Here is a 126,881-nt window from a genome sequence, read left to right on the forward strand (position 1 = left end):
GGACGGGGTCCCCTGGGCCCCTTGGCACTGAGGGCAGCAGCGAGGCTGGGGCTGCCTCATCCTCTCCACCACTGGCGGCTGGCACACGCACGTTCCTGCTGCAGGAGCCAGGAGGGAGATGAGAGCATCGGGGTGGCACCAGGGGATGGCTTGTCCCCTCCTGGGGACCCCACTCCTCTGCCCACCATCCCTGGCGCACCTCCAAGCCGCGCACCCCCTTCTCCTGGGCCCAGTGCCTTCCCTCTGCTGCCACTAGCGATGAGTTTTTAATTAGTGCTCCTCTGTATATTCAGATAGCAGAAGCCCAGAATGGAAACGTACAGGTGTCCCCTTGATCCGGTTTCCATGGTTGCTGCGTCGAGGTGGGGGCTACAGCTTTTTTTTATTATTTAATAATTTTATTAAAGTGGCTTCAATCCGTTGGCAAAGAAGGGAAGGGGGAGAACGTGGGGGAATAAAAAATGCTAGATGAGAAGGCCACATTCCTGCGGCTGGGCTTATTTGCTGTCATTCTTCTTGTCTTATTAGCAAGCATCGGTTTCCAAGATGCTCGAAGTCAAAGATCTCGGTAACGAGATCCCAGCCCTCTGCGGTGCGCAGCCGCAGGAGCTCTGTGTGAGCACCTGTGGGGCCGCGCTGCCCAACCGAGGAGGCACCCGCAGCAGGGGGAGCAGAGCAGGACGGCACCAGGCACCGCTGGGGCCAGAGATGGCTCTGCCTGCACATTCCCATCCCTATCCCCAGCCCCAGCTCCTTCTCCACACCCCACCCTCTCCCCATCCCCGCTTCGCAGTCCCCATCCGACCAGGCCCCTGTTCCCCCCCAGCCCCACGCTCACTCCCCTGGGACTCCCTCACTGGCCACGGTGCAGCTGGCTCAGGGCAGCGGGCACCCCGGTGCTGGGTGCCAGGATGGCAGCCAGCTCCAGAAGTTTCCTCTTGTCATCCACACCAAATTAGTCTTGGTTCCCTCTGATGAGCTCAGCCCAGTGTATAAACCGGCACATTTGTTAGAATTAGAAGATTTAGCCCCAATCCCTGTGCAAGCAGTCACAATCCACTGCTTGGGGATGAGGGGGCAGCTTTTGTGCAACAGGGGTTAAAAATAACCCAGAGACAGCACAGGCCCCAGGATGAAACGGCGGCTCGGCTTGCCAAACGCGTGGAAGAAATCCCCTCTCCTCCTCGTGCTGGCAGCAACCCGCGCTGTGGCAGGCAAACACACACACGCCGATCCACAGACCTATTAGTCACCAGTAAATGTTCTTTTCTCTCCCAATTTGTTTCCCTTAAGCTCGATGTTTTCCTCTCCTGCTGCCCCGGCCTCGTTAGGCTGCAATTAAAACCAGGAATCAAAGCTGCGTGGTGCAATTAGAACTACGCGCAGGATGCGGGATGCCACAGGAAGGCAGGCGGCCGCTGATTGTGCTCTGAGCCCCCTGTCCTGCTCGGCTCCAGGGCTCATGAGGGTCAAAGCTCGGCCCGGGGGCACGGCACATGCGGGGCGAGCAGCGGCCAGCACCGTCTGCCAAGGTTGCTCCCTTGCTCGGAGCCCCACCAGACCCCACGCCTGGAAGCTGCGCTTTGGTACATCCACTCCTGAAACAAGATTAATTTTCCCAGCTGCAGGGATCATTAAACATACGGAGCAGCTCAGGAGGGAAGGGAACAGACTGGTGGCTCAGAGCCTTTGCAGGGGATTCAATCTCCTTCCTGGAGGCCGATCCTGCCGAGTCCCTGGGCTTGTGCTGCATCCCCCAGGGACGGGGCAGCGGCCAGGCAGGACCCGGAGCCACCACCACCCTGGCTCACATCCCTGTCCCACCTCGGGGTGCAGGGGATGGACCCGTGCCTCCGGTGCCCTGCTCCCAGGCAGGCGAGCACAGCTCCAGGCACCGTGCCCAGCTCCGGCACAAAGGCTCGGCGGCACCGCCCGGCCGGGAGCATTGTCGGTGCCCTGCGAGGCACGGCGGTGGCTGCGAGCCAGCAGCACGCTGCCGGGGCAGAGCTGGCACGGAGGGGCCCGATCCTGCATCGCAGCCAGGCCGAGCCACAGAGCTGCCGCACGGGACGGGAGCAGCACAGCGGCTGTGCCTGCACAGGACCGCGCAAGGCGAAAAGCGTCCAGGCGAGGGGTTCACCCGTGGGCTGGGGAGGAGGCAGGGACCCAGAGCCGTCAGAGACCCCGTGCCCCCAGACGCTGCCCCCACCCCTCCTCCCTCCTGACAGGGGCACAGCCCACACGGATGCAGCCCCGTCTGTCTTTTGAAATAGAGAGTAACAAGTGAGCACAGGCAGCAGAGGTAGCGAAGCATATGGCAGGTGCTGGAGTTTATTCCTGTCGGTGAGTGTCAGCAGCGACAGACGGCTGGGGGGTGGCGCAGCAAGAGCTGTTGGTAGCGCCCGTGCCACTCAGCCCCATGGACGCTGCAGCTGTGGTGACGATGGGGACCCTGATGGCCCTTCCACATGCCGCCGGGGGCGTCCCGCGTGCCACAGGACTGGTGTGCGGTGATGCTCCCGGGGTGCCCAGAGGCGTGGATCTGCACCAGCCCCTGCCACGAGGACCACCTGCCGCGGCCGAGCAGGGCGAGCAGCCGCTCCTCACCCTCGCTGCTGTCCCCCCGGTCCCAGTGGGCGCAGGGAGGGCCCTGGTGGCACCGAGGCAGCCGGGCCCCAGTGAGCAGCTTGGCAGGTGGGCCTGATCCCACCACCCAACGCCCCTGCGGCTGCAGGCAGGCAGCCAGCGGTGGTGGGAGGAAAACAGTGCCCCAAAACCACACAGACAGCAGCGTGGGGCAGAATCCCCCTGAGCTGTGCCCAGGCAGGAGGGGCCGCAGCACGGGGTGCTCCGGGGCTTGCAGCGGTGCCTGGTGGGGTGGCCGCTGAGATGATCCTCATGGGGTCAGGACAGGACAGGACCAGAGCAGCCTCTCCCACTGCAACTGCCAAAAGGCCGGTGATGCTTGGTGGGAGGGCAGGCAGGATGTGAACAGCTTCCTCCTGCCCCTAGAGCCCAAGTCTCCGTCTGCTCAGACACAGAGCGAGAGGCAGCGTGAGCCGGGCTGGGAAAGGGAGCGGGGCTGAGGCGCTGGCAAGCAGAGCCAGGAAATCCAGAATCCAGGCTGACACTTCGTCTTTAACTCCTACTGTTGTGACAAACAGCGGCACAGGCAGCTCTGTTTAAGGACACTCCGCCAGCATCAACTTCGCGTTTCTTGGCTCCTCACCGGTGTCTCGGCGCTGTGCTTCCAGAGGGTGGCCAGAGCCCTGCTGCACCCCTTGGAGGAGCCCAGCAGCACTCGGTGCCTCACCCACAGGCTCTGCCTACCACAGCTGGCATCTCAGCACTCCCCTGCATCGCTGCTGAGCCTCAGTTTCCCCTTTGGGACTTGGGGACCCAGGCGGGGTGAGAAGCGAGGCAGGAGCAGCCATGTCTCCTAGCGGTGGGGCTGGGGGGGCTGAGCCTGTTCCCCTGGCTAGCATCGTTCACAGCTCATCCCAGGGGCCAAGGGACAGCCCCAGCGCACGCTTGGCCCAGCACCATCTTTCCCCTGGCACAGGTGAAATAAATACTCGCTGAGCAGCACATCACCTGCTGCTCCACTCCGCCCTGCTCCTGGTCCCGCTAATTGCAGCGTTCTCACTTCACACTGATGGGCTTGATAAGATTAGTGATTACAGAAATCTCATATGGCAATTGGATTGAATTGGGAGCTGTGTGAAGGAAATTGGACTGAGCTGCAAATAGGCATTAATTATAACCTGGCAGCGGTGAGAGTCGAGGGTTCGAATATATGTATGTCTATATATTTACATGTTGCCTGGTGCCACCTCTGGCTTTGTCCTGGCTGCGAGGGGTGCTGAGGGCTTCAGCACGGTGCGATGAGGTGATGCAGCCACCTCTGCCCCACAGGCTCACGGCCGGGACGAGCTCATCAGCCCCTGGGCCACCACGAGCATGCTGCTCACCCCCCGCAGCGCTACCCCGGTGCAGCCGTGCGTGGCCGCGGCACCCCCCCAGGGCCAGCGCTGCCTGCGGCTCCCGGCCCTCCCCGCTCCGCCGCCTGGCAGCGGGCGCCGTTCTCTCCATCGCCATGGCAATGCCAGACGAGCTCTTTGCAGCGCGGCCACCGCGGTCCCTGGGCACTGCCCGCGCCACCGGGCAGATGCGGCCGTGCCGGTGGACGCGGCCCTGCTCCCGGCGCGTCCTGCCGCAGGCAGGGCCCCGGCATCTACGGGACAACCGCTGTCCCGTGAGGAACCTGCGGCATGAGATGCGTCCCCCTGCCCGAAATTTGGGGGGGTGGGTGGGGGGAGAGCCAGGCTCTGACTGGCCCCCGCAGCAGCTCGTCCCTGCTGGGCACTGCGGGTCCAGCCGCCCTCAGCACCAGGTGCCCGCCCTCAGCACCAGGTGCCCCCCCTCAGCTCCAGGCCCCCCTCAGCTCCAGGCCCTCACCTGCACCCCACAGCGGAGCTGTAATGCTGGCAGAGGCCGCGGGCACTGCGTGGAGATCAGCCAGCGGCCCCAAATTGCTGTATCGATCGGTGCCTGTCTGCACTGATATTAAAGTGTTTGCCAGCAGCTGCTGGCGTTTAACAAATCCTCCCGTCTGCTTTGTTTATGCCATTTTTTTTCCCTCCCACCTGGGCCTACTTGATGCTTTGGGCATGCTGCAAACATTTCAGAGGCAGCCTTTAAAACTCCAGCAGGCAGCTGGAAAAGAGGAGGTCACTAGAGACAGAGAGGAGAGGCTAGGAGAAATCCCTTGCACCGCACAGCAGCCACGGTGCTTTCCTTTTCCCTTTGCCTCCCAGGGGACGTGTTCTCCCTGAGCACAGCCTCTGGGGCTTTGCCTGTCCCGCAGCTCCGCGTGTCCAGGTCCCGGGTCCAAGGCCCGTGCTCGTGTTCATCCCAGGCCCCCCCAGCCCACGTAGCCAGGGGAGGTGGGGAGCCCAAGGCGGCACCTCCTGTCTGCTCCCTGCCTTCCTGGGGCAGGATCCATCCCCCGGCCCCAGGTGCTTGTCAGGCTGCCAGCCTCAAAGTGCGAGAGCAAAGATCACCCGGAACAGCAAAATCACCCGAGCGTGAGCTGGTGGCACCAGCAGCGCCGCCAGCCCCGGGGACACCCCAGGGGCTGCTGCTCCCGTGCTGGCTCTCGTCAGGCCTCCCAGCGCCGCAGGGCTGAACGGAGCCGCGGCTCGGCCCTGCCGGGTGTCCGTGTCCCCGGGGTCGGAGGTGCCCGCTCTGCCTCAGGCAAGGGTGGGACTCCGCGGGCAGCTCGCCTCTGGCTTTGTCTCTGGCCTGGCGTGGCTGCGAGGCTGTGCGGGATCCAATTAACCTCTGTTTTCCTCCCAGTAGCAGTGGGAGCCTCTCCTCCCCGCCCCACAACAGGCGCGCTGCCATGAAGACGGATGCTTGCAATAAGACGAGGAGCGCGCGTGCCGCAGGGAGGCCGATGCTCGCCTGCAGCCGGGCTGTGCTCGGGGGGGGCTGCGCTGTGCCCCGTGCCCGCGGCCCCCCGGGACGGTGCCGGTCCCACGCTGGCAGCACGGAGCCTGGGAGCGACCCCGGTGGGGCTGGGGCAGCGCCGCAGCCCCCGCAGCGGGACCGGGCGGCCGAGGGGTTGCCAAGCAACGGGAAGAAGCTTTGGGTTTTGGTTTTCTGTGTTTTGTTTTTTTGTGTGTGTGGTTTTTTTTTTGCTTTTTTTTTTTGACCCAAATGGTAAATCAGCAGCTGCATCGGAGCAGGGTGGGGGCTGCGGGGCTGCCCAGCGGCACTTGGGGCTCCCCCAGCCCCGACAGCACCCAAACACCTGCAGGAGAAAAGCAATCGCCGGGGCTTGGCTCAGCCTCATCCCAGCCAAGGGCCCAGAGCATCGGCCCCAGCACCCCCCTGCCCACCCCTGGACCCCCCCTCGGCCCCCGGCAGCCTCCAGCGCAGAGCCCGGAGCCCGACCCCAGCTCGGGGCCAGTCCCGGCTGCTGGAAGCCGCGTTTCTCTCCCTCACAACTTGATTACTAATTCAGAGCTAAATCTTCCCCCACAAGACGTCCCCCTGCGCCCCTCTGACTGTTTGCTTTGCATGTTGAATACTTTCCAGGATTTCTGGTGTTTTGAGGCTGACCCATCCACATCTAGCTCAGACTAAGTTAATCAGCCGCCTTTTATTGCTGACTGCTGTAGCTTTTACACCTCTAGAAAAAGAACTACTTAAATTTCCTGGCACCTGCCATGCTCTTGCCGTGCTGCTTTCTCTGCTCTGTGGGGGCCGGAGGAGAGAGGGCGGATCTGTGTAGTGCTCCTATTCTTTATTTCTACTAAAAATGACAAATTATTAGAATGGTGGAAATTAGAAAAATGGCATTTAGGTAACAGACAAACCTCCCTCTTTTCTTTCACGGCCTCTGGTTAAAAGCAGATTTGGAGATGGAAGGCAGGGGAAAAAATAAGCAGGAAAGTCTGCTGGACACACATGGCTGGGCGGGGGGCTCCCCGAGGGGCAGCTCCGGTGCAGGGTGGGGAAGGGGCTGGGGGCTGCACTGTGAAGGACACAGAGCAGGGCTGCGGAGCCACGAGCCCAGCATGGGGGCTTCCACCTCGGCGCTGCCGTGGGGCTGGTGCTGGGACAGCCCCAGTGAAACAGCGCTGCGTGCCCAGCCCAGGCCGAGGGGCTCGGGGGGAGGCACGGCTGCGGGGAGAGGAGCGGCTGCCCCCGTGGTACTGCCATCGGCACCCCCATGGCACGGGTGGGGACAAGAGCGGGGGCTCCCCATCGCCACATCCTCCCCGGGGGACTGCTCCCGCTGCTGCCCAAGCACCTGCGGCTCCACAGGGCAGAGCTGGTGGGGAGAGGCAGCGTCACGAGGAGAGGTCGCTGCTGCATGGCTGGGGCACCACAGGGGCCCTGCCCTGCTTCCCCACCGCTCCCCATCACGGGGGACCTGGCGTGGGCCCGAGGTGGTGCCGGCGGCTCGGCCCTGGAACCGCCCAGCAGCTGCAACCGTGGAAAGCAAGGGAACACCAGGAGCTAGGGTACCACCCGCATCTGGTTTAGAAATGCCTTTATTGCACTAAAAAGGGGAAGTCATCTGTAAACAAACATTCCATTCAGGTATTAATATATTTTTTTCACTCCAAAAAATGCATCATTAAATCCAGCCACAGAAATATCAAAGCAGGAACATTAGAAAAGAGCTACAGGGAGGAAGGACCCCGCCGTGCCACACTCCTGGCCCCACATCCACCCACCTGGCACGGCAATGTGCAGTGCACCCCGGGGCTCAGCACCACGCTCTGCTGGCTCTGGCGAGGCAGCCGCGGGACAGGCAAGGGGGGCGGCACCAGCCACCAGGCCCTTGGGTCTCCCCCTGGGGCCAGCCCCAAGCCGAGGAGCAGTCATGGGCCCTGCTCTCAGCCTCCCCCCTCCCCAGAGCCAAAGGCCCACAGCACAGCTCTGCCAAGGGGGGGGGGGGGGGGGGGGGGGCTGTGGCACCCCCAGCCCTTCATGGGCACCAAAACCTTCGCACTGGTCCTGTCCCCAGTCCCTGGGTGCCCCGTGCCCCCAAAAGTGCCTCACGGTGCCCTGGGGTCCCCACCAGCCCCGGTGCAGGAGGTTGCCCCCAAGTCCCATCCCAGCCCTTACAGCCCCCTGCTCGCCCCCCAGCCGAGCCCAGGCCCCGCGGGGCAGAAGGGAGGGTGGGGGCAGGCGCCCCTTGGTCGGTGCTGGGGTAGGAAGCAGAAGGTGGGAAATCCCCTGCAACAGGGCTGCTCCTGCTCCTCACGTCCTGCACGGTTTGTTTTCATCCACAAGCTCGATAAACAGCCACGGTCACCCCAAATCCCCCCGACATGCAAACATCACGCTATCAGAACCATGCCTCGCGTACCTGGAACATATTTACAGACAGAAGTAAAACACGCTGGGAAAGATCAGCCTCAGATATAAATAGCCAACACTGAAATCTGCCATCTGCTGCAAAGGACAAGGAAGGAACATCAACCGCCACCGACAGAGGTTAACACAGAGGGACACGTGTGTGCGTGTGTCCACGCGTGCTGGGACGGGGCAGAGGAGCGCTGCTATTTCTGCTCCCTTCCACGAAAACATGCAGGAACCCAATGCGATAGGCAACACCACACCAACAACAACGAGGTGGCTGTTTTACCCACCCGCAGAAACCCCAACCTGCCTTTACCCCTCCCGGTGTCTCCAGCCTGGTGGGACAGGACGGGGTGGGGGCAGCGGTGGGGGTGCCCACTCCCCCTGGGAGAGCTGCAGAGCCAGCACAGACCCTTTTGGGTGCCCCCAGGGCTGCATCTCCCCCTGCCGGGGGGTGCAGACACTCAGAAGCCCCCAAGCACCCGCAGGTGGATGGGCAGCAAAGGGGAAGGGAGCCTGTGCCTCTGCCTGCTGCCCTTCCCTAGTGCCACCCAGGTGCACAGACACCGGTGCTCAGCATCTGCTGGGACACCGACCCGGTACCCGTGCCCACCTGTATGCCCGGGGCGGGGGGTGCTGGGCCCCCACCTGGCAGTGCCAGCCCCTGGCAGCCCCTGCCTGGGTTTGGGCAGACCCAAATGCCCCTAAAGCTCCTGGAGCTGTCACCCACGGGGGGGTCAGCAGTGGACGGCATCGCTCAAGGCAGGGAGGCATCCCAGGAGGCTGCAGGTGTTGGGCAGAGACAACCCGCGTGCCCTGCGCAGGCCTGGGAAGGGTCCAGGAAAGGCTCAGAAAGACCACGGGTCCCAGTCAGCCCCTGGGCTTCCTCCCAGGGCCCCCAGACTGGTTCTTGGGTCACCTCTGCAGTATTTTCCCTGCAGTCTCCAAGACTATGAACTTGACTTTTAAATTAAAGTCGAGATCCACGCCATCACCTCGCTCTGGGAGCTGGGGGAAGTGGCAATAAGTACGCTACAGGGATCTACCCACCTCCAACCTGTGTGCTGGCCAGCTGGAGACTGCAGAACCCAGGCAGGGAAGAGCCCAGCAGGTGACATCCATCCTTCCCGATGGGGACAGGGCCGGTGGCTCCCGCTGGGCACCAGGAGCCACAGCCCCGGGAGCGGTGCTGGGAAGGGACGGAGGGGAGAGGCTGCGGCTGCCACGGGAGGGCTGACGCTGGCAGCGCCCCACGGTGGGACCGCTCCCGGGGACCCGGCCCTCCGTACCCAAGACCCGCCACGGCCCCGGCCCTCCTCTGGGGGGGCCCCTTTGAACCCTCCTCCAGAGGGGCCAGGGCCTGGCCCCAGCCCTCCCACGCCCCAGCCCCATGGGCGAGCTCCCTCCGGGGCTGCCTACAGGCCGGCCAGGAGGGTGGTGAGCGGGAGCTCCTTCTCCCCCAGCAGCGTGTCCCGCTTCAGGCTGCTGCCCTTGTTGACCACCTTCAGCTTCAGAGACAGCTTCCTGACATGGCCAGGGCCCAGCCCGTCGAAGAAGAAGTCCTCGTTGAAGCTGGGGTTGCGGCTGTTCTTGACGATGGTGCTGCGCTGCTTCTGCAGCTTCCCGGGGTTGAGGCACAGCGAGACGCAGCAGTTGATGCTGCGCACGTCGACCAGGGCATCGTAGAGGTCCTCGGCGGAGACGAGCCGCACGCGGAGCCGGGCGTTGGAGGGGTCGTAGTCGGCGGCCAGGCGCAGGCTGCCGCCCCGGCTGAGGCGCAGGCTGTGCTCGCGGTGTCGGCCCTGCGGCAGGTCTGGGGCTGCTGGCAGCTGCCCCCCTGCCGGGGCGCTCCTGGCACGGCGCTGGGCGCTGGGGCTGGTGTCGGCCGAGCTGTCGTCGGTGGACAGCGAGCTGTTGCGGGCCACCGAGTGCTTCAGCTTGATGACCTTGGACTGGCTCTCCTGGCTGAAGATCTTCAGCAGGGAGACGGAGCGGGAGAGCAGCGGGGAGCCAAAGGGCGAGGACTCGGCCGAGGAGCACGTGTCGCTCTCGCCGCCGCTGAAGTAGCGGCCGGGGTGCATGAGGGCTGCCCCCAGGTCGGCGGGCGCCCGGGACCCGCTCTCACCGTTGAGCTTGGCCCTGCGCTGGGCGCTGGGGGAGGTGGCCGGCGAGGGGCAGAGGCTGCTGTGCTCACTGTGGAAGAGCGATTCTTTGCGCCGCGTGTGAGGGCTCTCCACCAGCGTGGCGAAGCCGTAGGAGGTCTGCGCCTTGGGCACGTAGGGCAGCGACATGGCCGTCTGCGCCTGCGGGTCCGCATTGGTGCCGAAGCCCCCCTCAGCCGTCCAGTCCTCGGCGCTCTCGATCTGGATGATGTGCCGGCCTGTCGCCTTCGGCCGGGGCCGGCTGGGCGGCCGGGGGCTGCGCGGGGGCTTGCGCCCCGCCAGGTCCTGCTCTGAGGCGGAGGGACCCAGGGCTGGCGGCGCAGGGGGCTCGGAGCCCTCGGCCTCAGCAGGCGCCGCGCTCAGCTTGGGCGGGATGAAGAAGTCGGGGATCTTGTCGGGGGTGAGGACGTTGCTGTAGCGGGAACCCCGCGGGGACTCCTCGGGCCCCGCGCCCCGGGAGCCGCCGTTCTCCGCCACGCCGCGCAGCCGCTCCAGGAGCCACATGTCGCCGCCGGGTGCGGGGCTGGAAGAGACCCGATGGGAAGCGCCGTCACCGGGGGCCGGGCACCGGCACGCCGGGAGCCGCCAGCCCGGTGCGCGCCGGGGACGAGGCTGGGGAAGGATCCGGCCGCGCCGGGGACACCGGGACCCGCCAGTCCCAGGGGAGGAACGGGGACGAGAGGGACGGGGGGGAATCGGCCGCGCCGCGGGACACCGCGACCGGCACCCGGCAGCCCGGGGGTGGGGACGGGGACGGGGAGGGAGCCGCCGCGCCGACGGGCACCGGGACGCACCGGGACCCGCCGGACCCCGCAGCGCACGGCGGAGCCGCCGGGACGGGACGGGACGGGACGGGACGGGACACCCGCCCCACCGGGAAGTTGCCGTTCACCGTTACCGGAGCCGCCGCACCTGGACCGGAGCCGCCGCCGCCGCCGCAGCCCGCCGGGCGCGGACGCGCTTTTATAGGGCCGGGGCGGCCCCGCGCTCCCCGCCGCGCCGCCGCCGTATTCCTCCGAGCGCGGCGCCCCCGCTTTTCCCCGCGCCGCGCCGGGCCCTCCCCGGGCTGCTGCGCGGGGCCGCGGCGGGCAGGGGTCAGCCCGCAGGGGGCGGGCGGCGGGGCCGACCCCCGTCGGCCGCCCCGGGAACGGTCCCCACTCCGGCCCCCGGCCGCCTCCGGGCCGGGGAGCGGGACCCCCAGCGGCCCGGCCCCCGGGACCCTCTCACCGTGTGCCCGCGGGGACGTCGGGACCGGGGCGGGACCCCCGGGACTCCCCGGCAGCAGCGCCGGGACCGGAGCGCAGCAGCCCCGCTGTGCCCCCGGCTCCCCTCCGCCCTGGGCCGAGCCAGGAGCCCCCCGCGGACGGAGCCCCCCGGCAGCGCCGCGCGCTCCCCGCCCCGAGCTCTCGAGCTCATCAAAGCGCCGAACAAAGCCAACGGCACTCCAGGGAGCTCAGGGCTCAAGGACCCGCTGAGAGCATCAAGTGGTTTAATACCGTGGAGGGAGGCGCAGGGGAGGCAGCGCCGCACGGCACGCGTTTGGCTGACGCCTGGCGGGGGGGCGCTGGGCAGGACGCGGCCTGGTGGTGCTGGGAGCACCAGGGGCGACAGAAACATCAGGGGATCCAGGGAGCATCACTGCGGGCCCAGAGCAGCCGAGCGGGCAGGCGACCTTCAGACCACGGTGATCAGCCCCAGAACGGGCACCCCGTGGATTTGTAGCCTTGGGGACGGCGGTGCTCCAGGCAGGACGGGGACAGCGTTTGTTCCTCCCGGCTGCCTGCCCCGGGGTGCTGCCAGGCTGTGGGGAAGGCTCCGTTCTCCTCGCGAGCAGCCCACGGCAGCAAAGGGCTCGATGTAATCACCAGAAACGAAGGCCCGGCTTGGTGATCTCACTCAGTGCAGGTTGCTGCAGCCAAGCACTGTGCGAGAGGTGGGAGGTCTCGGCTCCCTCCGCATCCTGCCTCCGAGCTGATGAAAAGAGAAGGATGCGCCGAGCCCAGCAAGGGCCGGCAGCCTGCTCTGGCTGCGCCTGGGAGAGGCGGGGAGGGAAAAGGTGCCCCGGGGCTGGGAGAACAGCCGTCCCCTCCCTGGCTGCTCTCCGCTTTCTGCACTGCCCGGTGTCTATGCTGGGCCCTCCGCCCCCATGCGAGGCCTCTCCCAGCACCCCGGGGGTGCTCCCTGCAGGGCAGGCACCGCAGCTTCAGAGCTCCTCGGGGCATCGCCCTGCCCGGTGGGGAGCAGTGGCGCCGGCAAAGCGCAGGCCTTCACCTGAGGATGGGGAGCTCGGCACAAATCTGGGAGAAGCCGCAGGGATGTGGCAAGCAGGGTGTGGGGGTGCAGGAGTGGGGCTGGGCTGGGACATCTCCCTGAGGAGGGGGGGTGGCAGCGTTACGGCTGGACCAGGGGTTGGCACTGCACGGCGTCCAGTCCAGGGTCTGGCTGGGGAGCAGAGGGTGGAGAAAGACAGGGAGAGGATGAGGAAGCTCAAGGGAAAGGGAGATGGTGAAAAAAGGCTGGTGTTTACCTTTCCTCCACCCATGTGCAACAGGAGGTAAATAAGGTGCAGAAATGGTTGAGTTCCCCGGAGATAACAAAGAGCGCTGGAGCTGGGCCAGCCCTGCCCGCACACTTGGCTCAGGGCCAGCGGTCCCTGGGGTGTGGAGGGGGAGCAGGGTGCTGAGCTGCTGCACTGAGCTCACCTGGTCCTGGTGCGGGGCTGGGGCAAGAGCAGGGCAGCAGCAATGGGCAAAGCCACGGAGAGCTCGAGCGCCCTGGGTCTCAGCGGAGGGGCAGCGGGAGGGCCCCGTGCGCACGGCAGGAGCTGGCGCTGGGGCACGTGGCGGGGATGTGAGCTGTGCCCGGGCACCCGTGCTGGCATCCAGCCCTGCTCCGGTACAGGGCTCGGGACCAGCGCTCGCTTCCAGCGCCGCGTTGCCACAGCCACTGTGTGCAGAGGGAGGTGCCAGACCACAACCAGAAGTGGGCAGAGAACAAACGCTTGCAGGCCAGGAGAAAACAATTTTCCAGTGCCTCCAAAGCAAGCTCCGGACCACCAGGCAGCACTGCGCAGAGCAAGGCTGGACAGGGACCCTTTCCCCTCCTGCCTCCTCCGTGGGGCTGGGACAACGCAGCTCCCTGCAGCTGCAGGCGGTGGGGGAATCGTGAGGTCCCATCTCAGGTTCCAGAGCTGCCTTCCCCGAGCAGCGTGACGGGGGTCGCAGGGATAGGCGAGGGTTGGTGAGGCAGGCAGGGGTCCCTCGGACCGGGCTGGAGGGTGCTAGAGGCAAGCGGCATCCAGCAAGGCCTGGGCATGGCGCAGCGGGTGAGGGATGCCCGGCTGGGGACAGCGGCAGGGGCTGGGGACAGAGACAGGGCTGGGGACGCGCCTGGCGGAGCCGACAGTGTGCTACCATCTGCTGGAGGCTGGGAAGCAGAGCCCCGTGTCCCCCCCCCAGCTGCGGGGAGCCCCCAGGGACAGCAGCACGGCCCCGGCCCCCCCGGCCCAGCCCAGCCCAGCAGCGGGGCTGCTCCGAGGGTGCAGAGCGCACAGAAAGAAATTCAATTTCAGCTGCGGCCCTCCCGGGAACTGGTGCTCCAATTGCATTATTCATGTCCATACGTAACTCAATGAAGGCCTCATATTTAATTGTTTTCTGTTTCAAGAGCACTGCCGCTGTGTGGCTCCCAGCCCACCTCCCCACACCGCGGGGTACTGCCTCTGTGCCGGGGCTGGGGGCCTCGGGGGGCCGTGCACCACCTGCGGTGCGGTGATCGGTCTCGACAAACTCAATCAAGGTGGGTAAATACCCCCAAAAACACCGTGCTGGCCCTGCCAGTGCCTCCTCACAGCCCCTCTGGTAGCCGAAAGGCCGGGTGCGGAGCGGCGGCAGCTGGTGTGAGGCGCAGGCTTGTTCTTCGCAGCAGAGAAGCAAGCAGGGGCTCTCGCTGCCTTTTCCTGCCTCTGCTATTGAGGGAACAGTGCAATTATCTTTGCAGACGCATTACTACATGACAAAAAATAGCAGCCGAGATGGAAGCGCTGCGTCCCTGTAGATATTCGACTATCAATGGAAAATTACACATTCATTACCAGGCTTTATTTAGGCGCTGACTTTATTCATTGACTCACCCAGCACCCAGCTGGCCCCTCAGCCAAAGGACATCCCCCGAGGGGCGACCCCGCTCCCCTGGGGCCACCAGCTCCAGCGCTGGGCAGAGCAAGCGGAGGGCGCCCGGTGGTGCCCCGTGGACGTCGGTGCTGGAGCCGGCCCAGAGCCCAGCTGGGAGCCCGCTGCGGCCCCGCTGTGCCCAGGGTTTGCAGCCAGAGCCCCACCGGGGCTGGGGCTCCGTAGCCGTGGGGGACCCGACCCCCCCCCGGCAGCCCTGCCCTGCCACTGGCTCCGAAAGCCTCTCGTGCCTCCCGCAGCCCTTGGGCTCCAGCAGGGCTCCTGGTGCCTTTGCCAATCCCAGCCAAACGTCTTTTTTATCTCCCGGCCACGCGGCGCAGCTGGGAGCTGCGGTCAGGCCCCGACTACCGGGGCGTCGTTAGCGGCTGGTGAGCAGCGGCTCGGGGCTGCTGCGAGGCCTCCCCAGGCAGCTCAGCCCCCCAGGATCCAGTCCCCCGCACCCCAGCCCTGGAAGCACACCCCGGGGCTCGGAGGCAACGCATGCCCGCGGGCAGCTCGTGAGTGCAGGGCGCGGCCACCGAGGTGCGACCGGCCGGGAGCTGGCGGTGATGGAGGAGCTGCCCTGGCACCCGCTGTGTCCCCGTCTCTGTCCCTGCCGGGCACAGGAGGCAGCATCCTGCAGCCCCGTCCCCTGCCAGCTCTGTGCCTGGGGGCAGCACCAACAGCCGAGGCCTTGCTCATTTCCAGGTTTAATTAGAAACTTATCCCAAACAACAAACCCCAGAGACGCCAGAGGAGGGACCATGAATGCCATAAAGACCTGCCAAAGCCCCACCTGGGGGGTCCCAGGGCTGGGGCCGCCTCTCCCCCTGCCACCCCAGCATCTCAGGCTCAGCTCTGCCCCGCAGCAATTCGGTCCTGGCCCCCCCCGGGGGCTGTGCAGGGCTGCAGGGGCTCCGTGGGTGCTGCAGCATGGCCGCTCCTGGTGAGAAGGCGACTGGAAGCGTGAGACCCACAGGAAAATCCAGCAGCGCCGGCTCCAAGAGGTGCTTGTGCCCAGCCCCGCCGGGCAGAGCCCAACAGGGACACGGTCCCGATGGGTGGGGGCACCCCCAATGTCCTGGCAGAGAGTGGGGACCGAGGCAGGACTTGGGTCCTGAGCAGCAGTGCTGGCGAGAGGCATGGCTCTCTGTGCGGGAGCCACTGCCCCAGCAGCCCCTCGCATACCTGCACACACATGCACACACACACGTGCACACGCTCACACACACGTGCATGCATGCACACACACACACAGCCTGCTCGCCCCATCTCACCCCAGGAGCCCAGGGACGAGGCTCCCAGCAGCAGCCAACCCCCCTTTGCTCCACATCCCTTGTGCCAGGACGCCGCCAGCTGCGGGGTGCTGGGCTGGGGGTGTCAGGGGTGGGGGGCACGTGGGCAGGGCAGGGCTGGCGCTGCCTGACCCGGGGCCAGGGCAGTCCCACGGGCAGAACTGACTGCTTCACCCCAGCACGTCCCTGCGCTGTCCCCAGCCGCTGAGCGCAATAAATGTCCGGGTGTCCGCGGGGCAAGGGGCCCCCTGCGAATGATGGAGGGGAGGTGGCGGGGATGGGAGGACGAGGGCGGGACAGCGGGGCCCTTGGAGGTGGGCACCACGAGGCCCCTGAAGACAGGCACGAGCAGAGGAGGGGGTGCAGAAGAGCCTTGGCTTTGCCCTGGGCTGGGACGAGTCTGGCGCCAGGGGGCCGGGCCGGGGGCTCACGTACCCCCCAGCATCACTGCTTCCTGCGGACAACCTGGCGGAGGTGCAGCTCACTCTCTGCGGCCACGATGGGCTGCTCGTTCTGCCGGTGGTGGCTGATGAGGTGGCTGATGCTCTCAAAGAGCACGTCCTTGGTCCTCACCTGGGGCCGGGGCAGAGCAGTCCTGAAGCCTCAGGCAGCTGCCCCCCACCCCATCGCCCCTGTCCCGGTCCCCCTGCCCTTACCACGCCCTCGGGATCCACCAGCAGCAGGTGCTTGGGCTGCCCGCAGTGCATGCCCGTCAGGACGTACTGCCCCGGGTTGGTGATACTGTCCCGCACCAGGAAATCCCCGTCCATCTGCAGGAGCTTCTCGGCGTCCCGCCGGCTCATCTTCCCGTGGTACCACGGCTCCCGCCTCAGCTGCTCCTCCGTGGGGGCGATGGGAGCTTTCCGCGTGGGGGGGCTCGGCCACTGGTCCTCAATTGGGGGGCTGCTGCCGCTCCCTGCTATGCACTCGTGGAGCTTCAGGGCATCTTCAAAAGGCCCTGCAGGAGCCAGGATGGGGCCGTCGGGGCCGTCACCACTCTGGGACATGACGCCAGGCCCCAGCACGGCGCCCAGCCCCAGCCCGCCAGCTTACTCATATCAAAGAGGTCCTTTTTGGGACTCTCCTCCAGTGCTCCGCAAGCGGTGTCTGGCTCCCGCGTGTCCAGGCTCTGGGTGTTCACGTACATGTGCTCCTCGTAGTCCCGCGGCCCCAGGGGGTGCCCGTCCGCCTGCAGGTACCCGTCGCAGGGCTGGCCTGCGGGGACCGGGCATCACCGCTGGGCAGAGCGGGGTCCCCTCCGCAGCCCCCACGGGACCCCGCCTGCCCCGATGTCCCCAGCACCCTCCTGCAGCCACAGCCCCCCCACAGCGGTACCCACCCTGGCTCTCCAGGTCCCAGGGCAGTCCCGGCTGGCTGCTCTGCTCTCTCCTGGGTGCTAAACTGCCCTGGGGAGAGGAGACAGCGAGGGCATCGGGGGGGGCCACCCCCGGCCCCTCACCACAGGGCCGGCAGCGGCCCCGAGGCTCACCTGGCTGGCAGGGCTGGAGCTGGGGGGCTGGACGCGGACATGGCCCAGGAGCGCGCTGTGCCGGAGCCGGGAGTCGATGAGCCCCCCCGGGGGTGGCTCCTTGCCCGGGATGCTGTTGTAGTAGTCGTGCTCACCCGCCTCGTCGTCCTCCCCCCACGCCGACTCCTCCATCCCCAGCACCCTGCACAGGACGTGGCGGGAGCAGAGGCAGCTTGGGGACACCCTGCCCAGCGCGGCCCCGCTCCTGGCAAGGACGGGGACGCCCAGACCGGCCCCGGCGCCCAGGCCAGCCACAGCCCTACCTGTCTGGGGGCACCACCACCTTGGGGGGGCTGTGCAGGTACTGCTTGAAGCGCAGCTCAAAGGCCTGTCCCACCGTGTTGATGACGCTCTGTGCCAGCCCGTCGCAGCACTCCAGGATGTGGCAAGCTGCGGACGGACGGACGGATGGTTTGAGGCTTCTCCCATGCCCCCAGCAGCTCCTCGGATAGCCCCAAGCTGCCCCTCGCCCCCCATTGAGGGACACCGCCCCCAGCCCAGCTCATCCCTCCTCCGTGCCCCAGGGGCCAGCGTCACCTCTCTGGTTGATGGGGTCCTTGGCGACGTAGGCAACGTAGTCCGTGGTGTCCTGGGGGCACAGAGGGTGCTCAGGGCCTGCACCCCCTTGCTGCATGGCGAGTGGGGCCAGGGCTACCGGGGGGCCTCAGCCCCACGGACCGGGTTGCCCCCCCCGTTTCGGCTCAGGGCAGCCCCATGTCCCCGCTCCCCAAGCAGGGAGCCGAGGGGGGCTGTGGCAAGAGAGCCTCACCGTGTCCCCGCCGGAGGCAAAGGAGATGGACTGCATGTGGTGGTTGGCAATGATCTGTGGGCACGGCCGCCGTGGGGTTACTGGGGGGGCTGCCTGCCCCCGCTTGGCAGCAGGAGCTGAGGCTGGAGGCAGAGGGCTGGGATGGGGCCAGAGGCCGCGTCCCCTGTGCCCGGCTCTCACCTGGCGCGTGGTGGGGATCATGAGGTTCAGGCCATCAACAGAGATGTTGACGGCGATGCTCATGCCTGCGAAGCGGAGGTTGCTCTTGCCCAGGATGGAGAAGAGGGCTTTGTTGGGAGCCTGACGGGGGAGAGGAGGGTGGGGGCGATGCAGCCCCCCAGGACCAGGCTTCCTGGGGTGGAGGAGGCAGAGGGGGTGCCCGAGAGACCCCAGGCTCTGCGCTGCGATCAGAGCCAGCAGCCCGGCACCCTGCCCGCAGCCCTGGCCCTGGGGGAGCAGAGAAGGATGGGCCCGGGAGGAGACTCACCTTCTTCTTCCAGATGCCCTTCACGCCCGGCACTGCCTCGTACAGTCTGTTGATGGCTTCCCTGCAAGCCCCGAGTCCCGCAGCGTTACCACTGCAGACCGCAGCCCCTTCCCAGCTGCCTCCCCTCCCCACAGCTCTGGGGGCCACCAGTCCCAGGCTCCTGCAGCATCCCCCAGCCTCCCCTGGTGTCATGGGGCTGTCGGTTCATCCTCCCAGCTGGGGCCACCTCCCTTCTCCTCTTTCCGCCCATCGATCTGCAGCAGAGCCCTTTGCCGCATCACTGCCCCTGGCCCAGCGTGAGGCATGCAGGGCCCCCCAGCCTCGGCCCCGTCCCCCTGTCTCCACAGGGCCCGGGCAGGGGCAGCATCGGGGCCCCACCTGGTGACCTGTGTCCGGGTATTGAAGTCCAGGGACCTCATGGAGCGTAGCACCTCGATGCACCCCATGTACTGCAGGGAGGGAGGGAGGGAGGGAGGTCAGAGCAGTCTCCGGCTGCCGTCACCAGCCCCGCGCAGGCGAGGGAGAGGAGAGCAGAGGAGCTGGGAGCCAGGGACAAGGCCCCCGTCAGCCCCAGCTCCAGGGTTCTCATGCACAGCGCCGTTTCGCCCCCCACCCCAAAATGTCCAGCTGCCACACTGCATGCCCAGACCCCACGCTGAGACCCAGCAAACTCATCCGGGTGCCAGGGCTCCCACCGCCCCGACAGGGGCTGATGGCAGCCATGTCCCGGGGCAGGCCCCCCTGGCCTGGAAAGCCCCCAGCCTGACCCGGCCCCATGTCATCCTTCACAAGCCATGCCAGACAGTGCAGGCAGCGTGACGGGGCTGCTACGTGACGGCAGAAGGGGCCGTGGGCTCTGCGGGCGCGTCCGCTGCCAGCCCAGGCATCCCTCCGCAGAGCCGCTGGGTCAGGGCACCCCCACGATGCTGCCCCATCACCCCGGCCCCCTGCAGCTTTGTACAGGAGGGGGTGGCTGCCAGGGTCCCACCCCGTGCCCACAGAGCCGAGCCTCCGGATGGGGGAAACTGAGGCTCAGCAGAGCCACGGGGCGGCCGCCCTGGACAAGGGCGGAGGATCCCCGGCTCTGCCCTCAGCCCAGCCTTGAGCAGCGCGCCTGGTCCAGAGCCAGGCTTGCAGCTGCAGCCAAGGCTGCCAGCGGCCTCTGGGCCCCCCGAGCGTTTCCAGCGCCCCGCGCTGAGGATGGAGGCCGGAGGGAGGCCGGAGGGAGGCCGGGCCACGGGGTCCCGCCGGGCATCGCCCAGGTCGCGGGACGCCAGCCGCGGGGGAGCGGCACCGCGGGGCTCCAGGGGTCCCCCGGGACGGGCATCGCGGGACGCGTGCCCTGGGTGCCCGCGGGCGACGGGGGGCTCCCGGGAGCCCCCGGGGCGGAGCGGGGCCGGCGGCACTTACCCTGACGATGTAGGAGACGCCGGGCCCCAGCACCCGCTCGTCGGGGTGCAGCCAGCCCTGCGCCGGCTTGCTGATGAAGCTGCCCTTGCGGTTCCACTCCTCGCCGCCCGGCCGGGCCCCCTCCGCCCGCGCCGCCTTCCTGGCGGCCCCGGCCCCGCCGCGCAGCCGGCTCAGCCCCGGCAGCGAGCAGGGCGCCGAGCAGCCGGGCTCGCAGGCGCCCAGCACCGCCGCCAGGCTGGACGGGGCCCCCCCGGGCTCCGCGGCGCCCCCCGGCCGGGCCGGCGAGGAGAGCTCCTTGCTGGAGCCCGAGGGGCTGCGGCTGAGGAAGCCGCCGGGGCCGGGGAACTTCCACTGGGGCATCCTGGGCAGCAGCGTGCAGAACGTGGTGCCGGCCTCCGGCTCCTCGCCCGCCGCCGGGCACGGCTGCGCCAGCCCCGGGGCGGGAGCCGGCACCGGCACCGGCACCGGGGCCGGCATGGGGGCGGCCCTCAGCGGCTCGTCGCGGAACCGGTCATACTTGGGCTCGGGGAGCATGCCCTGCCCCGCACCGCCCGGCGCTCCGCCGCCGCCGCCGCCGCCGCCGCCGCCGCCGCCGCCGCCGCCGCCCGGGGCGAGCGCCCCGCTCCGCTCCGCCGCCGCCCGCCCCCCGCCCGCTCCCCCGGGGCCGCCAAGCGCTGATGTCATGGAGCGAGCGCTCCGCCGCCCGCCCCGGCCCCCCCGAGCATCCCCCAGCATCCCCGCCTCCCGCCCGCCCCTGCAGCCCCCGCCCGCCCCGCTCCGGCCCCCCCGCATTCCCCCCCCCCGCGCCCCTCTGCGGGGGGACCCCCAAAAGGGGCAGGGGTCGTCCCCGCGCCCGGTCCCGCTTGGGGCCGGCCGGGCTCTTCCCTGCACAGCCCAGGGCGCCCGTGCCGGCCAACAGAGCCCCAGGCACGGCTTTGTGCTGGGGGGGGCACCCCGTGTGCCCCCCGCACGCAGCCCCACCGGGACGGAGCCGCTCGCGCTCTGCCCCGCTCCGACCCCGCTGGCTGCAGCGCCCCGGGCTCACGGGGCAGCCGCTGCCACCACCGGCCCCACCGGGTCCCGGCCTCACCGCGGGGTGAGCGGGGCAGGGGAGAGACGCACGGCTCACGCGTGGCAATCAGCTTGAGCGGTGAGCAGGAGGCTTCTGGAAAGGGCCAGCAGCCCCCGGCCGATGCCTTCAGCTGCAACAGGGACATTTTGTCCACTTTTCTACATCTTCATCATCGGGAAGCGTTTGCAGGGCGCCTGGGGCTGCCCGGGGGGTGGGGGGCTGCGGGAGGCTTTGCGGCACAATGGGGCTGGCCTATTTCTGCGCCTCCCAACCCAGCGGTCTTATTCACTCTGATTTTGTCTGCCTCCAAAGCCAGGTCTGGCTCCCGTTTGTTTATATCTGTCTGGAGGGCTCAGGCAGTAAAAAGCACAATCATTTTCTTGCTTCTCTGCCAGTATCTGCAGCAAGCAGGGAAAGAGAGAGAGAGAGAAAAAAAAAAATCTTAAAGGGACTTTCTGACCTCAGAACAATCAAGTAACACTCCCCTCCTCCAGCCTTGGGGCTGCTGCTTTTTTTCCAGGGATTCAAAGGACTCAGACCTCTTGTCGAGCCTGGCATCAGCCCACGACATCCACCCACAGCACAGGCAGAGGGACACGAGCCCCGTCTACACGAGGCAGTGGGGCGCTGCGCCATGCCGGGGGCTCTCAGCATGACTCTCGTACGCCGGGGACCGAGCCCAGAGCTGCCTCTTCGCTTTGAGAGCACCCTCGGCTGCTGTTTTTCCTCCTCTGCCTTTCCATTTGCACGGCTGGAAAGTTCCTTTGCTGCGGATGCCACCCGCCTGCTCCAGCCTAGGGCATGGGGCCGTGGGGGTCCTCAGCCCCCACCTGCAGCTGCTTGGCTGCCTCTGTGCCCCGGGGGCTTCACGTGTGTGCAGCCCACCCCAGCCCACCCCAGCCAAGCCGTAATGCCCAGCTCCGGCCCCACGGCCCCGTGTTCCTGCTGGGCCTCTCGAGGGTGAGCTCCGACCCGCTCCGCCTGTGCGGGATGCTCTGCGGCAGAGGGGCCCGGCGGTGGCCCTGCCCTCAGCCCTGCACAAACACAACCCGAGCCTCCCCTGGGGCCTGCAGTGCCCTGGGCAACGCGTGGCCGCCTTTGTCTTGCCTCCTCCTTGCTGTCTCCTGCTCCCTGGCAGGTGATGGGGTGAAAGCCAGTAATTGCTCTAAGTGCAATCAATAAATCAAGGTAATAGAATTACATTTGCTGTTGCCATATTAGGAACCACTTCTCTTCTCTCAGCCTCTCTCCGCCCTCCTTGTTTTTGTTTTTAAACTGCTGCACAGCGCTGCAACAAGCCGGGCTCCTGCATGCTCCCGGGGTGGCTCCAGCCCGGACCCAGCAGGGCTCGGTCCCCACAGAACCTGCCCAGGGCGGGCGGCTCCTGGCACACGCGAGGTCCTGTGAAGGTCACCAGCATTTTACCACACGCCCCGTGCAGAGTGCTGTGGGGATGGGGGGAGCATGGGGGGCATGCCAGCCTGGTGCTGCAGCTGTGGAGGAACAATTGCCCCACAGCACTGCGGCCGGGCCCTGGGGCTCGGAGCTGCCGCACCGCAGCCAGCACGGTCCCACGCAGCCAGCACAGCCCCACACAGCCAACATGGCCCCACAGCCCCCCCATGCAGCCAGCACAGCCCCCACAGCCCCCACACGGCTGCAGCCCGCGGGAGCTCAGGCTGCTCCCCTCTCCTGTGCAGGTCCCCGGTGGCCAGGGGATTATTTTCATCTCATTTGCAGCTGGTCTCAGGCTCTGGGGAGTTAGCTTCACATCAAGGGCTTTCCCTCAGGCTGCTTTTAATCATTACTTGAAGGCAAGCCTCCAGGAGCCAAGGCTGGATCATAGCCTCATGCTGGCACAAGGGAGCATCTCGTCACCCCACAACCCTGCGGGGAGGGTCCTGCCCTGCCTTGGGGCCCCCCAGGCTGCCCTGGCCACCACGTCCAGCACTGGGGACAAGCCCTGGGGGACATGCCGGGGCTCTGAGCAGGCAGGGCTGATTTCCACCTCTCAGGGGATGTGGCTGCAGCCTTTGTGTCATGGCAGAGCTGCTGAGCGAGTGCCCTGAGAGCGCCTGCAGGGCTGTGCTGCTGCCCCGCACCGCTCCTGCGGCCCCAGAACAGGAGCGGTGCAGGGGTGAGTGGGAGGAGCAGTGCCGGCGTCCCGCTCTGCCACTGCCTGCAATTTGCATAACTTTTCTGAGCTGTGCCTAATTAATCTCCTTACACCTCTGGCACCGCGTTATGGGAATCGACATAAAGCACTCTCCAATCCATGAAGGATTAATTAGGAGAGGAGGACACGTGCGCACACAGCCGAACATGCAAGCGGCCGCGCTGATCCTTGGCAGCACCGAGCCCAGGGCCGCGGCTGCCGCTGTCTCCCCGGCGGCAGGCTTGGGGTGAGAGGGGCTGGCACCCTGCCCGGCAGCGCCCAGCTGCCGCCATCCCCTCGCTGTGTGACGAGGGCAGATCCAGCGGCATGGCAGTGCTGGAGCGAGTGCCTGGGATCCCTGGCGGCACCCACCTGCGCGGCGGGCAGGGCCCCTGCGTGGGGTTGTTCTCCTGCGGCATGCACTGGGCGCACAGAGAGGGCGAGGAGCGGGCAGCCCCCTGTTTCCCCACCCGAGAAGGGGTGCAAGCGCCGAGCATGCGGTTCCGAGGGCTGCGTGCACGGGACACGGAGCGGCGCTGGGCGTGCTCAGGGACGGGTCTGCAGCCCCGCAGGGCAACGAGCCACGGGCGTGGGCTGGGCCTGCACGGCACGGACAGCACGGGCACGAGGGGCACACGGCCGGGGGCCCCGGGCAGGGCCAGAGCCGTGCAGGGCTGGCGTGTTGGGCAGGACTGGTGTGTGTCGGGCACGGTGTGTCACGCAGGGCTGGTGTTGTGCAGGGCCGGTGTGTCGGGCATGGTGTGTTGTGCAAGCTGGGGGGCACCGGGAGAGGCGGGCCCTGCGGGACCCCGAGCCCCACAAGGCGAGCAGCAGGGGCCGTGACAGGAGCTGCCCCCGTTTCGTTTCCCTGTTGGGCAGCAGAGGGAACGCGAGGCCATCGCCCCCCGTTCTCCCCTTGGCCCCAGGGACCCCAGGTAAAATGGCGGCCGCCGGCGGTCGCGGGGGGGGGTACACCTCCCGGCATGCCCCGCGCCCCGCCGCGGCCCCCGGCGGCCCTGCCCGCCGCATCCCGTCGTGCCTCGCGCCGCCCCCTCGGCAGGTGCCGCGGCGTCACAGCCCCGGCGGGACGGCACCGCCCCCCCGCCGCTCCTGGCCAATCGGCCGGCCGGCGGCGGGCCGAGCAGCCAATGGGGCGCGGGGGCGCGGCGCGCGGCGGCAGGACGCCGGAAGCGCTCGGCGCCGCCATCGTGCGGGCGGCGGGGGCGCGGCCGCGGGGCGGGGTGGGCGGGGCCTGCGGGCCGGGCCGGGCCGGGCCTCCCTCGGCCTCCGCCGCCCTCCGCCGGCAGCCCCGGGCCTGGAGCTCCCCCCCGCCCCCCGCGGGGCCCGGCCGGTCCCGGCGCGTCCCGCCGCGGGGAGGATGGGGCAGCCGCGGCGGCCGGGTAACGGCAGCGGCCCGGCGGCGCCATGACCGGCGAGAAGAAGAAGAAGAAGCGGCTCAACCGCAGCGTGCTGCTGGCCAAGAAGATCGTCATCCGCGACGGGGCCGGCGTGAGTGGCGGGGGGCCGGGACCGGGGCCGGGCTCGGCGGGCTCGGCCCGCGGGTGGGCCGCTGAGCCCCCGGGGCGGCCACACGGCCCCGGGGCGGCCGCTCTGCGCCTGCCGCCGGGCCCCGGCGCGGCCCCGAGGCCGCCCGCCCGCGGCCGCGCGCCCCGGTGCCGGTGCTCGGTAGCGCCCCGAGCAGGGCGAGCTGCCCCCGCGCCGCCCGGCGCATCGGGCCGCTCCGGGAGCCCCGGGCCCGCTCGGCGCGGGGGCAGCTGCCCCGCGTGCGTGAGCACCGCCGCGAGGAGGAGGCAGCGGCGGGCGGCTGGGACCGGGCGGAGCTGGGCCCGGTCCGCGCCTTCCCGTGCGCAGCCGGGAGGGCCGGAGAGGGGCGATGAGGGGGAGAGGAGGGCTCCGCTCCCCTCCGCAAAGCGGTCGTGAGGCCAGTGGAGCAAGGGCGTAACGGCACCGTGCCTAATTACCGGCCTCGTGCCACCCCGGTTCTTCTCTCCCCGCTAGGGATCTCCTCCTGCTAACGGCCGGCCCCCCCCGGCAGGGAGCCGCTCGTGCCGGAGCTGTTGACTTGTTTTTTAGGCAGCCTGTCCGTGGGAGGCAGTTCTCATGGAATCCGTGCACGTACACGGCGTCTCCGCAGAGCGGCTTCCTTCCCTCGCTGCCTTCTCTCGGTTCCCAGCGAGCTGGTGGCTGCATCAGTTCTCTGAAACGCAGCGTGGGTCTGTCAGAACCTGGGGGTTTGGGCTGGGGGAGAGGTTGCTCTTCACGTGCCGAGTTCCTTCAGTTCCTGCCCCTGGGTGTCTGTCAGTGGTGAATGCAGGAGGTAAGGTACCGGTAAAGGTGCTTCTTTGGTCTGGTGCAGTAAATAATTTCTGTATCAAGACCACGACGTAGAAGCGTTAGTCACTTGTGAGGAAGTTAATGGAAAAGCCCGTTCCCTTGGCCTGGAAGAAATGCCCCTGGATGTGAGGTTTGCCTTACCAGAGCCAAGATCCATTTGGGTCTGAGATTTGTGCGGCTGATGGAAGTTTGTTTTTAACTCCTGGATACTCTTCAAGTCATTGGGAGCTGTCTGAATTGCTGGGGTGGTTTCATCAATATTGTATCAGGGCAAGGACACGCTTCTTGTTGAGTTCAAATCATCAGTGCTACCACGAGGAATTGGTTCCTATACAGCAGCACGTTCTGCTACTGAACGTTTGGTCTGTGCAGTTCCCCGATGTAATTCAACTGAAACTTGGGTGCTTTGTTTGGTGATTTGTTTTCCTTGCGAGCCCGTGACTTTGCAGGCGTGTCCTGCGCGGCTGCAGGAAGCCTTCTGGGCGGGCCGCCGAGGCTCGGCGAAGTGAGAACAAGTGCTGCCCTAGAAGTGCTGTGAGATCTTTAGGGAAAGAAAGTTAGACAAGGCCTTGAGGGGTTTTGCGTTGTTTTCATTTGGTTTTTAACTGATCCGAGGACTTTGCCTTTCCCACCGTGCCGGACGCCTTCCTAAACTCCTGGAGTCTCTTTGCGCAGGCTGCTGTCAAAATACGCACGGGTGGAGGGGTGAAAGGGTGGTGGGTTCAGTCACCTTTAGGGAAAGCTCAACGGTATCAAAGATGCTAATTCTTAGGAGGGGTGGGGAGGAAGGAAAAAAAAAACACAAAACCAGGTGGCTTTGTAGGAGAGGCAGGGACTGGTAGGGCCCAGAAGGAGAGAGGCTGCAGCGTGCGTTTGTCTTCGCCAGCAGTGAATCGCCTCGAGGATAGCCAGGGTCAGAGCTGGCATTTAAGTGCCCAACCACACGTCTCAAGTCCCAGGCCGGGACGTGTGCGTTTTTTAATGATGAGCTTTGTTTTGCAGCGACAGGGGATCGGAGAGCCCAGCGTGTACCATGCGGTGGTGGTGATTTTCCTGGAGTTCTTTGCCTGGGGCTTACTGACCACTCCGATGCTAACGGTGAGTGGGTCTCCGTGGGGGCGCTGCCTCTTGCTGACATGAGTTCGCCTTGGGATGCCGAGGGTGGAGGTAGGGACGTAGGCCTTTGGAGTTAGGAAGTACAAATCAAGGTGTAGTGGATTGTACCGGATTTTTTTTCCTGTTGAAGTTATAGTTGTGTTTTTTTTTTTTTTTTCTTAATGGTTCTGGGCAATTCTATCCTCGTTTATTCCTGCTTAACTTGGAGTAAAGCATGAGTTTGACTTTTGAAAGCTTTTGGAGGATTTCGATAAAGGAGGACTGACAGATCTGAAAATCCTGAAATTACTAGCACTTGCTTATAATGTACTGCTATTTATCACTTTTTTAGGTATTTGAAAAGTAAAAGTGCATGCGGGAGCTTAATGAAAGAAAGTTGAGCAAGGCTTTGACTTCTTAACCAAAGACTGTGCCTTTTGCCCTACACTGGCACTGCACATCCCGTACCTCTGGTTTTCGTTGAACCACCACCACCACAGTCTGGGCTGTTGAAGCACAGAGATGATTTCTCTGCAGTTACCGGCCACATCAGGTCGTGCTCCCTCCATGACGTCCCATCACTGACTCGCTCAGGACTTAACAGTTGTGATTAGCACAGGCAAGCAAAGGCAACTCTGCAGTTCAGCACAGGGGGATGGTTTTAACAAAGAGGCGTGAAGTCCCATCGCAGGTCTTAGGCTTTGGTTAAGAAGCTGGAAACTTCCGAGTGGGCAACTTCAGGAAAAATTCTCAGCTTTTCGAATTTGTTTTCTGGTGGTGGTACGGCAGCTCGTGTTCAAGTCTAATGTGCCGTGCACATTTTTAAACTGACCTCTGATACCTGAGTCTCTGTTGCTTATGTAGAGAGATGTATATGTTTAGAGATATATAATGGTAGCTTAGTAGTATAAAATGCAAATCAAACAGGTAGTACAAAAGTGGGAGAGAAGAACAGAAAAGTTTTGTGGTCGTATGAAGTAAACAGTGGGAAATCCGATGGAACAGGGATACAGAAAGGGATGTTTCAAATAATCTTAGCTTTGCCCAAGCGTTCTGGAATACTTTACAGACCAGAGAGGTGAGGTAGAGCTCCACGTGGAGGTGCGGCAGTGGGGCTCTCGTAGGGTGCTCCCTGCTGTTCCCTTACAGGCTTCTGGCTGTCAGGTGCCTGCAGAAGTGGGTAGGTACCTTGCGAAAGTTGCCAGCTTGCTCTTTCTTTTTTTTTTTTTCTCACCCCTAGGTCTTGCACCAGACTTTTCCTCAGCATACGTTCCTGATGAATGGCCTGATTCATGGAGTCAAGGTAAAGAATTTTCCTTCCGCTATTACAGGCACCTGTAATGAAGTCTAACCAGTGCTTGGGCTTGCATTTAGTCTGAGATGAATGCGAGGAGGGACAGGTCATTATAATCTGTGTCATTTGCTGATGTCAACCAGTGTTTGATGTACATATTTCAGTGTGGATTGTTCACTGCCAATCCTAATGGAAAACGAAGAGTTGATAGAGCATAAAAATTGGGTAGCTCGTGTAGCTGATCTTACAGCATTAAGTGTGCTGTTTGTTAGTGTGGGTTTGGGGCTATAGCAGCTGTGTTTCAGCTGAAAATATTCTAAATCAGCATGAGATCAGCCTTGTAACCGTACTGCGGAGAATCACAAAACAAAAAATCAATGACATCTGAACTGACTGGTTAATAGAAGCTGAACTAAGCTGGCCTCACTGGGCTCTCTCCAAGCGAAGCAGGAGTATGCTGTGGTACGGTAGGTGGACACGGTCGTTTGAACTAGGCAGGCGTTCCCAGAGCAGAATTCAAGGCAACCGCAGTGAACAAGCAGTAGCCACGCGTTCTGACTCAGGAGCATGGCAAGACAGGTTTCTGGGCCCTGGCTCAGGCAAAATGATCTCAAAAATGGCTTCGGAGAGGTTTCCTTAGATGTGAGTTTGGCACGTCCTGATACACGTAAAGGCTCTTCCCTGCCTGTTTCAGGTCTGAAAGACGTCAAAAGGCATTGAACAATTTTATTTGTGCTTAATGGCCTTGGCCAGGTCTGTCTTATCTCCAGCTATGAGAGAAAGCTTTCCCTAGAACCGTAGCAGATGTTAATGTGATGGAGCTGTGCCAGCATCTTTTTAGGTACTGGCAGGGTGACTCCCTGCTGCACAAGTGTGCATGGGAAGACCACAGCTGCAGGCTGAGCAGCTGCAGAGAGCGGGAAGTGATTAGGGTATTTAGCAGCCTCTATCTGATAGAGGAGTTTTTTCTCATTAAAAGGATGCGAGCAGTTTAATGAACTGTTAGTTTTGGTAACGTTGCCCGCTTGTAGAAAATAGGAATGGATTGTCTCCTCTTATTTTTATCTCCAGACGAAATCTTCAAAAGCTTTTGCTGTCAACAATCGGAATTTGACTAGGGGGTTTCTCTCTGTCATTCTGTCTCTTTTTTTAGGGTTTGCTTTCTTTTCTAAGTGCCCCACTGATTGGTGCTCTCTCTGATGTCTGGGGCAGGAAATCCTTCCTCCTCCTCACTGTCTTCTTTACATGTGCGCCAATTCCCCTTATGAAGATCAGTCCATGGTGAGTTTGCTCTTGTTACAACCGAGAGGTTCTTAGAAGAAGAGAGAGTGTGAAGCTGAATGATGGAGGACTTGCTGGTGTTGCATTTGGGGATGAGATGGAAGTGTCTGTCCCGTGGAGAAGGAGCCTGGGCACGTCCCCTTTCCTCAGCCTGGAGAATGATTCACGTGCCCAGTTCCACCAGAGGGTTCAGTTTCAGGAAGAAAGTCTTTCTTCCCTCACCTGCTGTCTGTTCTCCTAATGGGTGTGTTATCACTATCAAGGAATGTTTCCTTCCTGAGCCGTGCCATAAAATAAGAGGAAAATAGGCCATAAAACTTCATAGGCTGCGAGACTGAAGCTCAGTGTTACTGAACGCTTTGTGATGCAACGAAATAGGATGGACTGAAGGAAGAATACGGGAGAGGCGGGTGTAGACTCCGTCGGGTGTTTGGTCTCTAACTTTGCCTTTGGTAACGTCTCTTTCAGGTGGTATTTTGCTGTCATTTCCATGTCTGGAGTCTTTGCTGTCACGTTTTCTGTGATTTTTGCCTACGTTGCTGATATCACACAGGAGCATGAGCGTAGCACGGCGTATGGCTTGGTAAGGGGCTAAACAACGGGCTTGCCTCTTGAAGGAAATACCTGGGGCTTCACGGTTAGGAGCGGTATAAAACTAGGCTGGGATACTTACTGACAACAAGCCTGAGCACAGTATCTGCTACAAGATGGTATGCACTTCACTAATAATACAGTCTCCGTGTTCTCATTTCTCTGTGACTGAGCACTGAGAGAGTGAGCTAATTCCTCCGAGATCTGAGTCCTAGTCATATTGTTGCCTGGCCTTTAAACCAAGCTGGTCTGTCAGCTTCTTTGCACCACTGAAGAGGTCAGGCTGTGATGCCAGCATGTGTACCAGCAGCCTGTGATCATGGCCTTCCTATAGGGCTATTGAAAGTACTGGATATGAATTGTTAGGTTAGCTTTAATTGCCCTTTGCTAGAACTTACCCTAGATTGCACCAAGAGAACGTGCCGTCTTCCTGTGTACAGGAGTCCCGGTCCACCTGGATTATCTCCATCAAAGATGCCAAAATTAAAACCCTCGCGTTACTGTGGAGGAGCAAATAGGCTCTACTAAGAACAGGCTGTATTAATTTTTTATGCTTCCAGGTGTCAGCCACATTTGCTGCTAGTCTGGTCACAAGCCCAGCCATCGGTGCATACCTTTCCCAAGCCTATGGTGATACCCTGGTGGTTGTGCTGGCTTCAGGTGTTGCTTTGCTGGATATTGGTTTCATCCTACTGGCTGTGCCAGAATCCCTGCCAGAAGAGATGCGCCCAGTCTCCTGGGGAGCTCCAATCTCTTGGGAACAAGCAGACCCATTTGCCGTAAGTAGTCTTGCTGCTGAATTTCTGCACTCTGGTAATATTTATAGGTGCTTTAGTTCTGCTATTTCTCTCAAATGAAAGATGAATTCCACAAAAGGTGAAGGTAAACACTCTGCACCCTTGACAGAGTTAAATTGACAGCAGACTGCACACGTCTAAAGTTGTGTAGCAGCTTCTACCTGGCCTAATGTAGCTACAGAACATCTAAAAGCAGCTCCAGAAGTCCTAAAGCAAGAGCATTTCTTGGTGGAAATGTGCCAATGTTTTGAATACAAGTTCTTTTACTCAGTAGTAGGATTGTGTCAGGAGAAGTCTTGTGTGTTCCTGGCTTTTTAGGACCCTTGCTAATGATGATGAACTTTGCAGTTTCACCTCACCTCTGTTTGCTTGGAAGATTATGTTGGCAGTCTGAGGGAGGAAAAAATGGTGATCAAAAGTACTTGACTATGTATCTAAGAAATTGAAAGGTAAAAATTCCTCGTTCCAGGGTGTAGGTTGATGTAATTTTAATATCTGGTCTGGTGTGTTGTGACAGTGTTCACATATTCACCTGAAATGCTGGGCAATCTTTGCTGTTTATGAGCACAAGGTGTTTATGGGGGGCTCTTCTAAACGAGCAGGTCTGGTCTCGTTCAAGCGTTTACTTCTTGGATATAAGATGGTAGCTTAAACACTTTTGCTTTCTCTGTACCTGGAAAATATGTAATGGTTTTAACTTTTTTTCTCCCCTTTTCTATAGTCCTTGAGGAAAGTGGGTCAGGATTCTACAGTGCTGCTCATCTGTATCACCGTCTTTCTCTCTTACCTTCCTGAAGCTGGCCAGTACTCCAGTTTTTTCCTGTACCTGCGACAGGTCAGTCTCTTGTGATAAGGGAAGGCTCTGAATGCAGAAACCTGGCCTAGAAATATTGTCCGAGCTGCATGTACACAAGATCCTCATCTTGGCAAATAGCTTGGTAAAGCTGAAACCATAATTAATAGTGGCATGTTCTAGCTTTCCTCAAAAATGTGAGCACTTTGTAGGCATTTTATTCCAGTGAGGTAATGGAACGTACAGTTGTTTAACGTTTAATCTGATAAGCCATGTCAATAAATGTTAGTGACATTGGTGGAATGCCTTCTGTTGCATGGTACAAATCTCTTGCCTGAAAAGTCCCTTTTTGGCCCTTTTACAGGTCATTGGTTTTTCCTCTGAGACTGTGGCAGCCTTTATTGGTGTAGTTGGAATTCTCTCTATACTGGCTCAGGTGAGAAGCAATGTCTGTCTGTGCTCTAAGTCTGGTTGTGAGAGTGTCTGAAGCTTCTGATAACGGGGGCAGGTGACTTCTCAAAATCCCTGTGGCCACACAGACATCACCAGTGCCACGCACAGGTACCTGCGGTCTCTCTGTTCTTGTCTTTTGGACGTAGCTGTTGTTGCTGAATACCGAACTGTGGTGAACTGTGAAGTGGCCCTGCATTGCTCTGTAAAACTCCATAGATTGTGCTCTGACTGCCATAAAAAGGACTGGGCTGGTTTCCAACACGATGTTGTTAGAATGGAGGAGTGCCTGTGCATGACAGATGGCAGCAAGAGTTCCCTGATTCCTGTCCTCTTGTCTTCCAGTGTTGTCATCTCTCTGCACTTACTGTGAAAGTACCTATTTTTCTTTTGCTTCCAGACAGTAGTGTTGGGAATTCTCATGCGTTCGATAGGAAATAAAAACACCATCCTACTGGGACTAGGCTTCCAGATCCTGCAGCTTGCCTGGTATGGCTTCGGATCACAGCCTTGGTAAGCGTTTGCCAACGTTTGTTTACTGGCGTGTGCAGGTTTCTCCCTCGGTGCCTCCATGGCTCTGTGACAGGTCCCTGTCCCCCGCCAGAGGGAGATGCTGCTTCGCGTGCGGTGCTGGTCTGCAGCTGCTCGTTGGCAGCCTGCCTCCTGACTGCTGCCTCTTTCTCTCCAAGGATGATGTGGGCAGCAGGGGCCGTGGCTGCCATGTCCAGCATCACCTTCCCGGCCATCAGTGCCATGGTGTCTAGGAATGCAGACCCTGACCAACAGGGTAAGTAACTGATGATTTGTCTAACGGGCAAGCTCATCCCAGCAGCACTTCAGATCACAAGTGTTCTACTTCTTGGCATCGGTGGCGGAGGGGCGGGCAGTAATGTTTGTGCCAGCTGTAGACTATTTCTATATACTTGGTGGCAATGACACTGCCTTGTCTTTGGCTGTAGCTGGTGCTTTGGGAGGGAATTCTTAACTTATGCATGTAGATGTTCAGGGTCGTCTGGCAGGGGTAGGGAGGAGACTGCTGTTTGATCATTTACCTGCTTCACATTTTGACCCTGAGTCCTCCAGCCCGGCTGTGTTAAACTCCAACTCAGCTAGAAGTTCTTGCTGATGTGCCCGTGTTTTGTTTTGTTGTAGAAAGTAACAAGCACAGCATTACTTATTTTTTGTAAAACCTGGTATTGTGCTAAACTAATTGCCAGCTCACCACTTCATCTGTAGAGTGTGTGACAATCTAGACCTGAATGTTTGGTACTGCCTTTAAGTATGTAAGCACCCTTAAATAAAACAAGCATGTTGAGAAAGCTGGAGGCAAATCTGTTTTTTCCTCACTCTGTCCCCAGGTGTAGTGCAGGGGATGATCACTGGAATTCGGGGTCTGTGTAATGGCCTGGGGCCAGCTCTCTATGGCTTTGTCTTCTATCTCTTCCACGTTGAGCTGAATGAAATGGCTGAGGTGGAAACTTTGGGTAAGGCCTCCAAACCTAACATGGCCAACCCGACGGATGAGGTAACCGGTTCAGCTCTATCATTTGGTTTGTTGGGCTGCTTCTGTCCTTGCTTTAAGCGTTAAATCGTTTCTCTGTTTTGCCCTACAGAGCAGCATTATCCCAGGGCCTCCTTTCCTGTTTGGGGCCTGTTCTGTCCTACTGTCGCTCCTGGTGGCCTTGTTCATCCCGGAACACAACCTTGCACTGAGATCAGGCAGCCACAAGAAACACAGTAACGGTGCCCAGACCCATGCCCACAGCCCGCAGGCTGGAGGCTCGGATGGCAAGGAGCCCCTGCTGGAGGACAGCAGCGTATGAGGTTGGGAGAGGAGGACCTGGCTTGCGTCTCAACTCCAGATCAAGGATGGACTTAGCCGGTTGGGACCTGGGGAGAGAGGGTGGGAGGCGAGAAGAAACGAGGTAACAGACTGTACCACTAACAGCTCATGAGAAGGGAAAGGGTTTCCCTTCAAGCCAAATATACCCAGCTGGTGCAAAAACGGAATTGTATCATCTGGTGCAGATGGAAAGGGGAGATACTGAACTGCTCCGCATGAAGGGATAGCTGTTTAAAGCAAACCTGCCCTTGTCGTGAACACTGAACTGCACGGTGTGACCTGCCAAATACTCAGCTCGCCAGTGAAAAATTAAGGAGCTAGCATTGTCTTTGTTCTAATGTGAACTAACTCATGTGCCAGCCAGAATAAAACAAGGCATCTGTTACATGCCCCCGTCCCCTTATGTAACTGGTACTTGCTGCTGATCCCATCACAGCCGAGCTGGCTAACCTCAGCACGGGAGAGGCTTGGAAGCTGTTACGCAGTATAAGCAGCCCATGCTCTGATAATACACCAGTAAAAACTGTGTGCATGTGTGAAGAAAGACAGCATAGCCAACACCTGCAAGTAGATCCTCGCTCCTTGAGGATGTGTTGAGTTTGTCCGTTCTGGTCCAAGCGATGCTTAGACAAGAAATTGGTTCTGTTCTTAGTTCGCAAGGGAGAAGGGGCAGATGATAGAGAGGCAATTTTATGAATTACAAATGCTTAGATGGTCAACAACGTTTGTATTTCTGGTTGGTGGGTTCGCTTGGTTTGGTTTTTGTTCCAGTGGTGTAACATTTGTCTGTCACTACCTCCGGAGGTGTAGGTAGAAGGATTTTTTGGAAACCTTTTTGTGGAACTGGAAAGGTTGTTTAGAAAATAGTTTTTTGAAAGGTTGGAGGAACAAGCAAACTCTGCTAAGCACTTTGTTAAAGCGTGGCTTCCTGAGAGAAAGGTCAGAGAAGTAGCTGTTGAGCGCTTTTTATAAAGCATGTTGATTTTTTTTTTCCCCAGACTCTTGCCATCTTGATATTACATAATGAGTGTGGTTTGTTTTTCTCGGTCCAAAAGAGCCTGTTGATGATTGCAATTGATTTGAATTTGCAGGTTTGGATTCCACGTAGCATTTTTGAGCCTGCTCTGAAGGCTTGCATTTTGTTGAAAAATGAAATTGCAACCTCCGCTGCAGGGTTCAGCTCAGTTTAGAAAGAGCAGCAGATACTTGAACTTGAGTGTTACGGAGGGAGCTAAGGCAAATGTATAGGGAAACTTTGGTTGTTTATAGATACACAGAGATACTGAAGTGGGCAGAAAACAGTTGTTCTCATTTGAGTGAGATCAGAAGTAATGGCATTGAGCAGTCATTGGGGAAGTAAAGGGCAAACTGGGAACACTTAAGAAATTAGTTGCTAAGGGAATTGAGGGTACAGTGGCCAAAAATAGTCCTGTCTCATCATGGGATATGTGTAGCAGCTGCCAAGTTCTTTGGTGGGGATCGATTCTCTGTAGGTTCAGGACAGGTAATTTAAAGGGGAAAGGCCAAAAGGAAGCACTGACTTCATGTCTTGGTTCTTTGCAAATGGGCGATTGTGGCCGGTGCTGTGCCTGTGCAGGACTGACTACAAAGGCCATTTGCCTCTGGATTTAATGAAAAATGGCAGCTGGATAACCCTGAAGATCTCAATGCCCTGAGTCACAGCAGTCACGAGTGTGGGGACCAGCGCTATTAGTTCCCTTCTGCTGGGCTGCCTGCCCCAGGGATGTACAGGGCACACGAGCTCCGGGGTGTTTTCAGCTTCTGACCTCTTCTGTGAGCTTGTCAGAGGGAGCCTGTTACTGCCGGCCTTGGACAGATGGAGATCTGCAATTTTCGTGTACGTCCCTTAAAAGCCTGTCAGAAACTCACAGTGTAGAATCCCTGCTTGCCCAGACTGGGCTGAATTAATAGCATGTTGTCTGCGTACCAATTGTCTGGACCAGTTAGTCATTGCAGGTGGACGTTTAAGTGAAGTAATTCATGTTTTGTTTATCGCTAACTTTGGCTGGTACCCAGATCCTGTAATCAGAACGGTAAGAGTAGGTTATGTCCGTGCAGAGAGCAGCTCCCTCGGACACTGAGGGTTTGCTTACGTGGATCTATTTCCGGGCTGGAGAATAGAGCTAGCAGAAGGTCTCAGTGCGTGGTGGGGATTCCGGTGTTCTCCAGCTCGTTGTGGTGGTGCCCCACATCTCCAGAGCTAACTGGGATGGGCTGCACTGCGTGTGCACAGCAGACTCCTTTCCCAAAGAACACCCAGTCACATGAACTAGGCAATAGTCCCACCTCTATTGCTCACAGAAACAGCTTTTTTAGGCTGGAATTTCACCGAGTAAATCTGGCGATTCATTTATTTGCACTGTATTAAAATGAACTGAAGTAGTTTTGTCCCTCACACGCAAACGAAGTGAAATAAAACACTGAATAGTTACCTCATGCGCACTGAGGCACTCAGCTTCACGGGTAAAATATAGTGGAACGTTACAAAAAAGACGAGCATAATTTATATATTATAAAGTATATAGATATATATTTTTAAAAATCCTTTCCTTTATTTAATAGTTTATTGAGACAGATGCATTTCTAATCTCATTCCCTTTGGCGCCGCTGCCGGCAGCGCCTCAGCTCTCGTTCCCTTCAAGCAGCAGAACGGACCGGGCGAGCTCCACTCCTTGGTCCTCTTCTGTCACGACGAGATATTGGAGTTTCCAGCGGTGCTGACGTCCTCGGCACGTGAGTAGCTGGCCTGAGGTGTTCTGGGACGCTTCTTCAGCCCCACAGCCTGGGGCCAGAAGATGCTGCAGGTTCCCAAGGCGTCTCTTGGCTGCAGGCTGGCTGTTAGAGGGGCTCCACCTCTGAGGAGGTCTCTTCACCTGCCCCGTCTGCCCTGGTGCGCCTCTGCAGCGCAGAAGGAGTGCAGAAGGGACTGCGTCACGTAGTCACGCTGCAGGGCAGGTAGCGGCGTGGAGGTGACTCGTGCTGGGGCAGCACAGGGCCGGCTCGCGCGGGAGAAGCTGCGTCCTCCTGAGCCCCCAGAGCCCACGGTGCTGAGCACCTGCGCTGGAGATGGGGCCGCCCGTGGCAGTGGGGCTGCTCGCCTTCCCTAGAGATGTCACTTGCATGGGCGCTGGAAGTGGGCAGGGATTTGTTTCCACGTTTCTGGAGTTCCTTTCCCTTTGTTTGGTGGGGGCGCCTTAGCCCCACGCAGCTCCTCTCCCCGTTAGGCGTAGGGACGTGACCCACCATTCTGCCTTGTGAGTGTGAGAGAAGGACTTGGGCCAAGCTGTGGCAGAGCTGAAGTTACTGGACCCGAATGAAGAATCTCTCGAATTCTGAAGGGCTGGTAATTCTGCAGCGTCACGCGGGGAGACTGGAAAACCTGTACAGAGCACTCAGCTAGCATTGCCAGGTTTTGTTACTTTATACGAAAACGCAACTTTTTTAAGAGCCTTTTCTGAAAATCCCCTTGATCTGCAGTGTAACGCCTGAGCCTGGCTGTTCGTCATCGGTACCCCAGACTTGGGCTGCAGTGAGCCGTAATTCAGGTCAGTAACAGCAATGCCCCAAACACAAGGCAAAAATGGGCTTAATTGCCCTTCCTCTGCAGCTCCGCTGCTAATGGCAGCAGCTCAAGGGAGTTTAAAAATTGATCTTGTTGCATTAAACAAACTGAACGCATTAAACCATTGCTTTCCCTTCTGCCATTACTTTTGCAAATTAGTAACTTTTTACTTGTTTTTATTCTTTTCTTTGCACTTGAATGGCTGCTAACGTTTTATCATCTTTATACAGTGGGGGCATGTGGCAAGCCCGCATTCACTGACGAATGGCTCTCTGAAGTTTGTTTACTATTGCGTGCGTTTCTGTATCTTTTTTAAGCTAACAATGAAATGTATTTATTTTAGTTCAAATTGTGCTTAGAACTGGCTAATCTCTCCCTCCGATGGATTATTTATTAAACTGCTTCTTTCCTGTTGTGTTGAAGCTCTCTGTTCTGATCAGTTTCCCCTGCTGCTGTTACCAGACGGCTGTTCAAGTCAGCCTCGTGCTTCTGAGCAGGACTTGTCTCAGCCCCCCGGGGTTGTGCTGAAGAGATGGTTGCAAGCGTCTATGCCCACGACTGTGTCGGTCTGATCTCCCCTCCTTAGTGGGCACAACTGGTCCAGTTATTTTCACCAATTTCTTATAAATATTCTAGAACGAAAAGTACTTGCAATCAATTCGAATTCACCCCGATGCTAACGCAGCTATCCAGATCTTCGTTAGAGTATGAAAACCGCACTGTCCTCATAGCTCTCACCGCCTTGGTGCTTGAACACCAGGCGCTCTGAGCCACGACCCCGCTGCTCATCTCACCGTGGGCGTGAGCAAAACCCAAGAGTCTTCTAGGCAGCACGTGCAGGCAATATTTGCAGTACAGGGCCCTCTTTGGGATGTGGAGTGGGGAGGAAAGCACAAGTGCAGTCAGGGCTGTGGCGGCTGCCTTTGGCAGGCAGGGGCTTGCTCTCAGGTTTGTGCGAGCCCCGACGGCTGCCTGCAGCCCAGCGCTCGGCGTCCACCCCTCGCCTCCTGCCCCGTGCGCAGCATCCGTCCCTCGCTCCTGCCGCGAGCGATTCCCAGGGGAGCACCCCTGGGACCAGGGTGGGGGCTGCAGCACGCAGTTATTAGCATCCCAGACCCCATTGTCTTCGTTTCCAGGCAGGCTTAATTTAGATCTTATCTTCCTCATTTAAGGGGTGGTGGTTTTTTTTTTTTTTTTACAGTGCTTGAGGATAGTAGTGCTGTGAACAATGTAATCACAAGAAGGATGAGCAAATCCCAGTCAGACCTTGGATGGGATCTGCTGTTGGATGGCCGATATCCTGTAATGAGCTGGAAATGCAATTCATCTGCTGTAAAATATATTGCCTTTTGTATTTATTTCCTCTGGACTTTTGAGCTTACTGTAATTTTTTTTCCTACCTTTATGGGGGGGGCAGACCTCAGTTTGACACAGCATCAGTGCACTGGTGGAAAAAGGAAGGCGTGCATATTGCAAGTACAGCCTAGAATTCAAAACAGCTTTTTCTTTTTTTTCTTTTTTTTCTTTCTCTCTTCTTTCTTTTTTTTTTTTTCCCTGGGATCAGGCGTTGGCGAGTGCAGGTGCTGACAGCCCTGTGCTGCGCCCTGGCTCGGTGGCGCGGTGGTATCCTGTGCCGGGGGCCAGCGCCCGTCCCGCTGCCGTCGGTCCGTCGCTCTGCCGAACTGTTTTGAAGTTTGTTTCCTGAAAAACGCCTCGGGCGAGTCTGGCCGAGCGAGAGTCCTCCTGGCTGTCAGGAAGGCGTGTGCTCAGCATCCAGGAGGAAAGTTCAAGCTGTTTCTTGAAAGTCATCGTTCCCTTTGCACTGACCCTAAAGGTTTCCTCTTTCTTGGAAGTCCCTAAGTGCCTCAGCCTGCTCTTCCCACCCTGTATCTGCAACTCGTAGATCTCTCTCTCTCTTTTTTGCCTTTTCTGGAAGGAGGCAGCTTTGTGCTCCCAGATGAAAAGCATCGCCCGTGTGCGCTTCCAGCCTAGGGGAAAAATCCATCGAGTCCAGTAGAAGGGGAGAGCCCCTTCCTTCCTCCAGCATCCATGCTGCTCGCTGCCCCTGCCCGGCAGCTCCCGGCCGGTTTAGGATGCGGAGGGACGAGCGAGGTGCCTTTGCACACCCAAACCTTGTGCTGGCGGCTCTGGGCTGCGAGGGCAGGAGCGAGGAGCCTCCAGCACCCCCGGGATCGCTGCTGGGAAGAGCCCGGCTGGCGCGAGGAGCAGCCCTGGCCAGGGCTCGCCCCATCAAGGGGACCCAGGGTCGGGGGCCCCCATCTGTGGACCACGGCAGCTGCTGGGAGCTCTGGGAGGCGGCTCTGTTAACACAGGATGGAAGGAACAAAACCCCAGAGCCATTAATCACCGTGGCTTCAGCTGAATGTGCATATTCTGATGGCAGCTGTTTACAGAGCACTTCCCCTGCCATTGGGAGGCCTCCAGAACACGTCAGATGGTTAATTACCTTTGGTCCCAAAAGGATGAGTGGCGTGCCCCGTGCCTGGAGCCGCTTCTTAGGAGTGTTCCCGCATGGGAAACGGCGGGTTCCCGCGGTTCCTGCTCAGACTTTCCACCTCCTGCAAGGGGAGGTGTGGGGGGATCGGGTGCATCCCCTCCTTTGACCCTTCGGCACCTTCCCCAGCCCCAGCCGTCAGCCTGGCGGGATGGGATGGGCCAGGATGGGCCCGACTCTTCCCAGGGAGCTGGGTAGGGATGAGGAAGTGATGCCAGGCCTGCCATGGGAGCAAGGAGAGGTGCTGAGGCTGGGTAATGTGGGGTAGTCAACATCCACGTGAAAACACTTTTTCCTTCTAACCTATAAAACCATCTTTCCCATGGACACCTACTTTTGTCCCTAAAAACAACTTCTTCCGGGAATAAATGCTGGTTGCAGCCACTTGGGCTGGGTGCCTCCTCCCCGTGCCCCGGGGCTACGCCCTCACAAGCCCACGTCTCGGCCCCGCACCGAGCGCGGCGTTGGCTCTGCGTTTGGGACAGAGGGGCTGAGACGGGCTCTGGTGGACAAGCGTCCCTCTCAGCTCAGCAGGGCCGTGCTGGTCCCGGGCAGTGCGGAGTCGGTTTGGGGTTGTGTGGGGCAGTGGAGAGCCAGGCGCCCCGTGTCACCCCACTCACCCGGCTGGCCCCCGGGCGATTTATTTCAGCTGTTGTTCCTGCCTGGAGCACCCCTGGGTGTCTGGGGTGAGCTGGGGTGGGAAGGCAGCCTGTCCTCCCGCTGCACCCAGCCTCTTGGCACAGAAGGATTCAAATCCCCGTGTTCTGGGGGGGTCCTGCTTGCTGGCAGCACCTGAGCAGCCCCTGCGCTGCGGCCAGACAGGGTGCGGGGAGAGCCGGGCAAGGTCGAGGTCCAGCACAAGTTTTGGGGCACCGCTGCCTGCCCAAAGGTGCCAGGGGGGTGCGATGCAGCAGGAGCCCTGCAGGTCTCCTGGGCATGGGGCTGCAGAGCTGGGTGGGAGCTGAACTTTGAACAGAACGAGAAACCCCCTCTGGAAATACCCCGCTGGCGGGAAGGCCACGGGGGCGGTTCTTGCAGGGCTTTAAGAAGGGCTGGGGATGGGGCTGGCAGCCAGAAGGGGACAGCCCCGGCCAGCAGCACTTGCTCCCCGACGGGAGGGAAGGAAGGAAAACCTCAGCTTGCTGCTGCCCTGCCCCGTGGCCCTGCGGGCGATGGAAGTGGCTCCTCTCCTCCTCCTCAGCGCGCTGTGGGGCTGCAGCGGTGAGTGCCCGGGAGCTGTGCCGGTCCCTCGCCTGCTGGCCCAGGGCTCTGCTCCACGTGCTGCCGGTGGTGCTCCTCTCCTTGCTCCTCATCCCTGCACCCAGAGCTGTGGGGCCCGTGACTGGTGTGTGTGATGGCGTGTTCTGCTCTTCTGTGCTGCCAGGGGAGCAGCAGTGCTCCCTGGATGAAAACTGAGACGAGAAGGGGTGTCTGGGCTCATCACCCACAAAACGGCTGGCAGGTCTTGGTGGTAGAGAGTCTGATCAGGCTGCGATGCCTGCTGTGTGGCACCCTGGCTGGCTCCTGCTGCAGAAGCGTTGGCTCTGATGAGCCACCTCTATGAGCTGCGCCCCCCACAGCGATGGGAAGGGAGTCGGGTGGTGCCTGAGTGTGACTGCTCAGCAAACAGGGAGCCAGAATCGTGTCTGCTTTGCTTTTTGTGTCTGTTCCCCTCTCTAACCCCTCGTGGTTCCTCTTCTCCCAGGACGACCGGTTGACAAGATGGTGGTGGAGCCGCGGGAGCCGCTGGTGCGGTACGGGGACGCGGTGCAGCTGAACTGCTCGCTGCCCTGCACGGGCGGCACGGTGCAGTGGAAGGGGCTGGACACCAACCTGGGCAGCATCGACTCCTTCCCCACCCACAGCGTCCTGCACATCAACCACGCTGAGGTGTCCACGGCAGGCACCAAGATCTGCCAGGGCATCTGCGGCGAGGAGCACTACCAGAAATCCGTCGACCTGAGGGTTTACTGTAAGCACCCCCACCCCTTCCCCCAGCACCCCCCCTGCACAGCCCTGTGTCCCCCACGGCTGCGGGAAGCGGTGCCGAGAGTCACTTTTTGTGCTCCCCGCGGCGGCTCCTCTCGCAGCCCTCCCGGACATGCTGCAGCTCGAGGCGCATCCGCCTGCCCTGGTGCCGGGTCAGCCCAACACGCTGCGCTGCTCGGCCCGGCGCGTGTACCCGCCCGCGGGGCTGGTGGTCGCTTGGTACCGGGGGGACCAAGAGCTGCAGAGGAACAACCCTGACACAACGGAGACCGACGAGGAGCTGTTTGACATCGAGGCCACGCTGTCGGTAGCAGGGGAGGACGTGGCGGAGGGCGCGCTGTTCAGGTGCGAGCTGACGCTGAGCGTCGGGACGGAGATTTTCACCTGTGAGGCGTCCATGACTGTGAGCACAGGGGGTGAGTGGCGGGGCTGGAGCTGGGGGGGTCCTGGGTCCCTGCAGTGCCCTGTCGGCCAGAGCCCACCCCTACCGACAGGCACTGCTTGAAATCACTCTGCAGGAGGGTGACAGCACCCCTCGCTGTGCTGCACCGCCAGTCCCCCAGCTGCTGCGCTGGGGGTGCTGCTCTGCTGCTGCTCCCCACCCAAGGGTGCTGCGCTCAGGGGGTGGAGGCGCCTGGGGCAGGTGGAGGGGGCATCGCCCGCAGAGATAACGCAATGGAGAGGCACTGCCCCGGCTCTAAGGCCTCCCGGGACCCTCTGTGTTCGCAGCTGTGGCAGAGCAGCCGTCAGCCGTGGCCACCTCCACGGAGAGCCCCCGCACCACGACGACCACGACGGGGAGCCTCAGCACCACCAGGTCTGCGGCCACCATGGCGCTGTCCCCAGAGCCGGGTGTCCCCATGCATGATCCCACCTCAGCCCTCACCGCTGCCTCGCAGGAGCCCAAGACCACCTCAGAGCAGGCTGCTGCTACTGAACTCCCCCCAGTGGAGCGCCCCACTCCTCAGGACCCCATAGCGGGCAGCCCCTCAGCACGTCCAGCCACCGCCACGGTTCCCAGCTCCAGCTCCACGAGCCCCACAGCTGGGGGCCTGGCCGAGGCAGAGGGCACGGCTGCGGGTGGCACCCTCCAGGGCTCTCACGTGGCAGGGACGGGGACGGCGCCCGCCTGCAGCCTGCGGATCTGGTCGCTGCCTCCCAACGGGACGCGGGGCAGGGCCCTGCGCATCGAGTGCCACGCGCAGTGCGCTCAGAATGCCACCGTCCGCTGGCTGCGCACCCCCGTGGCCCTGTCGCAGTACCGGGAGGAGGTGGCGGGCAGCGGCTCCACGCTGCAGCTGGACCATGCTGAGCCCCGTCACCAGGGTCACTACCAGTGCATCCTGCAGGGCCACCGCTCCCAGGCAGTCAGCCTGCAGCTGGTGGTCTCGGACGGTGAGTGTGGGTCCATGGCCCCTGCATTGCCCCCCACACACATCCCTTGGGATGGGCTGCAGCTGTGCTAGGGCTTTGGGGCGTTACACTCAGCCCCGGTTACCTGCCTCTGTCGGCAGCGTGCCTGCGACTACATGTCCTCCTTGTGCCTTGGCAGATATGTTCAGCGCTGACCCTGCCATAGCCATGGGGACAACGATGTCACTCCTGGGACTGATAGTGACCGGTGTCATATCTCATCGCCTGTGGAAACGATTCAAGTCGCAGTATGAACTGTCCTAAGAGCAGGGACTGCCTGCCACTGCCCCACCACTGCACCAGTCCCTGCCGTCGTCCTGTCCGCTGCTGGGCTCTCCTGGCTGCAGGAAGCCGAGCACCGATGGAGCCGGGCCGCCCAGCTCCAGAAATGGGACCGAAGGAGCTGGTGGGGCGCAGGGTGCTGCTGTGAGACCCCGAGAAGAGCAGCCCCGGGCCCAGGGGGAGCTGCCCCTGCACCTCTCTGAGCACGTCCGCCCCTGCGCTCCCTCGCCCCAGGCCGGCCCTGGAGGCCAGCAGGCAGCGGTGAGCGGGGCCAGGACCTGGGACGTCCGAGCGGCCGCTGCTCCTCGGGGGCCTCCCTGCGCCCAGCGCTGCCCGCGGTGCCGACGGGGCTGCGATGCGCGAGGCCGCACCGTCCCCACAGCCAGCTGGCCGGCCAGCCCGTCGTGTGCAGCACGGAGGAGCCCGGGGCAGCCCCGAAGGAGCGACTCGGGGCGGCGAGAGGAGGAGGCCGGGCGCCAGGAGGGATGCCAGGAGCGCGGGGGGACCCGGGGAGCGCGGGGGTCCTGAGCAGCTCGGCCGGCACCGCCACAGCGCCGGGGCCCAGCACCGCTACGGGTGGCAGCGGCTCCGCACAGCCCGCAGGCGCTGAGCGTCAGGAGAAGGGCACCACGCAGGGGCGTTACTGCCAAATAAAGGCTTTGTTTGGGTGTTTTCGGATTTATTTGGGTGTATTCGGATTTATTTGATCGTGTTTGGATTTATTTGGGTTTATTTGGGTTTATTCGGATTTATTTGTGCCCCGAGGCTGATCCCGCGGGTCTGTCCTGCTGTCCCCAGTGCAGACCACGGCGGCGCCACAGCCCCGTCCCGGCCCCGCAGCGCTCCGGGACACCAGGCCCGGCCACCGGCGGCGCGGGGCCTCGAGCGCTGCCGCGTCCCGGCGCTGCGGGGCCTCCTGCCCGGAGCAGCCACGGCGGCCGGGGCGCCTCACGGCTCCGTTGCCCACACTCAAGATGGCGGCCCGCGGCCTCGCCCGACGGCGGCGCCTCAGCGCCGTGGCAACGGCTTCCCTCCCGCTGATTGGATGCGCGAGGCGACGGCGGCGGCAGGCCCGCCTCACGTCCCGCCCGCGGATTGGCTGCCAGTGCTCAAGATGGCGGCGCGGGAGCTTCCGGCCCCGGCGGACTGGCTGTGCGCGGCCAAGATGGCGGGGGCCCGCCTTCGCTGCCCGCAGCTAAGATGGCGGCGTACGAGAAGCGGCGGGCGGCCGCCGCCCCGGCCCCGGCGGCAGGCAGCGGCCCGGCGGAGCCGCTCGGCGCGGCGGCGGGCGGCGGGCCGGAGGGCGAGGCGGAGTTCCTGCTGCGGAGCGGCGTCACCGCCATGGTGCGGGAGGCGCTGCTGAAGGTGCTGGAGGCGCGGCCCGAGGAGCCGGTCTCCTTCCTGGCCGACTACTTCGAGCGGCTGGTGTTGGGCGGCCCCGGGGCGGCCGAGGCGGCCGCGGAGCTCCCGGCGCCGCCGCAGCGCCTGGCCCGGGCGCTGTGGTACGTGCGCCTGGCCCACCACTCCCACAGGTGCGGGCGGGCGGCGGAGGGGAGCGGGCGGCGGACTACGGCTCCCGGCGTGCCCCGCGGCGGCGGCACCGCACGCGTCCCTGGCCGGGCGCCCGGGGCACGCTGGGAGCTGTAGTTCTGGGAGGGGCCCCGCGGTAAGGCCGTGTGTTCTTTGCTCCGTGTCGCGGCAGGACGGCGTTCAACAACAACATCAGCACGGCCTACGAGGTGCTGGGCGCCAGCGGGCGGCGGCGGCGGCCGGGCGTGGACGGGCGGCTGTACAGCGAGCTGCTACGGCGCATCTGCCAGCTCGGGGCTGCGCCACAGGAGGTGGCGGCCGCGCTGCTGCGCAGGGTGCAGTGCCGGGACCACGAGGCCGTGCCGTTCGACGTCTTCCGCTACGGCGTGCTCACCTGCTTCGTGCTGCTGGAGTTCGTGGCCAAGGCGCACACCCTGTACGACGTCCTGGACGGCGGCACGGGCGCGGCGGACAAGAGGGTCTGCCAGGCCGTCCTGCGCACGCTGGAGGAGGCGCTGGGAGGCAGCGACTTCTCGGTGCCCGTGCGGTACCTGGAGGCGGGCTCCAAGCTGGGGCCGGACTGCTTGGCCTTGGCCATGGACCGGGCGCTGCAGGAGAGGAAGCTGAGTGCCTCCATGAGCAGGGACGAGTTCCTGAAGAAAGCCACGGCCTTATTTGTTGCAAAAGTGAAGCCTGTTGACTAACGTCCAGGTGGGAACAACACTCGCTGCTTCCAGTTCTAATTCCCGAAGTGCTTTGGACAGAGCAGTTTATGTTACGGAGGCTTCAGTCCCTGGAACCGAGCTGGGCAATGAGGCACGGGTGGGTTTGTCGGGTACTGCCTGATGAGCCCTGGGTCTGCTTGATGAGAGACTGCTAATTTCCATGCTCCTTTCCTTGTTCTGAGCACTACAGGTGCCCACTCAGCTCTGGCACTTGATGTTTCCATGTCCGGATGTGTCTCTCCTAGCTGTAGCCCCTCTATTTCCAGCTGGCATCAGAAAGTCTTTTTTTAGGCATTAACTGGGAACTTGCGAGGAGGCCTGTAAACTGTAGGCCAGTGTTAGTAATTAAAAAGGAGCCAGAATGAACTGAATGCGGGGCTGGATCTCCAGATATCCCACAGTTTCATGCTAGACCTGGCGATGTTGTGTTTGTGCAGCTTCAGCAGGGAGCTTTGTCTCTGCTTTCGGGTTTGTTTGACCCCTACCTGTAAAGCGCGGGATGACGCTTCACTGCTTCGCGGGCTATTGAGAGGATTCACAGGTAAATACTGGGTTGATAGGACATGTGAGATAAAGATTACTTGTTAAGAAAAACGTTTTAAATGCACAGAAGATAAGTGGTTGGCCTGGAGGAGCTGCTAGCCTGGGCTGGGCTCTGCCAGGAGCTGAGCTGCAAAGCTCCCGGTGGCGAGAAGCTGCTCTCGCTGCGTCCCTGCTCCGTGTTTACCGAACCGCCTCAGCTTCTGCAGTCCAGAGGCTGAAGATGAAGGCTCGCACTTGGTGACTTTCCCTGCAGAGCGCTGCCGACCGGTGGCGGCCTGGCACTGAGCGACCCCCCTTCCCTGGGAGGTCCCTCGGCTGTTGAACAGACGCGCATTGAGCCGTACGTTATTTATTGAACTTGCCTGTGTTAATTATTTATACTGTGCAATTATCGGTTTACTGGAAGACATTAAAGCTTTTTATTATTTTGAGCGGCCAATTTATTTACAGCTGGGCAGCGCTTAGCGCCAGGGTACGTCGCGTTCACAGCTCGGGGCAGCTTTTTTCCTTTTCCCCGTCCCAAGGAGGGCTGAGCAGCTGCCGTCAGCCCGCCGCAGGCCGCCTGGCGGGGAGGGGGCAGCGTGAGGCCCGCGGGGCCGCTCCCTAACGCCGGGGGCAGCCGCGGGCCGGGCCCGGCCGCGAGGCGCTGCGGGGGCGGCCTCGGCCCCGGCGGGGGGGGCGCGGTGGCTGCCGGGAAGGGTCCCCGAGGGGGGCAGCGCCACGGGGGAGGGGCTCGCTGCTAGCCCCGCCCCTCTCCCGACGGCGCGTTCCGATAGGCGGAGGGAGGAGCCCGCGCTGGCCCCGCCCCGCGGTCGGACTACAACTCCCGTGGTGCCCCGCGCCCCCCGGGCGGCGGCCCCCGGTCCCGTCCGCCCGGCGCCCGCCGCCGCCCCCCCCCCCCGCCCCCGGCCTCTCCGCGGCCGGCCCGGGCCCGGCATGGCGCGGCCGCCCGTGCCCAGCTCGCAGAAGGCGCTGCTGCTGGAGCTCAAGGGGCTGCAGGAGGAGCCCGTGGAGGGGTTCCGCGTGGCGCTGGTGGACGAGGGGGACCTGTACACCTGGGAGGTGGCCATCTTCGGGCCCCCCGGCACCGACTACGAGGGCGGCTACTTCAAGGTGGTGCGGGGGGGGCGGCCTCGGGGAGCCGGGGGGGCGCGGTGCGGGGCTCGGGCTGGGGGGATGGAGGGGAGGGGAGGGGAGGGCGGCCAAAGGAGCTGGCGGGGTCGGGGGGGCCTGGGGGGGGCGTCCGGGGCCGGGGGGGGGCCGGGGGGGGCCGGCAGGAGGAGCCACCGTCTGGGGGCGGGGGTTGCCGGTGTGCGGTGGCCGCTGCCAAAGCGTGCCCGGATTCCTCTCGGGGGAGGGGGCCTCGGTGCTCCGAGGGGCTGTGCCGCTGGGGGCAGGGGAGCGAGCTCGGATTGCCCCCCCCAGGGGCACCCCAGGCATCGCCGCCAGGCCGGGGCAGAAGGGACGAGAGAGGGAGGGAAGGGACGGGGGGGCTCCCCCTGCGCAGCTCAGGCCCAGCCGGGGCAGTTGCAGCGCGGTGCTGTGCTGCTGTCGGGGCTGGGGGCGTGCGTGGCCGGACCGCGCAGCCCCTGCCAGGGACGTGTGTGTGTGAGACGTGTGTGTGTGAGACGTGTGTGAGACGTGTGTGTGACGTGTGTCTGTGTGTGTGTGAGACGTGTGTGTCTGTGTGTGTGTGACGTGTGTGTGTGTGTGTGAGACGTGTGTGTCTCCATGTGTGTGTGTCTGTGTGTGTGTGAGACGTGTGAGACGTGTGTGTGTGAGACGTGTGTGTGAGACGTGTGTGTGACGTGTGTGTGTGTGTGTGTGAGACGTGTGTGTCTCCATGTGTGTGTGTCTGTGTGTGTGTGTGACGTGTGTGTCTCCGTGTGTCTGTGTGTGTGTCTGTGTGTGTCTGTGTGTGTGTGTGAGAGACGTGTGTGTCTCCATGTGTGTGTGTCTGTGTGTGTCTGTGTGTGTGTGCGTGTGTGTGCGCGCTCCCGGGCGTTGTGCAACCCGCGCGGCTGTTTTCTTCCTCTTTCTCTTCCTCCCTCCTCCGCCGCAGGTTGTTTTCCCTCAGCCCGTGCTGGCAGCGTGGGGATGCGCCGCGGTCAGCCAGCCCGGGGTCGGCCCGGCCGAGGCGCTGGGAGGCTGGAGCAGCGCGGAGGGCGAGCCTGGTGCTCCGGTCAGCGTTCCCTCGCCGCTGAAACGTTCACCCGGAGACTTTCTCCGTAGCCTCTCTTGGCCCTCAGCCTGAGGCTCTGAGCTCTCACATTTCAGCAGCTCGTGCTCCCGTTCCGTACCTGAGAGTTTCCAGGCTTGACGCTGTTCCGTGGCAACGGAGGGGAGGGAAGGGGTCGTGCGCTCGTTTTGGGCTCGTGACAGCATCAGCCCGCTCGTGTACAGCGGAGCGTGGCTACGTTCAGAGCCCCCTCGGGGAGCGCTTTGCCCGGGGATGGTTTTGTTCTGATCCTCTCGAGGACAACAAAGGGGGGTTGTTCTGCCAAGTTCAGCTGTTTGGCCCCAGCACAGGGCCTTGTGTTGTTGTGGTGCCCTGAGCGCTCACCCCAGCCTCCTCTTCGCTGCTTCTCCCACCCCTTCTCCCGCGTCGCAGGGAGCGGAGCAGGCAGACAAAGGGCTGCCCTGGAAGGCTGCAGGTAACGAGCTTAACGAGGCAGAGCGCCGCTGCTGCGGTCACGAGGCTCCTCCGACTCATAGAGGTCTGCTCCTGCCGGAGGACCGGAGCTGGGGGGCGCAGGGGGCAGAGGGTGGCGGCACCTGGACCTGGGGCTGGGCAGCGGGACACCGACGGACGTCTCTGTCTCTGCGCTGAGCTCTCCGCGGCCGCTGGCTGACAGCGGGGTTTGGCAGCACCGCGCGGTGCTGAGGCTGTAATTCCAGAAGCAGCCAAAGCCTCGTGTGCGGCTACTGCTCTGAACAGGGCCTGCGCTGGGCTCGGGGGTCCCGCTCCCTGGAGGAGGAGGGAGGGGAGAGAGCAATGATCCCGAAGCACCGTGGGGCCGTTCCATCGACACCGTCCCTCAGTGGGTCCGAGTTCTAAATTCTCACATGTGACAAATGTTCAGAGCTTTCGTCTTAAATCTTAGCGTTTTTTTTTTTGTTTTGGCTGTTGGCTTTTTTGGGAGCGGTGGCAGAATCTCCTTCTGGAAGTTTGCTTCCAGAGGCTGGGAGCACCCCAAAGCCCCACCGGCCGCCACAGGTCGTGCAGCACCGCAGGGAGGAGCAGCCTCGTGGGGAAGCGTGGTGCCAGTGGGCCCGGAGAGCCCACCTTAGGTTCGGTGGGCTCCAAGGCCAGCGGTGAGCCCCAGCCTGCCCCATCGATGTCCCTGCGGCCACCGCCTGCAGAGCCCGGTGGGCGCTGTCGTCCCTGCTGGCGCTGGCCGTGGGCTGCTGCGTGATCTTCATCTGCGTTTATTTTTAGTGCCTGAGCTATGCAGCGCGGCCGGTTTAGGGCTGGTCTTTTTTTTCGGTGTTGACGAGCTATTTTTAGGGGTTCGGCGCGCTGAGCGGAGCGCCAAACACCTGATGCTTCTTCCCCGTTCAGCTCCGGAGCGTGGAGTCTGCTCCCTGGCCGCCAGCTGGAGCCGTGTCCCCTGCGGCGCTGCTCCAGGGCTTTGCCCAGGGCTGCTGCCCGGCCTCGGGTCCCGCTTCTACCCCCGGCCAACGCCAGCCCCGCGTGTCACGGCCTCCTTGCTGCGTGCCGCGCGGGTCCGACCGGTGCCGCCAGCTCCTGGCGCCCGCTGCCTCCCTCCGCCGGCCGCCTGATTGCAAAAGGGGGAGGCAGGGAGCGGCTGGCAGAGGTGCAAGTTGTTTCTCAAGGGCTTAGGTGAGAAAAACATCCGGGGAGTCGCCAGCGGTGCCTGTTTGTTTTCCGGTCACCCCCCAGAGCTCCCCCCCTGTGGCCGCCAGCAGGCGCAGAGGCTTTGGCTGCGCTGCTCTGGGCCTGGCAGCGGCTTCTTTCTCCTGGGGGGAGCGGGAGGTCCGGGCCTTCCCTTCCTTCCCTGCCTTCTCACAAGCCGGTGCTAACTCCTCTCTGTTGTTTCCTTGCAGGCTCGTCTCCGGTTTCCCATCGACTACCCCTATTCTCCCCCTGCGTTCAGGTTCTTAACCAAAATGTGGCACCCCAACATCTATGAGGTAGGTGGCCAAGGCAGTGCAGAAGCTTCTTGGGCAGACAGGGAGGGCACGTGGTAATCTCGGGATTAAAATCCCAAGCCCTGGTCACGAGCGCAATGTTGGAAACCCTGCGCCTTTGGCATTTGGTGCCTGGCATTGGAAAGGCAGCCAACAGAGGATTTTACGACAGCCTGCCTCGTATCCTGCAGCCGCTTCCAGGTTGCTCAGCCTCTCCAGGCTGGAGGACTCCCACGCGTGCCTGGCGGGGACGCGGTGCCTGAGCCAAGGGTGGATGCAGAGCAGGGGCTCGCAGCGCCCCGTGGCTGCGGCTCTGGGGGGCCGTGTTCAGGCGCTGGACAGCTGGCGGCTCGGCAGCTCCACCTGTACCGTACCGCGGTCCTGGGGTGCTGCCCGAGGCCTGAGGGGGCAGAGAGCATAACGGGGACAGCCAGCTCTGCTGTCCCTCCCCAGGGACCAAAAGCGCAGGCTGGGACTTGCTCACCTCATTTAAGCCAAAGGGAAGAGCGGCCGGGGTACTGGAGCAGAGGACGGGCTGCTTGGGGGGGGTGCTCGGGCCGGGAGCCCCCCTGAGGATGCCGCTTCGCGTGTGCTTCCAGACCGGTGACGTCTGCATCTCCATCCTGCACCCGCCCGTGGACGACCCGCAGAGCGGGGAGCTGCCGTCGGAGCGCTGGAACCCGACGCAGAACGTGCGGTACGGCCGCGGGCAGGGCGGGGGCGGCGCTGGGGGCGGCGGGGCCGGGGGCGCAGCACGGCTCTCACCGCGTGTGTTGGCTGCCAGGACCATTCTTCTGAGCGTGATCTCGCTGCTGAACGAGCCCAACACCTTTTCTCCTGCCAACGTGGACGCCTCTGTGATGTACCGCAAGTGGAAGGAGAGCAAAGGGAAGGACCGGGAGTACACGGACATCATCAGGTGCGTGGGGGCGCTCCCAGAGCTCCCCGGCGGCGTGGGGGCTTCCTGAGCTGTCGTCGTGTGGGGTGCGGGGCTGCAGGGTCCCGAGGGCACAGCCTGCCCAGCTCAGTCCCTTCTGCAGGCTGGGAGGAGGCGATGCTGGCTCCGAGAGCGGCTCTTGACGAGCGGCTTGGCCGCGGTACGTGCCCAGCTTGGTTGTTGCTGTCAGCCCTGGCCCTTGTCAGCCCCAGAGCTGAGGACGTGGCCATGCAGCAGACGCTGTGCCGGCACGGTCGTGCTGCCGGGGCTGTGCTGTGGGACTGGTGAGCCCTGGCGTGGCAAGGGGGGCCCTGTGAGCATGGGGCGCCCCCAGTCCTGTGTGGGTGCGTGACCTTTCGGCTGGGGCACGAGCAGGGACGAGCTGCGTCCCCGAGCTGCGCCATGCAGCGCCCAGGCTGTGCGAGCCCCTCTGTCCTCACCCCGCCTGCTTCTCGCCCCCCAGGAAGCAAGTCTTGGGAACAAAGGTGGACGCTGAGCGGGATGGCGTGAAGGTCCCCACCACGCTGGCAGAGTATTGTGTGAAGACCAAGACTCCGGCCCCAGATGAGGGCTCAGACCTGTTCTATGACGACTATTACGAGGACGATGAGATGGAGGAGGAAGCAGACAGCTGCTACGGTGACGATGATGACTCTGGCAATGAGGAATCTTGATGGCCCCCTGGCGTTGCAAAGCGTACTATAAACTACTGAATTTTACCTCAACTAGGACAAACTGGTTTGAATTTAGGATCTGTCAGCCCTGAAATTAACCCTCTACATCTCAGGGGGACTATTCTGCTGTTGCAAAGGAAACCCCACCGCTGTCTTTGTAGAAGAAGCAAAAAAAAATAATCCCTATTTTAAAAACTTCCTGGGTGGGGACGGGGAAGTCTCTCTGGGGCATTCACGAGCCCACGGAGGCTGGGGAGCTGGCGGCTCTGCCTGGGTGGAGGGTCGGGGACGGCTGCTGTTGGCTGCCCGCTGTCCGGGCACGTTCAGCTCCTCTTGAGGCGCGGTTTGGGGAGGCTGTGGAGCTGGTGAGCGGTCGCTTTGGGTGGGAGCAGGGGCGCTTTTGTGCAGCTTTCCGCAGCCTCCAAGCAGGAAGGGGAATGCGGAGGGGGCGCAGCTCCCCCTTCCCTGCGGTGAGGCCCTCCCGTGTGGGACCCCGCTGCCGTCCCTTCCTGCGGAGCGGGGGCGTGGGGCAGGACGTGGCTGTTCGCAGCTTTTAACGAGCTGGGAGGGAGGGGGTAGATCTGAGTCTTTCTGCTTCTGTTTTTTTAGAAACTATTTAATAAAGCGCTTTAAGGGAGTGGCTGTGTGGGTGCCTGAGGCTCTGCCTGTGGTAGCGGTTTCTGCACCAGCCCCGGACAAGCTCCTGCCCCGCCGCCTGTGGCCCTGGCAGGCAGAGGCGCTGCTCCGAGGGCTGCTGGGGGGCTTTGCTCCTGCAGCACCCTCATCCCTCCCTCCCCAAACCCAGGGGGTGGACAGGCCTGCGGACAGGCCTTAAATGTGAGAGCACAGTTGGGTTCAGGCGGCTCTGCGTGCCCGGGGCCTGCCCAGGCAGCACCCGCCTGCCCTGCGCTCGGAGCAGGGGCCAACGGGGGCCCAGGCCCCCCCCCCCCCAGTGCCTCTGATCTGGGCGCAGCTGGGCCCTGCCCCAAGTCCGTGGGCTGGGACCTGCTGGGATGTGCGAGGTGCTGGGCTCAGCCCCCCCGGCCCTCACCACACGTGAGCGGCGTTGCTGGCGCCTTGCTGGGCCGGGGGGGCAACGCTGCTGCCTGCCCCCCCCCTCCCCTCCCCTCCCCCCGGGGCTGTGCCCTGCAAAACGCCCGCCTGGGGCCTCTGCTGGCCCCGCAGGGCTCCCGCTGTGACCCCACCTCGGATCGGTGATGAGCAAAACCTCCCCCTGCCTGATGTGTAAATGGGATAAGGCTTTGATAGACACCTGCGACCGCACGTGGTAAATGCGTGTGCTTTGTTGCCTTCGGAAATCAGGCTAAAAGGTGAATAGGATTATTACTTTACTGGGGCTGGAAAATGGCTCCCAAGGTCACTGGGCAGCGCCAGCCCGGGCTGCTGGGTCTGGCCTTCCCCTTTTCCTCCCGGGGGCTGCTCCCTCCATCGCCGCACGCGTTGCTTCGTGCCTTACCCTGCCCGGGCTCGTCCCTGGCCGTGGATGTTTTCCCTGAATCACCGTGCCCGCGCGCCTTTGGGGCTGCTCGCGGCCGGCTGCCTCTCGCTGCCTCGGGATGCCGGGGGATCGGGCTGTGAGCTGCCACCAGCCCCGTGTCCGGGAATGCCCCAGCCCCGGTTGTGCAAACCGGGCAGCGGCGAGAGGGGTGGCTTCCCTACCGCCGGTGTCGTGGTAGCGGGAGGCCACCGGGCCCCCTGTCCCAGGGCTAGGACGGCCGAGGACATGGCACGGCTCGAGGTGCCTGTGGGTGCTGGGAGCGGGACCCTCGGGGGGAGGCTGCCCGTGCTCTGCCCCAGGTCTGCACCGCAGGGTCCGCCGGTGCGGGAGGACACAGGTGGGGGGGAAGGATGTGAGCGGATGGGGGGGCAGCCGGGCAGGACGTGCTGGGAGGCAGGCGCAGAGTTTGGGGGAAGAGACGCTCCGGGAGGATTAAGGAGTTTACAAGCCCGGCAGATCCCCACGGGGAGCGCGGCGGGGGCTGGCGTCAGCAGCCCCATTGTCTCGGCTCTTCCTGCCCCGCTGCCAGCGCCCCCGGTCCCCCCCGGCCGTGAGCTCCATGGCTCTCCTGGGGCTGCCTCAGCCAAGCACCGCTGCCCGGGCCGGGGATGGGCCGGGGCCGGGGCTGCTCTCCTGCAGGGCCCCCGGCCCTGGCGATCGGGGCCGAAACACCCGGCGGTGCGCTGCTATCGCCCGCCCGGCACCTTGGTGTTATCGGGCGGCTGCAGCTGGGCTGGGAACGGGGACCAGAGACCCCTCGTCCCCGGGGCTCCTGGAAAACCCCGCCTGGGCCGCGAGCGAGGGGTCTGCTCCTGCAGGGCCCAGCCTGCAGGCACGGCCGGGATTTCAGCCCCGGGGATGTCCGGTGGTGCTGACCTGGGCTCGCGAGCGTTCCCCGCTCCTCGCGGCTCCAACCGGGGCTGTGTGACCCTCGCAGGACTGGGGCCGTGCAGCAGGGGCCGGGCCGCCGGTTTGTCTTGGCGCGGGCCCCGCCGCTGTCCGCAGGCAGCCTCTGTCTCTGCCTCGCCCCCCCGCCGGGGAAGCGCTGCCCGGTTCCCTTCCCACGCGTGGGGCCGCGGCCCTGGCTCACCCCGGCTGCTGGCAGCGCCCCCGGGATGGCCGAGGCAGGGGGGGGAGGCATCCGTCCTGCCCGGGGACCCCCGTGGTGGCGGGGAACCCCCCAGCGTGCCCTGTGGGGCCGAGGAGCGGGGGCAGAGGGCCCCCAGCAGCCGCCGCCCCGGTGCCCGGAGCCATGTCCCAGCCGCGGGCCGAGCGCCCGGTGCTGCCCGGTGCTGCCCGCCGCGTCCTGCAGACAGGAGGGCGGGCAGGCGGGGGGCGGGCTGCAAACCCCGGGGCCCCCCCGGGCGGTCCCCGCTGCTGCCGAGGCACCACCGGTGGCCCCGCGGCCGCGCACCGGCCCGTCCTTGCGCCGCCCTCCCCGGGCCCCCGCTCGCCCCGCGGCCCCGGGGGGCAGCCGGGAGCCGGCCCCGGGCCGGCGCGGGGGCCACCGGGGGCGGGCGGCGCTGCGCAAACAGAGCAAAGGGCGGCCGCTGCGGGCGGCTGCGGGGGCTCGGGCACCGGACACCGGGCAGGCGCCGTTCCCGTCCCCGGGGCTCTCCGCGGCACAGCGCGGTGGGGGCGGCTTGCCCGCACCGGGCCCGGGGCTTCTCCGTCCTGCCCCGCGGGCACGGCCTCGGCCTGCGGACGTGCTGCGCTCCCCGCACTGCGGGCACCGGGCGCGGGGAGGGCCGGGGAGGCCGGGGGGGGACCGGGGGCGACCGGGCGGTGGAACCGGGGGGGGGACCGGGGGCGACCGGGCGGTGGAACAGGGGGGGGAGCCCCGGGTCCGCCCGCGCCCCCCCCCGGTCGCGCCCTCCCATTGGCTGCCGTCGCGCGGTGGGCGGGGCCGCGGCGGGACCGGCCCGAACCGGCTGTCCCCGCGGGGGTCGGCGGGCCGCGGGAGGCCGCTCCGCGGAACCTTTGCTCCGATTGGCCGGGCGCGGCCGGGTGGGCGGGGCAGCGCGCGGGAGCGGCCGTGCGATTGGCGCCGGGGAGCGCCGGGGGGGCGCGGCCTGAGCGGTAGCCCCGCCCCCGCCGCCGTGCCCCGGCGCGGCGCTTATAGCGGGCGGGCGGCGCGGCGGGAGCGCGGGCGGCGATGGCGGCGGGCGCGGAGGGGCTGCGCGGGCTCCTGGCGCTGCTGGTGCTGGGCGTGCTGGCGGCCGGCGGCGAGGGCACAAGTACGGCGGCGGGGGGCGGGAGGGGAACGGGAACCGGGGAGGGGGGCACGGGGTGGGGGGGGGCGCACGGGCCGGGGGAGGTCGTGCCGGGGGGGGGGTCGTGCCGGGGGGTGGTCTCGGGTTTACGCACGGCCCTGGAGCGGCGGCGGCGGCGGGGAGGTGGGGGGGCGAACGGGATTGGGTCCGGCACTGTGGGGATCGTGGCCCGGGAGCCCCGGCGGTGAAGCCCCGGGGGAGGGGCGCGGCGGGGGGAGCGGGGAGCGGGGGCTGCCCGCCCGGCCCCGCCTCCCCGGTGCTGCGCCCTGCCCCCCGCCGCGTGCCTGTCCGCACGCGCCTCGCGATGCCCGGTTCCCCCCCCCCCCCCCCCCCTTAGCTGAGGGGCTCGGGTTCCTGCAGCCCCCCCGGCCCCGGGGCGCTCGGAGCCCCCGGGCTGCCGCCGTGCCCTGCTCCGCCGCCTCGTGCTCCCCTCGCGGTGTGTGCTCGGGGCTCCGGGACCCGAGGCTCTGCCCCCACCGGGCCCCCGGGGCCCGCCCGTGGCCGCGGAGCTGCTTCGGAGTCGAACCCAGGGGGAAGGGTCGAGGCCGTCGGAGCGGGGCAGGGGCGGGGGCGGTGCTCTGCAGCCCTGGGGAGGGTCGGGGGGGCTCATAAATAACCCAAAATTGCCGTGCGGGCTGTGCCCCGCTCCCGGCCCGGGGAGCTGGGCGAGGGCACGTTCCCCTGGGGTCAGCGGCCCCCCCGGTGGCTGCCCCACGTCGGGCTCGGGGCTGGGGGGGCCCCGCTGCCTGCCCTCGCTGGGCGCTTCCCCTCCTGTCCGTGGGCAGACCCCGGGTGTGAGCCTGCCTGGGGCGCTCAGCCCGGGCGGCTCCCGCTGCCTCCGGGGAGGGACACGGCGCAGGGCAGGGTGCCTGGGGGGGCCGTTCCTGCCCCCGGGCTGGGTGTGAGGAGCTGCAGGGAATAGCCCTGGGGCTGCGCATTTCGCTCTGTGCTCCTGTTGAAGTCCCCGTCCCCTTCCCTCTTACTCCTCCAGTGACCCGGGTGGGGGGCTGGGAGGTGGGGGGGGTCTTCTGCCCCTCCGCAGCGCTCAGCTCTTGGCTCGGGGCAGGGCCCCGGGGGTGACCGCTGAGGCCGCGGCGTTTGTGGCTCGCGGCAAAGAGCGGCTGGCAGCGGTGTGGGTGTGCTTGGACTCTGCTCCCAGCCCTGTGCAGGTCTCCTGCCCGGTCACACAAAGCTCTGGGGAGAGTCCATTTTAGAGCTATTAGTGGAAACGGCAAAAAGTCGGCGCTTCGGATGTCCCTCCCCGAGGCCAAGAAGCAAAGGTCAGGCCGCGGGGGGAGCGTGCCCTGCAGCATGGCGCCGGCCCCCACCAGGCCCCCGGTGCTGCCCGTGCCCTCCCTCCGCACAGGGAGGCTGCTTTTAGTTGGAAGGTGACTCAGGGGAGCGCTATCTGCCCTCGCACGACGCTGCCCAGCCTGACGGGGTGCTGCGCTGCCCCTTGGCCCGGGGAGCTGGCTGCAGCTCGCAGCCCCTCGCCCCCCGGGGAACTTGGGGGCAGGTCTGACGGGTCCTGGGGGGCTGATGCCGGCAGTGCTCGTGTGCCCCAGGACTTAGCGGGTGCTCTCCCCAGCCTGGCATGCCCAGGGCTTTGCTTGGTTGCCCTGCCTCGTGTAGGAAGGGGAGAGGACGTGAAATCCCATGTGAGTGCAGGGGGTACCTGCTGTTACTAGTGTGGGCTAGCTGAAGCTTTTTAGCCTCTCCGAAAGGCATGAAGTGCCCTCTAACTCAGAGCACGTAACCTTGCAACAGCTTATTTTGTCAGCATACAATAATCACCTTATAGCTGCTAAAAAACAAACAAAAAGCCCCACCCACCCCCAGAGACAAAAACAAAACTCAAACCCACTGATATTTACTAGCTCCCATTTTAAACCAGGCTGCAGTTAAAATGGGACAGGCTCCTACATGTGCAGTAGTCAGCTCTGTGACTCTTCAAAATAAGGTGGTTGGGAGTGTTTAATCACAGGCCCGAGGTGTAAAAGCCCATTCTGTTGCCCAGAAGCATCAGGAGGCGTGCGAGCGGCTCGTCCCGTGCCAATGTGCAAGTGTGGCCCTGGAGGCTCTTGGGCTTGTTCTCTGGGCGCTTCACGAGGCGGCCTCCAGCAAGTTCTGATGCACGAGAGCTGCTTTTTGCTGGGACCCGTATGTCTTCTGGAGCCCCGGCCACCTCCTGTGCCTTCATGAAACCAGTTCAGGATCATTCTGGTGTCTCTGCTGCAGTTCTGTAATCCAGAATTGCTTGGAACCTTTAAAACTGCTGCAGAGGTGTTACTGCGTTTCTGGAAGCAGCCAGCAGCACTGTTGTTGGCGTGTGAAAGAGCAGCAGGCTCTTCTAGCCCCGAGCTACTCTGACCTCTGTTTTAAAGGTGCCTCAGTTTTAAATATCAGCCGTCTGCTAAAGCTGTCCTGTACCAGATGGGGGTCAGAGCTCTCCTTGCTTGTCCAAGCACACTTATTCTTCCAGCTATGTATACTGAAGCTTTAAAAGTCTAAATTCTCCTTTGAGGAATGTGGAAGTGATTTACTTAGGACTCTGAAATGTACCTTGCAGACTCATTTGTGTTTTCCTTGAGGTTGAGCAATGCGGGTTTCATAATACCGGTTTGCTTCCACACTCTCAATAAGCCATGAGATTTCTTATTGAAACATCTTCAGAAATTCAAAACCAAAAGAAATTGGCCCTGAACCCACCTCCCTCATGCCTGTGTGTTATGATACCTGTGTGGAGCAGCCTGTATAACCGTGAAATTCAAGTGCTCAGTAACAGAAATTTCCGGGGAATACCCTTAAAGTCTGCTGGTGGCGGTTCTGAGAAGTGCAGCCTGCAGTCAGTGCAGGAAGTACGTGTCACAAGCCTCACTGGTTCTTCTGAAACCTTGCTCAGACTGAGTCACGTAAGTAACCTTGACGTTGGTGTGATGTCTCTTCCTGGCCTCTGGGAACAGCCCTCCCGGGGCCCTGCTCTTTCCCCCGCTGTCCTGGAGCGATTGGTGCCGGCTCCCCTCCGCGGGCTGCTGGTCACAGCTGATAACAGCCTGGAGGCACCGCGGGCAGCTCGGCTTCCCGCAGCCCTGGGGCTTTTGGGGCTGTCTCTGGGCTGTCGGCTTCCTGAGAGCCAGGCCCTGGGGCTCCGAGCACAGGAACAACTTGAAGAGTGCCGTCGTTCTGGGTGTCTCTGCTTTTAGGCTGTTTATTACTAATTTACCTCTGCAGAGTTGTCAGATGGAAAATCTGATTTTGTTGTGTGACAACAGACGTTAGAAATTTCTTCACCTCGTTTGTGGCATCTTGCGGACTGCAAGACAATCTCAAAAAACCACACACACACACACACAAAAAAAAGCCCACAAAACCCAGGCAGTTGTATCAGTAAGGTGTTTAGCAGTGTCTGCATGTTAACGAATGGAGCGGTGAGACGCAGAGGAGAGCAGCAGGGTGGCCCGGTGCCTGTGGCCATGTGGCGGCTGGGTCAGCGCCAGGCTCTGGCCAGCTCCAGGTCACGGATGGGAGCGTGGGGCTGGGGAGGAGGTGGGTGAGAAGCATCTCCGTGCAGCGGGAGATCTGTGCTGCATGCGGTGCTTTCGATGGGTAGGCACTTCGGGTACCCAGCTGGCGTTCTCCAGGTGGAAATGATGTTACGACAAGGAACAGTGCCTCAGTGTGTTCCGTATACATGCACAGATGTGTCTAGGGAAGCGTTTTGCTGTGGTGGGGCTGTCCCGACACAGCTGGCAGGCAGGGGCTCGCTGCGTGCTCGCTGTGGTGCCCATCAGTGCAGACGCCTGGTGGGATGCTCGAGCAGTGGGGTCTGTGGAGGCTGGGGCAGAAACCCGCTGCTGCCTTGGCCCTGACCTTGCTGCGGGCCTGTCTCTCTCCTGGCCGAGGTACGAGGCTGGGGGTTTCTCGGCCTGCCCCAGTGAGCGCCGCCTTGGGGAGCCGGCCCTTGCAGAAGAGGCAGTGCCGGGGTTCTTGCTCGGATCCTGGCAGATACCGTACATGCTTCTGGTGTTCTGGTCTTGCGGTGGGAGGCCTTGCTGCCTGGAGGCACAACTATTCAGAGCCAGGGCCCTGTCTGAGCTGCGCAGCTGGATGGAGTCTAGAGAGTGGGGAGGGAGAGGATTCTGATCTGAACACTGTGGCATCTTCTCGATGGCTGATTTTTTTTTTTTTTTTTTTTGCTTGTAGAGGGTGAATTCTTGCTTTGCACTAACACTTTGCACTAATACCTCTTCAACTCGTAGCTGGTTTTATAAAGTCACCGCTGTCTCAAAAGAGACTGACTCAGGACAGCGTCGAGTTGTACTGCGAGGCGATTGGCAATCCCATCCCTGAGATCCAGTGGTGGTTTGAGGGGAACGAGCCAAATGAGACCTATGCTCAGCTTTGGGATGGTGCACGGCAGGACCGTGTCAAAATCAACGCCACCTACAACCTGCATTCCACCAGCACCATCTACATCGCAAACCTCACGGGCGACGACTCGGGCACGTACGAGTGCCGGGCCAGCAACGACCCTGACCGCAACCACTTGTCGAAGAGCCCCAAAGTCAAGTGGATCCGTTCACAGGCAAACGTTTTTGTCATCGAACGTGAGTGGCCGTCCTGAGGCCTTGGCACTTGCTCGGACACTGGTGTCTTGAGTCTCCCGCCATGCTCACCCCTGCACCCGTGTCCTGTGACTCCCCAGAGCCCCCTCACCTTCCCACCCTGGCTGTAGAACCGAGAGACTCCCCCCTGTGTCATCTCCCTCACTGCCTCTGACCTGACCCAAAATGGCCCTCAAAAAGGGTTGTGACTTCCCAACCAAAATGCCATTCAGCAACCCCTTGCCTTTTCTGGAGTCAAAGACCTGGAATGTGTCGCTTATTCCCGAGTGCCTCCGTGTCCTGGTGCTGGCTTGCAGAATTAAGTCCTGGTTCTGCTGGTAGACTCTGCCCTAACCACCACTGACAAACTAGCCCTTCCCTACAGCTCCTACAGCCTCTGCTTCCGTCAGCGGTCTTGCTTTAAGTTCGCTTTCCTGCTAGTGATACAAGCTGTGGGGACCAAAATCTGCTTTTAGTTTCATGTGGTGCAACCATTTTTGAAATGGCCGTGTCTGTGTGTGACACTGAGTGTGGTGTAGCTGTGTGGTGGGAGCGACCGGGTGCCCTCTGCTCCCAGAGCTGGCAACGGGACCGGAGCTAACGGGCTGCTGGCTTCTGAGTAACAGAAACCTGGGCTAGGGTGAGGGGATGTAACGTCCTGCTAAGGTCTCATGAATCCTGAAGCGTACTAGGGAGTACAAAACTCCAGCAGAGCCTTCTTCCAGTGGAATTGGGGTAGGAGGAAAAGCAGGTCTGTTAGGCCTGTGCAAAACTTCTTCCTTCCAGGTGAAGAGCCTGTGTGGAAGGGCAGGGAACATAGTGCCACCGGGGCTGTGTAATGGTTCTGCTAATGGCAGCCGTGCGCTTCACTGCCTCCAAGTAGAAATGTCTGACTCATCTTACGATGTATAATTTACTGCTTCTTGGCACATGGAGGTCTAGGACCTTTTGGAGTCATGGTTGTGTGTTCTCCCAGGAATAAACCTGACTATAAAAATTTGGGCTGCATCATATGATGCATGTATTGCTTGTGTAAGGTCACCTTTGTTATCCCTCACAAAAGAGGGCCTTGGCTGCCATAGGTTATATTACCTGCAGGTTCCTAAATCTGCTCTGACTGTGGGAGGTGTTGACATGTAGTGAGCACTAAAGTGGCTCATAAAAGCAGGGAGCTGTGCTACTGTAACTGCCCTTCACAGTATGGCTTTTTCCACTGCTTATTGAGCACTCAGCTCTATTAGAGCTGCACCCATTGAGCAGGCGGCTCAAAGCTGTCCATAGGACATGGCAGTGATCCCGACCCCGGTGGGAGCAGCCGTAGAGTCAGTGTCCTGTTACTGCTAGGTGCAGTCAGGCCCTAGCTGTCTGGCTTTCCAGTCTCCTGTGCTGGTGTCACCAGTTCTGGGAGGAAACTGACCACAAAGGTAAGTGAAAAGCTATGGTGGAGGTGAGGAACTGTGGGTTTTGACTATTTGTGGTACAGGTTGTTGGGCAGGTGCATGACCTTGTGAATACCAGGTGCTAACTTTAGTGGGATTATTTACAAACAGGTCCAGACATCCAAACAGGGTTCTCAGACTCTACTGGCAAGCTGATCCTCAGCTGCAACCTAACTGATCCTTACTCTGCCATCGAGGGTCATGAATGGAAGCATGGAGACAAGATACTTCAAACAGACATGGAGTCAAGCACTTTCACCAGTTACATGTAAGTGTCAGGTGCAAGGCCAGATAAGAATCTATACAAGGACATTTTTTTTTTAACTGGAGGCAATATCTCCTACCCACTGAACTCAAAGCTAAGTGCTTGAAGTCTTGCCAAAAATAAAAACTTTTAAACTTCAGAACATAAGATGAACAAAATAAAGTTTTGGTGAGACCCCATTCTTCCTACTTTTGGGAGAGGAGGGAATGAGGAGGCGGAGAGAGGGAAAGTAAAGTGCCACCGGTGTCCTCCTGGTCGGAGGAGCCCTGTGGCCCCGTGTCTCCGTGCAGAGTTCGGCTGGGCTGGGTTTGCCAGGTGCAGCGTGGCCCAGGCCCCTGCACTGCCTGTGCTGTGCCCGCAGCACTGACAGCAGCATGGCACGGCTGCCTCGCAGAGCTCGGAGGAGCCCCTGCTGCCCCAAAATGCACGTGGAGCTGTACACTCCCATGTTTCTGTGTATCATGCTTTTACGTACGTCTCCCCGCTACAGAGCGGGTGGGGAAGCTGCCTACAGATTAGTCTCTGAAGCTGTTTGCAGGCTGTAGCTGAGCAGGGCCGGGGATACCGGCCGTATTGTGGCAGTGCAGTGAGCCTTCCTTTCCGATTACAGTCAGGCCCGGCTGGCACTGACCCAGCAGCTGTAGAGGCATCATGTCCTTTTGTATGGCAGTGCCGACGTGCCTGTCTCCCCATAGCAACAGGGAGCTGAACAAGGATTAAAGTATTTATAACCCAGCCTCCCTCGCGTGACCTCAATTCCTTAGCTGAGTGGTTTTTGGAAGTGGGAAGCTCCGTGCACAGCAGAGCTAACAAACGGTCTGTTGTCCCAGCACAGCCGGGGACTGAAACTTTGCCCCTTCCCCTGAGTGGCTATTACTAAGCTGCAGAATGTGATGTTTGTTGCAGTGCAGCATAATCCACTAAATCTCAGGGCAGCAGCTTCACAAAGACAAAAATGGGAGAGCTCTCTCTACACTTGGATCAATCCAGAGTGACTCAGCCTGGGTTTTTCTCTGTCACTGTCATGTGTCCCAGCAGTCTTCCCTGCACAGGAAGAGTACCCTTCCTCTGAATCTGCTGTCTTAAGGTCCCTGTCCCTCTCCTGTAGAGGTGAACCGCAGGGCTGAGGTACTGCTGGAGGTGTGTGGCCGTGCTCGCTTCGTGTTCGGGGGCTTGGTGCAGTAGGGGATGACTTTTAACAGGGCTGCAGTCGTACCTGGTGAAGACGTGTTGTCCTGTTTCTCTGCTTCTGTAGGGGCTAGCAGTCAGCTCTTATTTTCCCCCCTGTAGAGGCCCCGGAGGCAAGAGTGATTTGGGTTAGGGGGTGGAAGCTGCTGGTTTGCAGGGTTTGGGATGCAGGTTATCTCAGTGATCACTGAGTTGACAGACCCATGTCAGACTTGGCATGTGTGGAATCCCTCTCTGCCGTCCTTAATGTGTGGGGAGAGAAAGGCAGAGAGCAGGGATGCAGTAGGTGTGTGGTGCTGCACAAATCTTGGTGCTGGAATGGGAGAAACGGCCTGTAGAGGAGGTTGCTGTTCAGGTGTCCTAGGGCTGTCTCTGTGGGTCTGGAATTGTGTATTTTTGGACAACAGTAGCTGAGCTGAATGCTTATCTGACAACCTGTTTTTTGGTAGAATCGAGGGGAAGAAGGAAGAGCACTCTGGTATCTATGAATGCATCTACAAAACAAGCCCAGAGATAAAAGGAGAAATGAATATATCAGGTAACTTCACGGGTTTGCTTCTGCAACTGAGGAGGGGAGTGGGGAAGCTGTGGCCTCCTGAACACTTTGCTTTGGTAGCAAAGCAAGCTGAAAAGCTGCTTCTAGCCCTTACCAGTAGGGCTGCTGGGCTCTACTTGTGAATTACCAGGTTTGCTCTGTGAGGCATCTCAGTTACATCAAGCAACTCAGCTGTCTGTAGGGTCAGCCTGGGGACCTTGCAGTAAATCAGCCTTCTGCTATGGGAGGAGGGCAGTACCTGGTGGTCAAACCTGTCTGAGCCTTTCTTGAAGCACTTTCAGGTGCTTCCTGCTCTGAAAATGCCAAACGTGGGACAAATGAAGAGATTAAGACCCGCTAATACATTTCTTAAACTGAAGTAAAGCCTTATGAGCAACTTTGTCTGACAGTGGCTAGGTGGACTGCAACGAGTCTTTCATGTCTCTTCCATGGCGAGGTGTCTGACTTTCTTTTTCTCTTGCTGCAGTTCTGCCCCAAGTGGTGGCATACAAGAAGTCTGAGCATGGGAACGAGGGGGACACGGGGGTGCTGACCTGCAAGAATCCCTCTTTTCCTCCTGTCAGTGCTTGGGTCTGGTACAGAAATGATCAAGAGGTAAGTGCTGTGTCTGTCCTGGCTCCCCTTCTGCCGACCCTACTTACCAACAAGGAGGCAGAGGACCTCTTCCCATCAGAATTAGCTATTTCAGAGTAGCCTTCTCCTTAGTGCCGTGGCAAGGAGGATTTCTGTAGCGTTAGACCTGTGCCTATAACGTGAGCAGCTCCCCTCATGCCAGGAGTACCCTGAAGCTCTCTATTCCTTCCTTCTAGTCCATCATCGTCAATGGATCTGGTCGATACATTATCAAGTCCAGCGGCAACAAGACAGAGTTACGCATTCTTAAGCTGAACATCGAGGAGGATACGGGTGACTACCACTGCAGTGCCATCAACTCTATTGGCAAGGGTGAAGCTACAGTGAATCTGCGCGTACGCAGCCGTCTGGCAGCGCTCTGGCCCTTCCTGGGTATAGTGGCAGAAGTCCTGGTCCTTGTCACCATCATCTTTATCTACGAGAAGAGGAGGAAGCCAGATGAAGTTCTCGATGGTAAGAGGCACCTGGGGTTACATCTTTCTGGGGAGAAAAAGGAGCTTGTAGGGTGCAGGCAAATTGTTCTCAGAGAGCTCAGACTTTGTCAGAGGGGCGCTACAGCTCAGTGGGAGGCCTGCTTCTCAGGAATGCTTCTTGTCTAACCATCATAGCCTCCACCAGGTTACTTTAGTGTGGAGGTACTTGCACACTTTCTGCCAATCCTTCAGCAAGCTGTGCTTTGGCTCCAGAGATTCAGTGCAGGTCAGCCTGACCCTTTGTCTCAGCAGTTCCTCTGCACTTTGTTCAGCGGCTTGACGCGAGCATCTCCAGGACAGGGTTTTCTTTGACAGTTAAAATTCTGGAGAAAATGATTTGGGAACAGGTAGTAGAGCTTTTCTGAGCTGCAAAGGAGGGGAGTCTGTCAGTGGTTCCATAACAATAGGCTTAGCCTCAGCTTGTGAATCTGTTTTGGGTCATCAAATTCACTCATCCCAGCTCTCCGGGAGTTCCTCAAAGCCTGGTGTTATCTTTAATCTGTTCTGGAAGTGTGGCTCCTCCCTTTCCTTATCAGTAGGAATCTTCATTGTGTTAGCCCCAGCAGCCCCTCCCTTATCTGATCCCGCTAACAATGCAGTGTAAATGCTCGATATCCTTCCTGCTGGCTGGGTCAGTCACCTTCGCCCTTTGCAGGGGAACAGCACATCAGGTGGACTGGGTGGTGTGAAGGGAAGCAGAGGGACTAAAACTGAGTATCCCTGCCTCTCTGCAGAGCTTGGGAGATTCTACTCGAGGCGGTTTTATAAGTAAATGTGTTGCCCTCTGGCACGGTGCTCTTGGCTGGAAGGCAGATGTCTACTTAAGAATGGCTGTAGCTACATCTTTTAGCAAAAAAAAGTTGTAGCCTGTTTTTCTGAGTGTGGTTTCAGCTGATATCAGCTGAGTCCAGATCCTGCTCAGCTCTGTGAGTTGTGGTGGAGCCTTTGACAGATGACGACAGGTCCTGTAATACTGGCAGGTCTCCTCTGGCGGCTCCTCAGCCAGAGATCTTAAGCTCAGGTTCCCAAGTGCTTGTGGATGAAAATACAGCATTGCACTTGATGCTACAACAGGACAGTGTAAAGCTGCATCTCGCTCCTCGAAAGCCTCAGGAAGGCAGTGCTGAGCCAGCTTAGAGAGCTGCTGAGCCTCGGGTGTGTGGCGGTGAGCTGGCTGCTCCCTGTTACCTGGGATGGGAAGAGTCCAGCCTGAGTATGGCCTGATTTCCTTGCTGGTGTTATCTTTCCACTCTTCCCTTCTCTGCTGCTGGGTGCCACCTCAAATGGTAAGTGGAAGCTGGTTCCAGCCGTGTCCTCTCACCAGCTGTGTGCAGGTCTTGGTGCCCAAGGCAGCCCCGAGTTTAGAGCTCGGGTCTGACCCCTCAGCGCTGCTTGAGCGGAAGCCTGGGCCATGGAGGAGGTTATGGGAACCCTCTCCTGGAAAGTGGCAGATTGCAAGGAGCTGGTGAAAGGTCCCAGGGCTTGGCACTTGTTGGCAAAGGTGTTTTCTTAGCTGTGTTTCTCTGCGTAGCAAGAACGTGGCATGCAGTGTTTGTTTTGTTTCACAAGATGTGCAGGGAGGAAGAAGGGCTTTACGTGGATACTGAAAGCCTCGTTCCTGCAGCCTTGACTTTGTGTTCAGATCTGGGAGCTGTTAACAGGGGTGAGAGCAGCAAGTACTTGGGTGTGCTGTCCCACCGAGTGGATTGTGGCTCCCATTTCAGCTCTGGGTGCTAGTGGGAGGACTGGCTGAGGACACGGGGTGTGGATGTTAACAGATGTTAGTGGTCAGCAGTGCTGCTTGAGGCTGTCTGGACACTTCCCTGTGTAATTCTGCTTCTGTGGCTTCCTGGATAGTCTCAGGTGTGCCTCGAGGTTAATAAAGCACCAGACCTGACCTCTGCTGACGGGGAGTAGGAGACCTGGTTGTGCCCGTGCTGTGCCAACAGAAGCAACTGCGTAACAGGAGCTTATGTCTAAGCTTAGACAAGAAGCAGCTTAAAACTCACGCTGGGGGTGGTAGTGTTCTAAGAAGTAGCCCCCCTGCTCCCCCCAGCCGTGGTGAAATGGGAGCCCTGTCTGCGGTGACCTGCGGTGTCCAGAATCCTGTCACCTCTCGGGATGCTGGTCCCCAGAGTTACAGAGGTGGAAGAGAGGCAGGGATTACTTTGTATGTGTGTTTCCCTGACACTGTTTGTTCTTTCTTTTTCTGTGCTGTCCTGAACATGAAGATGATGATGGAGGTTCTGCACCTCTGTAAGTACCTTGTTTTTCTACTTAGTCCTGTTTGTACTGGCAGATCACATTAATCAGGAAATCTGCTTTGAATATAAAAGCGAGCTGGTGCAGGAATACAATGTTAGCTTCCGGGGGGACTTCCCCTTCCCATGTTTTTTTTTTTTGTGGCCTCTATATGAACTGCATACAACTTAGAATGGTACAGAGGTCTCTGAAACTGATTGTTTTGGCAACTAAACTCACCTTGCTGTATCTTGAGCATCTATTTGGGTACGAATCGCATTAGTGGGTAGGGTGGGTTTTTGTGCTTTGTCTTCACTGCCCCTTTTTTCCCTTTTCTCTTTCCAGGAAAAGTAATGCCACAAACCACAAGGACAAGAATGTCCGCCAGAGAAACGCTAACTAAGCAGGGGCCAGGTGAGTGCTGCTCCCAAGGGCAGAGCTGCAGCTGAGAGCAGCTGCTGAGCCAGGTGTCTTCACCTCCTCACAGCAAGGGGCTCATACGGCTGTCCGGAGGTGCTTGTGTCTGGCTGGAGCCCAGCCGGGGCTCTTCAGCAGCTTGTAAAAGTCATGTGGGCAAAGGCTCCCTTGGCCCAGCATCATAGTGCGGTTCCTGGGAGAGGGAAGGAAGCCTTGCTGTGAAGTTCAGGCACAGGCTATGAGCAGTATTGTAGGAAACTGCCAAAGCTGCTGGGACTGCGTGAGGCACACTCAGCAGGGCCTGGCCTCTGAGCAGAGGGAGGCAGGAGAGTGTTGGGCTCCACAGTGGGGGTCTTGCAGCATGGGAGGGTCAGGACTACCCAATAGTTCTTGCCCTGGACTTGAGCAAGAGATGAGTCCAAGCCCACAGCTTTATTCAAGGCAGCTTTTGTCCTGCTTTATCAGCCCCCCTCTAGCACAGCATGGCCTTATGGTACTGCTAGGTTATCTAAATGGCTTTTCTCTCTTTCACTCCAGGTGATATGTAGCTGAAGAACTCGTCTGGACATTTTTTTCTTTTTCTTTGGTAAAATAGCACCGTGAAATATTCTAGTGTGTCCTTGCGATTGAGTTACTTCACTTTCTAAAGGAACTTAAGTTGTAGAAACTAAAATACACGTGATGTTTTTTTAAAAAAAAAAAGAGTTGTGGGAGGGTTTTTCTACCTGTAAGCGTAAATCCCTTGTTTCTGGTAGTCTTGGTCACTGGCTGTCTGTCCTAGGTCTCTTCATGTTGGTGCAGAGCGGGTGGGTGGGAGTACAACTTCTCTTCCTCTCCTCTTGAAGAGCAGCGTGTGCTGGGGGGGCTGTTCTGAAATGCCCTCCTTGCCCCACCTCAGTGTTGGAGGCCACACAAGGAGCTGCGGAGAGCCGACCTGAGCGTGGCAGCAAAATGCACAGTTCCTTGAGGGCTGCTCCACCAGACATGGCTGGCCTGGGTTCCCAGCAGGGCTGTCGTGCCCTACACATGCAGGTCAGGAGGAAACTGCTGTAGCAACCTTCTGGAGGTGACCCCATCCCTCAGAGCATCTTAGGAGGGCAGCTCTGGGTCTTTCCCAGTGCGTTACCTGGAGCAGGGCTGCGCCTTTCCCTTGCTTGGAAGCAGCCTGTGTCCTATAAGCTGCTCGTGCAGGGCCCCCGGGCACTGTCTGGGGTGGCTCCTGTGGAGGTGTGAGCCGATCGCTTCCCAGCATGCGCTGCCCCAGTGCCCTGCTGTGGGGCAGGCGTTCCCCCGGCTCCTCCAGGGATGCTCTTGGTGGTCACACTCGGAAACAGACAACCAGGAGACAGTGTTAGAGCTGGACACTGGCTAAACATGATTTGTGTTAACTTATTTAATGGGTTGTTAGTATTGCTTCTCAAGTGGCTACACTGGGGTCTGGGGCAAAGTGTGGGGTGAATGCTAGGGGTGCGGTGTGGTGGGGGGCGGTGTGACAGCATGTGTTCTTGTGCTTGGGCCATCTTGGTGTTTGTGCAACATAGGAGCCTGAGAGCAGATGAATGCTCAGTGGTGTCTAATACCTTTATTGCTGAGTAGCATTGAGCTGTTCCATCTGTTAACATAATTCACAAATAAAGATAATTCCTTTCTCTCTTTTTCCACCTTGGTTTGGATTCTGGTCTTTCTTTTACCTCCTAGGTGGGCCCATGGGTTTCCTGACCTCCTCTCACCCCTTTCTGGCTCCTCTGGCTGCTGGACACAAAGCTTTGTCCCCCAGGCTGGTGCAGCTCTGACTACTTTGATCACGAGCGTGCGCACCCTGAGAGGTGTTCAAGCCCTTACAAAGGGAGGTGAGCAACTCTGGGGATGGGTGCTGTGTGCTGCCTCTTCAGGCAAGCTCTGCCTTCCTGCTCTGGCTTCTGGGTCGTGTCCCAGCTGGGCTGCAGGTTCTTGGGATCTCAGTTGCCTGGGACTTCATCCTCCAAGGGCTGTTAAAGCCCCGTCGGGAGTTCTGTGATCCAGAATGTGTGGGACTGGCTGGGACCTCTCAGTTCCTGCAAGCCCAAGGGGAGGGAGGTGAATGTGGGAGGTGTGAGGCCAGGCTGAAGAGGAGACTGTGGCAGCAGTGAAGGTTCTCTGCTGACTTGACCCCCAGGAGCAGAGACTGCAGCGTCTGAGTTTGCTGCTTGCACATCTCTCACCTCTCTAAGCAATTTCTTTCTTTTCCCTGTTCTTTCCTGGGGGGCAAAACATGGGTGCAAGGCGTCCGTCCGCTTCCTTTGCGTGCAGCGGGGTTCCCCATCCTGCGGGGGGCCGTGCAGCTGGGCTCCGTTTGCACCAGGAGCTGCTTCTCCCCGCCTGGGGGGTCACGGGCGGGGGGCCTGGCCCCGGGAGCAGCAGCAGCCGGTAACGGCTCCAGTGGCCCCGGGGCGGCGCGGTCCTGCTGCACGTCGGCGGGTTATGCAAGCCCTGGCACCGCCGGCCCCGGGCTCGCGGGTGATGAAAAAAAGAAAAATAAAAGTCAATGCGTGGCTTAATTTCCTTGATGAGGATTAGGGGGCCTGCCCGCCCCGGCACAAAGCCCTGCTTGTGCCTTTTGTTCGGCGGGGCTGGCAGCGGCCGGGGAGCCGGGGGGGGGAGCGGCCCCGTGCTGCTCCCTGCCGGGAGCTGCGGGTCCGACACCGGGCGGCAGGGGCCGGCCCCGAGCACCCGGCTCCCGCCGGTGCCGCCCGCTCGCCCCGGTGCCCGCAGCCTCCCGCCGAAGCGAGGACGCGGCGCCGGCTCCCGGAGCGCTTCGCGTCCCTGCAGGGCCGGGGGGGACCCGGGCAGGCGGGGGCTTCGCACTCGGAGGCGTTTTGGAGATTGGCCGCTGCTTGCGGAGGGCGCTGGGAGGCGCCGGGGGGGCTCCGAGGCAGGGGCAGGGTGCGGGGGCCGAGGCCGCGGCTCCGGGGCACCCCCGGGTGCGTTTCTGCGCGGCGAGCACCAGGTGGTGCCCGCGCCCCGCTCGCTGCCCCGGGCCGGCTCCGGGGCCGTGCGCTCCCCGGGGCTTCGCCGCCGCCGCCGCTCCCGGAGCCCGTTCGTGGCGCTCGGGAGCCTCTGCCCCCGCGGCGGGTCCCGGCCGCTGCCCCGGCCGGCTGCTCGGGGCTGAGCGGCGGAGCCGTCGGGGAAGGACGGGCCCGGGGCGCGCCGAGCGGCGGGAGCCCCGCGGGGGGTGCGCGACCCGGGGGCAGCTCCCGGCCCGGCGGCGCCGGGGGACCGGGACGCGGGGAGCGGCCGGTGCCGTCGGGGGGGAGCGGGGCCGCGCGGCCGGCGGGGGCCGCGCCGGCGGGGGGAGCTGCGGAGCCGGCCCGGCCCCGGCGCCCGCCCCCGGCCCGCCCCCGGCCCGCCCCCGGCGCGGCGGCGGGCGCCACTCGGCCGCCGGTGGCCTCGGCGGCGGCAGCGGCAGGATGCGGGCGGGCCGCGGCGCGGCGGGCGGGGAGGCGGCGGCCGAGGAGGAGGCGGCGGCGGCGGCGGCGGCGGCGGCGGCCGAGGGGGCGAAGCGCGGCGGCGGGGCCGGGGGGCGGCCGCGGGGCCGCGGCGGGAAGGGGTCCCCGAACGGCGAGTGCCGCCGCGGGGAGCCGCCGCGCAGCCCCGGCGCGGAGCCGCCCCGCGAGCCCAAGGTCTCCTTCTCCTGCGGCGGCGGCGGCGCATCCCCCGGCGGGGCCAAGGCGGCCGAGGAGGGCGACGATGCGGGCGAGGAGGCCCGCGGGAGCCAGGCCAGCTTCATGCAGCGGCAGTTCGGGGCCATGCTCCAGCCCGGCGTCAACAAGTTCTCGCTGCGGATGTTCGGCTCCCAGAAGGCGGTGGAGCGGGAGCAGGAGCGCGTCAAGTCGGCGGGGGCCTGGATCATCCACCCCTACAGCGACTTCAGGTGCGAGCCGCGCCGGGGGCGCCCGCGCCGCGCCCGGGCTCCGCGGGGCCCCCGGGGCTCCGGGGCTGCGCCCCCCGGGGCAGCGCCGCCGGCCCCGAGCATCCCCGGCCCCTGCGGGGGCTGCGCGGGGCGGGGGGGCTCCGGCGGCGGCGGGGAGGGGGCGAGCGGGGCCCGCGGCCGGGGCAGGGCCGAGCCGTGCCCTGGAGAGGGCACCTTGAGCCGCGCCGGAGGTGGAAGGCGCAGCCCGCGTGTGTGCAGGGAGGGGCTGGCGGCTGGGCACCCCCCTCCCCAGCGCAGCGACCCGGGGGTGCCGGGAGCCCGCTGCCCCCCGAGCGGGGTGCTCGGCCAAGGACATCCCCGTGTCCTTCCCAGGGCCTCGGAACGGCTCGGCCCAGCGAGGATGCTCTGGAGACTCCCACCAGGCTTTGGGCCCTAAAGCTGTCACGGGGGAAGGAGTCACGCTTGCCCCTGGGGTCCCAGGGCCACGAGGCCTGGGCTGGGAGACCTGCAGAGCTTTGTCAAGGTTCCCCTTCCCACCGGGAGGCCAGATTCCATCCCTAAGATTCAAGGAGTTTGAGGGATTCGTCTCGCTCCCCAGAGGGCCAGGTCCCCAAGGTCCAGCCTTTGCGGCTGGGAGAAAGGTGCTGCAGCACCCCCTCCTTTCCGTCTCCCCCCTCTGAGCCCTGGGGAGAGATCGGTGGTGAATGGGCTGGGTGGGGGCTGCCAGAAGGGACATACTGGGGGCAAGCGGTGCAGCCCTTCTGGGGACTGGTGGCCGAGATCGGGGCCGTCAGGAGCCCATGGTCTGGTGACCCCAAGGGGGCTGGGGGCCCTTAGCCAGAGGCCGGGAGGCAGTGAGTGGCTCAGGCCCAAGTCATTCTGTCCCTCTTCTAGTGCTCAAGGGGGCTTCACCCCCATGCAGGAGAGCGGTGCAGGGTGCAGGGGCTGCGGGTGAGCCCTCGGGTGAGAGCTCAGAAGTCCCCGGGCAGAGGAGGCGGCTGCGGGCGGTGAGGCTCTGTGCTGGCTGGGCAGGCTTGGGGCAGGGACCAGCGCCTGCAGCTCCGGCATCCTGGCCTTGTGAGCAGCTCCTGTGCTGCTCTGGCATCTTCCGAGGCGTGTGGAGGAGCAGCTGGAGGCCTCCAGCCTCCTCTCCCGGGCTGACCTCGCACTCAGGGTCCCTCACCCTCACACCAGACATTCCCGTTGGGAGCCCGTGCAGGTTTCTGCTCATGTTCCCAGTTGCGGACCAGCTCTGCTGCAGGGCCGGGCTGTGAGCGATGCCTGGCCTTAGCCGGGCACGAGGGCGTTACTGTTCCTGCGGGAGCTCCTCGGTCCCTGCTGTGGCAGCCAGCGCAGCGTCCCTGTGCCAGGAGGGTCCCCTGCCACCCGTGGGGGTTCCCGGGGGGCTGGTGAGTGCCCTGCTCACCTTGCGCGGCCACGGGACCTTTGGGAGCGGCGTGGCGATGTGGCCCCATGCTGACCGCATCGGGGTGACAGCCTGCCTGGCTCCATGGCCAACGCGGAGCCAGCAGCGCCGCGGTGCTGCTGGAGCATGGGGCCTCCCTGCAGGCGACCTTGGGGGGGTCACCCTGTCCCACTGCGGCTCCATCCCCTCCTGGAGCCTCTGCCACGACTCCAAACCCACGGGAGAAGAGCCGCTGCCCATGCTGTGATGCTGCAAGTGGCGTAGAAGAGTTCCCTGCTCAGCGGGGAGGAGCTGCGAGGAGAACCAATGCATTAGCCCAGTCTACAAATGTGGAAATAAACAAGATCAGCTCAACGTAGGGCTGGGAGCCCAGCAGCGAGGAGTCCACTCCACTCGTGTGTGTTTAGGACACGTGTCTGTGTATTTCACATTATTCCTGCCTTAAAAAAAATACATCATTTATCTAGTAATGCTAATGGATATGAACCCATCCGCGTTTGCCCTGCAAAGCCCATTTTCCCATCTTAAGATAAAATCATTACCCATCTGCATATGTGACATCATTTCATAATAGAAGTCATTTAGAGATCCTGTCGCCTCCTGGATGCAGCACCGCGATTATTCATGCGAAATTCAAGGGCATGCTTGCTCCAGGAAGGAAAGTCGCTATTTCCATAAATATTGAGTTATTAGGAAGCAGCATAGGTGGCTGTTTGAGATCCCGAGTTGCAAACCTGGTAAAAGAACCTTGCAAATTGTGGGCTGAAGTAGACAACGTTGAGCAGAGCCCCCTCATTCCTGGGTGCTTTGTTCAGTCTCCTTGCCCATCTTCTCCACTTCTGGTCTTTAGTGATGGGAGGAAAAAAAGGCAAGCATTGACTTCGCCGTTGTTTCTGCTGGTGTTTCTGCAGCTCGGGTAGCGCTCCTGGAGCGGGGTTTGGAGCCAGGATCAGGCCTGTATCTAGCCCTAGCTTTGCAGGGACTTTGGGCATGTCACTGGCCCAGATTGCGTCCTCGCAGCCCTTTAGGGCTGTGCGGGGGCAGGCGCTGGTGCCCTGCGGGATATGAAGCCTCGCGCCCAAGGCCAAGCACCCAGAGGGAGCGCGGTGGCTCGTGCAGCGGGGCCGGGGCTTCCCAGGGAGGTGGGTGACGGGTTAGGGGCGCTGTGCCGCCGCGCTCCGTCCCTTCCCCTTCCCTTGCCACCGGAGACTTGCATAAGCCTGGAAGCAGGATCCAGCCCAGGAGGGAGGATCCAGCCCGGGAAGCAGGATCCAACCTGGAGCTGCCGGCTGCATTAGTAATGCGAGCTGCAGGCAGCGGATGATTCAGTGGTGGTGGTGGTGCCGTGACGGCCGAGGGGCTGCCTGCCGCGGGCGAGCCCGGCCTCCTGCACCCAGCACCCGCGGCGCTGCGGCTGGGCTGGGGCTGAGCCCACGCCGCAGGGCGCTGCCGCGGGAGGTGGTCCCTGCCCCAGCGCGTGGGGAGGACACGTCCAGGGCAGGTGCAGGTCCTGGCTGCCGCCCTCCTCCCGGTGTAAAGCCGTGTCCGTGGCGCTGCTGCCGCCCGGGTGGCTGCCCTGGCTGCTTCGCGGCCCCGCAGAGCGGGTCCTGGGCTTGGCAGCCTGCCGCTGCTCCCGGTGGGGACACTGTGAATGCCACCGCTCTGTGCCTGCTGATGAGCCTGCTGCTGCTGTTATCTCTGGTGACAGTGACGGGAACTGTGCGCCCACTCCGCGGGATTAATGTGGGGCACGCAGACCTGAGAGATGGCAAAAAGCCACAGCTTACTCATCAGGAAAAAAGGCTGGGGCTGTCTGTCCCAGGGTGATTTTACAGGTTTGTGTCCTTGACATTTTGCAAAGCCTGAAGCCCCAGCCCCAAGGACCGCACGGTGACAAGCTTCTGGGGAGAGCAGCGCCGCTGACTTGCCCCGGCTGCGTGGTTTGGGTGTGCGCGGGTGTTTGGCACCGCACCCGCTGCTCTGCCTCTGCTGGGGCTGAACTTCTGCAGGTGGCTTCTTAACCCACTTCTGTGCGTGACCTCGTTATTTTAGGCTCTGAGTATTTCTTACAACTTTGCAAAGCCCGCCAGGCCCCGGTGCACCGAGCTCAGCCCCAGCAGCGTCCTGGTCAACTGGATTAGGCTAACGGGGAGCGATGCGTGGCACGGAGGCGGACGGGTCATCCCCAGGAGCCACCAGAGCTCTGTGCTTGGGTGATGGGGCTGAGCGGGGATGTCCCCGGTGTCTTGCCTGGGTGCTGCCACCCGGAGGGGTCCGAGGGTCTCCCTGCCCTCCCCTCCTGCTGGGGACGGGGCAGGACGGGGCTCTGCCACGGCTCCGCAGCCGCCCGGCTGGGGCTGTTGTGCCAGGCCTGGGGTGAGCTGTGCAGGGGGACAACGGCCATCCCTGCTCTGAGGCCTTGAGCATCTCCTGTCACCATCACTGTGGTTCAACTAGGTCAGAAGTAAAGGGGGGGCAAGGATCCCAATTAATTTGTTTTCAGCTATTTTTAGCAGCCTGGACTGGATCTTTTCTTCCGTGCACGCACTGCCCTCCAAGGAACAAAGTGTTGGCGTCGCAGCCGGGCCTCCTAAGAGATTGCCTGAGGATCAGCCCCGTTTGTGTGTGCTGGGGGGCGATGGGGGCCGTGTCATCTCCCTTGGTCCCCCAGGTTCTGGCCCCGTGAGGTTGCGCAGGCTCCTGAGCCGGTGCAGGGCTGTGCCTGGCTGGCGCAGTTGCTCGGTTTCTGTTCCTCACGGCTCGGCGTGGCCGATGCCCCCCTGGGGCTTGCTTGGTGCGGGGGGGCCTTGGCATGAGCCAGGGGGAGGCTTGTGGCCGGCCCTGCGGCACCTCGGGGTCCTGCCAGGGGTCTCGGGGGGGGCCTCAGTGCCCCCCAGCTGCCCTCTGTTCCCAGGGGAGCGCCGTGCTGTGCCATACCGAGCCGTGCCATACCGTGCCGTGCTGTGCCGTGCTGTGCCCCCCCCCCGGCTGGCAGCTTGCGGAGGGCACCCAGGAGCCGGCCCCGCGTGTGACGTCATGCCTGTGCAGCGGTGACATCACTCGCGGTTGCCATGGCAGTGGCTCACTCGGGCACGGTGTCATTGGGAAAGGGCAGGGGCCGGGTGCGGGGGTGCCCTGGGGACTGTGCCCGGGGCTGCGCCGGGGGCTCGGGGGGCTCCGTGGCCGGGGCCCCCGGTCCTGCCGTGACCTTGCCGGTGCTCGGGAAGGTCGCAGTGCAGACGTGCGGCGGAGGCGCCCGGCCGTGCCCCCCCCCGGCTGTGCCCCCCCCGGTGCCCCCCCTGGCTGCGGGCGGCGCTGGCTCCAGCTGCAGTTGTACGTGCTCGGCCGCTCCCGCAGCCCCCCCCCCCGGGCCGGGCTCTGCCGTGTGTCCCCCCCGTGCAGGGTCCCCCCCCCCGGGAGGTGCTGGCACAGAGCCGGCCCGGCTCACCCGCATGCTGCCCCCGGGGTGGGGGGGGGTCGGGGGTCCCCAGCTGCCCCCCTCACCCATCCCGCAGCGGCTCCCCAGCCAGGGGTCTCCCCAACAGCGCCCGGCTTTGTCTCCCCCCCTTGCTCCGGGGCCTGTCGGGGTCTTGGTGCTGCTGCAGGCAGACCACCAGCAAAAGGAGCACAGCACCAAGAGCCCCCTGCAGCCCCGGGCCTCATCCTGCGCCCACACGGCCCTACCTGGACCCGGGCCCGCAGGATCAGGCGCAGGGCTGTGCTCCCTGGGGTGAGCAGAGGGGTGACACCGGGGTGGCCCGTCCCCTAGGGTACAGCAGTGACACGGGTCCTGCCGCCTGTCACGGCTCTGGTGGCCGGACGGGGCCACGCATGGATGTGGCAGTGCCTGGGAGGGGCGTCGGGCCGTGCTGCAGCCACGGGTCCCGTGGGGGCCGCGGGGTGCCAGCCTCCTCCGTCCTCCCCCAGGTTTTACTGGGACTTCACAATGCTGCTCTTCATGGTGGGCAACCTGATCATCATTCCCGTGGGCATCACCTTCTTCAAGGAGGAGACCACGGCGCCCTGGATCGTGTTCAACGTGGTCTCCGACACCTTCTTCCTGATGGACCTGGTGCTGAACTTCCGGACGGGGATCGTCATTGAGGACAACACGGAGATCATCCTGGACCCCGAGAGGATCAAGAAGAAGTACCTCAAGACCTGGTTTGTGGTGGACTTTGTCTCCTCCATCCCTGTGGACTATGTCTTCCTCATCGTGGAGAAGGGCATAGACTCGGAGGTGTACAAGACAGCCCGCGCCCTCCGCATCGTCCGCTTCACCAAGATCCTCAGCCTGCTGCGGCTCCTCCGCCTCTCCCGCCTCATCCGCTACATCCACCAGTGGGAGGAGGTAAGGGGCTGCATGGTGCCGGGTGGGGGGGCCCAGCCCGGCCCCCTCCGGGGGCTTGGGGAGCCCAAACCATCAGCGGGGTCTCTGCGGCATCGTCTCTGGGATGGAGAATGGGAACAGTCCCACGAGCTTGGGGGCGGATGGGGGTATGGGGCCGACAGCTGGCAGCGTCCTCCCGTGTCCCCGGTGTGACACCGGGACGTGGGCGCGCTCTGAGTCTGCTGCAGCACCGAGCTCCTTGGGGCCGCTGAGCTGTGCCCTGTGAGTACACGTGCGTGTGCATGCCTGTCTGTGTGTCCGTGGGGACACCCCATGGGTGACAGCACCCCATGCTGCCAGGTGGCACTCCCCGTGCCCACCAGCAGCTCAGCAGCATCCTGCTGCACCCCACCTGTGGCCGGGGGGCTCCTTCCCACTGCCCCCTCCCCACCGGGGCCCTGGGGGGCTGCAGGCGCCGCAGGAGCCGCCGGCCTCGGGGCAGGGCGGGAGGCAGGATGCTGGGGGGGCTGCAGGGGCTGCAGGGGCTGTGCCTTTGTGCCTGGATGCGGCGTGCTCAGCTTCGCCGCGTGGCTGCGGCGCGTGGGCTGCAGCCTCTGACAGCCCCGATGGATGCGGCCGTGCAGGTGCTCGCTGCAGCACGGCGCTGGCTCTGCGCGCGTGCCTGGAGGGGGGGGAGCTGCCTTCGCACCCTCCTCTGCCTCGCTCGTCCCCAGGCCCCAGATCCCAGCCTGCCTGCTCCCTCCTGCACCCTCCTCGAGGGCTCTGCTGCAAGCGCCTCCTGCAAGCCCCGTGTCCCAGTGTCCCCCCACGTGCTGGGATGGGCAGCCTCAGACCCCAGGGTTGGGTGCAGAGGCTGCTGTGACTTTGCTGTGCCCTTGTCCTGCCTTTGCTGTGCCCTTGCTGTGCCAGCTGCTCTGTGTGACGCTGTGGGGCTCCAGCCTTGTAGCTGCAGCAGGAGGAAGACTGGGGGGTATTTAATTTTACTTCTTTTTTGCTTCTTGAATTCAACTTAAAAAAAAAAAAGTTTAAAGGAGAAGGAACAAGTCCTAAGACTTTTTCCCTTTCCCCCACTGTGTGCACCCAGGGGTGAGAGGCACTGGGGACACGCAAGGCTGTGACCAGGAGGCTCGGGGCAGTGAGGGCACGCAGGGCAAGGAGCAGCCGCGTATGAGGGCCGGGGGCTGGGTCCCTCTGCACCCGTGGTCAGCTCCCCCTGCACCCGCCCCAGCCGGGGGCTCTGCCAGGGGCACCTTGGGCCGTCTCCGTCAATGCCACCTCGTGCTGAGCCCAGGGACGGCCCCGCTCCTTCCTCCCCCGGGGCCAGGAGCCCTCGGCTCTCGCTGAGCACCGCGAGCCGTCTTATCCTGATCAAAGCCCGCAGCCACCCGCGCTTCCCGGCGCTGTGGCTCGCAGGCACCCCGCCGGCTATAAATAGGCAGCAGGAGCGCGGCTGCCTTGGGGAGGACTGGGGCCGTTAATGGCTGTTTTGGCCGAGGCCGTGCAGGTTGAGCCTCGTGCCACAGGATGCGGGCCGTGTTCTGCCTCGCAGCCCCGCTCTGTGCCCGACCCCGTCGGTGTCAGGGCAGCCGGGGCTGTGCTGCAGGGGGCTCAGCCCCCACAGGTGTTTGCAGCTGCGGCTGCGTCCTGCACCCTGCGCCCAGCTAACGACGTGCTGTGAGCAGGGGCTGGGGCTGGGGCTGGCTGCTCGGGGCTGGACCTGCAACAGGCTCATGCTGGAGGCAGCCACTTGTGGGTGACAACAGGGCTGGTCACGCTTCGTTCATCCAGGGACATCTGTGAGGGAGCAGCGGTCCCTGGGCATGGGCGAGCTGCAGGGTGGAAGCTGCTGGGGGGTGGGAGGGCAAAACCCCCCCTGCTCCGAGAGCCCCCCTCAGCGGGGCCGGGCAGTGGCTGGGGCTGGCCAGGACGGTCCCGGTCCCGCACTCACGCGGCCGCCTTTGTGCCCCGGCCCCTGCAGATTTTCCACATGACTTACGACCTGGCGAGCGCCGTGATGAGGATCATCAACCTCATTGGCATGATGCTGCTGCTGTGCCACTGGGACGGCTGCCTCCAGTTCCTCGTGCCCATGCTGCAGGATTTCCCCCAGAACTGCTGGGTCTCCATCAACGGGATGGTGGTGAGTGCTGGGGGGCACAGTGCGCCCTGGTCTGGGCGGCCCTGGGGACACAGACACCCCCGCAAAGCCATCCCTGCAGTTCAGCGGGGATGAAGGCACAAGGCAGGGATTGCCTTATGGAAATCCCATCCCAGTTTCAGACAAATCCATCCCCCCGTCCTGTGCCCCTGGCAGCCTGGTGGTTTCCGGGTGCTGCCCTCCCCGAGGGGCCGCCCAGCTCCAGGGGGTCCGGGCCCAGGGACACGCTCGCCCCAGGGCCGCTCGCCCTGGCAGAGCACGACAGCTCTCAGGACGTGGGGAGGGATCGATCGCCGGCAGGAGGAAGATGCTGATGTGGCTCTGCCCCTGTCCCCTGCCTCCATCCCCTTCTCATTAGCAACAAAGCTGCTATTAATAAATAATGGGACACATTGCTAATTGCTCCCTGCAATCTCAGCCCTGGTACAGGCTCATCTTCATCCTGCTCTCTCACCATTCATCCCTTCCGTTCTGCCGGGTTTCTATCCCTGTGCTACTTTCGCTCCCTGCCTGCCTTCCTGCCTGTCCTCTGCTCCCCATCTCACTCTCCTCTTCACCGCCACGTCCGTTCTCGAGGGGAACCGAGGCTTTGTGCGCGGCCAGCCCTGCAGCCCCCCGCCCGTCCCATCCCCAGCTGGGCAGGGGGCCCCCTCAGGCAGCGCTGCGAGAATGCGACTGCCAGGCCATCGGGGCTTGGGCCCTGCACGGCGCTTCGCAGGGGCTCTCTGCGTGTTTGTAGAGCAGCGTAAAACATGCAGAACGGCTGGCGAGCTGAAGCGAAGCCAGGCAGGACAGCGAGGTGCAGAAACCCTCCAGTCTGGTGGGTGCTGTGAAGGGAGCAGAGCGCGGCGGGACCGCTGCCAACCCAGCTGGTGCCTGGTGTTTGGATTTGTTTGGATCTCACCTGCGCGGTGAGACTGTCAGGAAAAAAACAAACAACAAAAATCATATTGCTTAGCGCTGCTGGGACCTGCAAGCGGAGGACTGAGCCAGGGCCGCGCTTTGTACCCACGTGTGCGAGTACTCACACCCGCACGCAGCTGCGCGCCCCCGGGGCTGACTGCTGCGCTCTCCGGTGCTGCAGAACGACTCCTGGAGCGAGCTGTACTCCTTCGCCCTCTTCAAGTCGATGAGCCACATGCTCTGCATCGGCTACGGGAAGCAGGCGCCCGAGAGCATGACGGACATCTGGCTGACGATGCTGAGCATGATCGTGGGGGCCACCTGCTACGCCATGTTCATCGGCCACGCCACGGCCCTCATCCAGTCGCTGGACTCCTCCCGGCGCCAGTACCAGGAGAAGGTAGGGCTGGGTGGGACTGGCTGGGACTGGGCAGGATTGGGACCACGGTTCCTGTCCTGTGCCCACCTGGTGCAGACCCACTCCCCCTCCACCCACCACCACCCCCCCGTGCGTGGGTGCCTGCGGGTGCGGCTGAGCAGGGTGAGGGCTCCGAGTGCAGCCGGGGCTGGGGCTGGGGCTGCTCTGCCTGCTGTGGACGGGGCGGTGGGGCTGGACCCAGCAGCGCAGGACCCCGACCCGGCTGACGCTGCCACCCTCCCTGTCCGCGCAGTACAAGCAGGTGGAGCAGTACATGTCCTTCCACAAGCTGCCCGCCGACTTCCGCCAGAAGATCCACGATTACTACGAGCATCGCTACCAGGGCAAGATGTTCGATGAGGACAGCATCCTGGGGGAGCTCAACGAGCCCCTGCGCGAGGTATGGTCCTGGGGGCTGGAGGGTGGCAGCTGGGAGGAAGGGGCCCCTGCCCTGACCCCTGCTGTGGTCAGGGAACCCCTGCTCCCAGCCATGAGGGGGGCTCCAGGTCTCAGCACTCCTGCAGGACACGCGAAAACCTCTGGCTCAGGCTTTGCAGCTCCGACTGTGGCTGAGTCCTTGCACAATTGTGTCTGTGTGTGCTGACACCTCTGCGTGCACAAGCCAGCCTCCAGGGACTGTGTCCCACCTCCCCACCTGCTTCCTCCCCTCCTTCCCCTGCAGGAAATCGTGAACTTCAACTGCCGCAAGCTGGTGGCCTCGATGCCGCTGTTTGCCAACGCGGACCCCAACTTTGTCACAGCGATGCTCACCAAGCTGAAGTTTGAGGTGTTTCAGCCGGGCGACTACATCATCCGCGAGGGCACCATCGGCAAGAAGATGTACTTCATCCAGCACGGCGTGGTCAGCATCCTCACCAAGGGCAACAAGGAGATGAAACTCTCTGACGGCTCCTACTTTGGAGGTGAGCTCTTGGGGTCCTGAGCCTGGCTCCCCTTCCAGGGTCTGTGAGAGGCACCAGGATGCTCGTGCTGCCCTGGGATCCCCTGGGCTCGGTGGCTCTCGCCCCTTGCCCCTGCCCCCCCGCCCAGTTTCCAGTTCTTGCTGGCGGGGTTTTGGCGTTGGCACCGTTGCACCTCCCCTCCCCAGAAATCTGCCTGCTGACCCGCGGCCGGCGCACAGCCAGCGTCCGGGCAGACACCTACTGCCGCCTCTACTCGCTCTCTGTGGACAACTTCAACGAGGTGCTGGAGGAGTACCCCATGATGAGACGGGCCTTCGAGACCGTGGCCATCGACCGCCTCGACCGCATTGGTAGGGCTCTGGGGGCTGTGGGGGCGCGGGGACCCTCTTGCTGGCACATCCTCCTGCGCCGCTCCTTGGTGCTGCCTGTCCCTGTGCCCACGGGGGGGGCAAATGCCCAAAGGGGTGCGATGGGAACACTGGGGTGCAGGGACCCTGCGGGGTGCTTGGATGGGGGGGGGGGGTGGCAGTGCCTGGAGGTGGCTGCGGGGATGAGTGGCGAGGGGCCAGGACAGCCCTTGCTGGGGCTGGGGGCCTGGTGCAGCCCCAGCACTGGGGCTCATCGCTCTCCCCACCCCGCCCCTCTTCCTGCAGGGAAGAAGAACTCGATCCTGCTTCACAAAGTGCAGCACGACCTCAACTCGGGCGTCTTCAACAATCAGGAGAACGAGATCATCCAGGAGATCGTCAAGTACGACCGGGAGATGGTGCAGCAGGCGGAGCTGCAGCAGCACACGGCCATGTACAGCCCGGTGCAGCCCCAGGTCACCTCCGCCATCGCCACCCTCCAGCAAGCCGTGGCCATGAGCTTCTGCCCGCAGATGGCCAGCCCGCTGGTGGGCTCCATGGCGCTGGGCTCGCCCCGCATGATGCGCCGCTTGCAGTACGCCCAGGCCGTGCCCAGCCCCTTCGCTGTCTCCCCGGTGCTGCTGCAGCAGAGCCCCCCGCAGCAGCCGCAGCCCCCCACGCCCCACGCCAACCCGTCGCCCTCCCAGGACCAGGCGCCGCCGACCGCCCTGCCCGCCTCCACCAGCGCCCTCGCCGCCGCCAGCCCGCCGTCCCAAAGCCCGCTGGCCAGCCGGACGTTCGCCTACGGAGGTGCCAAGGGGCAGCTGGGCTCCCAGCTCTCCCTGAGCCAGCAGCAGGCGCCCGGCTCGCCCCCGCGGCTGGCCGTCCACAAAAGCACACAGGCGCTGCACACCGGCAGCCTCAGCCAGGATTCGCGGCCCCTGTCGGCTTCGCAGCCCTCCCTGCCCCACGGGCTGGCGGCCGGCAGCACCCAGAGCCCCCCGGCCTCGGCACGCGAGTCCTGCGCCTCCATCGGCGGGGGCCCGGCTGCCGCCTCGCCGAGCTCGGCGCCCCCGGCCGGGCTGCGGGGCCCGGCCTCCTCGCGGGGGGCCCTGTCCCACCCGGCGCCCGCGGGGCCGCCCGCCCTGCAGCAGGACTCGGGGGCGGCCCGCAAGGATTCGGTGGGCAGCACGCCCGACACGGACCCGGCCAAATCCAGGCTGTCTTCCAACTTGTGACCTCCGCACTGCGCCGGCCGCCAGGCCGGCGCGGGGACGGGTGCGCCGGGGGGGCCGTGGTGTGGGCGGCCAGCCCTGTGTCCGCTGCTCCCAGCCTGCACATCCCCACCGAGGCGTCCGTGCCGGGGCACCTCTGCCCCCCTCGGCCACCTCCAGCCCCGCTCCCAGGCTTCCTCCCACCGGGGGTGGGGGGCTTGGGGGCTCTGTCACCTCCGACCAAAGTCTGGCCCCATCTCCTGCTCCCTGCAGGGGTGCCCCACTGCCCCTGGCTGCCCCACAGAAGCCACAGCTGCATCATCCCCTGTGATCAATGCTGTATATGATATCTATGACCTGAATACAAACCTGTATGTGTGCATCCGCAGGACACCTCCCTGGGGGCTTAGGCACGCTGGCCAGCCCCAGCGCCGCCGCGTGTCCCTGACTCCCCTCCCACAGCGCGATGGCGAGGGGTGACGGTCGAGGACTGGAGGTAAGTTGTGGGGCCCGCGGGACTGCGAGACCCCGTGCACACGCCAGCCCCCGGTGCCAGCCCAACGCTGGGGCTGGGGGCGAGCTCAGCCACACTCCCTCCTGCTGGAGCCGGGGGAGCCGAGCCCTGGGGTGCCCCGGGGGCAGTCGCTGGTGAGGCAGCGCTGGGCTCCCCTCGCTGGCAGGCTGGGGAAGGCGCACACCGCGCGTGTAAAGGCGTGCCCGAGTGTACGCATGCACCTAGGGATGTAGGAGGTGTGGGTGCGCAGCCTGGCACGCCGGAGCCTTCCACATTGAATGTATGCAGTGCCCCCCGAGCGAGGGGCCACGTGCCCCCTGCAGCCACAGAGCCGGGGGGACAGGGCCCCGCTCCCAGCGCCCACCTTGCCATCCAGCCCATCCTGTGCAATAAACGTCAGCACCTGACAGAGCTACGCACGACTCCGTCTCCGCTTCTCCTTCGGCACCGTCCCTCCCTGCCGCGGCTCCGGCTGCTCCTGGCCGTGCTCCCGGTGCTCGGGCGCTGCCAGCAGGCACAGCCCCAGGCTGGGCTGCAGGAGGCAGGTCTGTCCTTTGAAGAGCTGCTGCCCCGCCAGCAAAGTGCCACGGCCAAAAAGCCTCCTCCCAGAACCCTTCCCCGCCAGCCCTGGCTGGACCCCACGGGGCTGCAGTAGGCGCATGGCCCCCAGGCGGCAGCTGCTGCAGGAGCTGGGCCACAAAGACACAGCCCCAGGGGGAGGGTGGGGGTGGAAGGCCAGAGGAGGCTCCTGGCTAAAACCGCAAGGAGCAGCTGCAAGCAGCCCTGGTTGGAGTCTGGCTCCCACTCCAGCTTCACCATTCTGCCAGCTCCGGCAGTAAATGCTGCAGGGAAGTTTTGCATCCCTTTCTGCTGCAAAGCAGTTACCAAGATGCAACAGTCCCCCGGGTAAGCGAACCGCCCCCAGTCAGCATGGTGACAGCAGAAGGACCAGGAGGGGAGAGCCCAGGCAGCCCTCGGCCTTCGAGCAAAGATGCTGAGAAGAATAAACTTTCCATCCCGTATTTCAAAAACCATTTTATTTACAGTATCATACACTTCCGCCCGTGTTAGTGGTTTTCTTCCCCTACCTGAGACCCAGCGAGCAGAATTTAAACACATCCCTGGAAAAGAGGGGGGAGCTGCAGAGGCTGTGCTACAGCAAGAGCTGGGGCGGTGGCCGGTGGCTGGACCTGGGCACGGAGAGCAGCACCCACCCCACAGGGGGAGGCTCCTGTGAGGGCCACGGTCACCCTCCTGCCCCTGCGGGCAGGGGCCCAGCCCTCTAGCTGAAGAGAAGACGGACCCGAGGGACAGCACCTTCAGCACGAGCGACAGCCAGGCCAGCTCTGGAGCTGGCAGCAGCGGCAGGGACACACCAACCCCGTCTAACCCCTTGACCCCACACGAGACCACGCAGCCCTCTCCAGCTCCTCTCCCCTCGCCAGGCAGTAACAGCAAATAGCGCAGCCACCCCATCCCCACCAGCCCCCTGCACTCCTCCAGGAGTCCCAGCTTGCCCCAGCACCTCCACGTGGTGCGGGTGTCTTGGTGGGCTGGCGGCTGTCCCCTTTCCCCACGAGCCGCAGGACAGAAGAGCCCTGCCAGCGCCTACCACAGCCTCCGAGGCAGCCAAAGTCCAGAGGTGGTCCAGGGCCCGCTGGCTGCCGGGGCTCAGCTGAAGAAATAGGTGGAATCCATCACCTTCGTCAGGTTGAATTCTCCTGCGGGAAGCAACGGAGACCAGAGGTGAGAGGAGAGCAGGGTCGGGGCATGGTGGGGGTGAGGCAACTGGGAGAGAATGTGTCCTGAGCCCTGCTTCAGCTTGCTGCAGAGAACTGCCTCAGCTCAGCCCCCGCGGTGGGCTCACAGAGGTCCACATGGAACTGACGGCCCTCCCCATGCCTGGGACAGGGAGGAACGGCCAGACGGGAGCAAGGAAGAGAAGGCAGAGGGGCACACGTGGCCTCTCGGTGCAAACCGACTGCCTCTGGACCGTGCTGCCTCTGGGGCTGAGCACAGCGGCTGCTCAGCAGCGGGGGCCAGCGCTCCGCTGGGCTCTGCTGTTTCGCAAAGGCAGGGCAAAGTTTAGCCAGATGGTCTGGCAGAAGCACGGCTGAGAGATTAGGAGGAGTTAAACTAATTGCCTTAATCCCATTGCGTGTATATCATCTAGATCCTGGCAATTACCGTGCTCAGTTCCTCCGCTCCCATCTACAGGCAAATGCTTTGCGGCTGGAAACAGATGGGAGAAGAGCAGCGGGACAGGGGACGGCAGGAGCTGGGTCAACCTGGGGCAAATCCCAGGGGAAAAGCTCCGGGGAAGGCAGGGGCCATTCGCAGGGAGGCTACGGGGGAACGACTAGAGGTGCTGTCTGCAGGCTCTGCAGTCCAGGACGGGCAGGAGAACCGGATCTTTGGGGACCCCTTTGGCAAGCCTGGGGCCTCAGTACATCCAACTTCGGATGCCACGAACGTTCAGTGACTTTCAGGGCCATTCCCCAGCTCCTTCCCCTTGTTTTCAAACACTTCCTGAGCTTTGCATTCCCATCCTGTGCTCCTACCTGTCTCGGGGACATTCGACAGCTGCTCCATCAGCTTCTTCTGCCAAGGGGCTCTGCTCTCTTTGCTGGGGCTGGACGAACCAGAAGGAAAGCGAGTCAGCAGGGAGCGCTGGGAGAACACGTGTCCTCTTCCACTCGCCAGTACGGGACCTGACAACTGGCTTCAGCTCGTCCAAAACGCTGCACCTTGTGGCAGCAGGAGCCCAGCCCCTGCCACAGCAGCCTCATGCGGGGACTGAGACACCTGCAGGTGCTCCCCAGGCCTGGGGATGTCTCCTTTCACCCGACTCTGTGGTGATAACCGAGGGTGACCCCAGCTCATCTTCCTGCCTCATTCACGGGGAAACCAAGGCCCAGACGGTACGGCCCACCCCAGGCCCACAGAGGGATTCAAGCACTGAATCCCACTTCAGTAATGCAGCAAAAGGATGCAGGCGCCTTGAGGTTCACACCGAAGTCTAAGACAACTTGGGTGTCGTTGGGAAGGAAGCAGAACCTCCCCGTGAGACCAGCCCCCAGGGAGATGGCACAGCCTGGGAGCAGCCGTGTCCCACGTGGCAGCTGTGGGACAGGGAATTGGCAGGAGGGAGCGGACTGGGGGCCACCCGTGGCCAAGCAATACCTGCAGTACTTCTTCAGCATGAACTCGGACAGATCCTGCAGGATCTTCTGGCTGTGCAGAGCCACGAACTGCTGCCGACAGATCTGATCCAGGGAGCAATGGTGAGTCGCAGGTTAAGAGGCGTCTTCCCCTCCTTCCCCTCAGTGCTTCTCAGCCAAGACAGGTCAGGGGTGAGAGGAGGGAAAGCAGCGGGCAAGAGTGGGAAAGGGGGGCTGCCAGACAAGGGTGAAGGGAATCAGTGTGGGGAGGTGGGAAGCAGAGGCCGACCCCCATTTATCGATCCATCGCACAACAGCCCTGCAGCAGTTCAGAAGAGCCCAGGGCAGGACAGAGGCGCTGACTCTGCTCTGTGCTGCTCTCCACCCTCCCTGAAGGGTGGCAGGAGGGGGCCTGCGGCACCGAGTCAGCTGCAGCCACCAGCACGCACCCAGGCTCACCCTGCCTGGGTAAGTCAATCAGCCTACGGAGCGAAGCCCGGGGGAGGCAAGGGCTGGCAAGTGCCCAGAGGACAGATCAGCAAGGTCCCCGCTCACGGGGGCCTCAGGAGCACACTTTTACCTGGTTCATGACGTCCACAGTGAGCGCGTGAGTCCAGTAGCAGTCGTGGACTGAGACGAAGGTCAGACCCTGCCTGGGAGGCAGCAGAAGGCGCCGTGAAGCAGCGCTGAGAGCCGCAGCTCTGCCGCGTTCCCTACCCCGCAGAAACCCTGGGGCTGGCACGTGAGCGGAAGGAACTCCCCGCACAGGGCCTGAAGGCCTTCCAAGAGAGGTGGCCAACCCCCGGGAGCTCCCCGGCCCTGCCCTGCTGCCTCCTCCCAGCCCTTCTCCAGCAGAAAGCCCGGCGGCGCCTCGCCCCAACGGCCCTCAGCCAGCAGCAGGGGCAGGAGCCCCGGCACCTACCTGAAGCAGTGCAGAGCCGTGAGCATCATGTGCGTCGAGTCCAGGGAGTGGATGAAGTTGGGCGGGAAGGCGTTTTTCTGCTTCACTGTGTCAGGCTTCCTGCAGCACAGAGCGGGACACGGGAGGAGCTGGGGCACATCCAGGGCCCAGGGTGAGAGAGCCAGGGCAGAGCCAGCCAAGACCTGGGGTTGACTGGGGCAGCCCTGAAGGGCCCCAGCTCCTCCAGCTGGCTTTCCACGGCTCAGGGGAATACCAGCAGCTTTGGCACGTTGGCAGGGAAGGTTTGGGCCCCAGAGCACAGAATTGGGCATCGGGGACTCGGTGAAGACCGCAGGCTCATACTTACTGGTTGGTGTTGGCGCAGCTTTTCACGCTCAGGTTCTGCATGTTGGAATTCAACTGCAGGAAGAAAGGGGATCGGCTGTCACACCACGCTGCCCAGACACCACGAGGCACTCGGCACTGCCGCTCGCTTCTGGAGAGGGGAGCGCGCCAGCAAGGTGTTCCACACACTGCAGGGAACAACCCTGCTGGTCGGGGACGTCCGCAGGGCACCCCAGGCACTGCGGCAGCTGTCACTCCCCGGCGGCACCTCGCCTGCTTCCCCTCCAAGGATGCTGGCAAGCATCCTTCACCCCTTCCAAGGGAGATGGAGACGCTGATTCACCCTGCGGGGGCTGAGAAGAGCTCCTGGAGGTGGGAGGCACCCGCCCGCTCCCCCCCACGCAGCCGACGTGAGGCCACCGCAGAGCGGCTGTGAGGACGGGACGAGAGGGGCCGGGGAGCTGTGAGTCAGCGCAGCGGTGCGTGGGAGGCGAGAGCGGCGAGGCTGAATCACGCGAGCCCCGAGGAAGGCTCCGCAGAGCAGAGCAGGGGCCTGAGCCCCAGCTGCCGGAGCGGGACGGGAGCGGCAGATTCCTCGCGGCCCGCCCACGCGCTCCAGTCTCCGCGGCGAGGCGGGAGGATGCGCCTGCACACAAATCCTGCGGGCTCTGCGGGCTCACCCGCAGGCATCGCCAGCCCGCCGGCCCTCAGCTCGCTGCCTCGAGCCCTGCTGCGCCTTCCCTGCTCCCCACCGCGGCAGAGGGACGGGCAAACGGACGTCGCTCTGTCACCACACACTCACCACAGTGGACCTGACCCGATAGTAGGGCTGCACGATGGGGAGGCCCATGGGGGTGACCCACTCCACCGTCTGTCCCGACTGGGCAATGAGCTTGGCGCTCTCCGTCAGCCAGTGCTTGGGCAGAGGGAAGGGGGAAGAAAGAGGCTGGGGTTAGTACAGGCAGGGGCAGACCCCGCTCCCTCCCAGCACCGGCGAGTCCAGCCTCCCGCCGCAGACCGGGACAGCCCGGCACCTGGGGGGGCGCCTGGCCCCGCGCCGGGCACAGCCCCACACCTGGGGCTGGGGCAGGAGGATCCTCCCTGGGCCAGGACCCAGCAGAAGCAGCTCTCCCCACGGAGCTCCTCGCTGCCCTGGTCTACGTTCGGGTGGACCAGCAAAGAAGAAAAGGGAGAGAGAGGCAAGAGGCATCTTACCTGGATATCTCGAGTCGCTGAGAACATCTCCTTGATGCCGTTAAACACCTGCCTCACGAGGTAGTGAGACGCTTCCCACAGGTACTCCTGCACAGACCAGAGGCAGAGTGAGGGGCAGGCAAAGGGGCAGCAGAAGACACGAAGCCAAGTAATGGGCGCTGGGGTGAGCTACGCAGCGCCTCCACTCCCGGATGCCTCAGAACCGCCTCCGCCAGAGGCTGTGCCAAGTCCTGAGCTGCTGCGGAGGGCCTGGGGTTGTGACGGAGGGGGGCTGGGGGCAGCATTTCCCACAGCTCCTCGTCTGAGGGCAGCGAACCTCGGTGTGACGTCCCCGCGAGGCTCTCACTGCCTCACCCGTCCCCCGGAGCGCAGCAGGGACAGAAGCGCCCCCAGCACCAACCTGCCTCAGCACACCGCCCCCTCGGCAGGGCCTGTCGGCGGGGTCACGGTACAGCAGCAGCGAGCCTCCGAGCGCTCTGCTGGGGACAAGGCCGCTTCCAGAGGGAAGAACGCGGCCACAAACCGTGATTTACACCCGAAACACCAGCTGAGGCTGTCGTGCCACCAAGGACCCAGGAAGGATGAGGAGCAGCCCCACCTGAAGATCCCCCGCACCCCCTGGCACCCACGAGCGCTGGCGGCCAGCTCTCCCCCAGAGCCCCCCCTGCAGGAACGGGGGCGCAGTCCTGCACACCCCTTTGCCCGCTGAGATTCGGGAGGGCAAGGAGAGAGCAGGGCGGGAGCGACTCCCACAGGACGGGCAGTCCCCAGGTGCCTCTCCCAGCAGGGGCTGAGCTGGGGAAGACGCTGCGGGGAGGCTGGGGCGGGCACGCCACCTCAGGGAACTCGTCGATCTCCTTGAGACGCTTCTCTATCTGCAGCCGCCCGCCGTAGCGCGTGACGCCGTACACCACCGTCATCACCGTCTGCTTCACCACCTTGCGGCCGATGAAGCCCTCCAGCACCTGGGCGATCTTCAGCCCCTCCGCAGCATCCTTCTTCCGAAACTCCTCCACCTGGGGAGCAGAGCGCCCTGCAGCTCAGCACCACCCCCCAGCTGTGCTCGCCCAGGACCCCCCCCGTGGCTGGGAGAGCCTGGGGGACCCCGCGAGCCCCCCCAGCTGCACGCTGCCTGGCCTGAGCTATCGCCATAAACCCCGCGGCCCACCTTCGCCTGCCCTGGGTAACAGAGCTCATCTGCTGCAAGAATCAGGAGGCGGCCGGATGCTGCAGGTCACCGTGCCCGCGGGGAGCGGAGCCTTCCCCTGCTGCCTCAGCAGGGCCGCGGCGCTGGCAGCCGCGCGCTGCCGGACATCGCAAGGACACGGCCCCGGGGCTGCGGCGCGGGACTCGGGCTGTCCTGCCCCTGCCACCCCGCCGGGACCTCTGAGCGAGCCGTGCACCCCACGCAGGCCCCTCCTGGGCGCAGGTGCGCTGCTGCCCCTGAAACGTGCTGGTTTCCAGAAGGGAGAGCCAGGGGTTCAGCGCCCACTGGACGCCTGGCAGGGCTCGCACACGTCCCAGCAGGCTCGTTTCACATCACGTCTTACCGAGAAAACTGACACCTTGGCAGCAGGGCCAAGGGCTGAATCCCTTCCCCCTCCCTCCCATCCATCTCAAACGAAGAAAATCCCACAGCCTGCAGGCCAGGCAGCTGCTAGCAAGAGACGAGGAACGCTCCCTGCCCTCTTCCACCCCTCTGCTTCTCCCAGATTTCATTCAGAAGCGAAGGGGAGCAGAAACCCCAGAGGATTTCTCACAGCTGCGTGGGTGGGGACAGATCTCCAGCCTGGTCCCGCTGCAGGTGCCGCAGCGACCCCGGTTGGGGCGATCCTGCCTCTGCCCAGCCCCCGCTCCCCCAGCCCTCCCCACGCTGGTCCCATCCCAACCTTTCTGCTGCAGCTGCAGCGACCCCGAGCAATGAGGGGCAGAGCAGGCCCAGGACACCTCCCCGTGTCCCCACCACGCCTCACCTGCTGGGCCACCGCGCTGTACACGTCCTGGGGGACGCTGCAGGGCATCAGGTTCACAGAGATGGCACCGATAAGGTCCCGGCCCAGAGCCGCGTAGTGCTGCAGGCCGTTGCAAGAGCCGTCCTGTGTGGGAAGGGAAGAGGGAAGGAGGGAAAGGAGTCGTCAGCACGGGGACGGGGTCCTGCTCGTCCACGCCTGCGCAGCAGCACCGATGCCCCTGGCTCAGGAGGGTTATTGCTGTTTCCTCCCCTCGGTGGGCAGGTTTGCAGCTGATCTCCCAGCAGTGGCCAGGGCCGTGCCAGTTTCAATTCCCCTTCTGCCAGTTTTCCTGTCTGGATCTCATCGCTAACTCCTGCTGCCTATGGGGCTTAAAAAAAGAAAAAGGAAAACTTCGCCTCACGCTGCCCCCCACAACTTCCCAAAGAGAGAGCTCCATGGAAACACTAAAAAACAGAAAATTGGGAAAACAACAAATGTGTCTGGGGTGCTAAAAGCGGCCCCACAGCCCGGCAGCCAAAACAGATCTCAGAAAACCCGGGAGCAGGACTGGAGACGGGGACAACCAGGACCCCTCCGCAAGCCCACAGCCGCCCGAGCAGCTCCAGCCACGCGGCCTCGACATCCCTCCTTCTGAGGCAGGAGAAGCCCAGCTCCGACCGGCCCTTCCCACAGCTGCAGCCCGACACGCAGCGAGATTTGTCACGGCCGCTGGCCCGCGGCCCTCCGGGGACCAGGATCAGCCCGGACGAGACAGGCGGGACCTGAAGGACAGCGTGGGAAGGCCCCGCTGCCCCCAGACAGCGCCAGGTGAAGCGCTGCTCACAGAAGCTGTGCCCCTGCCTCGGGCTGTCCCTGCTCCTCCTGTCTCAGGCTCTGCCTGGCCAGAGGCGGCCTGCAGCCGCCGGCAGGGTCAGCTCTCCTCCTCCCACCTCCTCCCTCCCCAGGCCCTGCAGTGCTGGAGGACGGCGCCGACAGGGCTTCGGCAGCCCTGCTGCCGCCTCTATTAACCGAGCGCTGACGACTCAGGTGGAAGCAGACTCCGGTGCCCTCCAGAAGTCCTCGCTTGAATTTTATCCCCTGCACCCTCCACACACCCCCAACTGCTCTCTTCATCTTCTGTTGTCATAACAATATCATCAGAGCCCTTCGCTTCAGACAGTCTCATGCGTATTCCAGACCCCAGCTAAGGGCAGCATGCGCCCCCGTCCTCCCCCCCACGCTTCGTTAGGGCCATCTGATCTTCTAATGAGACAAACGAGCAAACCTCTCTCACCAGGAAAAGAATTAATCACTGTCTCCGTACAGCAAGGGAATTTATCAGTGCAGATAAAGAGCTGCCTGGGCAGCGGCTGGGGAGGGCTGGAGATCTGCTAGGACGTAGCAGGAGAAGGGGCTGCGGCTGGGCGTCGGGAGCAATGCCTGGCTCCTCTCAAGCCGAGAGGGACGGACGGGCGGACAGACGGACGGACACCGCCAGATACGAGCGGCACCTGAGCGACTGGGCAAGCCCTGCCTAGAGCACGGGCACATCTGGGGCTGGGTGGGGACAGGCACCCGGGGCCGGAGACACACCAGTGAACGCAGGGGACAGCTCATCTCTGTCCTCGGAGGTCCACGCCTCCCGTCTTTGCTCCTGCAGAGCCGCTCTCCAGCTCTCCAGGGGTCTCCAGCCCCTGACAGGAGAGGAGCTGAGGCCCCCGAAGCCTCCGCGTGCCCTGGCCGAGAGCAGCCTCGAGCGCTTCCGAGCAGGCGGGAGCTGCCTGCACCACCCACGGCCCTGCCAGCCCGGGGCACGGCCGCTCCCAGTCCCCATCCCGCAGCTGGAGAGGGCGGGAGCGGCCCCGCGGGCAGCAATCCACCCCCGGACAGGCCCCGTTACCCAAAGGCAGGCGAAGCAGCACCTGACTGAACCGCTTCGTTTATGGCTGCGGGCAGCAGCGAATTGCTGGAGCCGTCAGATCAAGACGCCTGGAGGCTGCGCTCCCGCCTTCGGAGAGCCCGGCCACGCTGCACAGCGAACGCAGCTGGAGACCCGGGTGCCTCGGCTCTGCCCCCAGCTCCCCGCCCGGCCTGCCAGGCCGCGCAAACCCATCGGCACCCACCTGGTGAACGGGGAAATGAGAGACGAAGGCTGCTGGGTCCGGGGACCTCGAGGCTTTGGCGATTTCCATACAGCACGCCAGGACTTGCCAGGGTTCGTCGGTGTTCATCCACCACTTCCTGCCCTGGGAACAGGAAAGCACACCGGTAGGAGGCAGTGCTCTTGTGGCGCCCCACAGCAAAGGCAGAAGCTGAGCCTCTGGGCTCTCAGGAAATACCGGGCAAGGCACCTCCTCACCATGCCTCCGCGGTGAAGTGCTATTTCCATAATATTTGTGTTTACGGACAGAAACGTGATACTTAGGAAACCCTGCAACGCTTTGAGTTGCTTTTTCCCCTTAAAGGATTATCTTTCAAAACGTTGCTGGTTCCAAATTGGTCTGATTTCCTTTTTGTTTTACCTCCCAGAAGCTGTGCTGAACAAGAGGGGTGGTTAAAGTCTCCTCTGAAATCACAGAGGTCACTGATGCCTTTTTCCCCCAGCACATTTGGAACAACTCCTGTTCGGACTCAAACATGGATGAGCTTTCCTGCTTTTTCATTCACCGGTTCAGCTGGGAGACTCCCGGCCTGCCCGGGGCTGGCTGCGGCCCGAGCTGCTCCCCCCTGGCTGAGGGTCCCACCCCTGCACCTCGAGGGCAGGCAGAGCCCCGCCAGCCGCTCCCCACGCACCGTCAGCGGGCGGTCGGCGGAGTCCAGGATCTCCTCCAGGATTTCGTTGGCGTAACGCAGCCGCTCCTGCAAGCTGTTTTTCTTCTTCAGCCCCGTGAGGTTAATGAGGTGGATCTTCAGCCAGTCGAGGCCCTTCGGCCCCAGGGGCCTGCCCTCTGCAAAGAGCAGGATGGCGCGGGTGACATCGTTACCCAGGTGGTTGAAGTACGGCGGGCAAGGGTAAGTCCTGCCGCGGAAGTCCATGTTGTGAGGAAACCAGAACACCTTGTCCCTCACGTAGTTGGCGATGGAGAGCTTGTAGAGCGCGTCCATGCGCAGGCTGTGCATCTCAGCTGCCTTCTTCTTGCACAGCAGCAGCTCGTGCTTCTGGGACTTGTGCCAGGCAGAGGAATTGCTGGGGGTGACGGGAGGCTTGGGGGCCTCGGAGAGGGGCGGCGGGATGTCCAGCTTCTCGTTGCCTTTGTTGTTGAAGATGGAGATGATTATATCCAGCACCGGCTGGTTGATCTTCCACGCGCAGTTGCCCAGCTGGTTCAAGGCGTCCAGCACAGGGTGGAGGTTCACCTGGGGACACTGGTCCAGGAGCTGCTGGTGCTGGAAGGCCCCGTCCACGTAGCGCATCAGCTTGGTGTCGCTCAGCACAAAGGCACCGAAGTGGGGGGAAGTCCAGGGTATCGGGGGGCACAGCATGGGTATGACGGAGGAGTTGAAGGTCAGCGTGGTCTCTGCGGCGTCTGACACGAGCTGGGAGAAGATGGGGTGGGGCTTTATCAGCCCGACCTGGAGGAGAGAATGGGAGAGGTGAAGGACAGCGGCAGGGGGAAACCTGGAAGAGCGTGTGGTCAGTCGGCAAGTAACGGCTGCGGTCGTACGGAACCAGATGCTCCTTAGAGCCTCGGAGAAAGAAGGACATCGGGAAGGGAAAAGGGCCCTGCAAGAGCCCCCAGAGAGGTGACCCACGCGGTCCCAACCCGCCGGGGGCAAGGCTCACCTGCCAGCTGCTGCGGAAGGAGTAGATGTGGTAGAGGACGGGGATAAGCCTGGACTCCAAGCGGGGTTTGAGGGTGTTCCTGGGCACCTTGACGGAGTGCACCAGGATCTCCAGCAGGCACACGCCCAGGCGCATCAGGAGCACGTACGGCCAGCTGCAGTCCTTGAGGGTGAGCGAAGGCCCGTAGCCGGCTTCTGCCACCAGCTTCTCCCAGTATTCCCGTGGCAAGTACTCCGCGGGCTGGGAGGGGGAAGAAGAATCGAGTCAGCTGGAGGGGGCAGCCGCGCTCCAGTTTCGCTGGACGTGACCTCTGTGCCCTGCACGTGGCTAAGAGGGACTCTCCTGCCCCTGTGTCCCTGTGAGCTCCTGCCTGACAGGGCTATGTGGGGAAGGACTGCTCCTGTGGCTGAGGCAAGGCCAACACGGAGAATCTGCTTCTGCTGCAGTGCCCCCGTCCTGGCCTTTAAAACCCTTCCCCAGCCACCTCTCCGCACCCACCCCGTCCCTGCCCTCCGAACTGCAGATCTGCCCCTGCTGCTGCGCCCCAGGCGCGTGGCTCTGCCAGCACCCTGCTCGCCGTGCCCTCGCTGCCTGCCCAGACCCGCGGCCTCGGCGCCCGTCTCCTCTCCCGCCCTGCCCCGCAGAGCGCACCCTCCTCGAGCCCAGAGCCCCCCTGTGCGGGACGCCTGGCCCCCAGGGGTCAGCTGTGCTGAGGTCAAACCTGCAGGAACACCCACAGCTACGCCACAGGCGACCTGGCCCTCGTCATGGGGCCGGGGCCCACAGAACAGGGCCCTGGGGGTTCTCACGGCCCCTGCAGCATCAGAAGCTGGACCTTGTGGGCGTGAGGGGCGCCCGCACAAGGCGCCCAGCCCCACCTCTGCTCTTCCCACGGGCCCCCAGAGAGCCCACCTGGCCGTCCTTCGCCAGCAGGTGGATGTAGTCCTCGTAGATCTGCTGCACCTTCTCGAGCTGGCGGCTGCGCAGCTTCCTCTGGGTGAGGTATCTGTCGTAGACTTTGGAGCCCAGCTCCCTGGCTAGGACAGACAGGGATTCTCCTTGCGGAGAGAGCGTGTTGAGGATCTGAGAGAGGGGAAGGCAAAGAGGGACTTCAGGAGGGAGGAGCAGAAAGACGGAGCAGAAAGAAAGCAGGAGTTAAAGTCCCTGTGCGGGGAGCACAGAAAAGCGCCGATTCCCGTGATGCTGAGCACACGAGGAAGGACACGGAGGGACAGCGCAGGGCTGCTACGGCTGCTCAGCAGAGGGAGCAGACAGGGCCCGCATCTAATAGCCTGGGCAAACCTTGAGGTTCGTGCTCTGGTTCTGCGGCCCTGACTGGGACGTCGGAGCTTTGTGGTAGCCCCAGGAGGCCCCGCTCCTGCGCGGCTGTGGGGTCAGGGCAGGCTCCTACCTGCATCATGATGTCCACGTACTCTTCATCTGGCAGCAGGCACAGGTAGGGGTAGAGGCTGTTGTACCCCGACATCGTCCTCTTCTGGGACATGTTGTGCTTCGACTTCTGCAGGGCCTGGAGGATGGCACCGCGCCACTGGGAGCGCAGGGCGGCCAGCTGCTTGCGCTGCACACGGAACGGAAGCAGAAGTCCCGCTGCGGTGAGAGCGCGCCACCAGGGAGCCGCCCCCTTTACAGGACCGAGCCCTGCGGGTCCGTGCCAGCCCCGAGGACTGCACCGCCCGCCGTCCCTCAGCACGCAGCCGCAGCCACCCCGAGCTTACCGCTCTAAGGGCTTGCGGGGTCAGCGGTTTGGTCGACTCCACTGACTCGATGGTTATGGTGCTGTTCAGCTCCATCTCCAGCTGCTGCTGGAAGCGCTCCCGCAGCTCCTGCACGGAGAAATCCAGCTTGGGGTAGGACACCGCCTTCTCCTGCAACGAGAGCGAGGCAGTAAGCGCCAGAAGCCCGAGGAAGACAAGATGTGCCTGTTCCGCCAGAGGCGGGCGGCTGGGACCGGAGGCCTGAGGTCTCTGGCTGGCAAGCTCCAGGGAGTCTGGGACAAGAGGCCTCTCCAGGGGCTGTTCTGCTCCTGGCTGTAGCCAAGCACTGCCCTGCCAAGAAACCCCTCTGGTACGTGCAGCTCCTACAGGCCCCCCACCGGCCCTCGGTGTCTCCGTGAGGCGGCTGGAAGGGCATTTACTTCCTCGGAACAATTTGCTGCCTGCCGAATTGCACTGGCTGGTGAGCAGAGGTCAGGCTGCAAAGTTCTCCCCGTGCCGCAGTCCCGAGCTGGACCCGACCGCGCCCTGGGGACGTGTGAGCACCGTTTGGCCAGCTCCAACGTCTCCACCCCCGACTTGGTGGCTTACCTTGGAGTAGAAGTTGCTGAGCAGAGCAGACTTGCAGGTCTGGGGCTTGGGTGCAGGGGGCAGCTGGTAGTCAGGCTGCACGATCCTGACGGCCCTCAGCACCGTCTCCTTCTCGTCTCCCTCAAACAGGCACTTTTGGAAGAGCTCATCCACGTGGAAGCCGTCGTGCTTCAGCTGCTGCACGCATCTGAGGAGGGGCAGGTGAGAGGTTTAATCTTTCGTGGGGGACCGTGCTGCGCTGACGGAAATTAGCACGCCATGAGGCGGGGAACAAAGCTTGTAAAGAGAAGACTAAGCACAGAAAAGAGAAGCCGCTGGGGATGTTCCCTTTTGAGGACCCAAGCTGCCTGCAGAGCAGAGCCCGTCCCCCACAAGGTCACCGGCCTCAGGTTACAGCCATCCCCCCCCGCCCTCACCGCTGCTGAGCGGGCGGCTTCCACCTCCGCGCGGGTGGGGAGGCTGATCGCCGGGCTCCACTGCCTCTGTGAGGCCAAGGAAAAAAGAAGCCGCTTCCCCCATCCTCAGACACACGGCGACCAGCAAACAGCCGTGTGGGAACACGCGCGGGGCTGACGACTCCGTGCAGGGTGCTGTCCTTGCCCACAGACAGCCCCACAGGCGCAGCGCCGTACGGCAGCAGACACCCCCCGTCCGTCCGCGGCTCTCCTCCGCTCCCACCTCTCCTCTCCCCGGGAGATCTGACAGGCCCCCGGCCGGGGCGGCGGCAGCCTGCGGGGCGGCTCTGTGCCTCACCTCCAGATGATCTTGGTGCACGCCTGGCTCCGGCCCATGCACTCCAGCGCTGCCGCGTACGAGTCCAGGCTGGGCCGGAGGCCGGCGGACTCCAGCATGGAGAGGAGCCGGCTGAGGCGGTGCAGGCAGCCCTGCGGGCGAGAGGGAAGGGAGGCCGTGGAGAAGAGACGCTACGTAGCCCGGCACAGCTTCGCGCGCCCTGCTCCCTGTCCCCTGAGCCCCGCCCACGCCGCCCCAGGCTCTCCCTCCCCTCAGAGCCACCTCGCAGCGCCCGGGGGCCTCAGCCCAGCTCCACCCCTCGCAGAACCCAACTTTCCCTCCTTGAAATCGCTGAAGGCAGACGTGGCAAACAGGAATCAAACCGCGACTATCGCTCCTACGAGCGCGGAGCTCTTCCCCCCGAGCCGGCACAGCCCTCCCCTCGGCCTCTCGGAAAGCCCAGCGCCCCGGGTCGAGCCCAGCCCAGGCAGCACCCCGCGGCCCCTTACCTTTCTTGCCCAGCTACGCATCACGACGTTGTAGGCGCCGACGTTCAGAAGCTTTCTCTTCACGGGGGAGCTGTGATACGAGAGAAGCAGCCTCTCAGCCTCCTCCGGCTGCTGCAAGCACAGGAGGCACTCCAGGTTAGACTGGATGGTCTGCTGCACGATCTTCTGGTGGTTGCTTTCCCTCTTCTCAGGCACATTCGGAGGCTTCTCTGCCTTCACGCCCTGCTTCGTTTCCACCGCCCTGGGCTTGCTGCAGGCGTAGGCGCTGCTGGGGCCGGCGTGGCTCTGGCTCCAAGCGGTCGCTTTGGTTTCCTTGGGGCTCTTCTTGGCTTTGGGCTTGGCTTTGGCCTTTGTCTTCGGAATGGCCTTGACCTTTACTTTGGCGTTGGCCTGGCCCACCAGAGTCATCTTGGAGGCCGCGATGGACAGCTTCCTCTCCACCTTGGCCTGCCGCACGTACATCTCCCTCCTCAGCTTCTCGACCCAGCCGCTGGGCTGGGCCGGGCCCGCGGCGCTCTGCCTGGGGGCTGGGGGCTCCTTGGCCGCACGCGCGGCCACCGCCTGCCGCAGCGGCTCCTGCCGCCTGTCGATCCCCAGCGGCGCCAGCTCCGCTTTGGTGACCGTCACCTCGGGGACGCTGGAGGCTTGGAGCTGCTTCACGCGAGCTTTCAGCACTGCGGGGAAACAGCCGGGGCAGAGGTGAAGCGGCACAAGGCGCAGCAAGGTGCTCGGAAAGGGGGGTACGGGGAAGAGGGACCACGCGAGGGCTTCTCCTCTCCCCGGCGCGCCAGCCCTGCCCCAGCAGCTCCCAGCAACGCGCTGAGCGGCGTCCCTCTGGGGTCCAGCTCCAAGCCGTGGCCTGTCCCAGCGTCAGGGGGAGCTGAACAACGGCACCGCATGGAAGAAGGCACCAGCTCACGCTCACCTAACCCTAACCTGCTGCGGGGCCGTTTCACTGGGCCTCCCTCCGTGGACCTCACGCCCTCAGCTCACCCGGGCAGAGAGCCCAGAGCTGGAACTCCCCGGGTCGGTCTGCAGGGCCCTCGGACACCCGGGGAGGGGCTCTTCCACCACCCCTCAGGACCACCCGGCATGTCACAGGGACTCAGTGTGGGCAGGGGGAACCGCCAGGTACTGGGACAGGACAGAACTTGCTCAGGGAAGCCAGCAGGTCTGTGGGAAACCCACGTCCTTCAGCAGGCCACGAGCATTTCCAGTCCCAAATCTTTCCTTTTTGGCTACGTGGAATGGGAAGGCTCCTATAAAACCTCCCAGGACACTGAACGAGGGGCAGCGCTGCAGCTCCCCGCCATTTACCGCTCACCTTCCAGCAGCTCTGTCCTCTCGCAGACCGCATTTCTCCTCGCCTTCTCCTTGGCGCTGACGGAGGAGTAGGTCCTGAGGACGCTCCACGGGATCCCTGCGGCAGGAAGGAGCAAAGGCCGGGAAGTGAGAGGGGCCCCGCTCGACAGGACGCTGCTCTCTGCCCCGTCCCACGCCACAGCTGTGTGCGGGGGGTGGGCGCAGAGCGGGGCAATCCCCAGCTCGGCTCGCCAGCTCCCACCGGGCTCAGCAGCAGCGCCTCCGGAGGAACAGGGGCTGGGGACAGGGGCCAGGGATAAGGGGACTGGGGGCAGGGCTGCCCCTCGCCCCGTGGCTCGGGGGGGCCAGGACCCCAGGGCCCCCCCCCAGGGGATCCCCCCCTCGAGGACCCAGGGAGCCCCCCAGGGACCCCAGGCCCGCCCCCCAAGGACCCCAGCCTCCCCCCAGCCCCGGCCCCGCCGCACAGCCGGGGACTGCCCCCGCCGGGGGTCGGGGCCCGGGGCCCGGGGCCCGGGGCCCGGGGCCCCCCCCCGCTGCCCCGTGTGGGGCCGCGGCCCGAGAGCCCCCCCCGGCCCCGGCCCTGCCCGGGACGCGGCCCCAGCAGCGCGGGGACCCCTCAGCGCCGGCCCCTCGCCACCCGCCGCCCCCCCGCCCCCTCCCCGTGCCCCCCCGGTGCCCGGAGCCGCCGCCGCCCGCTCACCGCCGCCCCGCAGCCGGGCCGGGCCCAGCAGCGCCGCCCGCAGCCGCAGCAGCGCCATGGCCGCCGCGCTAGGCCGCCATGCCCCCCCCCGCCGCGCCGCACCGCGCATGCGCCGCGCGCAGCCCGCCGGGAGCTGGTAGGAGGCGGCGGCGCGGGAACTACATTTCCCAGAGGGCAGCGCGGCCGCGCCCCGCGCCCCCTGGCGGCCGTGGGGGGGGGGGGCGGCACGGCCCGACGGGGCGGGAGGGGACGGGGCGGGAGCGGGGGCACCAAGCGGGGCCGGGGCCGGGGCCGGGGCCGGGGGCACGCAGCGGAACGGCCCCGCGGGGCCCGGCCGGGCTCGTCCACGGAGCAGCCCCGCGCCCACGGCCGCTCCAAGCCCCCCGCGGACCCGGTCGGGGGCACAGCACGGGGGAGCTGCGCGGCGCCTCCCGCCCTCACGGGGCCGCGGAGCCCCGAGCGGGGACCGGGACACGGCGGGGGGGGGCGGCGTTAGGGAGCCCCGGCCCCGCTGTGGGGTTGGGGGGCGGCGGGAGCGTGCGGAGGGGCGCCCGTCGGGGCACCCCCACACACACCCCGCGCGGATTTATGAATGGGGAGCCCCGCCCCGGCCCCGCCCCCAGGCCCCGCCCATTGGTCGCCCCCCGCCCCGCCCCGCCCCGCCCCGCCCCGCCGCCTCGCGCCGCGCTCGGCCGCCCGCCCCGTCGGGGCCGCTCGCCGCCGCCGCCGCCGCCGCCATGGCCCGGAGCCGCCGCCCGCCGCGCCGCGCCCCGCCGCCCGCCCGCCGCCCGCCGCCATGAGGCGCGGGGGCCCCGCCGCTCTCGCCGCCTGCCTCGCCGGGGCGCTCGCCGTGCTGGCGGGGCCGGGGCCGGGGCCGGGGCCGGGGCCGGGGGCGGGCAGCCCCCCGTGGGGCGGCCGGCGGCCCCCCCGCAGCTACGGCCACCTGGAGGGCGACGTGCGCTGCCGGCGGCTCTTCTCCGCCACCCGCTTCTTCCTGCGCATCGACGGCGGCGGCGGCGTGGAGGGGACGCGCTGGAGGGAGCGGCCGGGCAGTGAGTGGGGCGGGCGGGGAGTGGGGCCGGGGCCGGGGCCGGGGCCGGGGCCGCCCCCTCCTCGCCGGCTCCCGGGGCCGTGCCCCGACGGCCGAGGGACGCCGGGCTCCGGCTCTGCCCCCCCGCCTCCGGACCGCGCGGCTCCAGCCCCCGTTTGCCGACCCCGCGACGTCGGAGCGGGGCCGGGGGCCGCTCCTCGCCGGGGGTCCCGCGGCCCGGCCCCCCCGGCCCCGAGGCGGGGCCGGAGCCAGGAACCGCCGGGCGCCCCCGCGGTGCCAGGGGCGGGCGCTGCCGGGGGCCGGGCAAAGGGCAGCGAGCGCGGCCGCGGGGGGGCTGCAGCCCGCGGGGGGCGGCGGGGCCGGACCCCGCCGGGAGGGGACCCGGGGCCGGCCGTGTCCCGGCGGGGCTGCGGGACCGGGCGGCTCCGCCAGCCGGGCTGCAGCCGCGGGTCGCGGCGCCCCGGGGGGGCGGCTGTAGGGCAGCTCCCTGCGCCCCCGGAGCCCCTCTCCCGGGGTCTGGCTGCCAGGGGAGCGCTGCCAGCCTCGTGCTCCGCCCCGGGGGCCCGCTGTCACTTTGTCGGCTCTGCCCAGTGTCGGGGGAGGCCTGGGGGGGCCTCATCCCTCCGGGCGGCCGTCTCCCCCTCAGCAGAGCCGGCGGCGCTGCCCCCAGCCCCGCGTTTGGGCTTCTCCTGCTCCGGCAGGGGCTGGGGGGGTCCGACCGCTGCCCGTGAAGGTGTCGCAGGGAGAAGGGCCGAGGAGGAGGAGGAGGAGGAGGAGGAGGGCTGGGGGGGCTCCGGGGCGCCGCTGGGCTCCGCACCCAGCAGCCGGGGGGCAGCGGAGCAGGGGCGCGCGGAGCATCCCGCTGCTTGCGGGGAGGTCGCGGCTCCATCACGGCTGGGGCTGCAGGAGGCGAAGGCCCCGGGGGGCGGCGCGGGTCCCCCCGAGGCGCTGGGAGTCCCCGGGGCTGCGCGTGGCGAGGGTCAGCCCGACGGGGCCCAGCGCTGCGAGGCCGGGACAGCGCCGGCGGCACGGCGCGGGCCAAGAGCGAGCGCCGAGCGTGGGGATGCGCTGGGCACGGCCGGCAGCCCCCCGTGGCACAGACGTGGCGCGATGCCCGAGCGCGCTGGGGGCTTGCGGCAGCCTCCCCACGGAGGGGCCTGCGGGGGCCTCGTGGGGGTCGGGCAGCGCGTCCTGGTGGGCACCAAGAGGGCGAACATCGGGGGATCTCAGCACTGCCCAGGCTGCTGCTGCGAGCTGGAGTTTGGGAGCAAGCAGGCAGGATCAGGCCTTCCCCTGGGGCCGGGGCTGGCGCTGCGTCTGCTCCACCCCGCAGCCGTCAGGGGCGGCCGTGGGCAGAGGCCGGCACCAGGGTCCCCGCGCCAGCCGGGAGGTAGCAACGGTGCTGTAGGCCCCGGGGTCCTGCTTCGGACCCGTGGGGGCCACTGGGGGCCCCTCCAGGTGACGGCACCGGGGGCTGCAGGGGACATGGTGCCCATGGTGCCGCTGCGGCAGGAGCCGGGAGCTGCAGAGCAGGAGGCAGCAGCGCGCCCTGGGCGCTGACAAGGGAGGTGGGCACCAGGCTGGCAGGGCCGGGGGCGCTGGGGGTCTCGTGCCGGGGGGTGCCTGCGCAGGGCATCAGGGCGTGGGGAGGGAAGGCTGATGAGGATGGGAGCATCCTCAGCATCCTCTGCCCCACGTCTGGGGGGATGTCACCCACCCGGAGACCCCGCGCTCTGCCGGCGGCCCAGCCCAGCCCGGCCGGGTCGGGGGAACCCTCTCGTGGTGCCAGAAGCTGTCGGGAGCCCCACGCGGGCGCGCTGCCAGCACCCAGTGCCCCGACACGTTCCCTCGGCCGTGTGGCAATGGGGCCTGGCAGGTGGAGAGGCTCCAGGCTGTCGCACCGGGCTCGCTCTGGTTATCGGAGCCAGAGATAACCCGCGCCTGGGCTGGGCCGAGGCGCTGCTCCTCAGCCTCCCGGCAGCCACCGGACCAGCCCTGCCAGCGGCCGCTGTCCCCGGGCTCCCCCCTCCTCGCACCCCACGCCTGTCCCAGCCTCCTGGGCAGGGCTTGCCCAGACCCCGCTGGGGCCGAGGGCCTGGGAGCTGCCGGCCCCGCAGAGCTCGGCCCCGGGGTGCCCCGCGCCCCTCAGCCCCCTCACAGCCTGCGCGGAGCCGGGCGCCCTCCCGGGAACCCACGGAGCGGGGCTGTGCCGGCCAGACCCGCAGAGCGGTCCCCAGCGGAGCTGGAGGGGCGCTGGGAAGAGCAGCGTGGGGTTATTTTTAGAGGAGTAAAAGTCCTTTGTTATAAATAGCAGCAGCTCCAGACGGCGATAAACTGAGATGGATTTGCAGGCATTTGCTCAGCCCGTCCCCACGGCTGCTGCTCGTTAATGGCTCTGCTGGGCCGGGACGCGCTGAACGGCACCGCTCGGGTCCTGGCTGGTGCTGGAGCCCCGTGCGGGGTGGCTGGGCTGAAAATCCCCCTCTTAGGTGTGCCCCCAAAGGTGCTGACCTCTCAGGAGCGCTCACGCCGTCCTAGTGCCACATCCAGCCCCGTCCACTCCCAGCAATGGCAGGACTGGTCCCATGGGGGCGATGCCGGCTCCACCGGTGCTCAGCACCCTGGGGGTGGGGGGGACGACTCCCAAAAGACCCTGCCCAGAGGCTGCAGACGCCGCTCTGTGCGTGCCGTGAGCCAGCCAAAGCCTCTGTGCATCCTCCTGCCCCGTCCAGCCTCCGTGGGGCTCCCCGAGCAGAGCAGGACAGGGCCGGGCCGGCGGCTCTCGCTGGCCTGGAAGCAGAATCCCCAGAGTCTCCGTGGGTGCTCTGGGTGTTTCCACCATAAAATCCGCCTGGTCTGACCGCATGCCTTTCCCATTAGCGGCTCCGATGAGGATCTGCGGGCTGGGCGCACGCTCCTCTGCCTGGGCTGGAGCCGGGCCCTGCTGCGGGCTCAGCGCCTGGGTTCGCCCCCTCCGTTGAGCGTCCCTCTGTCTGTCCCGCGGCCCCCAGCCCCGATCCCCACGTCTGTGCTGGTGCCAGCCAGGTGAGCGGCACCGGTGCCCACGGGGAGCACCGTCCCAGCCGCGCTCTGGTGCCCGCAGCCCCCTGCCCGGGCGCGGAGCCTTCGTGCATCCCTCCAGCACCATCCAGCCCCGCCGCCTCCACCCCCAGGCCCCCACCCGCCGTCACCCTGCACCCTTCGCCCCCGCCAGGGCCATGCTGGCCTCGGTGGGACGGGCGCTCTGAGAGCAGGGTCGGGTCCCCGGGGCACCGCAGCACGTTTTGGGCAGAGGCACAGCTGCCAATGCGGAGAGAATGAACGCGAGGTGGGCGCGGGTCGAAGGCTGACCGCTTGTTGCAGGCAAGCAGAGGCTTGGCTCGGCGTCGCTCCAGCGCAGCTCTGCTCCCGGGGGCAGCTGGCCCAAGGGAGGGCAGGAATAAAGACCAAACCCTCCCCAGATCCTGGCTTTCACCCTCCTGCTCCTGACTCAGGCTGCAGCCCTTGCTCCCCACTGTCCCTCTGTGGGGAAGGCATCCCTCCATCCCTCCGTCCCTCTGTCCGTCTGTCCAGCCGGCCGGCGAGGCTCGGCGGTGCTGTCCCTCCCTGGTGGCACTTCGTGGGCACAGCCGTGGCGCTGGGGAAGGGCCCCTCGGGGAGGTCGCCCGTCTCACTGCGGCGCTTCGCTGTCCCGCAGGCATCGTCGAGATCCGGTCGGTGCGTGTCGGCGTCGTGGCCATCCGGGCGGTGCACACCGGCTTCTACCTGGCCATGAACAAGCAGGGGCGGCTCTACGGGTCGGTAGGTCGGGTGCTGCCGCCGGGGCCGGGGTCGGAGGCGCAGGGCAGAGCTGGAACGGGGGGGCCTGCACCCACCGGGGCCGGTGCCCGGGAGCGGGCTCCTGGTTTCCCATGCCCAGGATGCTCCCCGCAGGGGATGGTGCCTGCGGAGCCCCTCTGCCCCGCGGGGAGCCGGGGCTCCTGCGCCTGCCCTGCTCTCGGGGCTCCAGCCCGTGCCGGAGCGGGGTGAGGACCCGGCGCTGCAGAGCGCAGCCCCCGCTCACCCCCTTCCCTCCCCTGCCAGAAGGAGTTCAGCCCCAACTGCAAGTTCACGGAGCGCATCGAGGAGAACGGCTACAACACCTACGCGTCGCTGCGCTGGCGGCACCGGGGCCGCCCCATGTTCCTCTCGCTCAATAGCAAGGGCAGGCCGCAGCGAGGGGGCCAGACGCGACGGCAGCACCTCTCCACCCACTTCCTCCCCATGCTCATCAGCTGAGCCCGGCTCCCAGACGGCCCTGTGGAAAAAAGGGAAAAATAGGGTTATTTTATATGTGTAAATATCTTTTTTTTTTCTATTTATTGTTTTATTTTTTAAATGCATGGTGGAGGATGGACACGGACACGAAAGCTCCAGAACAAAAGCCGTGCGGGGACGTGGCCGTCCCCGGTGTCCCGTGGGGGCAGAGCCACACGCCGGGGCTGGGGCACGCGCCCACCGCGGGCCGGGGCTGCCGACGTCTCCCCCCACCCCGAGCAGCCACCACCAGCCCTGGGGCTGGGACGTCCCGGGGCTGCGTTCGCTTTGTGGCCAAGCACCCGTGGAAATTAAAGCTGTGTTTACGGCACGCAAAGGAGCTGAGTCTTCGAGGTTTGGTGCCGGGGGTGGCTCCATCGGAGTGGCCGCGGGCCCTTTCTGAGCGGCTGCAGCCCCAAGCAGCTGCCCTGGGGCAGCAGCCGCGGCCACCAGCGGCCTCCCTGCTCCTCGCCCACCCACGCCCTGCCTTGAGCGTGCGGGTGGAGGCGCACCCAGCCCAAAACCTCACCCGTAGGAAAAAAGAGCGATTGTTGTTCCAGTGACACAAAGGACGGAGCTGGAAAAAGCAGCTGAGGAAGGGGAGAGCCCCGCATCCCAGCCTTGTGCTGGGCGAAGGTGCTGGTGCGAGCGTGACCTCCTGCAGGAGCGCCACGGCTGCACCCGTGCCCAGCAGCCCCCGGCTGCCGCCCGGCCTCGGCGCTGCTCCGCGCCCTCCCGGCGGGCAGGGATGGAGCCAGGCGCCGGGGAGGAGGCGCTGAGCACAGGCACCTGCCCCGAGGGGAGCAGGGCCAGAAATAGCCCCGCGCCTCGCCTCCCGGCCGGGGCACGTTCCTGTGCTGCCTGCCGCACCCCGCCGTGCAGCGTGGTCACTTCGTCGCGTCAACGTGCGAGCGGTGAGCGACGGCCCAGGCGAAAACCACCAAACTCGTTCCATTTCTCACCGAACCAGCTCCCGGAGTCGGTGGCAGGAGGGAAGAGCCACCGCGGTAACTCTGTCGGGACCACGGGGGGCACCGGCCCCGGGCCAGTAGCCCCGAGCTGGGGCAGGCAGCAGGAGCCACAGCCCCCAGGCGTGCTTTGCTTCGCCCACCCGAAACCCACCCCGAGCATTTTACACGCGGGCACAAACCATACGCGGAGCTCCCAGGGGGCTGCAGGCGCGTCCCCTCCGCCCCGGGACCCTCCTGCCATTGCCACCCCGAGCCCAGGATCCCAGTGGCAGAAGCTCCTGGCTCGAGCTCTGGCACAGGATGAGCTATTGACCCTGATATTCCAGTCCTGAGATAAACCCTCACCCCGGAGGCGGCCGCCCGCTGAGATGAAAGGTGCCCCTGAGCTGCCCCGGCTGGGCTGGCGAAGCCAACGCCAAAACCTTCCGGGACAGTCGCTCAGTGCCGGCCGCGTGCTGCCCTCCCCAGCAGGCTCGGCAAATCGCTCCCGGTGAGCGAAGATGGGACGTTTTCCCCAGCAAAGATGCTGTTTATTCCAAAATGGTTCAAGAAGTGCCAAAGGACGCCTTCCCCCTCCCGTGGGGAGGCACATCCCTGCTTGGAAAGCTTGCAGCAGGGTGGGGAGCCCTTCCGGGGCCAGCACCTTCCCCAGACACCCTCAGCCTGCTCACAGGGCACCACCCACGTGTCCAAAGGCTGGAGAAGACATAGGGAACCTCGGGACCAGAGGTGCTCAACCCTCCTGCCCCGGGCAGGGGCAGGTCAGTGGAGGCCCCGCAGAGCTCGGCTGCCTCCCGCCGGGTCACCCCCGGCTCACCCTGGCCCTGCCACCTCGTCCCAGCCCCCTGACAGCAGCAGGGCAGCACCCCGCCGGTGCCCGCGGGGCGTTCGGCTCCTCCTTCATTCCTCATCCCTCTTCCTGCTGCACCGCAGCCACATCCGAGCTCCTGCTCCTGAGTCACCGGAGACACAAACACTGCAAGAGCCGTGGCCCAGCCCCAGGACAGCGAGGCCACGGGGTCACTGTGCCAGCGGGAAGCTGCAGGGCACCGCGGGGCAGGAGGCACCACGCAGGGCTGGGCAGCCCTTGGCAAAACCAACCCCAGGTCTTGCAGTGCCCATCCCAGCAACGTCTGGGCACCGCGGGAGGGTGCAGGGCCAGTGAAGTGGCTCCCCTGGGACCACGGGGGTGTGAAAAACAGGAGCACAGCGTTCCCAAGCCTCCTGACACACGGAGCACACAACGCTTCCACAGACGCCACGGGCAGGGAGCCCACCGACTGCTGCAGGGACTCGAGGCGGAAGAGAAGGCATCGGCCGACATCCCTGAAGCAGCCCAGCCGTGTGCTGCCCGCTCGCTCCTCCTGCCGGCACCGCACAGCCGCGTGCAGCGAGGAGCCTGCCCCGCTTCCCTCCCCAGCCGTAGGCAGCAGCCAGCAGAGCAGGAACCTCACCCCGCACGCCCCAGCACGCAGCCCTGCCCAGGATCCAGGCTTCTCGGAGCTGGCGGTGCTGTGGCTGCGGTCCCGGAGCAGAAGGAAACAGGAGGCCCTTGGGGAGAGCTCCGGGGGGAGCCAGGTTTTTGTCCCCTTTCCCACACCCCCCAGCCCAGCGGAGCATGGAGGCGCAGCAGGTAGGTCAGTGCCCACGCCGCTCACCTTCTTCTCATTCTTCAGCCCCCAGCTGTGACAAACTGTGAAACACACCTGGATAGTCGTCTCTCTCCTTTTTTAATCAGCTGTATTTTAAGTAACTTTGAAATACATTTTCCTCCAAAATCTTGGTTTTCCTGTCTATTGTTTGATCACAATGATATTTGTCTGGTCCTCACTCTGATGCGCACCCAGTCCTGGTGTCAACACAGTGGAAAAGTCCATCGAGCTGAGAGAAGGACTGCAACAGGGAGAAGATGTAAAAAATACAAAAGGCCAGGCAAGGATGCTTTCAGCTGCAATCCTGCGGCAAGCCGCCCAACGATCCATGGGCTGGCAATGCACGTAGGGGTGCTGGCCGCGTCGGAGCCTGGCGCCTGGAGCTCCCAGCACGCGCGCACTCAGCATGCCGGGAGGGCTTGGACAAGCCCGGCCTGCCCTTGGTTGAGACGGGAGGGCTCAGCACAGCAGTCTCCGGAGAGCTTACCCTGTAGTTTTCCTCAAATCATGCATAACGTCTCATTGAGCTGAAACGTCCATTTATTTAAACAGCAGTAATAATTTAAAATTATAAAAACCCTTTCAGTGTCGAGTATCAGAAGGGCAAGGTTATAAAGAAAAATAAATGGGACTCGAGCCGGGGAAAGGGAAGGATAATGGGATCTATTTCAAGAGTTCATTTTTTCAGTGACAACTATTGCCCTCCCCAGCTGGAGATCCTGGGAGGGAGGCAGTGTCGTTACGCTTTCGTTTTAAAGATTTCAAACTCCAAAGCAGAAGAGATAGTATCCAAGGGGAGGAGGAGGAGCAAAAGAAAGAAAGAAATCTCAAATTCAAAATCTGACAAACAACCTTTCCATTCAGAATTGCAACCGCTAGCTCAGCACCTTGGGTTTCCATCTGTGGGGCACAGCAGCCTTTCACTGCAACGGTTTTAAGTCCACGCGGCAAATGGATGCGTTTTATTACTAGACAGAGCTCCTCCCCCCCATCACAGAACTTGAGGCTTCTCATCTCTGAAGAACCCAGAGTCTCCGCGTCTTCAGAACTCAAAAGGGAATTCTGGGGGTGCAGCTTCCCCCTCGCTACCCTCCCCTTGCTCTGCTCTGGAAGCCCCTTTTGTTGCTTACGTTGGCTGGGGAGGGAGGAAGGACAATGGACAGGGCCCCAGGGACAGAGGTATGGATTAAGATTCATGAGTTGTTCGATGAGTTTTCGTTACTTGGTGAGCTGGAGGAAGAGGAGGAGGAGGAGGAGGAGAAGTTCATTCCTGTGAGTCCTGGGGGGTTTGTGGCAGTGTTTTGTCCGCTTAAGCTTTTCCGGCACACAGGACACGTGTCATGCTTCGGAGAGCAGACAAAAAACAAGAAATATGGGAAACATGGTTAGAAACACGATACAGGAGCAGCACTCGAGGAAAGGGCTAGGATGACACTTCTTCCTCTGATGAAAGGCTGCTTAGGCCTCATCATGGAGGTGTGGAAATATGTACAGAAGAGAACAGTACCACCAGCAAACCCCCAATTGCTACGAAACCCGCGAGATCCACGCAGAATGCACTAACCTGTTCCAGCCAAGGGACTATACAGCTGTTGTGGAATAGGTGATTGCAAGGTAACTGCCGGACGTTTTCCCCAACTGTATAGTCTTCTTTACACACGGGACACTCTAACCCAGAATCTGTGTCACAAGGGAAAGCAAAACACAGCTAAGCAATAAAGGAGAGAAGACAATCGAAGCACCCCTTCAGGATCCCATCACCCTCTCCCTTCCCCCCCATTTAGCTCTTGTGCTTCTGCCCCCGCTGCTGCTTCATCCCGGGAGGGGAAACTTGTCGCTTTGCAGGCCCTACCACCACCAATCCACCTTCCACTGCCCCGGGTTTGCTGCACTGTTCCCTTCTTCAGCCTACTACGTACAAACCATATTTAATGAGCAGATGCGTGTACATGTGCACATACTCGTACCAAAGCCTCTGGTGCTCGACTTGTGCCTGCCCGACTGATCAATAAGCTCTCACCCAGCACGCCTGGCAGAGCTGGCAGCACACGCCAGCACAGAGCTGCAGCCTGGCCCAGCAGTGCGCACGTGCTTGCTCACCTCTATCTGCGCTCAACTTTTCAGAATAGACAGTTCCCCTCCCCGGGGCAAATCCATCCAGTCTACGCTGCTCTTTACTTTGTGTGAGTAGAGCAGAGCAATATTTCAGCTTTCGCCCCTCTTTGAAACGTTTTAGACCTTGAAGGTACTGGCAGACAAAATTAAAATCACAAGAAAGCGTTGAACAGAATTTTCACAGACCTCTTTGCGAGCAATTCCCCGGAGGAGACATACACACCTACGTGTTCCTGCGTGATCTGTATGGTGGGGAGGGCCTGGATCTTTTCTTTGTCTGCTGGCGGCGGTCCAGTGTTTTCAAACTGATTTAGTAACTGAAAAAACAATAGGCCACACAAGGCAGAAAGATGTGAGCTCAGCAGCACACAGAATCTGCTCATTTACCAAACGAGGGCACTTGAACCCAGCAGCCCCTGCACTGTGGGCCTTGTTTCCCACGCCTGCACCTCCAGTGGTTGCTCCCCTGCATCACAACGGCTGCTGTCAATTTCGCAGCACTGCCCAAGAGGACTGCAGACCCCATGACAACGCCAGTTTTACCTGTGTAATAATCGCATCCAAGCCATTAGCACCCCAGGCGTAGTCCATTGGATTTGAATGCAAGACTCCCCTTTAAGAATAAGAACAGCAGTTAAATTCGCGTGGGGGTATGAACAGTGTCAGAAAGAAGAGTTCATCCTTAACTCACCAGGGACCAAGTCCTAGGTTTGGTATTGTTGTTGGTGCAATAATACCATTGACCAGCTGCTGAATGATCCTGAAAGACAAGAAAGCCAGGATTAAAAAAATAATTCACGTCTGCCAGGTCCCAGCCCGGAAATCTGACATGGCAAGAGTAGCTGAATACTGCTGCATCATCAGAGGGAATAGAGGGAAAAATTAAATACCCTGTAGTAACTGCAACTGCATCTTACAAACGGACGCGTGTGAAAGGCGGTCACAGCGGACAGCTGTGCCAAGAGCAGTCTTCAAGGGACTGTTCCTCAAACTGAGGAGTGAAAGACGCAGGCTGACTCGCAGCAGACTCCTCAGTGAGAAGGAGCAGGGCTTCCTCCCCAGGACCCTCGGCAGCCGCTCACCCTTCCAGCGTGGGAACGCCCTCGTGCCTGCCAGCGGCACGCCGTGCGGCGAGGCGAGCCCGGGGCTGCCTTGCACCGTATCGATGCCGGGACTGGTGCTCTCGCTCCCTCCGGTTCTCAGAGTCCCGGTTGTCTTCCGACTGCACGTTGGACCCGAACGGAATCTCAAAGCCGTCATCGAAAATCCCGAAGGCAAACTGGCCGTAGCCCTGCGGCAAGGTGAATAAGTGCTGATCCACGTTCTGGGGAGGAGAGAATTCAGGAGCAGATTGTAACGGGAACAGGAACAGCTCAGCTTTCACTGCTGGCGTCTCCTCGGCCTCCCAACAAAGACTAGTCTCTTCAGATCAGCTCACGAGCCTCAGCAGATACAGGTGCTCAGCGCACACTCAGAAGCGGCTTAGTGAGGAACAGACACAGACTGAAACTACACAGAATGGTTTGGGTTGGAAGGGACCTTAAATCATCTAATTCCAACCCCCCTGCCACGGGCAGGGGCACCCACCTCTAGACAACTCCATAGGAACCCAAGATATAAAGACAGCTCCCCTGCTTTCTCGGTAGCTGCTGCGTGTAACTGCTGTCTTTTAAGCTGAGGCTACCGCATAGCGACACACCCAGACAGCTCTCCAGATCCCAGCTTAGCCCCCTCACGACGAGAATAAGCTACAAGGGATGGTCCTATTAAAAACGCACAGCAAAATGCTACACGCAGAGATTGCGGCAGCAGCATGGGGATGCCATTAATACCTCCTCTCCCAGACTTTATCACAATCCAGGGAACGTTTAAGCAACACGCTAACGGAGAAGTGCTTCAATTCAGCGGCAAGAGAACTTCTGAAGAGACAGGAAGGACTTACCTCAAAAGGATGCCTGCTCTGATCACTGGTTGACGTAGAGGAGCTGGTCTCATTGTCAGTGTTCCTGAGAAGAACGAAGGGTGCTGGTAAGCATCAGAAGGGTGCTGTGCGAAGATCTTCCCGGCAGAGGGGATCAAGGGACATGAGTTTGACGTGCTGAGCAGAGGCAGAGCTGCTCAGTACACAGGAAGCGAGCCAGAGCTGAAAGGGACCTCAGAGGTCCGTTCCCCTGCCCGTCCGCTCCGTGGCAGGAGAGGTTCCATCCCAAACAGAAACCAGCCTGCCTCAGGTGCTCATTTTCTAGTTGTCCCTATCAATTTTCATTTTTCCCCCCATGCAGCCCTCAGTTCCTCGTGTCTTCACCTCTCTCCCAACACTTTCAGATTCCAATTTTGTGAAGCCACAGAGAAGCCACGATGTCAAGCAAGGATTCCCTGCACAATCCACCTCAAACAAGCCAGCTAATCCTCTGGGGCACCAGGAAGAGAAGACTTAAGGTACAACCCCTGACCACTACGACCCAAACACGCTCAAGTCTAATCTCGAATCAAAGGAACTTCTCTGTTGCAGCAGCATGTGACCAAACAGGACAGGCTAGTAGGAAAACTCTTAACGCCATTAGGCTTCTGCTTTCGGAGAGCTGCAGGAATATTTGCTGCTCAGTGTCCAGGTCTACATTTTGACATTATAGGTAACAAAAAACTAAGGTTCGGAGATTAAGAGCCTCTCCCCAAGGTCACAGCAAACGACCAGCAGAGGTAGGGTTTGCCAGGACCGATTTTCCACCTCTCAGGTTGGCGTAGTCAAACAAAAGGTCACCTTGTCAGCGCAGAACCCTCCGCTGGCGACGAGCTGCTCTCCCCCAGCTCTAAGAGCAGTCGGGAGGCAGCAAGGCGCGTCCGACACACGCCCCAGGCAGCGCAGCGAGCCCTTGCACTGAGCGCGTGCCAGGCTGGCTGCACGCTGCCCAGCCCGTGCTGCTCCCGGCTGAGGTCCAGCCAGCGCCTGAGACACGAGGACATTTCTGCCACCCTCGCCCATTCTGACACTGCCAGGGAGCAGTCCCGCTGCAGAGTCAGCAGTAAGACACGTGAACGCAGATCTCAGCTGCCTCGGTGCAGAGTCCAAAGTCTTAGCCAAAACACAGTGCCACTGGTGCTTTAAACTAGGTTACACGCGCTCTCCCTTCTGCAGGTGGTTGAAATCTCCTCTGGGATGGTTAGAGCAGAACAGTTCAGCTGGAAGGGACCTTCAGAGATCACCTAGTCCAACTGCCCGACCGCTTCAGGGCTAACCAAACGCTAAAGCACACGAGGGCATTGTCCAAATGCCTCTCGAGCGCTGACAGGCACGGGGCCACCAAGCACCTCTCCAGGAAGCCTGTTCCAGCGTCGGCCCCCCCTCCCAGTACAGAAATGTTTCCTAACGCCCAGTCTGACCCTCCCCTGCGCAGCTTTGTGCCCTGCCTGCCGCTCTCAGTGACCGGGGAGCAAAGACCGGTGCCTCCCCTGCTCAGGAAGCTGCAGAGAGCAACGAGGTCGCCTCTGGGTCCTCTTTTCGCATGTGCCACGAGGAAAGCCTCTCTAACGCTTTTTCTTCTTGTTTTAAATCAACACATTCGCCCCCCAACCTCTACCAGCGCTGACACTCAGCACCGGCTGATTTGCCTACACAAATTATGTACTACACACCCATGGTGACAGGCCACAAACTGGCCAGAAGGAAAAAAAAAAAGTGTAGTGACAGTGCCTTTTACCTAGAAAGAGGAAAAGCACAAAACGGGTTGGGATCACCCTTGCAAAAGCCTTTGGGAGCAGCGCGTTACCTTGGCTCTTCAGGAAGTTCTTCAATGAACCCAGATTCGCACCGTGGGCAGATGTAGTCCTGCGGGAGAAGAAACAGAGTGAGAAAAGCGAGTGGTTAAAGAGCCACAAGGAGCGCCCGCAGCGCGGTGGGATGGAAGAGGAGAGCCCTGCAGCCCACGGTCCCAGCCCCACGCCACGATCAGAGCGCGTGCGACAGCCCCCAGGGAGCCAGGCAGCTTCTCCGGGAGCTGCGACGCCTTCAGCAGCACGTTTCTTGTGGATCAGAGCCAGCGAGACGTGCCATATTCCAACGCCAGGGCGACATGGGCAGAAGCATTCACTTCTGCTGCACAAACGGCCAGACCAAGCAGGCAGCCAGCCTTGAATTCAGGAAACCTCTTCGATCAGTCTTACAGCAGAGCGTAAAAAGAGATCGATACCCCACGTTGTACCCGCTAGAAAGGGAATTCTGCCCTGATGAAGATAATTCAGGGAATAACTCGGCACAGACAGCAGAGTTCCTCTCACCATCTGGCTGTGTACTACTGTAACCAGCCTCAAATCCCATTTCACTTTATTTTAAGGGTAAAAACGGTTTGCCCAGCCAGCACAGACAGACCAGTTATTGTACAAAACACATTAGCAAGTCTGTCACCAACATTGCTCAGCACAGACAGCAAGCAGGGCTTGCAGAGCCAAAAAGCCCCACAAACCACCGATGTCTGCCGACACCAGGCTCATGAGGCAAATTGCTAAGCCTGACCCTGTTTGGGACTCGGGTTTAGAAAAGATTTGGGTGATACTGGTGGACCCACAGCGTACACAAAACGTTAGGGAACATCCCACGCGGCATTGGCTGAAGTGAAAGCAAAACCTCCGGCATTCCCAGAAGGGGAACTCAACGCCAGGCTCCAAACAGCTGCGGGCTTTGTGGGCATTCCCCCACGTCCCCAGGAGGCCAAACTGTCCTCACGAGAGGCCAAGGAGGGAGCTGCACCGCGGGCTGGTTCCAGCGACATCCTCACTTGGGAAGGGCTGAAGGAAAGCCGCGACTGATGTCCTCGGGGGCTCCCAGCACTCGAGCTCAGGAGACACAAGAGGGGCATTCTGCGAGGCACAATGCCCCAGCCTCACACTCCCACGCTCAGCGCTCGTCCCAGAGAGCCACTGCCACCCTTGTGGCTTAACCCTGAGGAGCGAGCATGCTGGAATAACCAGCCTGTGTACTCGGGAGCAGGCCTCCCTGAGCTCCCTACGCGTCCCCCCCCCAACGCTGGGGGTCAGCGAGGAACCTGACTCACACCTCACGACCACGCTGCCGCAGCAAGGAGCCCAGAGCGCTTCGGATCACGGAAGGAAATCCCTCCGCTCAGCACGAGGCAGTCAGCGCGCCGGGGGAGCGGCAACGCCACGGCACCGCTGAGTCACCGGAGGAAGCCACAGGTCCCGTCCCTGCGCCCGGCCTCGCCCCACCTACGGCAGAGCTGCCGCGGGCACGCGGCCCCGCGAAACCTGGCGCGAGGGACAGGACCGGACCGGACCCGACCCCTGGGTGACAGGGCCAGCCTCGGCACGGAGAAGTTCAGGACCTGCTGAGACCAGCGCTAGCCCCGTTTACCCCTCTAGGTTCGAACTGACGTGAGTCCCGGAACAAAGCTGGTGGATTCCCAGAGAGGGGAGAGGAGGGAGAGGAGGCGAGTCTCACGGCGCGGCCCGATAAGACATCTGCGATCGCGCCTCAGGCGCTGCGGGAGGACCCGATAAGGGCGCGCGGAAGGCGGCAGCGCCAGCGCTCCCCTCGGAGCCGCTCCCGCCTGCCCAGCGAGATAAGGAGGCGGCAGGCACCGAGCAGCTGCAAGGCCTCCGGAGAGGCCTGCAGGGGCTGCAACTCCCTCTTCCGGGCAGAGCCCTTCAGGTTGGCGATTGTGAAACCACCAGATGTACAGAATTTACACAACGCGATTTCAGCAATGTTTCTGCACCATCCAAAGTCTTCCCTAAGCTGTCACCAGCACACAGGGACTCCCGTGCAGGTCGCAGGAACTCAGAGCAATCGCCTCTGCCTTGGAAACAAGCCCTTTCTCTTTTACTTCTCACCAGCACGTCACCGGGACGAATTATTGCACCGGGCACGCTTGAGAGAAGGCAGAAGTCGGCAATTCGCTCCTCTCACCTCTCTTCTCGACGGGAGCTGTGTTTTGCCCCCCTCGCCCCCCTCAGACACAACTCCCGACACCGAGATCAGCGAATTCCTCGGCAGCCGGAGCAGCGCGAGCGCCAGCGGTGGCGTTCCTCAGCTGCCTCCGCCGCTCGCTCTGCGGTCGGGAAGTGAAACCGAGCGAACCTGGATCCCGCAGCGAGCTGACTACCCGCTGCCTGGACCCGCGCCAACACCAGCAGCCGCCCGCTCCCCGCCACGCTCCGCCGCTGCCGCCCGTGCTCCGCTGGCACGGGCCCAGCGCCGGGCGTCGGAACGGGGACAGGCGGCCGGACGCCGCCCGCAGCTCCGGCGGCCTGGCAGGAGCCGGCCCCGCTCCGTCTCAGCCGGGTCTCACCTGGGTCGCCCCCCCGCCGGGCCTCCCCCCCCCCCGCTGACGGGCCGCAGGGCCGCACCGCGCAGCGCCGGCCCCGCACGGCCACAGCCCCCGGGGACCGCGGGGCCCCGCGCAGAGCCCGGCCCAGCCCCCGCCGAGCGGGGCCGCCCGGGCCCGGTCACGGAGGGAGGCACCCGGGCGGGGCTCGTGTCCCAGCGGAGCCCCCCCCGGCCCCGGCCCCGGCCCCGGCCACCGAACCGCTCACGGCGCGGCGCCACGAGCCGGGGCAGGCGGGCACCGGGCCGGGCCGCGGGGACGCCCCCAAGGCTCAATAACGCGCGCAGGGAACCGCGGCGGCGCCGTGACAGCAGCGGCGGGACCCGGCCGGGCTCCCCCCGGCAGCGGCGCCCCGAGACCCCGGCGGAGCGCCCGGAGCCGCCCCGGGGGCGGCAGCGCCCAGGGCCCGGCCCGGCCCGGCCCGCACCGGGGCCGCGCAGCCGCCGCCGCCCGGCCGCCCCCCGCCCCGGTCCCGGTCCCGGCCCCGCTCACGGGCAGGCGCGGGGCGATCTCGGCCGCGCAGCAGTGGCAGAAGAAGCGGCCGGGCTGCGGGGACGCCTCCGCCATCTTCCCACCCCCCCGCGCCGCCCCGCCCCGCCCCGCCCCGCCCGGCGACGCGCGGCCGAGGAGACGGCGGCCGGGAGGGGACAAAAAGGGGCGGGGGGGAACGCGGGAAGGAAGGGGCGGGGCGGGGCGGGGGCGGGGCGGACGGGGAGGGGCGGGGCCGGGGAGGGGCCGGGGGCGCGTTCCCGTCCCGCTCCCGTTCCCGGTCTCGGTCCCGTTCCCATTCCCGTGCCCGTCCCGTTCCCGTTCCTGTTCCCATCCCCGTCCCCGTCCCGCCCTCACACCCATCCCGTCCCCGTTCCCCTCCCGTCCCCGTTCCCCTCCCGTCCCCATACTCGTCCCTTCCCGTCCCCATCCCAGTTCCCGTTCTCGTCCCGTTCCCATTCCCGTCCCCGTTCCCCTCCCGTCCCCGTTCCCCTCCCACCCCCATCCCCGTCCCCGTCCCGTCCCCGTGCATTTTCCCCTTCCCCCCCGGCCCTGCCCGGTCTCAGAACCGCCGTGACCCCGGCCCCGAGCCCCGCTCCCCAAAAACCACCCGGAGGGGGCGGGGGGGTTCCGGCCCCCCCCCGGTCACACACCGCCCTCCCCGCAGCGCCCCACGCGCGTGCACGAGCGGCGGCGCCGCGCGCCCGGCCGCAGCCCCCGGCGGCAGCCGGCAGGTGGCTCCCGGGGCCGGGGCCGGGGCGGACACCGGGGGGCTCCCGGCGGCACCGAGCCCGGCCGGGGCTTCGCTGCCGCCGGGGGGGGGCGCGGCGGCGGGGCGGGAGCGGCGGCGGGGGTGCGGGACGGGGTGCGGGGTGGGGAAGTGGGACGGGGATGTGGGGTGGGGATGCGGGGCTCTGCGGGGTGAGGACGTGGGACGGGGATGCGGGGAGGGGAGGCAGCGTGGGGATATGGGACAGGGATGTGGGACGGGGATGCGGGGCTCTGCGGGGCAGGGATGCGGGGGGGCCGCAGGACAGGGATGCGGAGCTCTGCGGGCAAGCCCCGCGGCTGCCCCCCACGCATCACCGGTGGGGAAGCGCCCACGCAGGCCGGGGACACGGGACCCTTCCTCCCGGCCCCGTTTCCCGGCTGCGGCACAAGCCGCCACCCGCGCGAACGGGTGAATGGGTGCCGGGTGCCCGTGGGACGGGGCGGCGGGACGGGGCGGCGGGACCTGGCTCCACTGACCTCGTCCCTCTGGAATTCCCTGACGCAGGAGCTGCGGAAGCCGAACGTGGCGGCGCGTGCTGGGACAGGGCGGCAGCAGCTGTTCCTGCACGTGGAGGCAGCCGCCCCAGCCCCTCGGCCTCGCAGCCCCCCCCGGCTCCCTCGCAGGGCCTGGGCATCACCCCTGGGCTGGGGGGTCCGGGCAGGCAGTGAGCACCGTGGCAGGGCTGGGGCCGTGCCCCCCGCTCGCTGCGCCCACCCTCCCGACCCGCAGCCCCTGCCCTGGGGCCGCATCGAGCTCCCTCCCGAGAGCCTCGCCAGGGCTGGAGGCAGCCCTGGCCCCAGGACGCTGACGCACACCTGGGGAGGGGTGCCCGGGGTGGGCGCACCCCAGGGATGAGGTTTCCGGACCCGGCCATGCCCCCTGCCCCACTGCCCCGAGGGAGCCTGGCTCTGGTCGGAAGCAAATTTGAGTCACCCTGCGAAGCCAGCGGCTGGGGCGATTTTCCCACGGTGCTGCAGAAGGCAGCAAACTGCACCCTCTCGAGAGAGGCCTGACGAAGGGGTGACACCTCCCGAATTAGCATCGATTCATCGTTAGACAGAGCCTGCTCCCCAGGCGGGCAGAGCAGCCACCCCGCTCAGGGAGAGAGGGAGGGTTTGGGCCGAGGGCAGGGGAAAACATCACGGGGCCGTTGTTGTCTGAGGGGACGGGATGGGCTGGAAGGCGCCTGGGGTACCCTGCAGTGGCAGGGGGACGCGTGCCCCTCTGTGATCCCAGCCCGGGGATTTGGATTCACGGGAACCTGTGCGTGCATCGGCCCCGCAGCGAGACCTGTGGGCGTTGGGGAGCGGGGGCGCACGGCGTGGGGCCGGCGGCCTCCCCTGCGAGCAGGGGGTCAGCACGGGGCCTGGCAGGAGCCGCAGCCTGGGCGTCGCGGGAAAGGCAAAGAGAACGGTGCTGCTCCCAGCGTCGGAGCAGGAGGAGGAGGAGGAGGAGGAGGTGGAGGTGGAGGAGGGCTGGTGTTCACATGGGAGCCGGCCCAGGCAGCGGTGCCCTGTGCCCAGGCCCGCGGTGCCCGCCGGCCCCAGGGCAGGGAGCGTTCCCGCAGCCGGTGCGGATGTGGCGGCGCGGTCCCAGGGTGCCCGGCGGGGTTAGGCAGGGCCGGGGCCACCCGCTGCCACTCGCAGCGCCCGGCCGTGGGTGTTGGCGATGAGCTCACCTCCCGAGACGTTACTTAATGCCGGCGGTGCCACCGTGCCAGGCGCTGGCGGGGGGCGGCCACAGACTCCAGCTCCGGCTCGGCACAGGCCTGTGCGTGCGTATGTGTGTGCATGTGTCCGTGTGCACGTGTGCGTGCGCTCACACCGGGCACGCGGGCTCGGCAGGACCCGCTGTACCGCACAGCCGGGCTCGCCCATGGCACCATGCCGGTGGCACCGGGGTCCAGCGCCCATTGCACCGAGGCGGTCGGTGGGCAGAGGAGCCCCAGCGCCGGGGCTGTCCCGTGTGAGCGTGCCCCGCAGAGAGGAACAACCTCTGGACAAATCCTTCTGACTGCAGGATTTGCTGACACGAGATCTGCAGTGCTTAGATAAATCCCAGACATGCAGATGTTCCGCACAGACATCGTGCTGCACAGACGTGTTCCCCATGGCACTCCCTCTCCGCCTGCACCATGCTCCCGGTGCTCTGCAGAAGCCGGGGGTCTCCTGCCCGTGGCATTTCCCAATGCTGAGCATGGGAGGGGGTGGACGAGGACGCTTGGAAGAGGCCTGAGCTCCCTCTCCAGCCCCCACGCTCCTGCCTCCCAAGGAAGGGCAGGCAGAGCAAGCGCTCCCAGCAGATCCCGGGTGACTTTGGGCTCGGTTCCATCTCTGCTACCACCTCCCCCGTGACGTGGGCAGGTCATTTGCTAAAACGCCTTGGCCTCTGGGCCCTGTCTTCTTAAATAAAGCGGTTGCTGGAATGAAATCCCCGCTGCCTGGCTCTCCTCGCCCAGGCGTGTCGGGCCGGGGACCGGGGGCAGCTCTGGGCACGGGCCCCATCCTGCACCCTGCCCCGGGTCCTGGAGAGCGCTCGCTCCCCGCTGCCTTCCCCCGCGCCCTGCCTGCCGAGGGAGAATAACTGGTGCAGCTGGTCTCCCTGCTCCCCTCCACCCAGATTATATATAATTGCCTATTTTAATTAATAAATTGGAGGCCACTCAAAGGAAAGCGGCGAGATTTGTTACAAACACTGCAGGGATTGTCTGCCAGCCCTGAACCAGTCATGTCACGGCGGATTTGAATCGGCCTCCCTTTGAATTCGCTCACAGACAGATCAGACGATTTGCATCCCCCACCTCGCCCTCCCCAGCCTTCCACCCCGCAGGTCTGGATCCCGCCCCGGCAGCGTCTGGCAGCGCCTGCAGAGGGGCTGAGCCCGGTGCTCAGCACCACCGCAGCTCGGCCGTTCCTGTGCCGGGACGGGCGAAGGGTCGGGGGGTGCTGGCTCCCTGCCGGCTGCCCACGCAGCCCCCAGCCTCCCCGGCCCGGCCTCCAGCAGCACCCGGGGGCCACGTGCCCCGTGCGGAGCAGCAGCGGCCGGCAGTGCCCGCGCAGGAGCCCACCTGCCTCCGGGAGCTCTGCGAGCCCTGGGGAAAGTTCTGGGTCTCAGGGGACTGCTTTTGGGCTCCACCAAAAATTTCCCTTTTTCTTCTTCTTTTTTTTTTCTTTCTTTTTGGATTCTTTGCTTTTCTTTTCCTACGCTTAATTTAAACCATTGTTTTTCAAGGGAAATTTTAATGTGAAAAACATGTTTTTCTACTTACTGCAAGCCTGGGCTATGCAAGCAATCAGGCTTCTCAGCTGAAGGGAGCTGCAGGGCGGACGGGGCTCTGCGGGGGGGACAGGCCCCACAGCGCCTCTGCCCTTCGCTGGCCAAGCCCCCGGGTCCCCGGGTGCCCCAGCCCCACTCCTCCCCTCCTCGCACTGTTGCAGGGGCCGGGGTCGGTCAGCCCGGCCGTGCCCGTGGGACGCCGTGGGTCACCCCGCTCCCTCGGGTGGCTTCGTCCTTGGGCTCCGAGCGGCCGCGGCAGCGTGGGCGCAAGCCCCCCGCTTTCCCACGTGTTGCTGCTGGAGCAGCGTTGGGCAGAGCCTTCCCAGCCCCTCCGCGGAGCCGCTTCGCCGACCGGGAGGATTTGTACTGGCATTCGGCCCCGCTGGACCCGGCTCAGCCCCACACAGCTTCATTACGTTTTGCGGAGCTGCCGGCTCTCCCCTCCGGGCTGGGTTTGCTCCCTGCCTTCCCCTGCGGCAGAGGAAGCGTTTACGCTGGGGAAACCGCACGGGCGGCCGGCCGCTGACTCACGGCTTGTTTACACGGCATGCCTGTGAAAGTTACTCAGAAAAGTGTGTCACCGCGCGGCACCGTGCGTGCGCAGCGACCTGGGGCTGGCACGGGGCCGGGCGGTGCGGGTCGAGGCGAGGAGCGAAAGGAACCCGCGAGGTGTGGGGAGAGAGCCCCACGGCCACGCAGCCGCTGCAGCTCCCGGCCTGTGGCGGGGACGGGGACGGAGCGGGGCTGCGTGGGGTGGCTCGGCCAGGGCCTCCCTGGGAGGAGCTGGGCTCAGAGGTGCTGCTCGGCTGTCCCATGGGTGCCTGGAGCCTCCACCCCCACGGGGTGGCCGTGGCTTTGTGCACGCATGAGTTTGTGCGTTCACTTTTGTGCAAATGCATCCAGGGGGTTTGTGTACGCATGTATGCGCGGCTTCCCCTGCCTCATCTCCTCCTCCCATGCGTGCAGCAGGAGGTGGAAGCCCCCCGTGCCCAGGGGAGCGGTGTGGGGCTGAGCTCCCTGCTCCGCCCTCCCCTGGCCACAGCCACCTGTGCTGGCCGGCCCCCGGCAGGTGCCCTGGGCTTAGCACCGGGGCCACCGGGGCCACCAAAGCGTGGCCGCGCTGCCCCGCACCACCCCGGCCTCCTGTCCCCCGCACCTCCCGCCCCGGCCCCCCTGTGGGGCTCAGAGAGCCATGTGGGCAACAAGATCGTTTTGTAAGGAACTAATTAAGGCAGCTATAAATCTGCGTGTGCACAGACAGGAGAGATGAAAACCAGAGCCAACTGCGAGCCATAGACAAGAGACATCTGTTCTTCCACTCAGGGGAACCGCGCTCCCTCAGACACAGCTACTTCTCTTCGGCTGCCTGAGCAGGGCCCGCGGGACGTCCCTGACGCCTCCCCTCTCTACGCCCCCCTGCGCCCCCCTTGGCCGCCTCTCCCAGTCTCTGCTCCATGGTGCACCCCCCCTTGGGGTGCTCCCCCCGGATGGACAAAGCCCAGCGCATCCTCCAGCCCACGCGGGGGCTGCTGGTGGCATCACAGCAGAAGGTGCTGGAAGGAAAGAGGCATCGGGCGAGTGTGGTCCGGCTGAGCGCAGCCCCGGAGATCAAGGGGACGGCACCGGGGAGGGAGGGAGCGAGCAGCGGGCACTGCCCGGGGAGGATGCTCCCAGCAGCTCTGCAGCCTGGATGCTGAGTGCAAGGAGCAGGAACGGGCCTGGACCCCCCTCGGTGTCCCCAGGACCCTCCCCGGCACCCAAGGCTGAGCAGAGCAAGCCCCACGAAGGGGCAGCGAGTGCTGGGGGGCCACAGGACGGAGCAGGCGGTGGTGGGTCAGGGGGAGCAGCTCTCACCCAGCCGACACCACAGAGCCGTGCCGACCGCACTGCTGCCTGCACGCACCGAGGGGGGGCACGGGCAGCAGCATAGATTGAGGCTTTAATTAAGCATTTGACACGGTGCCTTGTGAAATCTTACCTGAATAATTAAATCAAATTGCCTGTGATAGGAGCGCTTTTACAATACGCCGAAAACTGGCATGAAGATCATCAGCAAAGAGCAGCGAGTCAGGCTGGGGGCTGCGGGACGAGTGGGGTGCGGTGCTGTTTAACCTCTTAATTGTCAGCAGCCTGGAGGCCGAGGCCACAGCGTGCACAGCGGGTGCTGCAGCAGGAGCAGGGCCCTGAGCGCAGTGGGAGGCGAGGGCGTGCGGGACGAAGCCGCCCCGCTCGTCATACCGAGTGATCGCAGGGTGCAGCCGGGTCAGCGGTGAGGCAGTAGCAGGAGGGATCTGCATGGGAGCAAACCACGCACGGTGATCAGATTTGGAGGGGCAGGTCTTGGGAAGCTGAGCACCCCGCCGCCCCCCCCCCTTCCCCACACGCAGGCTCCCACCCTGCCCTCTTTCATTTTGCAGAAGTGGAAGTGCCCCAGTAACATGAAACGATTGCTTGGTGAGGAGAATCCAGCTCAGCACTTCTTGGCATTTGTTCACGGCTTTTCATCTTCAAAGCTCCTCGCAAACATTAGCTAACTGCTAATGCAACCTTCCTGTGAGATAGTGCAGGATCAAGCAGAGGAGCATTATCTTGCCGCAGCAGATGGGGAAACTGAGGCTCGGAGCAGTGACGCTGCTGCCCCCGGGCGCGGGGCGAAGCTGCGTGTCAGAGCTGGGGGTGGAGTGTGCCCAACCGGGCCATCGAGGTGCGGATCGCACGGCTCCGCGCTCTCCCCACGCCGGTGATGCAGCCGTGAGCAATAAGCAGCTCCCCACTTAGCCCAGCTGGGACCGTGCGGGCACAGCGGAGAAAATCAGCCCCCTGGGGCAGAGCCGGGCAGCAGCGCTGCGCACCAGGGGCCCAGCACCCCCGCGGCCCAGCACACCCGCGCAGTGCCGTGGGCTCGCAGAGCCGGTGCCTCCCTGCAGCACGGGCTCAGCTCCTGCTTTCCGGGGGGGGAAACCGAGGCTGGGGTCAAGCCTCGCCCCGGCCTTGCTGGGTTCCCCTGTGCTCTGTAAGTGCCCAGCGGGCAGCAAGCCGGCCCCATCGCCCCGAGCACAGCTCGGGTCCCCGGCAGCCTCCAGCTTCCCAAGGCCCCCAGCTCCCCACAGGCTGCACCGTGGGCAGTGCTGGGAGTAACGGGCTGCCAGGGCTGCCTGCTTTGCTCCCGGGGGGGGAACGGCGGCCAAGCCGCTGAGGGACATGCTCAAAGCCTCCCAGCAAATCCACAGAGCCGATAGGAAACCTCGACGCTTTTGCATGCGCCCTGACCCTGGGCTCTGTGAGAAACGCTTCTCAATTGAATGTCTTGTTGTAAATTGCAGCTCTAATTGGTTTAGCAGAGTTTAATTAGCCTGAACTGATGAGAGAGATGAGATTCCCTCCTTAAAGGAGCCCGGCAGCGCAGGAGGAGAGCAGAGAAGCCCGGGTGCCGGGGGGACGGCTGCCTCTTGAACCTCGGCCTGAAATCTTGCTGCAGACCAAAGGCTGACGGGAAGCCGACTGACCCAGAACAATACCAACACCCAGACAGAAAAGGTCAGATGCGAGGCTGCCATTCACTGCGGCTGCAAAGAGCTCCTTTGTCCCCGCTCTTTCTGCCGCCCCTGAGCCCCACGCATGGGCCGCTGGGCTCGGCTCCCTCCCTGCCAAGAGCTGGGCTCCGGCCGGGCAGCGCTGGGGCCCCATCCTGCCCGTCCCCGCGGGCAGGGCGCAGGCACCGCTCCTCCCGCCTGCGGGAGCCGCCTGGCTTTCGCTCCCCTCGAGCAGCAGTGCTGCAGCCGGGCAGTTTTCCCCCCGGGGGGTCCCCGTCTGCCTTTCTCTCCCCTTGCTCTGCCGGTGCCGCTGCGTTGGCTCGCGGTTGCCGCCTGTCCTGTTCTGGGCGCAGCAGGGGACGGCAGCAGGGGACGGCAGCAGGGGACGGCAGCAGGACATCCCCAGCTCACCGCAGACTGGTCGGTTGAGTTCTGCTCCCAGCCCTGCTCGAGAACCTGCCCTGGTCCCCGCCTGAGGCAGGACCGCGGACAGCCATTTCCCTGCCCCACGCTCGGCCCCCCAGCAGGCAGACGGCACTCCCCGGGGAGCCGGGCGCGGGGTGAGCCTGAGCCCCCAGCATGGCGTTGCCCTTTGTGCTGGGAAGGCCTCGGCGAGGCTGCGCTGCGCTGGGAGGAATGGGCCTGACCTGCTCCCCTCCTGGCCTCCGAGCTCCTCCCGTCCCTGCTGGAGCGGGGAGCCCAGCTGTGCTGCTCCGTCCAGATGTGGCGGCTTGGAGAGAGGTACGACCCCTTCCCTGCCAGAGCCGCCGGTTGTGCAATGCTGCTCACAGCCAGGGAAAATCCCTTCTTGGCCTCCGCGAAGCTCCTCTGACATCCTCGAGCATGTGAGCGAGTGCATCACTGCCTGCTCTCTTACTGAGACCCAGCTCAGGGATTTGGCTCCCCAGCCCTCTGCCCTTACATGGGCAGCCGCTCAGAGCGGCGGCAGAGCCAGACGGGGGCACGGTGCCCCGGGACTGGGACCGGGGCAGGGGCCAGGAGGCAGCACTGCCCAGCCCGGGGCCAGCAGCACACCACGAGCCTGTGCTGGGCTCCTGGGTCCGCCTGTCCTCCTCGGGGACAGCACGTGCCGCGCCATGGCAGGGCGCCTCTGCCCCCACGCGCACGCGCTGGTCACAGGTGACGTGGCCTTTCAGGACCCAGGAGCTCCTTCAGCGAAGCCCCAAGGCTTACGGTGATGCTGCGCGGGGTAAAACGCAGCTCTCCCCATTCGCATCCCCTCCCTGGGGGCACAGGGGGCTGTGTGGGGAGAAGCAGAGGGGGAGCTGGGCCCCGGTGCAGAGCCAGCAGCTCCCCATCCTTGTCCCCTGGGAGGGGAGGACGTGGCGGCGGCAGAGGACACAATCGCCCTGCCCGTGCTCCCGCTGGCATCGCCCCCCACTCCCCAGGCGTGTGACCAGCGCTGCTCTGCCTCGCTGGACCAAAGCTCATCCAGCCCGACCCCGCGCCAGAGCGAGCTGCTCACGCTGTGCTGGCATCGGCTCGGAGCGGGGCGGCCGCTGCCGGAGCGCAGGGGTGGTGCGAGCTCCCCGGGGCCGTCCGGATGGGGCCCCGCTCCTGAAAGAGCTGGGCCAGCTCTGCTGAAAGCATGACCTCAGCTGAGGCCAGTGCAAAGGGTAACACGTTCCCCTCAGCTGCACGGCGCAGAGGGACGGGGAGGTTCAAGGGGCTGGAAAAGGCCCCTGGAGCGGCAGCAGGAGGGGCCCCGTGGCCCTGGCTCTCTGCTCTGGGTGCAGGGCGATGGACAGGGACCCTGACTGCACCCTGACCTGCCATGCAGGTGGGCTGGTGATCCCGGCGTGGTGGCACCGGGCAGGGACCGAGGCCGGGCGATGCCAGGCAGGAGCCCTGCTCCTGGTGGCAGCGTGCGCCATGGGGC

At 63.6% G+C, this 126,881-nt stretch overlaps 11 protein-coding genes across 16 annotated transcripts; 7 read left to right on the plus strand and 4 right to left on the minus strand.

Moving 5' to 3' along the window:
- Window positions 1–6,984: 6,984 nt before the first annotated feature.
- C2CD4C (C2 calcium dependent domain containing 4C) lies at window positions 6,985–10,960 on the minus strand. Of its 2 annotated transcripts, none has more exons than XM_040537869.1 (2): window positions 10,956–10,960; window positions 6,985–10,566 (listed from the first exon to the last, which is right to left on the minus strand). In XM_040537869.1, the coding sequence occupies exon 2, from the start codon at window positions 10,545–10,547 to the stop codon at window positions 9,297–9,299; it is 1,251 nt and encodes a 416-aa protein (XP_040393803.1). In that variant the 5' UTR covers window positions 10,548–10,566; window positions 10,956–10,960; the 3' UTR covers window positions 6,985–9,296. The 2 variants fall into 2 exon arrangements, with proteins under 2 accessions (XP_040393803.1, XP_040393802.1); XM_040537868.1 differs by having other exon boundaries at window positions 10,942–10,960.
- Window positions 10,961–14,910: 3,950 nt separating this feature from the next.
- On the minus strand, window positions 14,911–20,290 carry SHC2 (SHC adaptor protein 2). Of its 2 annotated transcripts, XM_040537859.1 has the most exons (13): window positions 19,702–20,290; window positions 18,670–18,740; window positions 18,292–18,352; window positions 17,985–18,104; window positions 17,805–17,858; window positions 17,573–17,624; window positions 17,299–17,425; window positions 16,997–17,177; window positions 16,847–16,913; window positions 16,561–16,722; window positions 16,164–16,465; window positions 15,943–16,080; window positions 14,911–15,293 (listed from the first exon to the last, which is right to left on the minus strand). In XM_040537859.1, exons 1-12 carry the CDS (start codon window positions 20,233–20,235, stop codon window positions 15,952–15,954), a joined length of 1,860 nt encoding a protein of 619 aa, XP_040393793.1. In that variant the 5' UTR covers window positions 20,236–20,290; the 3' UTR covers window positions 14,911–15,293; window positions 15,943–15,951. The 2 variants fall into 2 exon arrangements, with proteins under 2 accessions (XP_040393793.1, XP_040393792.1); XM_040537858.1 differs by having other exon boundaries at window positions 14,911–16,080; window positions 19,702–20,289.
- A 3,917-nt stretch (window positions 20,291–24,207) lies between these two features.
- Window positions 24,208–33,812, plus strand: LOC121060128 (hippocampus abundant transcript 1 protein-like). Its single transcript, XM_040537612.1, has 12 exons — window positions 24,208–24,437; window positions 26,286–26,381; window positions 27,619–27,681; window positions 28,826–28,953; window positions 29,422–29,536; window positions 30,105–30,323; window positions 31,063–31,176; window positions 31,499–31,570; window positions 31,985–32,097; window positions 32,274–32,371; window positions 32,943–33,109; window positions 33,198–33,812. Exons 1-12 carry the CDS (start codon window positions 24,354–24,356, stop codon window positions 33,405–33,407), a joined length of 1,479 nt encoding a protein of 492 aa, XP_040393546.1. The 5' UTR covers window positions 24,208–24,353; the 3' UTR covers window positions 33,408–33,812.
- Window positions 33,813–40,594: 6,782 nt separating this feature from the next.
- Window positions 40,595–43,894, plus strand: MADCAM1 (mucosal vascular addressin cell adhesion molecule 1). The gene is made up of 5 exons (XM_040537846.1): window positions 40,595–40,746; window positions 41,231–41,497; window positions 41,616–41,930; window positions 42,244–42,909; window positions 43,067–43,894. Exons 1-5 carry the CDS (start codon window positions 40,698–40,700, stop codon window positions 43,189–43,191), a joined length of 1,422 nt encoding a protein of 473 aa, XP_040393780.1. The 5' UTR covers window positions 40,595–40,697; the 3' UTR covers window positions 43,192–43,894.
- A 500-nt stretch (window positions 43,895–44,394) lies between these two features.
- TPGS1 (tubulin polyglutamylase complex subunit 1) lies at window positions 44,395–46,433 on the plus strand. Its single transcript, XM_040537847.1, has 2 exons — window positions 44,395–44,741; window positions 44,912–46,433. Exons 1-2 carry the CDS (start codon window positions 44,410–44,412, stop codon window positions 45,441–45,443), a joined length of 864 nt encoding a protein of 287 aa, XP_040393781.1. The 5' UTR covers window positions 44,395–44,409; the 3' UTR covers window positions 45,444–46,433.
- A 429-nt stretch (window positions 46,434–46,862) lies between these two features.
- On the plus strand, window positions 46,863–52,407 carry CDC34 (cell division cycle 34, ubiqiutin conjugating enzyme). The gene is made up of 5 exons (XM_040537845.1): window positions 46,863–47,120; window positions 50,076–50,162; window positions 50,759–50,856; window positions 50,944–51,078; window positions 51,560–52,407. The coding sequence occupies exons 1-5, from the start codon at window positions 46,944–46,946 to the stop codon at window positions 51,768–51,770; spliced, it is 708 nt and encodes a 235-aa protein (XP_040393779.1). The 5' UTR covers window positions 46,863–46,943; the 3' UTR covers window positions 51,771–52,407.
- A 2,975-nt stretch (window positions 52,408–55,382) lies between these two features.
- Window positions 55,383–69,039, plus strand: BSG (basigin (Ok blood group)). Of its 2 annotated transcripts, XM_040537627.1 has the most exons (8): window positions 55,383–55,526; window positions 61,717–61,873; window positions 63,508–63,596; window positions 64,081–64,208; window positions 64,424–64,700; window positions 66,952–66,976; window positions 67,307–67,375; window positions 67,916–69,039. In XM_040537627.1, the coding sequence occupies exons 1-7, from the start codon at window positions 55,445–55,447 to the stop codon at window positions 67,362–67,364; spliced, it is 816 nt and encodes a 271-aa protein (XP_040393561.1). In that variant the 5' UTR covers window positions 55,383–55,444; the 3' UTR covers window positions 67,365–67,375; window positions 67,916–69,039. The 2 variants fall into 2 exon arrangements, 1 of the variants encoding a protein (XP_040393561.1); XR_005814747.1 differs by having other exon boundaries at window positions 55,389–55,526; window positions 64,424–67,375.
- A 590-nt stretch (window positions 69,040–69,629) lies between these two features.
- HCN2 (hyperpolarization activated cyclic nucleotide gated potassium and sodium channel 2) lies at window positions 69,630–83,959 on the plus strand. The gene is given in 10 exon segments (XM_040538004.1): window positions 69,630–69,633; window positions 70,609–70,817; window positions 70,819–71,288; window positions 76,642–77,065; window positions 79,044–79,205; window positions 80,308–80,526; window positions 80,798–80,944; window positions 81,227–81,467; window positions 81,653–81,817; window positions 82,121–83,959. Coding segments are annotated over 10 exon segments (2,973 nt in total). The 3' UTR covers window positions 83,053–83,959.
- A 603-nt stretch (window positions 83,960–84,562) lies between these two features.
- POLRMT (RNA polymerase mitochondrial) lies at window positions 84,563–100,593 on the minus strand. 3 transcript variants are annotated; one of them, XM_040537628.1, is made up of 21 exons: window positions 100,489–100,593; window positions 99,790–99,885; window positions 98,466–99,139; window positions 97,978–98,108; window positions 97,225–97,411; window positions 96,637–96,786; window positions 96,312–96,479; window positions 95,813–95,983; window positions 94,901–95,140; window positions 93,910–94,689; window positions 93,240–93,362; window positions 91,138–91,260; window positions 90,001–90,180; window positions 89,165–89,251; window positions 88,752–88,865; window positions 87,972–88,024; window positions 87,626–87,724; window positions 87,284–87,356; window positions 86,726–86,808; window positions 86,104–86,174; window positions 84,563–85,263 (listed from the first exon to the last, which is right to left on the minus strand). In XM_040537628.1, exons 1-21 carry the CDS (start codon window positions 100,544–100,546, stop codon window positions 85,214–85,216), a joined length of 3,711 nt encoding a protein of 1,236 aa, XP_040393562.1. In that variant the 5' UTR covers window positions 100,547–100,593; the 3' UTR covers window positions 84,563–85,213. The 3 variants fall into 3 exon arrangements, 2 of the variants coding, with proteins under 2 accessions (XP_040393562.1, XP_040393563.1); XM_040537629.1 differs by having other exon boundaries at window positions 96,637–96,744; window positions 100,489–100,582; XR_005814748.1 differs by lacking the exons at window positions 84,563–85,263; window positions 86,104–86,174 and having other exon boundaries at window positions 86,740–86,808; window positions 87,626–87,807; window positions 100,489–100,582.
- A 691-nt stretch (window positions 100,594–101,284) lies between these two features.
- FGF22 (fibroblast growth factor 22) lies at window positions 101,285–105,896 on the plus strand. The gene is made up of 3 exons (XM_040538006.1): window positions 101,285–101,540; window positions 105,237–105,340; window positions 105,623–105,896. Exons 1-3 carry the CDS (start codon window positions 101,285–101,287, stop codon window positions 105,815–105,817), a joined length of 555 nt encoding a protein of 184 aa, XP_040393940.1. The 3' UTR covers window positions 105,818–105,896.
- Window positions 105,897–108,522: 2,626 nt separating this feature from the next.
- On the minus strand, window positions 108,523–117,565 carry RNF126 (ring finger protein 126). Its single transcript, XM_040537631.1, has 9 exons — window positions 117,404–117,565; window positions 114,341–114,399; window positions 112,516–112,579; window positions 111,656–111,897; window positions 111,265–111,333; window positions 111,117–111,186; window positions 110,797–110,890; window positions 110,023–110,138; window positions 108,523–109,801 (listed from the first exon to the last, which is right to left on the minus strand). Exons 1-9 carry the CDS (start codon window positions 117,476–117,478, stop codon window positions 109,652–109,654), a joined length of 939 nt encoding a protein of 312 aa, XP_040393565.1. The 5' UTR covers window positions 117,479–117,565; the 3' UTR covers window positions 108,523–109,651.
- Between the last annotated feature and the right edge of the window lie 9,316 nt (window positions 117,566–126,881).

This window comes from Cygnus olor, chromosome 26 (genome assembly GCF_009769625.2).
Source record: "Cygnus olor isolate bCygOlo1 chromosome 26, bCygOlo1.pri.v2, whole genome shotgun sequence".
Taxonomy (NCBI): domain Eukaryota; kingdom Metazoa; phylum Chordata; class Aves; order Anseriformes; family Anatidae; genus Cygnus; species Cygnus olor.

Excerpts from the sequence above, each read along its gene's own strand:
- FGF22 (XM_040538006.1), top strand. The coding sequence starts at position 101,285 with ATGAGGCGCGGGGGCCCCGCCGCTCTCGCCGCCTGCCTCGCCGGGGCG. Across the intron at positions 101,541-105,236 it reads CTGGAGGGAGCGGCCGGGCA|GCATCGTCGAGATCCGGTCG; the intron begins GTGAGTGGGGCG and ends GCTGTCCCGCAG. Across the intron at positions 105,341-105,622 it reads AGGGGCGGCTCTACGGGTCG|AAGGAGTTCAGCCCCAACTG; the intron begins GTAGGTCGGGTG and ends CTCCCCTGCCAG.
- TPGS1 (XM_040537847.1), top strand. The coding sequence starts at position 44,410 with ATGGCGGCGTACGAGAAGCGGCGGGCGGCCGCCGCCCCGGCCCCGGCG. Across the intron at positions 44,742-44,911 it reads CTGGCCCACCACTCCCACAG|GACGGCGTTCAACAACAACA; the intron begins GTGCGGGCGGGC and ends GTGTCGCGGCAG.
- LOC121060128 (XM_040537612.1), top strand. The coding sequence starts at position 24,354 with ATGACCGGCGAGAAGAAGAAGAAGAAGCGGCTCAACCGCAGCGTGCTG. Across the intron at positions 28,954-29,421 it reads CTTATGAAGATCAGTCCATG|GTGGTATTTTGCTGTCATTT; the intron begins GTGAGTTTGCTC and ends CGTCTCTTTCAG. Across the intron at positions 29,537-30,104 it reads GTAGCACGGCGTATGGCTTG|GTGTCAGCCACATTTGCTGC; the intron begins GTAAGGGGCTAA and ends TTATGCTTCCAG.
- SHC2 (XM_040537859.1), bottom strand. The coding sequence starts at position 20,235 with ATGCTCCCCGAGCCCAAGTATGACCGGTTCCGCGACGAGCCGCTGAGG. Across the intron at positions 17,625-17,804 it reads TTGCCTCCGGCGGGGACACG|GACACCACGGACTACGTTGC; the intron begins GTGAGGCTCTCT and ends CTGTGCCCCCAG. Across the intron at positions 17,426-17,572 it reads GGACCCCATCAACCAGAGAG|CTTGCCACATCCTGGAGTGC; the intron begins GTGACGCTGGCC and ends GTCCGTCCGCAG.
- BSG (XM_040537627.1), top strand. The coding sequence starts at position 55,445 with ATGGCGGCGGGCGCGGAGGGGCTGCGCGGGCTCCTGGCGCTGCTGGTG. Across the intron at positions 61,874-63,507 it reads AGCACTTTCACCAGTTACAT|AATCGAGGGGAAGAAGGAAG; the intron begins GTAAGTGTCAGG and ends GTTTTTTGGTAG. Across the intron at positions 66,977-67,306 it reads GATGGAGGTTCTGCACCTCT|GAAAAGTAATGCCACAAACC; the intron begins GTAAGTACCTTG and ends TTCTCTTTCCAG.
- MADCAM1 (XM_040537846.1), top strand. The coding sequence starts at position 40,698 with ATGGAAGTGGCTCCTCTCCTCCTCCTCAGCGCGCTGTGGGGCTGCAGC. Across the intron at positions 40,747-41,230 it reads CGCGCTGTGGGGCTGCAGCG|GACGACCGGTTGACAAGATG; the intron begins GTGAGTGCCCGG and ends CTCTTCTCCCAG. Across the intron at positions 41,498-41,615 it reads CGTCGACCTGAGGGTTTACT|CCCTCCCGGACATGCTGCAG; the intron begins GTAAGCACCCCC and ends CTCCTCTCGCAG.
- CDC34 (XM_040537845.1), top strand. The coding sequence starts at position 46,944 with ATGGCGCGGCCGCCCGTGCCCAGCTCGCAGAAGGCGCTGCTGCTGGAG. Across the intron at positions 50,163-50,758 it reads GGCACCCCAACATCTATGAG|ACCGGTGACGTCTGCATCTC; the intron begins GTAGGTGGCCAA and ends GTGTGCTTCCAG. Across the intron at positions 50,857-50,943 it reads AACCCGACGCAGAACGTGCG|GACCATTCTTCTGAGCGTGA; the intron begins GTACGGCCGCGG and ends GTTGGCTGCCAG.
- POLRMT (XM_040537628.1), bottom strand. The coding sequence starts at position 100,546 with ATGGCGCTGCTGCGGCTGCGGGCGGCGCTGCTGGGCCCGGCCCGGCTG. Across the intron at positions 96,787-97,224 it reads TCAGCAACTTCTACTCCAAG|GAGAAGGCGGTGTCCTACCC; the intron begins GTAAGCCACCAA and ends CTCTCGTTGCAG. Across the intron at positions 95,141-95,812 it reads TGCTGGCGAAGGACGGCCAG|CCCGCGGAGTACTTGCCACG; the intron begins GTGGGCTCTCTG and ends TCCCCCTCCCAG.
- C2CD4C (XM_040537869.1), bottom strand. The coding sequence starts at position 10,547 with ATGTGGCTCCTGGAGCGGCTGCGCGGCGTGGCGGAGAACGGCGGCTCC.
- RNF126 (XM_040537631.1), bottom strand. The coding sequence starts at position 117,478 with ATGGCGGAGGCGTCCCCGCAGCCCGGCCGCTTCTTCTGCCACTGCTGC. Across the intron at positions 111,187-111,264 it reads AACCTAGGACTTGGTCCCTG|GGGAGTCTTGCATTCAAATC; the intron begins GTGAGTTAAGGA and ends TTATTCTTAAAG. Across the intron at positions 110,891-111,116 it reads TGGATGCGATTATTACACAG|TTACTAAATCAGTTTGAAAA; the intron begins GTAAAACTGGCG and ends TTGTTTTTTCAG.